Here is a 140489-nt window from a genome sequence, read left to right as displayed (position 1 = left end):
AACATTGGATGAATTTTCAAGAATTGGCAAGAGAATGGGTGTGGTGGCTTGGGGCCTTGCGCACGGAGGCTGCAGAGTTGGTTGAGGGTTTCCCTTCTAGTTCATGCTTTCCCCTTTGACGGACAAACCCTTTATATAGTTTGGGGGGGGGGGGGGGGGGGGGGGGGGGGGGGGGGGGGGGGGTGGGGGGGGGGGGGGGGGAGGAGTGATCCCTAAGCTACCAATAGGTTGAATTTTTTACAGTTAAATACACCAGCGGGCCTTGAACTTGTATGGGTGTGCCGTTTAGGTCCATGAACTCTCAAATTACATTTCCGAGCTACTTATGTTGTTTACTGGTGTACCCTAGGTCCATGCCCTTTTGGGAGGTCGATTTGTCATACATGGTGATGCCAGCGTGGATCCCTGATCACTTGAGCTGCCGGAAGGTGAAGATAGAGTTGAGCAGGCACGCAACCATTAGGGTGATGTGGTCCCATGGCAAGCTTGGGGCAGATCCTTCAGTCCGCACCAACTGGGATCATCCACACCAAATGGGGGAGAAGATTTGGGAGACAGGATGGAGGGATGGAAATGAAAACAGGATAAGCTTGGGGGGCTAAGTGCATATTTCTATGCGCTCCCTCCCTCACGTGTACCTCAAGTGACTGGGAATCCATGTTGGCATCGCCATGTAGGACGAATCGGCCTTCCGAAGTGGTATGGACATAGTGTGCACCAGTAAACAACATAAATGGCTCAGGAATGCAATTTTTTAACTCTTGAATTTAATTCAATGTTCTGTACCGAGATACCTCATAATAACCTCATAATCTAGTCCTATCTAACTTAATGTCCAAACAGTCATTCCCCAGGGGATTTCGGGCCTGTTGCTATAGTGCCAGAATTTACTGTACATGTGTGCCAGTGCTATTGGACAGTACACATGGGCCTCTCTGGGCTGCCTGCAGGGCCTACTAGTCACTGAACCTAAGAAAATATACTTGCACTGCTACACATCGAATAACAACTTTTATAGGACAATTAGCAACTTCCGAATCTTCTCAGATCAAACATCAAAGCCACTGATGCTTTTACATGACATTCCGTGGGCACTGATCATTGGCTCACACCATTTAAAGCTGATTTATTGCCTGAAGGTTTCCATTATCCTATGTTGAGGTTCGTCACTATTATATACACATCAATGCACTTATTCTGTTTATCCTTAAATAATGTTGCTCTAGAATATACCATACTGGAATCTTTTCTTTGAACCTACTCTTGTACCCTTAAAATTGTCCGTTGAACTTTTACATCAGTTTGTCTACGGTACTGTTTTACCTCTTGATATATTTTTAGATCATTGATTAAATTTTGAACTGTAGGTCATCTTCTCTTTGCTATGGTGATATTCATCCTGATGCACTACTTAACAAGGAGAAGCACATAAAAAAGGATGAGAAGGCATATCATGTTAACTTGCTTAACTACCATTCCAAGTATGCCCAAACCAGAGCAAGTTTATTATAAGTTTGCCATCTGATCCCTTGATGAGGATCCCTTGATATTAATTTTAAAGTGACTGTGCAGCATGGTTGAAACCTTGAAGAATTGGAGGAAGAGATGGCTAAGTTGTGGTGATACAGAGAATTTGTTCAGGTTGGGCTTGCTTAAATTATTTCTTTCTTGACTCCTGGGTGATTTAGTGATCTATTACTTGCTCTGCTCTGGTTTTCCTTCATATAGGGTTCAATTAGTTACATAGTTTGCTTCATTTTGTCCAATTCATTCACATTTCAAATCTGCTGGTGCATATGCTGACCCCAAGCTGGCTCTGATTGTAGTCTAAAACTCTTAAACCTTTCTGAACCCTATCCTTGCAATACTAATGCTCGTGCAATTAATGAGAATTATTACTGTTTAATTTTTGTTTGATGTGCCCTTGTTGGTTAGAATACCACAGTATTGCCTATGACCTGTATGCAAGATCAACATTTTATCTTTTGCCCGTTTGTCTCCAAGAGTTCCAGATGGTTGGTCTATCGAGTTGGAATAAGGTCTATTGAGTTGGAATATGCATTTGTTAAGAAATCTGTTTGGAAAAGTTTGTGTTGGTTGGCACATGGCAAGTAGGGTCACCTTGGAGTCGTGGGTGTATAGTGTTCAAGTGTTAAATTGTTTCAGTTTTCTGGCAGTTCATATGGGCAATTTCAACTGATTTCTCTGGAAGCACTAAAACACTTAATTTTTTCATGTAATATCTGACCTTAGGGGTCTATTAATACTTTATGGTTGTATTTTCTTTTCAACTTCAAGGAGAATATCTAGTGCAAACCCAGCGTTGCTAGTGGTGCAAAACTGCAAACCTTTTAACACTATGCTTCTATACTGCATTCTGAAGAGCAAGCTCAATTCAAGACAAGAACAATGAATTTCTACAAAACTTAGTAATTGATAAACCGTTGTTTGTTATGCTTTTTCAGGGATAACCCTGGTAATCAGATGCAAGGAGTTATGCAGCTGAAAGCTACTAAGAGTGGAATGCCCATGAAGGTTGCACAAAGAATTGATGTTTCAAAGTTTATGTCATACATCAAGGTAAGATAGTTATCTCATATGAAGGGCAACAACAATGACTTACTTTTGCTCAGCTTTGGTCACCGAGCTTCTTTAAGAAAAAGTCATCTAGACATGCATTTATTACTGCAATTTAGTGGCTGCCAACTAGCAGGTACAAATTAGGTCCTCTCTGTGTGTATTTGCTCTCCTTCTCCGCACAGTTTTAAATTATTTTTGCTTTTATTTTTGAAATGTGGTATGCTGAGCTGGAAGAAGAGAGAAATTTTGTATTCAGTCCATGTTTCCAGCTTCATACGCTGCTTGTAGTCAGTCCATGTCTCACAATGTGCTCAGCTGATGGAGTGTGCACTCCATTAGTCCATTGTCTCACTTATAGATTCTGTTCTTTTCCATAGATCCTATTCTTTTTTTCCAACTTGTCACTTTCTTACTTAGCTGTTACCTTTCGTAATTGTTTTATGAACAACAATGTGAAGGGCTGTGCTAATGTGCGAATGATGTAGAACTGAGTCAGAATTTCGTAAATCAGTCTGCATCATTTTTTATTATGTCCCTCTAATCTGCGAAACTGATTTATCAGCAGTGACTTGACTGTTCATGGCAGCTTTTTATGCCTGACTATTACTTTGGTGTCATCACCTTTGTCCAAATTACGTGATACTTTTGACTTTTCAGGTTCTTAAATAAAATTAAGCTTTCACCACCAATATCGACAAAGCTTATATTAAAATAAATCGCAAAATACTCCATTAGGATGCCGAATAGCAACACCTATTTCAGAGTCTATACAATGATTGTGATGCATTTTACTGAATATGCTGTGTTACCTTTGCTTTTGTAACCTTTTCAGGTCAGTAGAACACAGCTCAACCATATAAAGAGACTGAAGCAATCTGGGGATGGTATTCAGACCAAGCATGTTTCACGTGTAATTGGTGGCCTTGATAAATCCCATGTAAAACCATATGGAGCTTTATTAGAGGATGAACAGAGGAGACTGCACGAGCATTGGTCAGTAATTCTTACTTGAGTATGTATGTCTTTTGTAGATCATTTTTCTTATGAGGAACTATTTACATGACAGGTTGAAAATGTCTTGCAATGATTTACCTGCTTCCTTTGAGGTTCTTAGGGCAAGGAAGGTGCGGATGGAGAAATCAAGAAAGTTATTAGGCCTTGAGCTTGAACAGAAGAATGTATCTGTCTTGAGAAAGGTTCGCTGTGACTTGTCCTTCAATTCTTTTTCTTAAGTCTTTTATTTTTGTCCTGTGGGAAGTCATTTACTTGAATGTATAAAAAGCACAGTGGATGATACCAGTTTATGCTTACTTCTGTTATGTATCTTGCCTTTTTACAGTGTATCATAGCATTTACCACTATAGATGAGAATACCATGACTATAAAGATACTGAATTTGTAATAGCGGCATCTAGTATGAAAGCTGTAGGCAGTATTTCATTATGAATGGTGAATTACCCTGAAGTGTTATCTTATTTGTATAAGCTAATTATACTGTCACATTCTTATAAAAAATTATACTTTGTTGTAATCTTCATAATAAAAATAAATTCTTATAACAGAACAATCTTAATTTGTTTTTAATACCCAATAGATGATTATGGTTTATTTATGTTTGTTTATGATGAGAAGGCAGACCAGTTAACAGACAAAATGAAAGGGCTAGGACAACCTGGTGCTAGTGAAAATGACGGTACCCCAGTTTTTCAAAATGACCAGGTAGAATGCTCACCTCAAAGTTTATTGCAAGGTGGGCATGATCAGAGCACTCTTCAAGATCAGGATGATGAGCAGTCTGTTTACCATATTCACTGTATGAATGTGGAAGATCATGATCTCATGGTTGTCAGGGGTATAGACATAACTAGTCAGAGTGAGCAAAACTCTGATGCGCCAGATCAAAATCGTAATGGTGTCAGCTGCGTAGATAAAGGCATTTACTGCTGTGCCAACAACCCTGATAAGCAGAGTGAAGTTCTCATGGACATCAAATTGTGTAAAGATGGACTGCTTGTTGACAATCCTGACTGCAAAAATATGCAACTAGAAGATCTTGATGGAGTTTCTTACAAAGGTCCATCAGTTCATGCTTATGAGCAAGATCAGGACCTGGAAAACATTGGCCATGCTGTTGTGAACCACAATTGTCACCATAGTCAAAATATTTCTTCAGAAACGAGTCATCCAAAGATGACCACTGTAATTGGCCAAGATGAGACTGAGAACGTTATGATACCATCGTGCAGTTCTTCACAACTACCTAAATCCTCTGCAGAACAAATGCATGTGCAAGACTTTCTGGATCTAAATGACCAAGCAGCAAAAGTTGAGAAAGTCAGATGGCAGTTGGCAGGCCCTCTTCAGTCCCATTATCGCCCTCTAGAGAATATAACGTATAATGGCTCAGGTGACGTGCAGATTAAACAGCCTTATCTCTCTTCAGGACAACATAATTCTTCAGTTTACTTGAATAATGTTATTTTAAGTCAGCAGCAACCTCAACTTGCCACATCTGCTTTTCCAGTGGACAATCCAGCATCAGTTATTGAACCTTTCTCAAATCTGCAGAGCAATGGTCAGCTCGGGACAGCAAAGGACATTGGAGCAGTCTCCTATCCCTTTCGGCATGCAAATAGCATGAAACAGTCAACTGGTTTGCATTGTTTGGTGAATAAACGTTTGGCTCAATCTGCTCCATTTCCCAGGTTGTTGCAGGAGCAGCATCAGTTAATCGATCAGAGTGACAATGGCCTCTATGCACAACTTCACGAGGATTACTACACGGATGTGAGTTTTCCAACTAAAGTAAACCTTCCAATCTCTGAACAACATTCTTATGCTGCTTTTGATTCGATGGATCATAGGTATAACTGGTTCCCCCAGGGCAGCCAGTCACATAATAATAATGATAATCTGTTGGGGTTGCAGTCGGGTAACTGCTTACCCCAGGCCTTACCTAGTGGAAGCAGCACCGATGGAACTCTGTTCAGCGCCATATCCCAGTACAAGCAGCCATCAGTACACATGGGACATGGTGAGTCAAGCCACAGCCAACTCATTGAGCCAAGGAATCAATGTGGTCCACCTCAGAATTTTCTTTCCAGGAGTCAAGACACAAACCCTACTTTTCCGGATATGTATGGCTTCACCCAGAATATGGCCAGTGGCACAAGCAGTCAGGTAGCACCTGTAGGGTCTCTGGATAGCTCACATTGGACAAACTTCATACAACAAAATCCTGGAATGCCGTCTGACTTTACAAACAGGCCATTCCGAGGGCCCTGGACCAGATAACTCTTTATGACACCCTGGACTGGATGTACTAGATTGGTTGGTTTTAGGCGCTCCCTAATAAGTTGGTTAATAAGGAAATTGGGGCAGGTTGGAACAGAATGTTTTCCGGCATCGATGACTGACAGCATAGTGGTTTTGAGCTGTTTGAATGGCCTGATTTCAGAAATTGCTTTTGCACCATGCCTGTCTGAACGCAGGCGCTGGGAATCTGGAGTCAAAGCTGAGGATTCCCGTTTTTGCTGTTTTGCCCTGCAGTTTTTTTTTTTTTGATTGATAATAAGCTGTGCCCCAATTTCCATGTGTAGTCTGCCTATGTAGCGCCCTCAGCAAAACCTGATGCTGTGTCGTTCTTCCTAATCATTTCGTTTGTTTTTTTTGGGTTGACATGCCAGTTATATATATGAAGACAGAAGATGTGTACCGGTCGTGGGGATGCTCAGGAGCAGGCAATTCGAAATGTTAGGAGTAGCTTTCGTTTTGGTTGGCAGGCACTAGGATTTCTTTATTCAGGCGTTTACGCCGACTGGGGTACTTGTGGCGCATACAGTGCATCGGAGAGCAGAAGCTCACGTGAATCGGACTCAGGTCACTCCGAGGCACATATACCGATTATCATGTTCTCGTCTAGGCCCCGTTCGCTCCCGGATTGACCTCCAGGAATAGTTTAGATCATTGATTAAATTTTGAACTGTAGGTCATCTTCTCTTTGCTATGGTGATATTCATCCTGATGCACTACTTAACAAGGAGAAGCACATAAAAAAGGATGAGAAGGCATATCATGTTAACTTGCTTAACTACCATTCCAAGTATGCCCAAACCAGAGCAAGTTTATTATAAGTTTGCCATCTGATCCCTTGATATTAATTTTAAAGTGACTGTGCAGCATGGTTGAAACCTTGAAGAATTGGAGGAAGAGATGGCTAAGTTGTGGTGATACAGAGAATTTGTTCAGGTTGGGCTTGCTTAAATTATTTCTTTCTTGACTCCTGGGTGATTTAGTGATCTATTACTTGCTCTGCTCTGGTTTTCCTTCATATAGGGTTCAATTAGTTACATAATTTGCTTCATTTTGTCCAATTCATTCACATTTCAAATCTGCTGGTGCATATGCTGACCCCAAGCTGGCTCTGACTGTAGTCTAAAACTCTTAAACCTTTCTGAACCCTATCCTTGCAATACTAATGCTCGTGCAATTAACGAGAATTATTACTGTTTAATTTTTATTTGATGTGCCCTTGTTGGTTAGAATACCACAGTATTTCCTATGACCTGTATGCAAGATCAACATTTTATCTTTTGCCCGTTTGTCTCCAAGAGTTCCAGATGGTTGGTCTATCGAGTTGGAATAAGGTCTATTGAGTTGGAATATGCATTTGTTAAGAAATCTGTTTGGAAAAGTTTGTGTTGGTTGGCACATGGCAAGTAGGGTCACCTTGGAGTCGTGGGTGTATAGTGTTCAAGTGTTAAATTGTTTCAGTTTTCTGGCAGTTCATATGGGCAATTTCAACTGATTTCTCTGGAAGCACTAAAACACTTAATTTTTTCATGTAATATCTGATCTTAGAGGTCTATTAATACTTTATGGTTGTATTTTCTTTTCAACTTCAAGGAGAATATCTAGTGCAAACCCAGCGTTGCTAGTGGTGCAAAACTGCAAACCTTTTAACACTATGCTTCTATACTGCATTCTGAAGAGCAAGCTCAATTCAAGACAAGAACAATGAATTTCTACAAAACTTAGTAATTGATAAACCGTTGTTTGTTATGCTTTTTCAGGGATAACCCTGGTAATCAGATGCAAGGAGTTATGCAGCTGAAAGCTACTAAGAGTGGAATGCCCATGAAGGTTGCACAAAGAATTGATGTTTCAAAGTTTATGTCATACATCAAGGTAAGATAGTTATCTCATATGAAGGGCAACAACAATGACTTACTTTTGCTCCGCTTTGGTCACCGAGCTTCTTTAAGAAAAAGTCATCTAGACATGCATTTATTACTGCAATTTAGTGGCTGCCAACTAGCAGGTACAAATTAGGTCCTCTCTCTGTGTATTTGCTCTCCTTGTCCGCACAGTTTTAAATTATTTTTGCTTTTATTTTTGAAATGTGGTATGCTGAACTGGAAGAAGAGAGAAATTTTGTATTCAGTCCATGTTTCCAGCTTCATACGCTGCTTGTAGTCAGTCCATGTCTCACAATGTGCTCAGCTGATGGAGTGTGCACTCCATTAGTCCATTGTCTCACTTATAGATTCTGTTCTTTTCCATAGATCCTATTCTTTTTTTCCAACTTGTCACTTTCTTACTTAGCTGTTACCTTTCGTAATTGTTTTATGAACAACAATGTGAAGGGCTGTGCGAATGATGTAGAACTGAGTCAGAATTTCGTAAATCAGTCTGCATCATTTTTTATTATGTCACTCTAATCTGCGAAACTGATTTATCAGCAGTGACTTGACTGTTCATGGCAGCTTTTTATGCCTGACTATTACTTTGGTGTCATCACCTTTGTCCAAATTACGTGATACTTTTGACTTTTCAGGTTCTTAAATAAAATTAAGCTTTCACCACCAATATTGACAAAGCTTATATTAAAATAAATCGCAAAATACTCCATTAGGATGCCGAATAGCAACACCTATTTCAGAGTCTATACAATGATTGTGATGCATTTTACTGAATATGCTGTGTTACCTTTGCTTTTGTAACCTTTTCAGGTTAGTAGAACACAGCTCAACCATATAAAGAGACTGAAGCAATCTGGGGATGGTATTCAGACCAAGCATGTTTCACGTGTAATTGGTGGCCTTGATAAATCCCATGTAAAACCATATGGAGCTTTATTAGAGGATGAACAGAGGAGACTGCACGAGCATTGGTCAGTAATTCTTACTTGAGTATGTATGTCTTTTGTAGATCATTTTTCTTATGAGGAACTATTTACATGACAGGTTGAAAATGTCTTGCAATGATTTACCTGCTTCCTTTGAGGTTCTTAGGGAAAGGAAGGTGCTGATGGAGAAATCAAGAAAGTTATTAGGCCTTGAGCTTGAACAGAAGAATGTATCTGTCTTGAGAAAGGTTCGCTGTGACTTGTCCTTCAATTCTTTTTCTTAAGTCTTTTATTTTTGTCCTGTGGGAAGTCATTTACTTGAATGTATAAAAAATACAGTGGATGATACCAGTTTATGCTTACTTCTGTTATGTATCTTGCCTTTTTACAGTGTATCATAGCATTTACCACTATAGATGAGAATACCATGACTATAAAGATACTGAATTTGTAATAGCGGCATCTAGTATGAAAGCTGTAGGCAGTATTTCATTATGAATGGTGAATTACCCTGAAGTGTTATCTTATTTGTATAAGCTAATTATATTGTCACATTCTTATAAAAAATTATACTTTGTTGTAATTTTCATAATAAAAATAAATTCTTATAACAGAACAATCTTAATTTGTTTTTAATACCCAATAGATGATTATGGATTATTTATGTTTGTTTATGATGAGAAGGCAGACCAGTTAACAGACAAAATGAAAGGGCTAGGACAACCTGGTGCTAGTGAAAATGACGGTACCCCAGTTTTTCAAAATGACCAGGTAGAATGCTCACCTCAAAGTTTATTGCAAGGTGGGCATGATCAGAGCACTCTTCAAGATCAGGATGATGAGCAGTCTGTTTACCATATTCACTGTATGAATGTGGAAGATCATGATCTCATGGTTGTCAGGGGTATAGACATAACTAGTCAGAGTGAGCAAAACTCTGATGTGCCAGATCAAAATCGTAATGGTGTCAGCTGCGTAGATAAAGGCATTTACTGCTGTGCCAACAACCCTGATAAGCAGAGTGAAGTTCTCATGGACATCAAATTGTGTAAAGATGGACTGCTTGTTGACAATCCTGACTGCAAAAATATGCAACTAGAAGATCTTGATGGAGTTTCTTACAAAGGTCCATCAGTTCATGCTTATGAGCAAGATCAGGACCTGGAAAGCATCGGCCATGCTGTTGTGAACCACAATTGTCACCATAGTCAAAATATTTCTTCAGAAATGAGTCATCCAAAGATGACCACTGTAATTGACCAAGATGAGACTGAGAACGTTATGATACCATCGTGCAGTTCTTCACAACTACCTAAATCCTCTGCAGAACAAATGCATGTGCAAGACTTTCTGGATCTAAATGACCAAGCAGCAAAAGTTGAGAAAGTCAGATGGCAGTTGGCAGGCCCTCTTCAGTCCCATTATCGCCCTCTAGAGAATATAACGTATAATGGCTCAGGTGACGTGCAGATTAAACAGCCTTATCTCTCTTCAGGACAACATAATTCTTCAGTTTACTTGAATAATGTTATTTTAAGTCAGCAGCAACCTCAACTTGCCACATCTGCTTTTCCAGTGGACAATCCAGCATCAGTTATTGAACCTTTCTCAAATCTGCAGAGCAATGGTCAGCTCGGGACAGCAAAGGACATTGGAGCAGTCTCCTATCCCTTTCGGCATGCAAATAGCATGAAACAGTCAACTGGTTTGCATTGTTTGGTGAATAAACGTTTGGCTCAATCTGCTCCATTTCCCAGGTTGTTGCAGGAGCAGCATCAGTTAATCGATCAGAGTGACAATGGCCTCTATGCACAACTTCACGAGGATTACTACACGGATGTGAGTTTTCCAACTAAAGTAAACCTTCCAATCTCTGAACAACATTCTTATGCTGCTTTTGATTGGACGGATCATAGGTATAACTGGTTCCCCCAGGGCAGCCAGTCACATAATAATAATGATAATCTGTTGGGGTTGCAGTTGGGTAACTGCTTACCCCAGGCCTTACCTAGTGGAAGCAGCACCGATGGAACTCTGTTCAGCGCCATATCCCAGTACAAGCAGCCATCAGTACACATGGGACATGGTGAGTCAAGCCACAGCCAACTCATTGAGCCAAGGAATCAATTTGGTCCACCTAAGAATTTTCTTTCCAGGAGTCAAGACACAAACCCTACTTTTCCGGATATGTATGGCTTCACCCAGAATATGGCCAGTGGCACAAGCAGTCAGGTAGCACCTGTAGGGTCTCTGGATAGCTCACATTGGACAAACTTCATACAACAAAATCCTGGAATGCCGTCTGACTTTACAAACAGGCCATTCCGAGGGCCCTGGACCAGATAACTCTTTATGACACCCTGGACTGGATGTACTAGATTGGTTGGTTTTAGGCGCTACCTAATAAGTTGGTTAATAAGGAAATTGAGGCAGGTTGGAACAGAATGTTTTCCGGCATCGATGACTGACAGCATAGTGGTTTTGAGCTGTTTGAATGGCGTGATTTCAGAAATTGCTTTTGCACCATGCCTGTCTGAACGCAGGCGCTGGGAATCTGGAGTCAAAGCTGAGGATTCCCGTTTTTGCTGTTTTGCCCTGCAGTTTTATTTTTTTATTTTTGATTGATAATAAGCTGTGCCCCAATTTCCATGTGTAGTCTGCCTATGTAGCGCCCTCAGCAAAACCTGATGCTGTGTCGTTCTTCCTAATCATTTCGTTTGTTTTTTTTGGGTTGACATGCCAGTTATATATATATATGAAGACAGAAGATGTGTACCGGTCGTGGGGATGCTCAGGAGCAGGCAGTTCGAAATGTACAAGTAGGAGTAGCTTTCGTTTTGGTTGGCAGGCACTAGGATTTCTTCATTCAGGCGTTTACGCCGACTGGGGTACTTGTGGCGCATACAGTGCATCGGAGAGCAGAAGCTCACGTGAATCGGACTCAGGTCACTCCGAGGCACATATACCGATTATCATGTTCTAGTTTAGGCCCCGTTCGCTTCCGGATTGACCTCCAGGAATAGTCCGTTCGCTTCCTGGGGATTGACCTCCAGGAATAGTTCCGACCGGGTCTATATCATGTTCTGGTTTAGGACCCGTTCGCTTCCTGGGGATTGACCTCCAGGAATAGTTCTGACCGGATCGTTAGTTTATATTTGTATAAGATTCCATGAGCTGGAATGAATCCTGGCATCATACTGTCTTAATAAACGATCCGTTTAGATCAAATCACTTGCATACCGGTAAACATGATAGAAAAAGGGGAAAGCAAAGCATGAAATACGAAAGGGCGCTGCCAGTGAAAGCGAGCACAGGTGTCTTAGGGCACCCGCGACGAATAATGGATGACAAAAAAGGTGAAAAACAAAAATCTAAACATGTTTGTAAGAAATGATGGAAAAAAAACGATAGTGTAAATGTGCTTTATCCTGTACTTTATGTGGACAAAAAGGAAAAAAAATAAAGTTACGTTGTTTATGGGGCCAAAAAGACAAAAACATAAAGTTATGTTTAGATGGATCTGCTAAATAAATTAATACTACATTATTTAAGTCATAATTATTTTGCATCTATAGATGCTTGTTTATTTATATCACGTTATTTTATATCTGTTCATTTAGGCACAATCGTATTACATTATTAATAAAGTCAAAATTCCTCACAATGTTTGTACATTCCCTACAGTAAACACTGAGTAACTAATGGAAAGGATAACTGTTGAAAACATATAAGTAGTAAGCACACTCCAAGATGAGTGTTCTCTTCTCCGACCTTCCTAGAGCCTCCGGTACTACAATTGAGACTACGACAGGTTCTCCACCCATATAAGGATGGGGTTTCTCCACCCATACGAGGATGGATCGACAAAAGTATGGAATTAGGGTAAGATAGGGATAACATGAGCTGTTTGAAAAGGCAAAGTGCATTGATATATGCAGCTAAGGCATCCTAACGAACAAACGATTTGAACCTTTTTTACATGACCCGATCAAATCGATCAAGCACATGGCATCTACCTTTATTATATATCGACAATTCAATTAACATTTGCATTGCATTTGAAATAGTTTTTAGTTTTTAGAAACATGTGCGTGTCGCACATGCATATTTGCTAGTTTATATTAAAGTTATAGTGATTATTTTGGTGTAATTTCTAGATAGAATTGGTGTAAGTATATAAGTATTTGAAAATCCTTTGTTTTGTTCATTTGTTTTTTAAAATTTGTATGTATGTCTAATTTTGAATCAATATGTAGATCTTTTCATCTGCAATTCATAGAAAATATCGAGGGGGAAAATCGAGTGATGGTAGGCTAAAAATTACTCGGGTCCATTTTTATTTCGGATCAGATTTTTTTTGGTGTTGTTTTATTTTGGATCAGATTTTTTGGCATCGTCTTTTTTGGCCGTATATGTTTTTATTTTGGATCTGATTTTTTTGGCGTCTTTTTTGCCATAATAATAAGGTTGGGGCAGGGCGGACGCAGGATCAGATTTAGGACGGTGTTTTTTTATGGGTTTTTCGTATATATTTTTATTTTGGATCAGAATTTTTTTTGGCATTGCTTTTTTTTGTGTCACTTTTTTTTGCCGTAATAATAAGTCGGGGGTGGGGCGGAGGCAGGGATCAGATTTGGGACGGTGTTTTTTTATGGTTTTTTTTCGTCAGTTTTTTTTTTTTTGGCATTGCTTTTTTTATCAGATTTTTTTGGCGTCGTTTTTTTCTGTAGGGCGGAGACGTGGGGCGCACAGACATACTATTAGTTATTTTTTAGGTGGCAATAAATTCCATCAGCCGGAATGAATCCTGGCGTCATACTATCTAAGACGAAGGAGCCCTCAATCGGCGCGGGAAGGATATAAAGATATTTCAGTGATTGTTGTCAAAAGAAAAGAAAAAAAGACATTTCGTTGACGGTTGCCCCCGCGGACGGGGCAGCCTCGTTGGCTCGTCCCCTCCTGCTGCCTTGCGTCGGATAGGCGGCAGATGCGCACGCAAATCTTCTGAATCGCCCATATATGGTGGATTCGTTTAAATCCCACGGCCGAGGGATGGCCATAGCCTCATTTGAGGCACAACACGTTATAAATGAGGTTGTGTTTTGTTTTAGGATAATAAAGGGGATGCCCCCATTTTCTGGGCTGGAATGGTCCTAGTTCGATGTTTGGTCGAGAGACGGAGTCATCCCTGTCTTTTTTTTTTGGTTCTCCCTGTCTTTTTTTTTGGTTGGGGGGATGGAGATAAAGAGGATACATCAATGCTACACATCTGTTTAGTGGGATCCACGTGTCAACCTCTCTCTTATCCCTTCTTCCCCGAGTCAGCAATCTTCGTCACCAAGTCTGCTGTCCCGGCCACGCCCACACCGCCTAGTATGCCACCCGCACCCACGCCGCTCGCGACCAAGGCCTCACGCGCAGGGCCGAGGCTGCCGGATCCACACCGCTTGCCGGGGGTTGCCGCTAATGAACAATATTTTTCTCTCATGATAAATCAACCCACAGTATCTTTAGCCATGGCTTATTAGCCAAGCAACTAGGATATTTGTCAGGGGCCACTCGCTCCGCTCCACGCACTGGGCAGGGGCCGCGCTTGCGCCAGGCCGAGGCCGACCAGGCGCGCCATGGCCAAGCTCGGTGTCATAGAAGATGAAGACAGTAGACTTGAGACAACAACGTCGCCAAGGGATGAGCACGTATCTTAGTTTCGGAGGGATAGTTGAGTCCTTGAATCTTGAAGAATATTCTTTGCTGGGGGCGGTTCTATCCCACCTGTCTGTGAACCAAACACGAAGTCCCTTCCCACCCAGAGACATCGGTTGTGTTTGCTTTCTGACTAACTTCTAGCTTGGTCCTAGCCTAGGTAATCTTAGCCTGCTCCCATCAAACCTTAGCCTGCTAGAAGACCTGTTCAGCCAACCAAACAGGCTTAAGTTGGCTCCAGCAAACCTGACTAGGAGATAGCCAGGGAACCAAACACAACCATCGTAGCGAAGGAAAGAAAAAATGCTGGTGGTTGTGTGTGTAGCTGTGTGCTCTGCCTTCGAACGGTTAGATCAAGTCGGCGCGCTATACAGTTAAGCTCCTAGCAATTTTTCTTAAAGAGTGTGAGAAGCCTATTACTACATACTACACCGGTATAGTATGCAAACCTGGCGAGGAGATAGCCAGGGAACCAAACACAACCATCGTAGCGAAGGAAAGGAAAAATGCTGGTGGTTGTGCGTGTGGCTGTGTGCTCTGCCTTCGAACGGTTAGATCGAGTCGGCGCGCTATACAATTAAGCTCCTAGCAATTTTTCTTAAAGAGTGCGAGAAGCCTATTACTACATACTACACCAGTATAGTATGCCGCTGTTGCATGCACCCGTATATGCCGTTGTTGCATGTTGTACACGTGCACCTATATATGGCAAGAAACAAGCCATTCTTGAATAGTAGATATCTTGTATACATTTACAAGTTTATTGCCTTTTCGGTTTTCTTTTTCTAAACGTTTTAATTAACTAATAATTATTCCCTCCATCCCAAAATAAACGCACATAACGCTTTTCGAGGAGTCAAACTCTTTAGTTATACAGAAAATAGTATCAATATTTATATCTTTAAATAAGTTTTTATGAAAGTATGTTATACGGTATATATAATGATGTTTACTACACATGGTGAGTATTAGTATTTTTGTGTATATATTTGGTTAAACTTAAATGAGTTTGATTCCTCGGTAACCGAGATATGCACTTATTTTGGGATGAAGGGAGTACTTAATCATTGCATGCACTTCTAAAGTCAAGGGCTAAGATTTATCTGAGACCTTACCTCCTATGGGGTAATGGGAGTACCTTAGCAGGACCCCTGTCGATGGGGAACCCTACGGGTCCCCCATAGACCATACCATAGGGAAGTGGGCCTTGGTAACAAGGTCCACAGCCCAATCGTCAAGAAGAGCACGGAGCAAAGCAACGTGCAAGACCAAAACTCCAATTCGGACTATACAAGGAAAGGCGCCCGAAGCATAGCTTAGGACTCTGACCTTGTATCCGAGTAGAACACAAACAACTCCTCTCAGCACCTAGACTATAAAGGGCTGGTGGGGATATCCCTTGTAAAAAAAGACGGAACACACCCAATACTCAAAGCAATACGACGCAAACAGGCTAACGCCGAACTGGACGTAAGGTTATTACTCGACCAAGTCGAGGGCCTGAACCAGTATAAATCGTGAGTCTCTTTGAGTAACCGTCGAGTTTCACTATTCACCGAAGCCCAAACAACTGTCCCGGATACCCCCGTGGTAGGCTATCGGTGGTAAAACATCGACAACTGGCGTGCCAGGTAGGGGCTTTCGACGAATTTTTTTTTCTCGAGAGCTCGGCGGACCTCAACCTCAAGATGACTTTTTCGGCGGGAACAACCTTCGTCTTCGGATCCTAGATCTGCGAGGCTGACGACAACGGCAAGCTACGTACCCGTCTCCGAGAAGAAAAAGAACACGACGACAAAGTTGAATATGAACTCACCGAGAAGATGACGAAACTTTCAACTTCGGATCCAATTCAAAATGGAGAAGAAAGCGGATACGAAACCGACTCTGAGAAAGAGATACAACCCGACTCCAAGACAATCTTCACAGCGAAAGAGCCAAGCCTAATTGGACTCGGAGACGCAACAACAATCGTGAAGGAATACAACTCGTACGACTCCAAAAAGAACTCGGGAACGTACGGACTATACAACACGGCATCAATCTACCAACACTTTACCCAAGACAAGATGAACTCAGCAAGAAAAATACTTCTGGAGGGAGCACAAGAAGGGATGATCATGACAGTTACCCCACAAGACTGTGTGGTGCATTGGCTGGGTTCTTTCACCTCAAGCAAAGCCCAGACTAGCACGTACATTGAAGAACTACCGTATCAAGAGAGAAAAGAACTCGGATCCAGCTCAAAAACTACCGACAGCTCAACCAAACGAAGGATGAAGTACCATACAAGAAGAGCTCAGAAGAAGTACATTGTATACATGGTGGAGCAGTTAGAACAACCTTTGAAACCACCACAGATACCAGATATAAAATCTTCAGACAAATCAGAAGGCAACATCTCGCCGGATGAGAAAAGCGACAGCAACGAAAATGATGAGCAAAGGCTAGCAAGACTAAAGAAGAATAAATTGAAGGCTGGAAGAAGGAACAGGGCTAAACAAAGGAAGCAAATCTAGAATAAGTACAAGGCGGAACTAACGGAATACAACAAAAAGAAGGTGGAAAGAGAAGCCGCAAAAAGTACAAAAAGGGAAAGAATTGAAGAATTAACAAAGGAGTTGCACACCCTCACGAATAACGGAAAAACAAAGGAAGATCAGAAAAAAGAAGTCAGAGGATCAGAAAAACAACCCGGCAAAGAAGTTCCACAGGAGCCACAAGGAGAGCAACCACCCAAAAAATCAAGTTTTCAAAGGCTAGGACCAGTAGAGAGTGCTGATGTTAATGGAAGGCAGGAACATCACTTAAAGCAACAGGAAAGAGGCAAACCAGAATTAAGCCAACACTACCAAGAAATATCAAGAAGATTTGACAAAGAAGATGACTACGGAGAGTCCGAGTTTAAAGAAGACAGGTCTTATTACAGAAGGGCAAGATCGCCAGACTACGAAAGAATGAAACCATATGACAGATTCCCTTGTTTCGTAGGCAAAGTAGAACTAAGACAATGGCTAAGAGTTTATTCCCAATCTATTGAGTTAGCCGGAGGAGATGACGACATCAAGGCTCTATTTTTTCCAATGGCCCTCGAAGCAATGCCACTACAATGGTTTGACAAATTGAGGCCAAGATCAATCAGATATTGGGAAGACTTGCAAGAAGCTTTTTGCAACAACTTTGTAGGCATTATTACCCATCCAATGACCGCAGCCGAGTTGAAAGGAGTAAGGCAAAGGAGAAGAGAAAGTCTAAGGGAATACTATAGAAGATTCGAAGAATTCAGGGCTCAAGTCCATGACATTACCGACAGAGAAGTGATAGAAGCCTTTGCGGAAGGAATCTTAGCAAACTGACAATACAAAGACTATTTCAATGAGAACCCAAGAACAAATGAAGATTTCAAGAGGGTTGTTGAAAAGCTGATTTCATCAGAAGAAAGAACCCGACATCGGTTTGCTAGGGACAACCCAGAAAATAGGAGACCTGATTATAGACAGCAAGACAAAAGGCCAAGGCAGGACAACATGGTGGCAACCACAGACAACAAGAGAAGATACAATGACAACAATAATGGTGGCAATTACAATGGCAACTACAACAATAACAACAACAATAACAACAGCGGGTACAACAGTAATAGCAACTATCGGAGCAACAACTACCGAGGAAGAGTACTAGAAAACATAGAGAACATGCCATGTCACATACACCCAGGAACTAGACACAAGTTAGTTGAATGCAGCACTTTTCAGCGGTAATTCATGAAGAGAGAAAACAGGAATCAAAACAACTCAGAGCAAAAGCAAGAAGAATCCAAGAAGGAGGAAAAGAAAGCTGAAAGAGATTATCAAGAATCCAAACGCCAATTAGTAGTTATATTTTCAGGTGTTCCTAACACACAAAGCAAAATGCAAGAAAAACTAGCTCACAGAGCCATCATGGCAACTGAGCCAGCCACCCCAAGGTATCTAGATTGGTCAGAGTACCCCATCCACTTCACAAGAGAAGACCAATGAACCAGTGCAGCAAACGCAGGATGCTACCCGCTGGTACTGGGTCCAACTATCGCAGGAGTGGCAGTAACTAAAGTACTCATCGACGGAGGAGCTGGGCTCAACATAATTTTTGCAGATACTCTCAGAAGGATGAATCTGGATTGTGAAGGACTAATGACACCAACAAGCACACCATTCTATGGAATAGTACTCGGCAGAGCAGCTATGCCACTCGGACAGATAACCCTACCAGTCACCTTTGGCACATCAGACAAATACCGGACAGAATTCATCAAATTCGAAGTTGTAGACTTTGAATCATGCTACCACGCAATACTTGGGAGACCAGCTTTAACAAAATACATGGCAGTGCCACACTATCCATACCTACTACTCAAGATGCCAACAACAAAGGGCGTATTATCGTTGAAAGGAGATCTAAAGAAAGCACATGATTGCGATGTACAAGCAGTACAAATATTCTAAAGATTACAAGACATAAAGGAAGGAAAGGAGATTGCAATACTAGCCAACGAAATGAACCTGGATGAGATTCAAATACCGGCTAAGAAGCCAAGCAACTTTGCACCACCAAAAGAAGCCACTACCAAGACTATTGACTTGTTGACTGGTGACCCGGTGAAAGCTCTAGTTTGGTTTTGGTGAATTGATGAAACCCTAAGTGCTAACCTAGTTTATCAAGTGCTCATGACATAGGTAGCACACTTCAAGTAGAAGAAGCTAATGAAGATCATAGCATGACAATGGTGATGGCATGGCGATGATCAATGGCTTAAACTTGAAATGAAGAAAGAGAAAAACAAAAGGCTTAAGGCAAAGGTATAAACCATAGGAGCTATTTTATTTTGGTGATCAAGACACTTAGAGAGTGTGATCACATTTAGGTTTGATAGCCATACTATTAAGAGGGGTGAAACTCGTATAGGAATGCGGTTATCAAAGTGTCACTAGATGCCCTAACTCATTGCATATGCATTTAGGATCTAGTGGAGTGCTAACACCCTTGATAACATTTGTGAAAATATGCTAACTCATGTGCACAAGGTGTTTGCAGGGTGAAGAAGTTAGAGTTGAAATGGAGTTGGTGGTTGGATTCGGCGCTTTTGGAAAAATGAAATGTCTATTTTCTATTGCGCCGGATGCAAAATTCTTGGCGGTTGGCACATTTGAGCAAGGGTGAAGAAGTTAGAGTTGAAATAGAGTTGGTCGAAATGATGCTGGCGTCGGTCTACTGATCGGACGCTGGGTCACTCAGCGACCGGATATTGAAAGGCTACGTCCGGTCGAGCTATCAGATGGCATAGTGGGTAGGGTTGAGCACCGGACGCTGGTCTGCGTCCGGTCAAGGTGGACCGGACGCGTCCGGTCAAAAAAACATGCCTCGAGGAGCTTACTGGAAACGACCGGATGCTGGGGCTTCAGCGTCCGGTCAGTTTTGACCGAAGCGTCCGGTCAACTTCGTAGCCGTTGGAATCTGACGAACAGCGTTTGAAGGCGATGACACATGGCGTCCATCGGACGACCAGACGCTGAGGGCCAGCATCCGGTCAGTATGACCGGAGCGTTCGGTCAGAGCGCGTTTTGCCCAGTGAAGGAGTATAACGGCTCTATTTGATTGGGGCTCTATTTATAGCCCCATGGCCGGCTCAAGGGAGGATCTTTGGCCATTTTCATTGACATAGCAACCTTGTGAGCCTAGCCAAAGAACTCCCACTCATCTACATCATTGATTCATCATCATAGTGAGATTGGGAGTGATCCAAGTGCATTGCTTGAGTGATTGCATCTAGAGGCACTTAGTGATCGTGTTTCGCTACAGATTTTGCTTGTTACTCTTGGTGGTTGCCGCCACCTAGACGGCTTGGAGCAGCGAGGATCGTCGAGCGGAGGTGGTGATTGTCTCCGGCTCTGATCACGGTGATTGTGAGGGGTTCTTGACCTTTCCCCGGCGGAGCGCCAAAAGGTACTCTAGTGGATTGCTCGTGGCTTGTGTGATCCTCATCTTGTGTTGGTTGTGTGGCACCCTATTGAGGGTTTGGCGTGTGAAGCCAATTAGCGCGTGAACCTCCAAGTGAGTGAATCGCCACAACGAGGACTAGCTTGCCGGCAAGCAAGTGAACCTCGGTAAAAATCATTGTGTTCATCATTGATTCCGAGGTGATTGGTCATCATTGTTATTCATCTTCGTGATTGATTGGTTCATTCATCTACACGGCGGTATAACCCTTTTGATCACTCTCTTTACTTTACCGCAAACTAGTTGACAAGCTCTTTAGTGTAGCTAGTTGTGAGAGCTTGCATGCTTGGTTGGTGTGGCTCTTTAGTTAGCCTTTGAGAGCACACTAACATAGGATAGTGTCATTGCTCTTGTGTGAATTAACACTATCTAAACTAGAATTGTGGTAGGTGGCTTGCATTTTGAGTAGGCTAGCGCAACACTCGCTTCGCCTCATAATTGTCTAACCATTTGGTTAAGTGTTGTTGTAGAAATTTTTATTAGGCTATTCACCCCCCCTCTAGCCATTAGGACCTTTCACCCGGAGAAGACGGCAATCATCAGTGCAAATCTTGATCCCAAATAGGAACTCACGCTCACCAACTTTCTTCGGGACAACAAAGATATCTTCGCTTGGAAGCCGGCCGATATGCCAGGGGTCCCAAGAAAGTTGGCTGAGCATATAATTGATGTGAACAAAGTGTCCAAACCCATTAAGCAGAAGCTACGAAGATTCGCTCCAGACAGAAAAGCAGCAATCAAAAAAGAGATCACCAAGCTCATGGCAGCGGGATTCATCAGAGAAATAATCAACCCGGATTGTCTTGCCACCCCGGTACTAGTTGAGAAGAAGAATTCAAAAGAATGGTGCATGTGCATTGACTACACAGACCTCAACAAACATTGCTCAAAAGATCCATATGTTCCACCAAGAATTGATCAAATCATCGACTCAACAGTAGGATCAGCTCTATTATTCTTTCTAGATTGCTATTCAGGCTATCATCAAATATCTCTAAGAGAAGAAGACCAAAGCAAGACATCGTTCATTACACCATTTGGGGCATATTGCTACAAATCAATGCCTTTTGGGCTAAAGAATGCAGAAGCAACATATCAAAGAGCAATTCAAACTTGTTTGAGAAATCAAGTCGGAAGGAACGCAGAAGCATACATTGATGATGTAGTAATCAAGACAAAAGAACCCGGATCATTGATAGAAGACCTCAAGGAGACTTTCAAGAATCTAAAAGCATGGCAGTGGAAGCTAAACCCCACAAAGTGTGTTTTTGGGGTCCCATCAGGACAACTACTCGGATTTCTAGTCAGCAATCGAGGAATTGAAGCAAGTACAAAGCAGGTTAAAGCCATCATAGATATGAAACCTCCAAAGAAAGTTAAAGACATATAGAAGCTTATAGGATGCATGGCAGCACTCAATAGATTCATCTCCCGACTAGAAGAAAAAGGGCTTCCTTTTTTCAAATTATTGAAAAAGGCAGGAAATTTTGAATGGACAGAAGAGGCAGAAGAAGCATTCCAAAAGTTAAAAGAATACCTGGCATCATCACCGGTAATAACACCACCAAAAGGCAAAGAGGACATGATGCTATACATTACAGCAACCAAGAACGTTGTCAGCACAACAATTGTGGTTGAGAGAGAAGAACCCGGACACGCTTACAAAGTGCAGAGACTAGTCTATTACATAAGCAAAGTACTAACAGAATCAAAAGTAAGATACCCACACGTGCAAAAACTACTTTATGTAGTGTTGATATCATCAAGAAAGCTGAGACATTATTTCCATGAACACAAGATTACAGTGGTAACCAATTTTCCACTTCAAGACATTCTACGCAACAAAGATGCGACAGGTCGGATATCAAAATGGGCAGTAGAACTCGGTGCTCTCAACCTAGACTTCAAACCAAGAACAGCAATCAAATCTCAAGCATTATCCAACTTCATTGCTGAATGGACAGAAATCAGTCAAAAAGAACCTGAACCAATACTTGATCATTGGAAAATGTATTTTGACGGTTCCCTAAAGTTAGGAGGAGCCAGAGCAGGAGTGCTATTCATATCACCAGAAGGAAGACAGTTAAAGTATGTGCTATAAATACTTTGGCAGGCAACTAACAATGAAGCAGAATATGCAGCATTAATACATGGTCTAAGAGTTGCAAGCTCACTTGGGATCAAAAGGCTACTTATCTACGGTGATTCAGCTGTAGTAATCAATCAAGTCAACAAGGATTGGGATTGTACAAAAGACAATATGGATGCATACTGTGCAGAAGTCAGAAAATTGGAGAAAATTTTCCAAGGGCTCAAAATCCATCATGTACTAAGGGATTCCAACGTTGCAGCAGATGTGCTAGCCAAACTGGGATCAGATAGAGCAAAAGTACCACCTGGTATATTTGTAGAAGAACTCACAGCACCATCTATCAAATAACCCAGGAACACAGAAAAGGAGGAGACAACAGATCCAATGAAAATAGATCAAGCAGAAGAACCAGACCAATCAAGACAGATCATGGTCATACAAAATGATTGGAGACAAACATACATTGATTTTATCAAAGAGAAGAAACTACCCGAAGACAAAGCAGAAGCAACCTAGGTTATACGAAGAGGAAAAAACTACGTTCTGGTGGGAGATAAACTATACAAAAGAGCAACATCATCTGGAGTACTGCTTAAATGTGTTCCAACAGATAAAGGAAAGGAAATCTTGGATGAAATCCACTTAGGATGTTGTGGAAATCATGTAGCCTCTAGGACACTAGTCAGCAAAGCATTTAGAACTGGGTTCTATTAGCCAACAACACTCAAAGATGCAGAAGAACTCGTCAAAACATGCAAGAATTACCAAATGTTTGCCAGACAATCACATGTGCCCGCTCATAATTTGATATGCATACCACCAGCTTGGCCGTTCTCATGCTAGGGGCTGGATCAAGTAGGACCACTCAAAAAAGCAAAAGGAGGCTTCGAATACATATTTGTGGCAATCGACAAATTTACAAAGTGGATTGAATATAAACCTTTGGTCAAATATAGTGCAGAAAAGGTAGTGGAATTCATACAAGACATCATGCATAGGTTCGGCATGCCCAACAGAATAATCACGGATCTTTGTTCATCATTTACAGCAAGAGAATTTCAATACTAGGCAAAAGATTGTGGGATAGAAATCGACTTTGCATCAGTAGCACACCCACAGGCCAATGGGCAAGTCGAAAGAGCAAATAGACTCATATTACAAGACTTAAAACCAAGATTATATGAAGATCTAAAAGATTATGGTGGAAAATGGATCGATGGACTACCAAAAGTAGTATGGGGTTTAAGAACCCAGATCAGCAGAGCCACCAGCTACTCACCTTTCTTTCTGGTCTACGGATCAGAAGCAGTACTACCAGCCGACTTGATATGGCTATCTCCAAGAATAGAACAATACAAAGAAGGCGAAGCCGAAGAAACAAGGCGGTTAGAAATTAATTCAATAGAAGAAATAAGAGACAGTGCAATAATCCAAAATGCAAGATATCAGCAAGGACTACGAAGACATTATGACAAAAGTACTCAGCCCCAATCACTAAAGCCAGGAGACTCAGTATTACGACTAATCCAGAAGAAAGATGGACGACACAAACTACTCAGTCCATGGGAAGGACCCTTCATCGTGAAAAACGCAACAGGACCCGGCACATACGAGTTGATGACTCTAGATGAAATACCAGTGAAGAATACTTGGTATATCAGCCAACTCAAAAGATTCTACAATTAGTACAACATATTGTACTCAAGCTTCAAGAGAAATAAAGCAGAAATTCTTTAAGAAGAACGACTTCAGATATAAGCCCTGTCCAACGGACAGAACCAACCCGTAATCAGGTTGGGGAAAAAGGGGCTTCCCTGTTAACAGCCAACCCGGAAATGGTTACGCTACACGGGCAATTTTGTCACTCAACCATATGGAGATGGTTTGACTGACGGCCAACGGCCAAATAGCTTCTTGGGTAAGGAGACCCAAGCTAGCATTTGTCACTCTACCATAAAAAGAGATGGTACAACTGACAGCCCTGTCCAACGGATAGAACCAACCCATAATCAGGTTGGGGAAAAAGGGGCAGCCCTGTAGACAGCTCAACCCAGAAACAATTGTTGCTAAACGGGCGCAATCGCTTACCCCAAGAGCTGGTACGATTGCTTACTTACCCTACAAACAGTCAACCCAAAAACGGTTGTGCTATACGGGTTCGATCGCTTACCCCAAGAGCTGGTACGATCGTTTACTACGCCCAACAAGCGGCGCTATCTACAAAAACAACTCGATCGCCTACACCAAGAGCGGTACGATCGACTACTTCGCCCAAGGAGCGGCACAAGCAGTGCAACAACCCGGTCACCTACCCCAAGAGCGGTACGATCGACTACTTCACCCAACAAGCGGCGCTATCTACAAAAACAACTCGGTCGCCTATACCAAGAGCGGTACGATTGACTACTTCGCCCAAGGAGCGACACAAGCACTGCAACAACCCGGTCACCTACCCCAAGAGTGGTACGATCGACTACTTCGCCCAATAAGCGGCGCTATCTACAAAAACAACTCGGTCGCCTACACCAAGAGCGGTACGATCGACTACTTCGCCCAAGGAGTGGCACAAGCACTGCAACAACTCGGTCGCCTACACCAAGAGCGGTACGATCGACTACTTTGCCCAAGGAGCGGCACAAGCACTACAACAACCCGATCACCTACCCCAAGAGCGGTATGATCGACTACTTTGCCCAACAAGCGGCGCTATCTACAAAAACAACTCAATCGCCTACACCAAGAGCGGTACGATCGACAACTTCGCCTAAGGAGCGGCACAAGCACTGCAACAACTCGGTCGCCTACCCCAAGAGCGGTACGACTGACTACTTTGCCCAAGGAGTGGCATAAGCACTCCAACAACTCGGTCACCTACCCCAAGAGTGGTACGATCGACTACTTCGCCAAAGGAGCGGCACAAGCACTCCAACAACTTGGTCGCTGACCCCAAGAGCTGTATAATCAAGCACTCCACACAAAGAACAAGCGCAATCAACTCTACAACTCAGTCAGAGCAAATCTTACAAAATACAAGGGCACTCGAGAAGTAAAAACTTACGAACGAAGATTAAGGGGGACTTCATCATCAGTCACCTCCTCATCAACAGCGACAGACTGACCATCTATCAGAAGACAAGAAGAACTCAGATATAGTAATAGACAACTAGGCCTCCAGCAGAAACCATCTCATTCATTATTTCTTTCACTCGGAGAACATTGAGATTACAATGGAGTACAAGATTTGATAAATTCAACAAAGAAAGCAAAGGAGATCATTCTAGAGTGGCAGCAAAGAACCCAGTGGAATTCGAGGTTGCAACCCTCCATAGGCAGATAGAGCAAGCATGGAAGCCACATCAAAAGAACTCTTCTAACTACCAACGCGAAAGTTATCAAGTATACAAAAGCCCGGCGGCTGCTCAACCTCACACAGCAGCATATCTACGAATGAGGAAAGAATTGAAGAAAGAATTTCCTACTCAAGGCGGAACCACAACCAACAAAGAAGGAAAGCTACATCTGTACCATGAGATCAGGAAAAAACACGCTCCTGAGAGCTACTTTACTCAGATAAGTCAAGAAACAACCTGGTTTGATAAAAAAAGAACCCCGATGAGGTACGGCAAGAACCAAGACAAGCTTAGAAAGAACCCAGATTGATCAAAAAAGAACCCCGACAAGGTGCGGCAAGAACCAAGACAAGCTTAGAAAGAACCCGGATTGATCAGAAAAGAACCCCAACAAGGAGAGACAGAGATCAAGTCAAGATCAGAAAGAACCCATATTGAAGAAAAACAACCCAGACAAGTTGGGAACAGAAATCAAGACAAAAAAGAACCTGGAGTGATCAGAAAACAACCCGGATGAGGTACATACAAGTTCAGAAAGAACCTAGACGAAGTGCAAACAACCTGGAAGAGGTACATCAAGAACCAGAGAAGTCTAGAAACGACCTGGATGAATAAAAACAACTCAGAAGAACGTCATGGCTTAGTCAAAGACTAAGCTCGGGGGTTCGGCATTCGCTTCAACTACGCCCGGGGGCTCGGATTTAAAGACGAAGGACCAAGAATACAAGAACTCAAGACTACAACAAACGACAACACATCAAGACCCTTCATCCGATTTCTTTTCGAAAGAAAAGAACCCGGAGAAGGCTCGGGGCTGTAAGTACCCACCACAGAAAAATACATTTTCAATTTTTTGACCCTCCAGCTTTTTGTATCAAAAAACAAGAGGCTCGGGGGCTAAAAATTACACTCGCTGCACTCAAAGGAAAAGAACTCGGAGGACATCAAGACAGAAAGACACTCTAGCTTTTTGTGCCAAACAGCTGAGGCTCGGGGGCTGCACTCACTGAGTGCACTTTTTCGGCAAAAGTGCACATCAGTCAGAAGAAGAATCAAAGAAGACCATCTCAAGATTTCACTTCAAGAAGAACCCGAATTAAGTCTACAACAACTCGGCCCTTGAAGCTCAATCATGAAATGCTCGGGGGTTTGTCGATGGGGAACCCTACGGGCCCCCCATAGACCATACTATAGGGAAGTGGGCCTTAGTAACAAGATCCACAGCCCAATCGCCAAGAAGAGCACGGAGCAAAGCAACGTGCAAGACCAAAACTCCAATTCGGACTATACAAGGAAATGCGCCCGAAGCATAGCTTAGGACTCTGACCTTGTATCCGAGTAGAACACAAACAACTCCTCTCAGCACCTGAACTATAAAGGGCTGGTGGGGATATCCCTTGTAAAAAAAGACGGAACACACCCAATACTCAAAGCAATACGATGTAAACAGGCTAACGCCGAACTGGACGTAAGGTTATTACTCGACCAAGTTGAGGGCCTGAACCAGTATAAATCCTGAGTCTCTTTGCGTAACCGCCGAGTTCCACTATTTGCCGAAGCCCGAACAACTGTCCCGGATACCCCCGTGGCAGGCTATCGGTGGTAAAACATCGACAACCCCTAACAAATACACACATGTCGCAGCAAAGTTGGGTACATGTCAGATGATTTGGGGGAAGGAGTTAAGAAATGTTTGACATTGTCATCGAACTTCAAATGATCCCCTGATTTCCAAAGTGCAACTCTTAGTCTAAACAGAGTAATGACAAGTCCGACACTATATATATCTTTCAGAGCACGTATCAACTACCAAGGTACTAACAAATCAACTCCATGTCTCCAGGTGCAATACTATCAAGCGTATATGAGCAGACAGATGGATTGCTAATCAATTGAACTAGATGACATCTGCTTGCATTGCTAGTTACAGTAGTTAGTATTTACATTGCAGCAAAAGAAGATCTTCAAATGACAAATGGCCCATGCCAATCCGGAAGATATATCTTTCAGAGCACGTATCAACTCCTATCTTGTCTTAGAGCAGTCTGAGACACGGCCATATTAGCAACATCTCTGGGTTTGAACCATGGATCAGTGCCTGGCAAAGATGCGAGTGGCATGTTTCAGAGTTGCAGGAGTTGTTCATGTCTGCAGATAGATTGCTGTTCCAATCAAAAGGACCCACAAAGTAACAATCACCCATGCACTCTTCTTCCATTCATTTGGCAGTCGCAAGAAAGAGAAGTCTCCAAAGATGTTTGGAGAAGGTTGAACTTGGTTGCTAGCAGCAATCATCTTTCTTTTCCTGTCTTCTTGTTCCTTGATTTTGTCACTCCATGTTCCAGCATACCTGATTCACATAATGCCAAGTATCATGATATAGTAAGATATGAATGAGATTGTGGATCACTCTACATTGCTTGAAATGAAATCATGGGGATAGGAAAGCAGCATCATGCAAAACTGAAAAAGCTTCCATGGAAGGGGATGCTTTGCAACTGTTTACAATGGTGGCAATTATCTCCAGTTTAAGCATTTAAATCAGGTACTAAAGAATGATGCATAGTAACTAAAGAATGATGTATGGTAGCTAAAGAATGATGCATAGTAGCTAAATCAGGGGTAAGAAAAGGTTATTGGTTCTAGGATGTATAGTAGCTAAAGAATGATGTCAACAAAGATAACCAGGTAGCTATATCTTCTCTATGGAAAGATGTGTCACGAACACTTGTCATAGCCCCATGCAGGTTTAAAGAAACAATGAAAAAAAAACTAGACATTAGTTACAAGCTGAAGGATTCACCATTCAGCCTTCAGTCAAAAAGAGAATGATATAAGAATATAAACACCATATGAGTGAGATTTCAAGCAGATCACAAGCACCATACAGGCAAAAAGATACAGATAAATATACATAATTTCAATAGAAAGAAGTGTTTGCAGACTTGACGTGACTACAACTTCATATTTATCTGGCTTTTCGCAACCGGCAAAGTTCCTTCACGCAAAGTGATGGGGAACGCGAAGAACCTCTTTATTTGGGTAGAACAATTATAAGGCACAAACAAATTTATGCCCACGTACACAAAAAGTAAATTCCAGAGCCAAATGGCATGGAGATGGGGAAGGGAAATAGCAGTCTCTCAAATAGATAACTAACCAATCCCAGCTGCTCCCAATTTGTGGTATTGTGACCACCTCGTCATTTGATATCTTCAACTTAGGTGCCTCTAAAATGTATCTAAGTTCAGCTGCCTGCCGCCTGATGTTGATCATAGGGTGGCTACTCTCTAACTCTTTGTACAATGCAATGCAATCCGTGTGCCTCCTATTGGCTTCATATGCCATTGCAAGCCAAATTTGGATCTGGAAAAAGATACACACTGAATCACAAAGATGGCTACAGAATTTTAGCCATAGGTTTTCTCATTCAACTCACTCAAAAGAGTTATTTGGCATACAGCCAGAGATGAGAAAACTACAGAAATCTCAACTGCAGAGATATTACCTCGCCACCGAGGAGAGAGGAGGGACGTATGATAGTGAGTGCACCCTCCAAGAATTCAATTGAGCGTCCATACATTCCTTTCCCGTAAGCCCTTTGCCCCAATTCAAACATTTGCTTCGCCGTCTCCCTCCTTTCCGCCTGCTCCTTCGCCACCTGCAAAGCTCACGCAACAAAATGATTTTGCCTCACTCTGTTGTGCAAACAGCTAAAATTACAACCACGTAGGTGCGTCACAAATGGTCGACAACATGTTAAACTTGTTGGGGTAGTAGTAATAGCTTGCACGCGTATTGGTATCTGTGTTTGGTGAGGAAGACAGACAGTTTGCATGTTCCTCTCGATTATACCTTCCCTGCCGTTTGGCTGGCGTGTGCAGTGAACTAGACAACTACTAATGCCTAGTGAGTGTCTGTACTCTGTAGGCGAGCTCTAAGGGCGTGATTGGTTGCCCCGACAGGACGGTCCTAAGGCCCATCCGGCATGAGTTGGTGCAGTGAGGGCGTGATTGGTATCCCAGCTCGCACCATATGCCTGCTCCTCTCCATACCTTTCCCCTCCGCCATCCTGCACGCCTCCATCTTCTCGATTTCTCCTTCCCTCTCGGTCCTAGACGCCGCGATGCTTGGCGGGAACGATTTCGGCTTGCGCGGGAGATCTCGTCCTGGGCTAGGGTTACCGCCCCCATTTCGCGCCTCTCCTTCCTCCTCTGGTTTGGTGTGCTCTCTCCTCTTCCTCCCCATCGAGCTCGCTTGACCTATACGGTCAACCTCCACCGGCGGATTCGTGTTAGTCCTCTAGTGCTCCGAAAGTATATCTCACCTGCCCCCATCTCCTACCCCTCTCTGTGCGGTGATTTCTGTTGAATCGTTTGTGGATTTTGTTTGCCGTCCACTGATATTAGGGTTCATGTTCTTAGATACTTAGATCTGGGCGACATTTTTGCTGATCTACATGTTTACATTTGCTTTCGTCTTGTTCCGCCCTCAGATCTGTGTGATGTGCACCTCTTATTTGTTGTACACATGTGTTGTCGCCTAGATTTTGCACATGATGATGCCTAGTCCGATTTACAAACTGAGCAAAGTGCCTTGGTCGATGATGTTTACTTTGTAACCCTAGGCGCTGGAGGAGCACCCTATGGTGTGGCAGCCGCGTCTTGCTTAAGTCCATAGCTCTGATTCTAGTGAGGGTTCTTTGTGTTGAAGCATCTAGAATTTATGACTGTGATGCTCAATCTCTTGATATGACTGTGATGTTCAAACTCTTGATATCTATTTGGCCAATGATGTAACATGAAAAATAAACTCTGAGGTGGCTGCAATTTGTTTTTTGTTCATTCTGTATAATTCTCATGACTGTCATCAAACCATGGGACATGATCTTAGTTTTCTTCTATCTGTTTTTGTTTGCCTTGGCAGCCACCTATGATTGAGTATCTGGAAATTATACCAACATATCGTTAAGCTGAGGCCTCACTTACTTTGCCAATGATGATATCATATTAAGCATGTCAACTACGTTACCAAGAACTAATGACCTTGAGCTTGTGTTGAGGTACTGGAACTTTGTTTCTTACTCTGTTTGTTTCTTATGCTCCAAGCTCAAGGTCAACCGAGGAGCAACTGATATCTGAGGTCAATGTGTTGAATACTACATCATTTGATCACCATCTTATTATTGGTATTTTGTGTACCTAGGCTACATGCCATGCACAGGTCACTGGTTTTCCAAACTGCTGAGTAGGGTGATAACCTCACTAAAACCATACCTGGGTGCTCACACCTTCTGTCGTGCGCCAAACCAAACACAGCTGGGCACACCAATTCATACCACAAAACCGTCCACATAAGCAACCAAACACGATTCCTATGATCCAGTATGCTACGCTCATTTGCAACCAAACAGGCCAAGGTGCATGGTCTCATCTGGGATAGTTCGACAAAGGAGCAACCAATCACGCCCTAAGTGCTAAAGGTTAAGAGTAGTAGGACCTTCTGGAGCTCGCGGCGGACACGCTCGCGCTTCTCCTCCTCCGACTCCTCGGGGGCCTCGGCGGCGGCCTGGCTCTGCAGCTGCTCGGCGGTGCGCTCCAGCTCCTCCATCTCCTCGGCCTCCTTCAGTCGGCGATTCAGCTCCGCCTCCCACTGCCTCTGCGCCTCGTCCTCAGATAGCTCCCCGGGCTCGTCACCGCCTCCCGAGGCGGAGGCGGCGAACCTGGCCACGTGGCCACGGCGGTCGTCGCGATTGCGTGAAACACGAGCGGCCGCGCCGGGCCAGACCGGCGCGCGCGGCAGGGGCTTGGAGGCCCAGTTGCGAAGGCAGAGGTGCGTCCTCCGGCGGCGTATGGCGTGGTGGGCCCCCAGGCTGGCGGCGTCGCCGAGGAGGAGGCCGGCGGCGCCCATCGCCGGAATGAAGAGGCCAAGAGGTGGGGGATAACTGAAAAGGGGGCAAAAACAAAAATGAACAATCTCCTCTTATTTTCTGCATCAACGAATTAGATATAGCTTCGAAATGGAACCTTCCGCACGGCATTAGAGTGTATGACACGTGGGTCCAGCCGGTGCAGATATTTTTTCGCGGGAGGCAAGAAGAAAGAAATGGCGCGGACGGTAGCAGGAGATTGGTGGCGGTGACATTTCTGCGGGTGTGGCCATCTCCGACCACCCGTCGCTGCTGCAAGTGCAAGGCGGATGTCCTCGCTGGTCGCTGCTGCAACTGCAACTCTGCAAGGCGGACGTCCTCCCTCAGTCGAGCTAAAGCATTGGCAATGGCAAACGCCGTGGCATATCAATCAGCACTAGCCAAGCCAACTGGTCCGATTACGACACGTGGAGAGCTTTAAGTGAACAGTTACTGAATCACCTGAAATTTGTGAAGATCGGGATGAAAATGGAAATAGTTACAGAATGAAAGGATTGAACTAATAGCTTGTATTGATCAATCTATGTATATACACGTCAAAAGACAGTCAAAAGAGGCGGGACACATTTCCTCGAGTGAGTTATCTTTACTTGGTGTGAAAACGTACGTATCCTAGTAGCTGCAAGTGCTTTAGTAACAATTTCAGGTTTTGAATTTAATTTCTTGTGGGGGTGAATTTGGACTAGTAAAAAAAATCTCATCGCCAACAAAACCAAAGTTTAGGAGTTTTATCGGCACGTAAGGTTGAGGTCTTCTACCTTAAGTAGCAATACCGTGAAGGTCATGCCTCCGACAAGTTAGGGTTTTTTTTTCTTTATTACTCAGGGTCATCAAACTCATTTTTTAAGATGTGTCCATTAACAATCTTCTCTTTTGATAGAACAAAATCTTGCTGGAGATCAATGCATTGAAAATTCCTTTACAAAATCCATGCAAAAAAATATAAGGAATGTATTGAGATGCCATAAACTCCTTTCGTGGGGGAAAATAAATAGAAAAATGATATGTCATTTGTAAGCTATGTTTAATTTAAATGCATGTGAGAAATCTTTTGGGAATAGCCTCATAAACATGTTTAAAGAACAATGTCGTGATGTATAAAATCAATATGTCTATGATACTCCCTTTAAAAACTCCCACGGGGAGATATGACATATAATATTAAACTCCTCTGAAGCTCTGTAGGAAAAATATGCAGTTGAAACTTCTGTAAAATCAAATGGACAAAAAACAGGAGAAACCGATAGCATTATTTATTATGTGCGTAAGCTCGTATGAGAAAACAATCCTAATAGAATTTTGAGAACACTAATATAGTAGTATGGCTAGTATATCATAATTGGAATAATAATCCACCAAAAACCAATGGGAAAAAACATAACAAGTATTGATAGGCTCTTTCTCAAAAACCCTTGTGGGGAACTATAAGATATGAAAAATAATATGTCTTGAATGTAAGAAATTTAGGCATAATTTGTCAATTTCAATGTAAAAAATATAAAGGCTAACGTGGGGGAGGGGGAGTAGTCTTAACCCCTAAGTAACCCTAAATCACAACATGTTGCAAATTTGGAGGGGATAATAGAGTGTACAGTCAGATTTAGAATAGATATCAATAAGGGAGCTCTAAAGCTAATATAGTTATATAGTGCCACTAGGTAATGACTTACATTGCGTTAGCATTAGACCTAGATCTTTTTGGAGGGGGTAATGACTTACATTGGCACTAGCTCTAAAGCAAGTGAAAACCTTTTGAAAATGATCAAATTAAAACTAAATCAACTAGATCTTTTTCAGCAATTGTCAAATTAAAACATTAGTTTTTAATATCTCTAATCTTTTATCATAATCAAGGACAAACTCATAAGTATTCACACCCTTACTCAGACGATATCACTGGTTTATATTGTAAGAGTGTTCATAATTTTTTTCTTCCAGTTGTGCCCAAGAACCATAGGAGCAAGATTGCAGTTAAGAATACCACGAAACAGCAATATCATTTAGAGATAACAAAAAATATGTATCCTCGTATATTCCACGGTACTAGCTTCACCCATTTGAGGAATATAAACATGCTAATATACTCTTTTGTGGTTTTATTATGTTCATCACTAAATTTATAAAGGGGAGGATGGACGCGGGAAGGGGAGCCATGCTATCTTCATCGAGGAAGTCATGCTAGGGCAGAGGAATAGGATGGCGGCCTGAGTCACGAGATATTTGGGATATAAAATGACGCACCAAAATGAGTTGGTGCATAATTTTTTTTTCTAGTAGAAGTAGGAAGCTCCTGCACATTCACGAGAGATGAGGCTAAGGCCTTCCCAACGCTGGTTTTTTAGATTTTTTTTAATTTTAACATTTTTTTAAAACTAATTTTAAATATAACATTGCCTGTTTTTTTTTAAACTAACACTTTTGACCGTGCCTATTGCCCTGGCGCGGCCAAATGCCTGTGCCGCGCCATGCATGGTGGCACGGCAGCGGGCTAACGTGGCAACGACCGGAATCGCGACCGGTGACGTGGCAGGGCTTTGCCGCGCCACCGATCTTGGCGCGGCACTGTCGCGCCACGGAGCATGGCGCGGCAGGGCCAAATAAATATCGTGCGCGAGCTCGCCCGCCCGCCCGCACCCCTGCCCGCCCGTCCACGCCGAGCCCGGCCACTCCCGCCGCACAGCGCCCGCGCCGGCCGTGCCACGAACATCGACGCGTCAAGGTCGCCCGCTTCTAAGGTACCTCCCTCTCGATTTCATGTTATTTTGATTATTATTGTTTTAGGATAATTAGTGATTTAGGATAATTAGTGATTTATGATAGTTAGTAATTTAGAATAGTTAGAGTTTTATGATTGTTATTTATTTATAATAGTTTGTCAAATTTAGGATAGTTAGGTTAGTGAATTTGTTTGTGATTTACGTAGGTAGTTTTTAGGTTTGAGGTTGTGTGTAGTATAGTTAGGATTTTGGGTTTAGTGATTGATTAGGTATTTATTATTTAGTTTATAGTTAGTTATTTAGTTAGGGATTTTGGGTATAGATACTAGTTTATAAATGTCGGTACTTACTAGTGCATGATACGTCGATTTTGATGGCTTCATGAAGTTTCGTCAAATGCTTATATTCCTAGTGAAGTTGTTTATGTTACTAGTGCGTGATATGTCTGTTAATGTTACTTTGAATATATCCATATGCTTTCATATTGTGTTCGTATTGTATAATAAGTAGTTTAAATTTTGCAATGCTACATAATGTTAATTTGAATTTTGTTCATTTGAATACTCTAACGCTTAGTATATCAATTTGTAACAGGATGGCCCCTTCCACGCAGCACCCGTTGTACCCTATTCTTGAGATGGAGTACGACGACTAGCACCAAGCACACATCTTGAGTGATAACGACGCAGAGATGGCCTTGCCTACTTTGAGGCCCTGCATGCATACCAGGGCGTACCAGTGGGACGAGCGTTATGCGTTATACATATGGCGTGCCAGCTTCCTCGAGCTTGTCCGTGTTGTCAACCACGGTTTTCCACCCTTTGACCCAGCACTACTTATTGCAGCTATAGACACGTGTGAGTGCATTCTTTGTACGTAAATTTTCTTGTAATAAATTTAAGATAACTAACAGTCGTTCTATTCTTATAATAGGTGAAGGCCTGAGACCCACATGTTCCACCTACCTTGTGGCGAGATGACCTTGACCATGCAGGACGTGAAGGCTATTTTTGGCCTTTAGTTGGGGGGACTTCCAGTGACAGGGATAGTTATCAACGATCACTGGAGGGAGTTGGTGGCTCAGTTTACTGGCTTTCTTCCACCGGACGACGAGGCTTCCAAGAAAAATAAGTGAGAAATTAAAGCCTATTTAATACTTGCATTGCTTTCCTGCAGTCATCGGGTCTTATTTTCTTTGGTAAATTTCAGGAAAACTTCCGGTGTTTCATCGTCCTGGATCATGGAGCACTTTGATTATTTGGATCCATGGGCTGAGGAGGCTCAGATCGATAGGTTCGCTCGAGTGTGGCTCTGGCACTTTCTTGGTGCTTTCCTCTTCCTAGACGCCTTAGGCAACACCATCAGCTGGATCTTCCTTGACATACTACGCCAGCCGTGGAAGAACATAGCGGCATACAGCTGAGGCAGCGCAGTCCTGGCATGGACATATCGATAGCTATGCGTTGCCTGTCGTCGCACCTCAGGGTATGCGAATCTTGCAGGTTACTCGTACCTACTCTAGGTTTGGTGTTGGGGACGATGGTCCATTGGGAGGCCCCTTAGTACTGGTTTAACGGTAAGTACTTTGGTTCATTATATTCTTTGATATGGTTACATATGATGAGTTTATTAATGGCTAATTCATTATCGTGTTCAATGCAGCAATAGAACAGGCAAGATACACTCCATACAGCTCTATTTATCTGGACGGAATCAAAGTTAGTTGAGGGAATGCGAGGCGTAACTACGCAAGTACAGGGAGTACACGGATGGTCTTGACATCCTGACACAACACCAGATTACGCTCTCTTTACTATCATACATGTGTCTTGTTCGATCTACACTATATCATAGCCTAACTTAATTATGAAATGTTCAGGTGCATTGGTGTCCTTGGGATGCTCCAGAGCTCTAGTACTATCTCAGTCCTATCACTAGGGATGAGTCAGAGGAGTATCGCTGCAACATCCCTCTTATTTTCTTCCACGTGGTCAAGATTCACTTGCTCGTCAGAGTCTGCAGCAGTTTGGAAGAATGACATGCTACCCACCACCGCTTTACTCCACCAACCAAGGATTGCACGGGTACGTTATCGATTAATAACAAAGCTACAATTCAAAGGTGTGTGTGTGGTACAACTAACATCATTTTGTTGTAGGTATGACCGCAGGAAGAGGTAGAAGACTAAGGATTAGAGCGTGACACACAACATGCACATCCACTTATGGGAGATCAGGGAATGGCAGCTGGTCCATGCGGGTCCTCCACACGACCAGCACACCTTCGACGAGTACCTACGGTCTCTTCATAGGTCTACGAGGACACACATCAAGCCTCCGTACACTAAGGAGGTGATTGACGAGGACTCGGAGGAAGATGTATACGACGTTACCACTAGGGAGGACACATAGCCACAGAGAGCCCCACTTCAAAGATACGTGGTAAGATACTTGAATGGTATAATTTGTTATCCTTTTGGTATTAAGTATGTGTACTAAAACTGTCCAACCATATTTCTGTACCCAGGCAACACAATTGTTAAGGATGTCCAACGAACCAGCGTTCTAGCTTCACGAGTCTAGAGGGCAGGGGCCAAACGTTCTCATGGCTTTTATGGAGGTAAACATAAACCAGTCCGTTCTGAAAATGTTTCTTTAGTGTATATGCGTTTAGGAAATACACTAACTTTAATGTCTATTTATGTAGAAGGTGAAGAAGAGCTGCAGGAAGCTAGCTCAGACTCTGAGCTGCATGAACACTTCTTATGAGGAATTACCACTCCCGGCGTGGTCGGGTGGCACGTCTTTAGCCTCTTTGAGGACACTAGCTAGCTCTTCTTAGCCAGTGACAGGTGTCACTTCCATGGCGCGTACACCACCACATCATAGCACTAGGAAGGACCCTACAACTGAGGACGACGATGACGACAACAATGACCCCCCGGGCTTCCGTAGACAGCACGACCAGTGGGACGATTAGCCGCAGGACGAGATCGGCATGTCTTAGCTAGGTGGTGCCCTGCTTGGTACCCAAGGAGCCTCATATGTACTAATAAAGGTAGTTTCTTTAAATACGTAGGCTACATGAACTAACGATCATAAAGAATTCTAAGTAATCGTGCATATCATATACTTGCAGGGTACAAGCCGTACGCACCGGCGACGCGACCACACCGACGTTGGCTACAGTCCCAATGTGTTGCCAACAAATCCAAAGAGACAAAGGCGTCCGAGGGATCCTTACACTCCTGGGCCTTAGTTTGTTAGGTCGAACTATTATTGGCGTCTGAAACTTGTAGGCTTAGTTGGTTATATTATGTCGAACTTATGTTAAACCAATGAAAATGCTATGTGGTAGCTTGTCAACTTGCACACGGACTTCATTTATTTGCTTCATATTTGTTTCAATGCGTCGCGGCATCAGTGCATGCAAGATTAAGTAGCAACTAGTTTAGAAACCGATAGTCCCAGGGTATCTCGACGCCGATGGCCGACGTCTTGCATGAGGGGTCAAGGAAGCCGGGTCCATGGTCGCGTTGCCGCCGAATCTACAATATGGGGCCAAAAAGCCAAATAAATAAGTTCCCTTAAAAAATATTCATTTTAATCCGATCCAATTTTTCGTAATCGATTAGTTTGAAAGCATCTAGGCCCTTTGTTGGGTTTTGGTGATTAATGACAATACAAGATTACTATGACTAACGTGTGTTTTGCAGAGGCAATTAAGTTAGGTCATGGTAATAGAGATCAATTGGGCAATCAAGGTGGTCATGCCCCTATGATGGAAATCATTTTGGTTTTCAAAGGATGGACGACAAGGTTAAGGATGACTAGTTCTAAGTATCGATTGGAGTTGGAGTGACACTTAAAGTAGTTTAGGACTTTGTTTTTCCTTTGGCCGTACTATTAAGGGGGGTATGGACGGGTAGCTTGACCTAGATGAGTCTAGTGAGTTAGGTGTGGTGCACACTTGTTAAAACTAGCACTAGGTAGCTCCACAACAGCCCTATGATCCTATGGAGCAAACTTCATTCACATATGTTCGAGAGTTGAAAGTGAATGGAGGGTCAAATGCTGACCGGACGCTGGCCGCAGGGTCTGGTCAGTACATTTGATCAAGGAGATTACATTCGGTGCGACCGGACGCTAGAGTGGTCAAGTGACCGGACGCTGAGAGCCAGCGTCCGGTCGACTCCAGTAAGGTTCCAGAGAAGGAAATATGCGACCGGACGCGTTCGGTCAGTGGTGATCGGACCCTGCCAGCATCCGGTCAACACTTAAACACTGGTGTGCAGGTTGAACTGACCGGAGCGTCCGATCAACATGACCGGAGCATCCGATCACCCTGCAGAGGCATATAACGGTTCGTTTTTCTGGCTGCCTTATAAATAGAAGCTCCACTCGTGTGTGGAGTCACTTTTGCTTATTCCAATAGCTGAGAAACATGTTTGTGAGTGCCAAGAAGAGCAAGGTCCTAGTGAGGTGATTGAGATTTGAGAATCCAAGAGAGTAGCCTCATTAGTGAATCAAGAGTAGCAAAGTGTGCATCCACCATTCTCATTAGGCTTCGAGTGGTCAAATGAGAGTTCGTGCTTGTTACTCTTGGTGATCGCCATCACCTAGATGGCTTGGTGGTGATTGGGAGCTTGGTGATCACCCGGCGGAGCTTGTGGGTGACCCAACTCAAGTTGTGAGCGATTTTGGGTGATTCGCCGTGATGGAGTGTCGAAGAATCAACCCGTAGAGAGCATTTGATCCTTGCATGGATCAAAGGGGAGCTACACCCTTGCGTGGGTGCTCCAATGAGGACTAGTGGGGAGTGGCAACTCTTCAATACCTCGGCAAAATATCACCGCGTTCCTCTCTCTCTATTTACTTTGAGCAATTCAATACTTGTTTTTACATTCATAGAATTACCATGCTAGAGTAAGTTTGGAACATAGGTTGCAAGTCCTTTTGTGCGTTAGATTAATAGAAACACTTTTCTAGGCACAAGGGGTTAATTGGGCTAACCATAGGATTTAATTATTGCAAGAAAATTTAGAATTAACCCAATTCACCCCCCTCTTGGGCATCTTGATCCTTTCAATTGGTATCAAAGCCTCATGCTCATGTTTTTAAGCTTAATCGTTTAGAGCAAGATGTCTCACGGGGATGGACCTCCTCCTATCTTTGAGGGAGATGACTTTCCATATTGGAAAATCCGCATGGAGGCGTACTTAGAAGCTCTAGATGTTGGTATTCTTAGAGCCGCCTCTCAAGGCTTCCTAAAACCTCGGGATGCTACTAACTTACAAGGCGATGAGGTTAATTATAAAAAGTGGAATGCAAAGGCTCGAAACACCATCTTTAGAGGCCTTTGCAAAGATGTGTTCAACCGCATAAGGAACCACAAAGATGCCTATGCACTATGGTCAGACGTTTGTGCGCTCCATAAGGGAACCAAGAGTGAGCGTGAGGAACGCTATCATCTTGTGATTAAAAAGCTAAATTCATTTGAGATGCTTCCCAAAGAATGTGCTAATGAGATGTATTCACGTTTGAATGTTCTTGTAGAGGAAGTCAATGGGCTTGGACTTACTCAAATGTCACCATCCGACGTTGTGAGAAAGATCTTGAGTGTCCTCCCTATTGACAAATATGGGCATATTGTGACCGTACTATACCAAGGTGATCTTTCCACCGCTACACCAACACAAATCTTGGGAAAGATCAATGCTCATGATATGTACATGCACATCACACCACAAGATGGCTCATCCTCTACCAAGAAGAAAGAGAAGGACTTAGCATTTAAAGCTAGTCAAGATAAGGGCAAAGCAAGACTTGAGTATGAGAGCTCAAGTGATGAAGAAGATGAAGATGAAAATCTTGCTCTCATGGTGAAGAAAGCCACCAAGATACTAAAGAAGCTAAACAAGAGTGGCATCAAGTTTGACGGCAAGAAGAAGAAGTTCTTCACAAGCTCTAGAAGGAAGCCAATCTCCGAAATAGATTGCTTCAATTGTGGTGAACTTGGTCATCTAGCACATCAATGCACCAAGCCCAAGAAAGACAAGTTCAAGAACAAGAACAAGGGCAAGAAAGATGAATCAAGTAATGAAGATGAAGATGAGAAGAAGAAGAACAAGCTATACAAGAAGAGAGACTTCCACAAGAAGAAGAAGAGTGGAAAGACCTACATTATCGGTGATTGGCTCATGGACATTGATTCATCTAGTGGATCATCCAATGATGATAGTGACAATAAGAAGGTGGCCTCTATTGCTATTGATCTTCCATCTTCACCGCCACCATCGCCATCATCCTCTACACACCTATGCCTTATGACCAAGGGTGAACGCAAGGTAACTAATAATGCTGATAGTAGTGATGATGAGCAAGCTAGGGATGATGATAGCGATAGCGATGATGATAATTCACCTTCATATGATGATCTTGTCAAAATACTAAGAAAATACACTAAGATCATTAGAAAGAGTAGAGCTAAAAATGAAAAGCTTGATGCTAAAAATGATTCACTCTTAGCAAAATGCGATACATTAGAAAAGGCTAATGTTAAGCTTAGAGAAACAAATGATGCTATATCATCCAAACTCAAGGAGCTCAAATCTTCTAAGAAAGAGCTTAAAGATAAATATGATAAACTTGAGTGGGTGCATAATGAGCTCATCACTAGCCACACAAGCTAAAAAGATGAGTATACAACTCTTAAGATCAATCATGATACTCTTGTTATTGCTCAAGAATTTTTACCAAATGAGCCACATGATGCTACTAACCATGGTGTTAAGATTGATATAGCTACATCATGTGATGATTTAATTGATGAGAGCATTGAGCAAGGATCTAGTGGCAAAGGCAAGCAAGTGGTTGAGTGCAATGACTATGATGAATATGTCAAGCTCAAGAATACAAATAAAAAGCTCATGAAAGATCTTGAAGAGATGAAAAGCCACAACACCATTATGCTAGAAACTCTTGATCATGACAAAGAGTTGATCCTTGAGAATGAGAAGCTCAAAGAAGAAAATAAGAAGCTCAAGGAAGAGAAGAAAGATGATGCTCTAAAGGAAGAAAATAAGAAGCTCAGGTTGGAGAAAGAGCATCTCAAGATTGGATTGAGCAAGTTTGCTAGAGGCAAGCACCTCCAGAGTGAGCTACTCATGAACACTGTCATGAAGATGGATAGAAGTAGCATTGGATATGTGGCAAGTGTAAAGAAGAAGAAGGCTCAAGTTCAACAACAACAATCAAAGACAAAGCCAAAGCCAAAGAGATATTTTGAGTGTGGACAAGAAGGCCACTTTTCTCATGAGTGCCAAACTCCACCACCACAACCCTTGCCCAAGCATGCTAGACCCTTTGCCTTCAATGCTCACTACATTCTTAGAAAGGATTCTAGTGGAAAGATGAAAGTCATGTTCTTAGGACCTCCTAACAAGAATAGGCCTAAGAAGATTTGGGTGGCTAAGTCACTTGTTGAGAAGGTGAAGGGTCCTCAACAAGTTTGGGTTCCTAAAGCTTGAATCTCTTGTGTATAGGTGAACTACAAGACCGGTGGAAGTCATTGGGTTATTGATAGTGGTTGCACTCAATATATGACTAGTGATCCTCGTATGTTCACCTCACTAGATGAAGAGGTAGATGGACAAGAGAAAATAACATTTGGAGATAACTCAAAGGGCAAGGTTAAAGGATTAGGCAAAGTGGCAATATCAAATGATCATTCTATCTTCAATGTGCTTTATGTTGCTTTATTGAGCTTCAACTTGCTATCCATTGGACAATTGTGTGATCTTGGCTTCCAATGCTTGTTCATCGAGAAGGAGGTTGTTGTATCCAAGGTAGATGATAATCAAGTGATATTTAATGGATTTAGATACAACAACTTATATCTAGTGGACTTCACCTCTAAAGATACAAATTTGAAGACTTGCCTATTCACCAAAACAACACTTGGGTGGCTATGGCATAGAAGACTTGCTCATGCTGGGATGAGCTCACTCAAGAAGCTTATGAAGAATGATTTGGTGAGAGGGTTGAAGGATGTAAAGTTTGAAAAGGACAAGCTTTGTAGTGCATGTCAAGCCAGCAAGCAAGTTGTAAATACTCATCCAACCAAAGCTTTCATATCAACCACAAGAGTGTTAGAACTCCTACATATGGATTTATTTGGACCAACAACATACAAGAGTTTGGGAGGGAATCTCTATTGTCTTGTGATTGTTGATGACTATTCAAGGTATACATGGGTATTCTTCCTTCATGACAAATCCGAAGTTGCATCTTGCTTTAAGAAGTTTGCCAAGAGAGCTCAAAATGAATTTGAAGTGAAGCTCAAGAAGATAAGAAGTGACAATGGAAAAGAATTTGACAACACAAACATAGAAGCTTATTGTGATGAAGTTGGGATCAAGCATGAAGTCTCCGCAACTTAAACTCATCAACAAAATAGTGTAGTTGAGAGGAAGAAACAGACTTTGATCACTCTTGCAAGGACAATGCTAGATGAGTACAACACCCCCGAAGCTCTATGGGTGGAAGCAATCAACACCACATGCTATGCATCAAACCGCCTATTCCTTCAAAAGTTCTTTGGCAAGACACCTTATGAGTTGCTCAATGGGAAGAAGCCGGACGTCTCCTTCTTTAGGGTGTTTAGTTGCAAATGCTACATCTACAAGAAGCGGCAACACCTAGGGAAGTTCCAAAGATATTGTGATATTGGTTTTCTTGTTGGTTACTCATCAAAGTCTGAAGCATATAGAGTATTTAATCATGCCACCGACTTGGTTGAAGAAACATATGATGTGGAATTTGATGAATCTAACAGCTCCCAAGGAGCACATGAGAATCTTGATGATATAGGTGATGAACCATTGAGGGAGGCTATGAAGAATATTCTGGTGGGAGACATCAAGCCAAAAGATGATGAAGATGATGTACAAGTCATTGATCAACCTTCTTGATCAACCAAAAGATGATGAAGATGATGTACAAGTCATTGATCAACCTTCTTCATCAAGTGTGCCACAAGATGGTGAAAAAGATAGGAGAGTAGAAAATGAAGATACTCATATCTCCCATGAGCAAATGGTGATACAAGCACAAGATATTGATGCTCCACAACCACCTCCTCAAGTGGTCAATAGAAGAAATACACCTCTCCTATAAGATCATGCACAAGACTCATCATAGGGAGTCCATCAAAGGGTGTAATGACCCAATCTCAAAAACTTGCTTCATTTATTGCTCATCACTCTTTTGTCTCTTGCTATGAGCCTACCAAGGTAGAAGAAGCTCTTAAAGATCTAGATTGGATCAATGCCATGCATGAAGAGTTGAATAACTTCACTCGCAATGAAGTTTGGACTCTTGAAGAGCAACCAAAAGGTGCAAGAGTCATTAGAACAAAGTGGGTGTTCCGTAACAAGCAAGATGATCAAGGTGTTGTTGTGAGGAATAAGGCAAGACTAGTTGCAAAGGGGTTCTTCCAAGTTGAAGGTTTGGATTTTAGAGAGACTTTTGCACCGGTTGCAAGATTAGAAGCCATCCATATCCTACTTACAAATGCATCACATCATGAAATGAAACTATATCAAATGGATGTGAAAAGTGCATTTTTAAATGGCTTTATTAATGAACTAGTCTATGTTGATCAACCTCCTAGGTTTGAAGACCCTAGATATCATAATCATGTTTATAGGTTGTCTAAGGCACTATATGGGCTTAAGCAAGCCCCAAGAACTTGGTATGAGCACCTTTGGAACTTCCTCATTGAGAAGGGCTTCACCATTAGGAAGGTCGATACCACACTATTCACCAAGAAGCTTGATGGGCATATCTTTATTTGTCAAGTATATATTGATGATATCATCTTTGAATCATCAAATGAAGATTCATGCAAAGAATTTGGTGAACTGATGTTGAAAGAGTTCGAGATGTCTATAATTGGTGAGCTTACATTCTTTTTTGGTTTTTAAGTCAAGCAAATGAAAGAAGGCATCTTCATCTCTCAAGAGAAATACACAAAAGATGTTCTCAAGAGATTCAAGATGGATGAATGTAAGCCAATCAAGACACCAATGCCTACCAATGGACATCTCGACCTAGATGAGAGAGGTAACCCGGTTGATCAAACTCTCTACCGTTCCATAACTGGTAGCTTGTTATATTTAACCGCATCTAGGCTCGACATCATGTTTAGTATGTGTAGGTGTGCTAGATTTCAAGCTAATCCTAAGGAAACACATTTAATTACTGTAAAAAGAATCCTTAGGTATCTCAAGCACACACCAAGCATTGGTCTTTGGTATCCCAAAGGAGCTATATTTGAATTAGTTGGCTATTCTAAATTGGATTATGCTGGTTGCAAAGTTGACAGAAAGAGCACATTTAGAGGGTGCCATTTGCTTGGTAGATCACTTGTGTCTTGGTCCTCCAAGAAACAAAACAGTGTGGCTTTATCCATCACCGAAGCAGAATACATTGCTGTGGGTGCTTGTTGTGCATAAATATTATACATAAAACAAACTTTGCTAGACTATGGTGTAGTTCTAGAAAAGGTACCTCTTTTGTGCGATAATGAAAGTGCGGTAAAACTTGCAAATAATCCGGTTCAACACTCTCGCACCAAGCACATAGATATCCGCCATCACTTTCTAAGAAATCATGTTGCTAAAAATGATATATCACTAGAAGGTGTAAGAACCGAAGATCAATTAGCGGATATCTTCACTAAACCGCTAGATGAGGCTACATTTTATAGATTGCGGAATGAGCTCAATGTACTTGATTTTAGTAACTTCACTAAAAATTGAGCTTGTATTGTCCCTTACATTCATTGTAATATACAACATGTTTAATTTTTGGTAATGCATATAGGGCTTGTCTAACATGGTTAAGATAACCGCCGAAAAGCGTGTGAAGAAGCTTAACCTTGGATCAAACTTGACAAGCAACTAGATTTTCTTAAAAGTATTGCATATGCATGGATGTTGTTTTGTCATTTTGTTCCATTTGCCCTCTTATTGCCTATTTTCTTAAAAAGAATTATAGCCTAAGGCAAAATATTTTGAAAAATATGAGGGTTTGAGAGAGGTCACTCACATCAGTCCCAATTGGTGTTTATTTGGATCTTATTCAAGTTAGGACTTGATTGGGAACAGGTAGCATGGAGGAACACTGAAGATTTGCTGGAAAAGAGTGATCGGACGCTGCACCGGACTCTGCTATCTAGCGTCCAGACAGTTCATAGGAGGTGAACAGAAGCTGAAGGAGTGACCGAACTCTACGTTTGAGCGTCCGATCAGGAAGGGTTCCAGCGTCCGATCGATCTACATGGCGTTAAAGGCAACTATCCAAACTCTGGCTATGTCCGGTCATGGACCACCGGATGTGTCCGATCGTGATTCCAGAGGAATTGGACCTCTCTGGAATCGATCGGACGCTAGGTGGTAGCGTCCGGTCGCTACCACCGAAGCGTCCGGTCAATAGATCACGTGTGACATCGGGTCTCTTTCCTATTTTCTGTTTCTGTCTCGTGAGGGCCACCCTATTTAATCAACGTCGGCGATTTCTTTTAACCTATCCACCACCGACATCGCCACACCCCCATCGTGCCCTAGCCGTCGTAAGCCACCGCAGCCGCTGTCTCTAGTCGCTAGCGCACCCACCGCCGCTAGCCAGCGCGCCCGTCGCCGCCAGCCAGCGCACCCGCCGCCGTCAGCCAGCGTGCCCGCCGCTGCCAACCTACGCGCACACCGTAGCCTCCACCCGTGAGCCTTCGTTTTTGCGCCGCCGAGGTCCTTTGCTGGCTCTGCCGTCTAGCACTAGTAAGGTCTTGCTCGTGCCCATGCATTCTTGTTGCAACTCTCCCGTGACCTAGCCATTCATCACTGCGCCAATTTCATAGGGTCGTCGATTTACTGCTCACCGCCAACCCTAACCCTAGATTCGGTGGTTCCTTGCGTGTCACTTCTCTTTTCATCAGATTGCTGGTTCGTCAGGTAGCATGCTAGTCGTTTCTATTTTGCATCTACATTGCTTGCTCTCATAGGGTTTCGCATCTATTAGATATATCATATTTACTTGTATATCCTTCTATTCCATCGTGCAGCGAGTCGGTGCCATTGAGGTGTTTGTGACAGTTGACAGTCAACTTGGAGCCAAGCTCATGAGTACGGATCGAGGCCAAGCCTCGAAAGTGTTAGTGGATAGTTGATCTTGTCAGCGGCAGTTTTTCTCTTGTCAAATCAGATGGCTCGCACCAAGAATGTTGGTGGTGGTTCAGGAGATGATGATCGGAGGCCTCCGCCTCGCTTGCCTGTAGGAACTAAAGGCAAGGTGACAAAGCAGGTTACATCAAAGAAGTGCAAGTATCCTGATGCAGAGATAGCGAGAGCAGCAACAGTCGTTGAGGCCGTAGAGCATGCCGAGAGAGGAGGTGCCCATAGTGGAGTTGTCATTGCAGATCACCTAGCACCAGACGCGCAGGGCAGACTTGAGCACATTGAGCATCTTCATGGTATTCCACCTAGGACTATCATGATGGTAGGACGATGTCTTCCCATTGTAGATCCTTAGCCTCAGGGGGAGTCACAGCAAGAGTCCTAGCAGCAGCCCCCACCAATAGAGCCTCATCCAGCTCAGGAGACACAGGAGGGACAACAGTCACAGTAGCCTTAGGAGGGTGAGGAGGGCTAGCAGGCTGAGGAGACTGAGCAGGCACCCCAGCCACAGCTACGCTGCTCTGGTCGTACCCGAGTTCTAGTGTCACCGAGGCTGCCGACACAGCGGAGGGGATCACATCCACCACCTCATCCACAGGGTCCGCCTCCAGTGATTCACCTTGACTTGAGGGCCGCTACGGCCAAGCAGGTTCAGCAGCTTCGCTTTGTGGAGTTTGATGTGTGGTTTCCTCCAAGGAGGGATGAGAGAGCAGCAGAGGGTTTCTATACACCGCTCTAGGAAGATTTCTACAATGCATATCTGAACAGTGGGGCAGTCTTTCGATCTCAGAGAGTATGCAGTATTGAGGCTATTGTGGTAGTAGTCGGAGAGCATATCTACCCCTACTTATCATATCTGCCAGGGCTGATAGATCTGATTGGCCAGATAGGATTGTATGTACCATCTTGGGTTCGGCAGTTTTATGTTTCGCTCTACATTGACCCACAGCATAACTTCATACACTTTGCATTCAGAGGCAGAGACTACAAGATGATGAGTTTTAGGGCCAGGGAGATACTGAGGCTATAGGAGCAGCCTGTTAGGTTACATGAGGTATGTTATGGACAGCAGCAGCCTCCTAGGCGCCCTCATGGTGGTTTGGTGCCTCATACAGATCTTGTGCATCATTGCTTCAAAGAGCCCTTTGGTGAGGGGTCGAGGAGGAACCCCAGTGATCTTACTCCTATAGCTAGAGTTCTAGAGGTTATCATCAGGAGGACACTACTTCCTAGGTTGGGATATAGAGAGGGTCTGACTCGCCTATAGCTTTGGCTCCTCAATGCCCTGATGCAGTAGACAGTGTTTGATATTTAGGATCTTCTTCTGTCTAAGATGGAGGACACAATAGCTGAGGGCTTCAAGGGTCATAGGTAGCTTCCATATGCACACTAGATCACATTTCTTATGCTCAAGGCTATGCATGTTAGGACTCCTGAGATGGTTGCAGAGTACAAAGGTGCCACCACAGAGTTTCTAGCTCATAACATAGCACAGAGGACCAGGCATAGCACACCATAGGCACCCACTCAGCCTCGCTGTCGTCCAGATGTACCAGAGTCAGCAGCTCAGCAGGACGAGATTATCAGAGGCATAGCCACTACTGAGGAGGAGCAGCTTGAGGCTTAGGAGGAGAGGAGCGAGTCTAGTGATAGTTCGAATGATGACTACTTGCCTATCCCTTAGATGCCTCCATGCAGACATGATGCAGAGGCCGGTAGTTCCAGCTTAGCTCCACCTGCACCACAGACAGACCCCACTTTGATTACTATTCTTGAGCGGATGCAGCAGGATTAGGCACAACAGGCTCAGGAGACCGCTGCCAACTTTGCACAGTTTCAGGCTGGTTAGGATGAGTTCCAGCAACAGCAGTAGGTCCTCTAGCAGCAGTAGCAGCAGATGCATCAGCAGCAGTTACTCATGCAGCAGTAGCTTATGGGATTTATGCAGCATGTAGTAACAGCACTTAGGGCTCCACAGTCACTGCCTTCACCCTAGCTTGCTTAGCCTGCCACCACTACGATGACTCCAATAATACAGCCCAGTGGGCTTCAGAGTCAGGGATAGCCTCCAGCTCTGTTTGCCTCTTCCATAGTACAGGTGTCCCAGTGGTTATCCTCGCTAGTGGTAGACCTACAGTTCACACCTTATCATACAGGCTTCACACTGGACCAGTCACCCTTGCTATTTATGCCTGACACGTCAGTCTCCAGGAGTCTTAGAGCATCTTTCAATGAGTTGACAGGGATGCCTACACCACCGCATATGTATGCCCTAGGTCCTTCTATAGCAGCTCCTGTCACCATAACTACTCAGAGGCTCCTTTCTTCTATCGCATCTTCAGATCCTATGATAGATATACCAGCAGCATCACAGGCAGCACCTGCCCTAGCTTAGACCCAAACCACTTTAGAGACTCTTCCAGCCATAGAGGGTCAGTCAGTACAAAGCTCCAGGTCAGATGATGATGGCGTCTAGTTTCAGCTTGCTCCTCGTACCTCAGCGCTCGGCTTGTCCGCTATAGCCCCACCGACCGACCCTTAGGTTTTGGTGTTTGACACCAAAGGGGGAGAGGGTTCGAGTATGTAGACTCAGGGGGAGCGACTTTTAGGGGGAGTCTTGTTAGCTATTAGTCTATTATATACATTTAGAGTTTTATTTGTGTGATACACTATTACTATTATGCATTCATGTGTTTACTTTCATGCATACTATTATATCTATGTGATAGTGATATCTACGTGATTGTGATATATGACATGTGAGCTCTTTACTTTGAATTCCTTTATATGTCATATCACTTGTGCTATACTTATTTGCTTTTACTTCCGCGTTTATACTCTGATGCAAATGAGCTTTATTACTTGTACTCATCCTTATTTCATATCCTTTGAGTATATTATGTTGGCTTGGGTCATATAAGCTTGCTTAACTCTTTTGGTTCCTATTGACAAAAGCTTATATGAACCAAGTATAACAAAAACCTCACTCCTTCACATACTCGAGGTGGTATTGTCATCAATCACCAAAAAGGGGGAGATTGAAAGCATCTAGGCCCCTTGTTGGGTTTCGATGATTAATGACAATACAAGATTACTATGACTAACGTGTGTTTTATAGAGGCAATTAAGTTAGGTCATGGCAATAGAGATCAATTGGGCAATCAAGGTGGTTATGCCCCTACGATGGAAATCATTTTGGTTTTCAAAGGATGGACGACAAGGTTAAGGATGACTAGTTCTAAGTGTCGATTGGAGTTGGAGTGACACTTAGAGTAGTTTAGGACTTTGTTTTTCCTTTGGCCATACTATTAAGGGGGGTATGGACGGGTAGCTTGACCTAGATGAGTCTAGTGAGTTAGGTGTGGTGCACACTTGTTAAAACTAGCACTAGGTAGCTACAAAACATCCCTATGATCCTATGGAGCAAACTTCATTCACATATGTTCAAGAGTTGGAAGTGAATGGAGGGTCAATTGCTGACCGGACGCTGGCTCCGGTGCGATCGGACGCTGGTCGCAGGGTCTAGTTAGTACATTTGATCAAGGACATTACGTTCAGTGCGACCGGACGCTGGAGTGGTCAAGTGACCGAACGCTGAGAGCCAGCGTCCGGTCGACTCCAGTAAGGTTCTAGAGAAGGAAATATGAGATCGGACATGTCTGGTCAGTGGTGATTGGACCCCGCCAGCGTCTGATCAACACTTAAACACTGGTGTGTGGGTTGAACTGACCAGAGCATCCAATCAACATGACCGGAGCGTCCGGTCACCCCGCAGAGGCACATAACGGTTTATTTTTCAGGCTACCTTATAAATAGAAGCTCCACTCATGTGTGGAGTCACTTTTGCTCATTCCAACAGCTAAGAAACATATTTGTGAGTGCCAAGAAGAGCAAAGTCCTAGTGAGGTGATTGAGATTTGAGAATCCAAGAGAGTAGCCTCATTAGTGAATCAAGAGTAGCAAAGTGTGCATCCACCGTTCTCATTAGGCTTCGAGTGGTCAAGTGAGAGTTCGTGCTTATTACTCTTGGTGATCGCCATCACCTAGACGGCTTGGTGGTGATTGGGAGCTTGGTGATCACCCAGTGGAGCTTGTGGGTGACCCAACTCAAGTTGTGAGTGGTTTTGGGTGATTCACCGCGATGGAGTATCGAAGAATCAACCCATAAAAAGCACTTGATCCTTGCGTGGATCAAGGGGGAGCTACACCCTTGCGCGGGTGCTCCAATGAGGACTAGTGGGGAGTGTGGGCTCTCCGATACCTCGGCAAAACATCGCCGCGTTCCTCTCTCTTTATTTACTTTGAGCATTTACTTTGAGCATTTACTTTGAGCAATTCAATATTTGTTTTTACATTCATAGAATTGCCATGCTAGAGTAAGTTTGGAACATAGGTAGCAAGTCCTTTTGTGCGTTAGATTAATAGAAACACTTTTCTTAGCACACGGGGTTAATTGGGCTAACCGTAGGATTTAATTATTTCAAGAAAATTTAGAATTAGCCCAATTCACCCCCCCTCTTGGGCATCTTGATCCTTTCATAGTTAACATGGTGGTTAACCGTATTATGAAAGATAGAAAAAATTGGATCGGATTGAAGTTGAAGTTGAAGTTTAACCACCAAGATCAAAATGAAGTTGAAGTTTAAGTTCTAGTGACTATTGGAAATCATTTGGTAGAAAGAAAAGGACTTAAATAAGAAGAAAGAAAAGGACTAAAGAAGGAATCAAGGTTACTCACCAAGTTAAGTCCATCACTTGGATCAATCAATCAAGTCATTTCAAGTGAGTATCAAGAATGATTCTTGGAGAGAGGTCACTTCTCCCTAGTGTAGGGGCTTACCGCCTATGTGTAGTTGAACCAAGTGTGGTACTTGGAAGGCTAACATGGAAGTGGTGATCCGAGGAACATTTGAGATGCTTAGTTGAAGCAATCAAAAGGGTTGATCAAGAAAAGCAAGCAACGCCCAAAATAGAGCTAGTCATGATATTTCAAGTGGTATTCTCACATTGATGCTCTCATGCAAGCATTGATCAAAGGATGAAGCAAGCCAACCACAACAAGAAAGTGCACTTGATCATAAGTGGTATTCATTTCATATGGGTGAAGAATGAAATTCAATATGATATCGATTGGTCTTCACCAAGCTTATAATTGGATTTCATATTGCTATTGGAGTAATGAATTGGAATCTATGTGACTATCCTCTACTCCAACATAGCAAAGGTATCATTGTAATGTGTATGATCATTTCATCCCTTACTAGTATGCAGTTAGTGCATATAGTACATGCTTTATAGGATCATGCATAACAAATAAAATGTTTAAATTCATAGCCTACCACTATTGTTTGAATGATTACTTGATCTAGTGGTTAGTATGTGAATTTGTTCATGAGCTAGTGATCCCAAGTACTTGATCTAATTTGGATTGCTAACAAGTGACAAGTACAACATTGGCAAGATAACCCTTGCAAGAGGTGTGAAGAAGCTTGTCATTGGTTCAAACCAGACTTGGAAGCTTAGGCAAATCAATTTAGTTCAAGTCAATCATAGAAGCTCATGATAGTGATAAGAGTACAAGCATAAGACAACAATGCAAATGGATATCTAGTTTGTATGTTTCAAGTGATATCTAGACTCAAGTATTTCATCAAGATTTCATAAGTGATGTCTAGATCAACTCAGAAGTGATATCCTATAAGTCGTACTCATAAAGATAGTAAATGTTCAAGAAATGGTCTTTATTGATAAATCCAAGAAGTGGTTCCAAACTAGAAGATTCTTTCAAGTGGTATCTACTTCATACAAAGTGGTATTACATCTATATATGATATCAACCATGAAAGACGATGGTTCCACAAGTGATCCTCAACTTTAAGTGATCATCAAATGAAGAATGCATTCCTCACCTACAAGAGCTTAAGTGTATCAAATGGATGACCCATGCTATCACATAGGGGGAGTTGTCACACAAATTGATATCAAGATCAAAGATTCTATGTGTGGTATCTCAAGAATCCCTACACAAAATACAAGTGATACAAGTTACAAGTAGTGTCATTCCAACAATCATGAAGATGTCCATCAAAAATGAAAGATTCAAGCCTCAACCATCTATTCCAAATGCATACCTTTGCATCAATGAGAAGCACACCTTTTATGAAAATTGATGACAAAGGGGGAGAGAATGTACTAAGATATGAAAGCCTTTATAGGGGGGAGAGATAAATTGTGTAAGGGGAGAGATACGTTATGAAAGCTTAGGAGGTTGGACATGAATATGGACAAAGAGGGAGCAACATTGGAGAAAAGAGATGGATCAAAATTCTTGGACAAGAGAAGCACACAAGTAGGGGGAGCAAGCTCATGAACTTTGATTGATTGCATTTAATATGTGCATATTCATGTGCTTGCTTGCATTGCATAAGTTTTTAAATTCAATATGCATGCTTGTGTGATGTATGCTAGTCATAGAACTTGAATGATGATTTGATAACTAGCATGCATAGGATGATAGCTAGACACTTGGTACGCCTTTCAAGTAATGCTAGTACCTTGCTTTTAATGTTGATCTCACAAGGTATCTAGTGCTTTTGTTTCCAAGTGATATCTAGCTAACCATGGTGCTAAAGATGAACTTAAAGGTGCAACTCTGATTGGTACATGCTTCAAAGGTTTATTCTATACACCTTAGCATCATTTGGTAGTAATTACTCTCCCACAATTTTGATCTATGCATATGTGCGACCTTCAAATCAAACACCACATATGTAGGGGGAGCTAATACTACCATTTTGGGTTTGTGGAACTTGTCCAAAATCATTTTCACATGGTAAAATTGCTTGGGCAAGCAACATGAATCCAAAAGAGCTTAATTTCCATATCTTTGTAGAGTTGTCATCAATTACCAAAAAGGGGGAGATTGAAAGATCCTTGTGTAGTTTTGGTAATTGAGTGACAACCTAGGTAGACTAATTGTGTTTATGTAAGATACACAGGTGATTAGTCCACAGGTACATGTGTGTGAGCAACATATGCCATGAAGGTGAAAATGGCTTGGAGATGTTGCAAAGCTCACACATATGGTGATGAAGGAGCTCATTGCACATGAGACATGACATTAAGTCATGTGATCAAAGTGGAGAAGATCAAGACAAGGCTTATCTTGATGGACCGGTTGCAAGCGTGAAGGGCAAGTCGGAAGCTTTGGAGCAATGGACCACGTGGCGGTGAAGCATGAGCAAGACTTGGCGCCGATGGACGAAGGCAATGGTGAAAAGTAAGTGAAGTAAAGATCGATGAACCAATATGATCATGTGATGATATGAAGTGGATCATATCATTGTTGATCGTGTTGGTGCATGTGTTGCATTGACATTGGAGGAGATGGAATGGAATGCGCAAGGCAAAGGTATAACCTAGGGCATTTAATTTCACCGGTCATAGGTGTGTAGAGAAGTTTATGACCAGGTTTAGGATAGATGGCCGTACTATCAAGAGGGGCAAACTTGTTTGCATATTGGTCATCTAGTGCCACTCGAGTGATCTAACTTTGCATCATCGCTAGGATCGAGTGGCGTGGCAAGTTGAGTGGCTAACACCCTTGAAAATGTTTGTGAAAATATGCTAACACACATACACATGGTGGTGTACACTTGGTGGTGTTGGCACATTTACAAAGGAGGTGAAGTTGGAGTTGATGTTGATCAACTCGGTGAAGAAACAGAGATGAGAAAGGTCCCACAGCATGGACCGAACTCTGGTCACGCAGTGACTGGACACCGAGGCTCAGCGTCCGATCAGTGGTGACAGTCAGCATGCAGCATCGGTCAGTCGACCAGACGCTGGCTCTGAAAGTGACCAGACACTGGAGGCAGTGTCTGGTCCTATTATCGGATGAAGCAGTGTCACTGGAGAGTGACCGGACGCTGGGGCTATGTCCGATCATGTCCGACCAGACGTGTCCAGTTGGGGTCGATACCTTACTGTAAACGACCGGACACTGAGGGTCCAGCGTCCGGTCAGTTGAAGCTGCTACGTCTGGTCAAAAGATGACCGTTGAAATCGGAAGAATGCCATTGAACATAGATGACACGTGGCTGTCATTGGGTGACCGGACGCTGGGGTCCAGCATCCGGTCAACACGACCGGAGCGTCTGGTCGGCCCGATTTTTGCCCAGTGAAGGGGTAACGGCTAGTTTAGCCCTTGGGGCTATAAATAGAAGTGGCCTTAAGCCATGGCTAGGGCTGAGCACCTTGGGGGACTTTGTGTCCATGCTTGAGAGTGCTTAGGAGCCCTCCATCTCATACATACTTGATAGTGATCATTCAATTGTGTGAGCGAGCGATTCTAGTGCGATTGCATTGTGAGGTTGCATCGAGTGGCACTAAGTGATCGAGTTGCAAGCCGGTGGTGCTTATTACTCTTAGAGGTTGCCACCTCCTAGACGGCTTGGTGGTGGTCTCCGTCGAAGCCCGCAAGAAGCTTGTGCGGCACTCCGGAGAAGAGCTGTGTGAGGGGCATTGTGCTCACCCCATGGGAGCCGCAAAGAGCAACTTTAGTAAAGCGTGTCATTGAGCTACCCTCACTTTTAGGGTAGGTTCTTATGGTGCCCGATGTGCGGGCTTGGCGGGTGATGCCAATTAGCCGCCAAACCACCAAGTGAGCAGTCGACACAACAGGGACTAGCGTGTTGGCAAACACATAAACCTCGGGAGAAAAATCATCATGTCAACCTTGTTCTTCCTATTGGTTTGCATCCCCGTTACACAAGCTTGCGATTACTTTCATATACATTGAGCTTGTGTTGTTGCTTTTGTAATTAGTTAGCTTGTGTAGCTTGCTAGTTACCTTCTTGCTTGTGTAGTATAGAAGTAGCTCCCTTGCGTGGCTAATTTAGTTTATGTAACCTTGTTAGTCACATTACTTAGTTTGTGTAGCTAAGTAATTGCGCTCTCTAATTTCACATTAGTTGCCTTGTTATTGAGCATTGCTAGTGAGCTTAGTTGGCTTTGTGCTTTTGCTTACTAGCATGTGTAGGAGCTCCCTTGTTGCTTAAAGTACTAGTGGCATAGGTTTGTGTGACCTTACTTCTAGAATTGGTTAGGAGAGCTCTAGCTAGCCCGTCACCTTTGTTGCTTGATTAGTATCTTTGCAAGGTGCTAGTGAACATAGATAGAGGGGTGTAGTCTTGGCTAAACCGATAGTTTTAATTCCACACTTGTTTCGGTTAGCCAACGTGATTAAGTTTTAAAAAGGACTATTTACCCCCCCTCTAGTCGCCATCTCGACCCTTTCACCGTGCCACCATGCATGGCGTGGCACAGGCATTTGGCCGCACTAGGGCAATAGACGCGGCCAAAAGTGTTAGTTTTTTTAAAAACAGATAGTGTTAGATTTAAAATTAGTTTTCAAAAAGTGTTAAAATTAATAAAAAATAGTTTTTTACTAGTAGCCTCAAGGACCATGTAGGATCGGATAAAAAAAGTAGACGCTCTACACTTGTTATAGTGCTTGCAGAAGCTACATATGCTTAGGGAGAGAGAAGATGGTCTATGCTAAAAAAGAAGAGGGAGAGGAAATAAATGTGAGACATGATGAAAATAAAAAGTTTATATGCAAACCATAAGTAGTGATAGTTTGCATGGTGTGAATAGTAGTCTCAATATTTTCTAGTCTATGTGAATCACTTTATTTGTATTAGAACAACTAAGAGTGTTAGCCTCTATTGGTGGTGCCCTAAGGATCTGCTTGGATTTCCTCCTCTAAACTTTAGAACTAAACCTCCAAATAAGTAGTCTAAAGTTAGCTCTAAACTTTGGCTTACCTCACATTAGAGCTTTAGAACTAAAAAATAAGCTAAAGTGCTTTAAAGCTTTTAGAGCTCTAAAGTTTAGAGAAGGGAATCACGTAGGCCAGAGGAAAGAGAATTGAGAACCTCTATAAGGCCCCGTTTGTTTCTACCAGATTGGCCCATTCCCGGGCCCGTTCCAGGTGGATTGCTGCGGCCCGTTTCCAATCCAGATGGAAACTAGAATATGCGTTTGTTTCGGGCCGACCTAGAACGAAAACTGGCCTGGAACCAAAACTGGCTTCTCTTTTCCTAGTCTCCATGGCCTAGAACAGAACCACACCTCCTACCATCTGGATCGGTGCTGGCTCCCTGTCTCCACGACGCGAGCACGCGACGATGCAGCAGAGGCGACGGCGGGGCGGCGTGAGGTGACCACGGGGCAGTGTGGGGAGACCACGGGGCAGCATGAGGCGACGACAACCCTATGTCCTCCCCCTTCCTCGTCCTTCTCATCGGTGATTCCCTCACTCTCCCCTTCATCCTCGTCCTCTCTCCCTCCTCTAGTGTTCTCTAGGGTTCTTGGAAAAGGAAAAAAAATCTCCCTTCCATTCGAGAGAGAGAGAGAGGAGAGGGGGGAGGAGGAGCACACCGTGAGCTCTGAAGGGAGAGGCCGGCGGCGGCGCGGTAGATCGAGCAACACCATGTAGCTCGCATCGGTGGGAGGACCCACACGCCCATGCGTTGGTGAGGTGGTGGGGCCTGCTTGGCGCTCGAGTTGGAATGGCAGCGGCGGTGGGGAGGTGGTGGGCGGTGGTCCTTGCTGTGGCGGTGCTGCTCAGGCTGGGACGGGTCGTCGCCAACACCTAGGGTGAGTCCTACCTAATCTCATACATACTAGTAAGCCGTGCGCTACCCCGGTTTGGATTCATCCCAAGTTCAAAATCTATACAGCTGGGATGGAGCATATGGGCTTGATTCTTTTACGGGTTTGATTGATGCTCATAGGTGTTGCCTGCTCTCTACTTCTTGCTTCCGTTTGTGGTGATGTATTTGGTGGATATTTGTTGTTTATGCATAGAGCGTACATTTTGTTATAGCTCTACCTCGATGGATCAGAGGAATGAACAAGCCATGTTCAGTTGGTTTCGAGGAAAACATAGACTTTTTGTTTGGTGTAGTTCTTTCGTTGCGCCATATACTTTTCTCATTTGGGCGTTCAGTCCATCATTAAGTCTACTTCCAATAGCGAGGTAGCGAGAGACCACCAAGCTTAGCCTAGTTCGTTTGTACTATAAAAAGAGGAATTCTGCTAATATCGTCCTCCAGAATTAAGGAATGTCCCTTTGTTTCAGTCTGTAGTGAAGACTGAAGTTGACATACCTAGCCTATTAGCTCACTTTGTTACTTGTATTATTATCTAGATGATGTCTTGATTTGCCAAATGGTTTCTTGTTACTTATAGATCTCTCTAGCACCATTTAGAGTTGGGGAAGGTGAACCTCCGCCTTCTTAGGATCCGGTACCAACTCCAAAAGGTACTCCAAAAGCTTCTATATGACTATAAGTTTATATATGCTTCTATAAGGCGACTATAATGTTTATTACAGCTTCTATATGACATGGTCAATAATATAACTTCTATATGACATGGTTAATAATATTTAGCTTCTATATGACTATAAAATTGTATGCTTCAGTCCTGCAATGCGTCTCTCACTATGAGATCATATTAGAAAGAGGAGGGAGGAAGAAGACGATGACATGATGCTATTTATTTTCCCCACCTTATATCTTATGAGTTCTGCTAGAGGAGGGGAAAAGAAGAAATGTCATACTTTGGAAGAAACAGGCGAGGTTAAAGTTCGAAGACTCCTCAAGGAACATGTCAAGAACTGTCAAGTTGCATTTAGGATGGAACCACGCATCTTTAGAGAATTGGCAAATTATCTTGGAAGCAAAAGGCTTGTTGTTGATACTAGGATAACTGTGGAGGAGAAGTTGGGTTTCTTCCTATACATGTTAAGTCACAATGCCTCGTATGAGGATCTCCAAGTGTTCTTTGGGCATAGCAATGACACCTTCCATCATCACATCAACCACTTCTTCAAGGTGGTCATTCCCGCACTCTCTCGCCGTTACCTTCAAGCTCCTGATCCTAATCAAGTGCATAAAAAATCCAAGACAATCCTAGATTCTATCCATTTTTCAAGAATTGTCTAGGTGCCATTGATGGAACTCATATTCCTATTTCCATAGCCTCTGAGAAAGCTTCTCCTTTTAGAAATAGGAAGGGCACACTAAGCATTAATGTGATGGTGGCATGTGATTTCGATCTCAACTTCACTTTCATTTCTAGTGGATGGGAGGGATCGGCTATAGATTCCAGAGTGCTATGATCAGCTATGAGCAAGGGCTTCCAAGTACCTCTAGGCAAATTCTATCTAGTTGATGGAGGGTATGCAAATACTCCATCTTTTCTTGCTCCATATCGAGGAGTTCAATACCATTTGAAAGAATTTGGGGCTAGACATTGAAGGCCGCATAACCTAAAGGAGCTCTTTAACCACCGCCACACACTACTGAGGAACCATGTGGAAAGGGCTTTGGGGTGCTTAAGAAGCGCTTCCCCATTCTGAAAGTTGCCACATTCCACATGTTGGAAAATCAAGTAAAGATACCTATAGCTGCTTCCATCTTCCATAATCTGATCCGATTACTTCATGGAGATGAGGAATGGTTAGATCATCAGCCGGATAATATCTCTCCAAGAAACTTTGTTGCTGTACCAAGTGGTGATCAAATGAATGACCTAAATGTGGGTTCAGTACAAGGCAACGCTTTAAGAGACACCATCGCCCAAGAAATGTGGGTTCAGTACCAGCAACATTTAAATTAGTCTTTGAATAGGTTGTAATAAGTTAATAAGCTTGTAATAAGCATGGATTATAATTAAGCAGAGACTTCTTTTTAGTCTTTAAATTAGTCTTTGAATAGGTTGTAATAAGCTTTTGTCATGAATAAGCTTGTAATAAACTTGGCTTGTAATAATTGAATAAGCTTGTAATAAGTGAATAGGCTTGTGTCATATACTCATATTTGACAGCGATGGTTGGAAAAGGCTCCCCGAAGCTCAATATGATTGCAAGGGCGTCACCAAAGTTGCACCGGTTCTTGGGTATAACAAGTGGTATTAAAAAGAAGGCTTCTCCTAAATGCAGTAAGGCAAAGAAGACGGGAGGTTCGTCGAGAGGTATGGTGTTTAATTCTCTGCTATTATTGCTATTATTTCTTTGCTATTATTGTTGTTATTTCTTTGCAGCTGTTTGCTACTAAAAAGAACTTTCTTGAAGTAATTCTCTTCTATACAATTTATTCCACCATGTGCTATTATAGTAGTTTTAGTAAACCTTTAACCTGTAAACTGGTATTTCTTTACTGTTATTTGTATTTGCTGATTTTTGGTAACCTAATGTCTGACCATGGTTTATGTAGTAGTAAAGCAAAGAGCGGACTAGAATCCGGCCCTTGAGAAGTCCGTGGTAGACATTCTCCATGAGTATAAAGATAGTGGCTACAGAGGTGATAATGGATGGACCCCTGAAGGGTGGAATAAAATGGTGAAGGAGTTCCATCTGAGGAACAAGTATGTCAACTACACAAAGAGTTAGATTCAAGACAAAGAAGTACAGCTAAAGAAAGACTATAGGATGCTTAAAGAGGCAAGGAGGCAGAGTGGGGCCACCTGGAATGAAGATAGGCATATGGTTGAAGGATCACCATCTATGTGGGATAACCTTGAAATTGTAAGTTGATTTCTTGAAGTAATTCTATGGATATCCTCATAGTGATAACCTCATATTTGATCAATGGTTCTCTTTGAATGTGCAGACATTTCCTAAAATTAGGAAGTTCCGCAACAGTAAGGCAAGATTTCCACTATTTGATGTTTTAGGAGAGCTTTATGATGGTAGGTTCACTTTCTATAGTTGCAAACAGTGCCAATCAATATATTCTTTCTGCTTCTCACTTTAGTATTTGTTTGTTTCTATCTTGCTGATCTATATTATCCTATGATTCACTTGACTTGTCTACTAGTTCTGATGACTAAGCAACAATATGCTAGTTTTATAGAGTTAGGTCATAACTATATTGGTTCTCTTTATACTTGAATTTCATGAGGAAAGACCACTATCTATAGCTATTTCCTTGTTATCGTGTAGGTCATTTGGCTGAAGGTACTTACAATCTGACTTCTCTTGAGCCACCACAAGAGAAAGCACCACTTCGACAAATTCATGATGCAGATGACTTGGACAACATTGAGGTTCATGAGGTACTAGATGAAGATGATTCAATCACTAAGATACAAGAGGAAGCAAGTGAGGTTGTAGTTGTTGAAAGAAATGGACAGCGAGGTTCTCTGTCATGAGATGAAGAAAATGAGGTTGTAGCTGTTGAAAGAAGCAGGCAGCGAAGAACTACTACTACTATATCAAGCAAAAAACATGAAAAGGAAGAAAAGAGACCTAAGAAGGGTGAAAGGATTGAAGAAATGATGGGGAGATACCTAGACATGAGGACTAAGCAAGTACAAGATGAGTCTGCAGATCTAGCCAAAGAAAAGGAGGTTGCTGAAGGTAATGACTTCTCTATCAAAAGGTGTATATCTGTTCTGAGCACAATGAAATTGACAAAGGAAGAGAAGGCAAAAGTATTTGCAGTTTTCATCAAGAGCAAAGAAAATAGAGAGGCCTTCCTAAGTGGGTGTGAACTAGATCGAGAAGCAACTTTGGTTTGGCTCAAAAGTGCGATGGTCTAACATGTCAGTCTACTTAATTGCTGAAAACTTGATGTTTTCATTCTATTTGACTACAAGAGTCCTTTAGTTACTGCAAAACTGAAAGAAGAAATATTTTCTTTGTTGCTCTGTTGTTTGCTTGCTAAGTTCAGTGGATGTTGTCAGTGCTTTTACTTGTGTGCCGACAGTAGCAGTAGTTCAGTGGCCGATTACAGTAGCAGCAAAGTAGTTGTTTCTTTACATGCTTTCAATTAGTTGAAGTTAAAAAAACAGGCTGCAGTGCTCATAGCTTGCTTATTATACTTGCAGTGCATATAATTTAAGTAACTCATGGGCTTATACTTGCTGATTGTAGTGCATATAAAAGAATTTTCAGTACATGTTTAATTTGCACCTGTGGATGATCAAAATAATGTTAACTCCTGGTTTAATAAGCACATCAGCAACTTTTTGCGAGGGACAAGTCTGAAATTGATCAATTATGTTCATCCAACATAACACGGTGTGACCGTGTGAGGGACAAGTCTGGTATGCTTGTTTGTGCACTATGCCATTCCTGCTTAGATGCTAATTTGTTGGTTAAAATCCATGGGTGCAATCCACTGTGCACGTTGGATTGGATGAAAGCAACCTATGGGTGGGCTGAGAAAACAAATTCATTTGATTTGGAGTGGGGTTGGAATGAGGTGGGTTTAGTCAATTAGCAGGGCTACTACACTTGCTGTAGCTCATTCTAGGTTCAAGAACGTGCTTGAATTAGGAGCTGCTTATGGTGTTTTTATTGCACGTCACACAAGCTGCTGTAATTGACACGCTAAAACTAGCCCGTTACAGCACCGTAGCACATGGTAGCTTTTGCTTGTTTTGTCCCCTCAACTGATTTGTTCCACTGGTGTTTTGGTTGCCCTGTTTGCAGGACCACTCTGGTGGAGATATGACTAGTTGTGGTTTATGAGTGGAGCAATTCTGATGATGGAACAGAAACGCTCGTAGGAATCCCTAGTCTTCTTTTTTGAAGAGATCGACTCTACTCATGTATATGTCGAATTTTCTGATGTAGTGTTATTAGAGTTCTAGTACCAGATGCAAACTTACTGCCTGGTGGCCCCCAACTCCCAGTCACTCATATACCATTAATAACATTGTTGCGACCTCGATGTGGTGTTAACTTGAGCGGACGGTTACTTGACATGCAACTCAGATACGTGCAGTCGCTAAAAATTATGATAATGTTCAGATTATCATCTTTTGTAACTTGCGAGTCAATTACAGTCAAGTTGTTTCTAGATGTTCATTGCTTACAAGTACAGCTCTGCTACCCCTATTTTCTTGCCTCAACTGAACACTCCTTTTTTTCATCATGTTTTGATCCTGAGCAAAAATGATTATTCACCATTCACTCCATCTTGTCCAGGATCAAAACTTGGTCCGGCACCAATCAGGTGCTGCCGAACGAGGCCTAAAGGGACTTGAATTGGAGCGCTCTTGAATTAAGTTTCCTTTCTTTTTTTCGGCAAAAAAATAAAATAGAGGGTCTATTTGAATTTCAAGGGGGCAGGCAGCTTTGTCTAACAAAAAGGCCCTCGCAGTTTCAGACTTGTCTTCCTCCCCTATAGACCCATACCACCGACGGGTCACAGGCGGCGGGAGTTTGAGGTTGTACTTTGTACGACCGAGGGGCGGCGAGCGCGGCGCTGGAAGGATTGACGGAGAATCCGCGGAAGTCCAGGCAGCCCACCCGCGCGCGCCGGCTCCCCTGGCGACGGCCGCATCTCGTCGCCTACTCGCCTGTGCCCTTACCCAGCCAATCCGTCAGTCTGTGGGGTTGGAGTGGAGATCGATTCGGACGTGGGCTGCCCCCTTCTTTTGTTGTTGGTATATATAAACAATCTCAGCTTCATTGTTTATATGAATCAATTCCTCATTTCCAATAGTTTGTTTTGCCCTAAGCTGAGTCTAAATCTGTACTTCTCTCCATTCAGTTAGTTGTGATTTGCGAATTTGTTTGCTACGTGGTGGCCTACTAATCCACAATCCATTCGTCAATGTTCAATTTGTTCCTCTTCAGTGCGCTAATTTCAGTTGTTCCTCTTCAGCGTGCTAATTTCAGTTGATTCTCGGTAGACACCACTGAACTTTTTGGTTTCCAATTAAGGTGCGCACGCATTTCATAATTTTTTTTTCTTCTTTCAAATAGGTCAATAATTTCTCAGTTCTGAACAGATCTTGTTTCGATATTCCGTTCGAGCACAGGGATCGTCTCCTCTCACACTGAGTTGCTGGTTTATTCTGAAGGTCCTTCAAGCTAAGTTCTGAGGATGGCTGTGGCTAATGGAGTAGTAGCCCGTGCATCAACAAAGGAACCCTTGTTTTCCTTTGGTGTCATAGCTGATGTTCAGTATGCTGATATCCCAGATGGCCGCTCGTTCCTCGGCGTCCCACGATACTACCGCCACAGCATTAGCGTCCTCCAAAGTGCTGTCGACAGGTGGAACGAACAAGGCAACATCAAGTTCTCGATCAATTTTGGCGACATCATTGATGGCTACTGCCCGAAGGACAAATCGTTGTGGGCGGTGCAGAAGGTCCTTGATGAATTCGACAAGTTTGATGGCCCAACATATCACATGATTGGCAACCATTGCCTGTACAACCTTCCACGCAGCCAGTTGGTGTCTCTGCTTAAGATCGCAACAGATTCTGATCGTGCTTATTATGACTTCTCGCCATGCCCCGGGTTCAGAATTGTTGTTCTGGATGCTTATGACTTCAGTTGCCTCGGCTGGCCCAATGATCATCCTGTGACTGCAGCTGCAATGAAGCTCCTGGATGAGAAGAACCCAAACACTGACAAGAACAGCCCTGATGGTCTGGTCGGCGTTGACAGGCGGTTCGTGAAGTTCAATGGCGCAGTTGGCAAGGAGCAGCTGTCCTGGCTCAATGGTGTCCTCCAGGACGCATCGGCGCACCATCAAAATGTCATCGTATGCAGCCATCTCCCAATGGATCCCGGGGCATCTTCCCCGGCAGCTCTCATGTGGAACTACGATGAGGTGATGGCTATTGTTCACCAGTACAGCTGTGTCAAGGCCTGCTTTGCTGGGCATGACCACAAGGGTGGCCATTCTGTGGACTCACACGGTGTGCACCACCGCACCCTGGAGGCTGCCTTGGAGTGTCCTCCTGGCACCAGCGCATTTGGTCATGTCGAAGTGTATCCTGACAGGCTGCTGCTTGTAGGTTTTGACAGAATGGCTGATACTGAGATCCCTTTTTGAGCCATTAGAGTGTTTGTCTAGCACACAAAAATTCATGTGACTTCATTGTCCGCGGCATAGTTCCATTGAAACTGGATTGCAATAATGAAATGAATTCCATATGGTCCTTGGTTTCTATTAAGGAATGCTCGAGTAATCCCCTTGCTGCGGCTACTTTACACGAATGTGTCTAACAATAATCATGGATTTTACATTTTTACTGCTTGGATTGAAAGGACTAAACGCAGCCATGGTTCACAGCATCTTTTGATACTTCCCTTGTCCAACCGTAGGAGGCTGATCAAACTTGCATGTACTCGTAAAATTGTTTCCTTTTCAGTCCCTTGTATGGATGGTTTGATTTTTTTTAAAAACTAAAATAAATGATTGCGTTCACACCATCTTCGTTTTTGGTATTTTGTGGAATTGCATCAAGTTGATGATACTTGTACAGCCTTCATGTGTATTCTGCAGTTTCTTGTGTTGTACAGACTACAACTGTATTGTACAGACTACATAATCATGATTTGATTGCAGTGGTAAGATTTGATTGCAGTGGTGATCGTGATTGCTATGCTCACGCTGTTCGCTGGTTGGTTTCGACCAGCCCAAATCAGCCAACCAACAGTGTTTTCCTCTCACATGAAACCAGCCCAAACCAGCCCAGAAACCAACCAGCGAACAGGCCGGCTGTATTTTTGCCCTGTTTTTCCGAGGAATACTAAAAAAAACAATAAAGATAAGCACGAATCCTGGCGCAGTGCGTGCTTTCGTTTGGTTTGGTCAAACCACAGGAGACGTACGCGTACGCTACCAGCCTACTGCGTGTCCGCATCCGATTCGCACCAATCCCTGATCCCCCCGCCCCCCGCGACGCGCATACGACGGACGCCCCTCCACTTTCCCCGTTCCCTTCGCGCGTTTTCCCCTCCCTTCGCGACCTATTCCTGACGTTTCCCCAATTCCTCCGCGCTAAGCAGAGCAACAGCGATGGCGACGGAGTGTGCTGCCGCCGCGGCCGATCTGGCCACCGGCCGTCCCCGCAAGCGGGCGAGGCTTGGCTGGGACGTGGCGCCGGCTGCCGAGGTAAACGCCCCTCACCGACTCCTCTGCTCTCCGATGTGTTGAGGCGATTCCGCATACAACTATCACCTATTCCGTTAGCTATGTCATTACCCTGTAGATCTAGTCGTTTATGTGTTGTATTAGAGCCCAGATCTACAGAATTTTTACAGTGGTCTTGCAAAATTAGTATGCCAATGTTCTTGATGCTGCTGCTAATTTTTTAGCCTGCTTAATCTGACCAGGTTTATATTTGACCTAGAGTATGCATGCTTAGTCTTTTTTTCGAGAGCACGCCTAGAGCTGCGTATAGTTTGTTTTAACATACTGGCAAATTTAGGCTCAATACATATTAGATTTTTTGTATGTCAGCAATCACTCCTTTTAAGTTATGTTTTAATTCATGGAAAAACATCTTGGACTGGATTAGTAGCATAAAAAATGCTTTCTACCTGAAATGGGAACGTGGTTTCACATAATTCAGCCATGCCTTCTGTTGCAATTGTTATTATGCTTGATCTACATGATTATGATCTAACTGAATTTTATTTATCAAATAAGAACCACCTGTTAGCATTTATGAATAGTGTGTATTCTGTTGAAGTTTGCATCTTAATACAAGTAGTTTGTAGCTTACCAAGTTCAATTTCTCCCGTGGGCTTAAGTATGGATGGAATAAAGGGCAGAATGTGCAATATGTTCTCTTCAATTATAACTACATGCTTTCAAGTTCTTATCTATAATCTCTCATGTATTATGTCTGTGATAACTGATACTATTCCTTGTTCTATTCACCTCTGTGTTCCTTTTTTCTTATGTGGCTTAATTATCTCTGTGACCATCACACTGGGAAGTATTTGTCTATATTTTCTCTTGCATGAAAAAACGATGGATGGATGTGTGTAGGCTCAGATAGGAACATTTTGTGGGCAAGAAGTTGGTGATGTGGCCAGCCTGCTATCATCAGCAAATCCTTCCGACCATACTTGTTCATCTCTGCTCCCGAAGGGTGTGGCTCGAAATGCTTCCCCTCCCTGGAGAGAAGACGACAAAGATGGCCATTACGTATTTGCTGTTGGAGAGAATTTGACCTCTCGCTGTAATTACACTTGACTATCACTATTGGAGTAATCTCTCTGTGATATGTGATGTTCATCCTTCTGGGAGTTGCATTCCCTTTTTCTTATACTCATTTAAAAATCTGTGGATTTCTTTGTACTGTTAGCATTTTTTTTCTTTTGAACGGATATCGCCATTTTAACCTTTTCATTATTTTTCAATCATGCCTCAGTGGACATCTATTTAGTTTCATACCCTTTTGAAACCTTTTTTGAACACTATTGCATTAAGCAAATGGCATTTTAAAAAATTATTTTCTTGCTTGGGTGCTCTTGTTTTATTTTGCTTTCTAATCTATGTGGTTCAAGGTTTTCAATGTCGTCCATGTTGACTTATTTTATAGCCCCCAATGATGTTAATGTTATATTTCATCTCGACATAAGATCCTTTTTTTTTTCTCTTTGTGATTGGCTGTCTGTTTTTGTATTCCTATAAATGTTCTGAACTTATTGCACTTGTGGGAATGGCACCATTCTAATATATCATTTTTTATGTTTTTTTGCAGACAAGATATACAGAAAAATGGGCGAAGGTTAGTATTTCTTTGCCATCACGTACTCATGCAAAATGCAGACTATTTAATTTTAGTTTATTAATTGTGAGTTCAAGGACCTGTGCCATTTTTTTCTCTCGGACACGCAGGAGAGCTGCGTATTATTATATTAAGAAGAAAGAAAAAGGGGAAGAACCCAAACAAACAAAAACTCACCCACTCATGCCACCGATTAACTAAATAAGCGTGCCCGTGTACAAGAGACATTTGCCATTGTTATAGTTTCTGAAGCATCATGTTATTTTTATGATGCAAGTGACTCAGCAAAACTTCCTGTGATATTTGATATCTTTTTATTTGTTTATAGGTACTTTTGGTCAAGTACTGGAATGCTGGGACCGAGAAAGCAAAGAGATGGTGGCTATTAAAATTGTTCGCTCTGTAAAGAAATACAGTGATGCAGCAATGATAGAGATTGATGTCCTGCAGAAGCTTGCAAGAAATGATGCTGCAGGAAAACAGTAAGTTATACTTTTACTTGTCCCCATTATGAAAACAAAGAGATAAGTTCTGTGCATTAAATTGTGGCCTTTCTTAAAAACTATGTTGCTGCTGTAATGGAGGAAAGTTACATCCTTATGAGTCTTTTTGCAGTTGTGTTCAAATACGGAACTGGTTTGACTATCGTAGCCATATTTGTATTGTAAGTATAATGGTTGATTTATAGAAATTTTCCCCAACCTGTCATGTAGACATTGGGGTCAAATCAATCAATAAATTTCGATGAATGAACAGGTCTGCGAGAAGCTTGGCCCAAGCTTATATGATTTTCTGCAGAAAACTGGCTTCCGCCCGTTTCCAATTGATCTAGTTCGCCAGATCGGAGAGCAACTTTTGGAATCTGTTGCATGTGTGTAGAGACAGTACCCTGCAAACTTTGAATATGTTATTTTTTCTTTTATTTAAGATTGTTATTTATTTTTTTGTTTTTCTTATCTGATGTATTGCTCTTCTTTGACTTCAACTGAGTATTTCGACTTCAAAAATTTTGTAACACATTTGAAATACAATGGATAGTGCTTTTTCATATTTTTCCTTCCTTTATTTAGAAAATTAATTCTATATTTTTCAAATACTTGTGTGCTAATTTGATGTTGTTTTCTTTGCCTTTTTGAATCATCATCTTTTATGCCAGTACTCGGAACTTGGTTTCACATTTTTTTTCTGGTGTATCCTGATATTTGCCTTTACTTCCATGCAGTCATGCATCGTCTGCAGCTAATTCATACTGATCTGAAACCAGAGAACATCCTCCTTGTTTCTTCAGATTATGTCAAGTTACCTGATCCCAAGGTACTTTTACGCTACATGATTAAGTGTAACTTGTTTACTTTATTCAATGTGATGTGCCATCTCTTCTTTTATAGAGCTAACCCTAACAAATGATGCTAACAATCTTGATCTCATCTGACTGACAATCCACTGTCTATCTCTTGCTTAGCTAAGAAGCAAACTAATAAACCAACTAGCTTGATCTGATCAATTGCATGCATTTGCTGCTTGTGTGCTCGGACCTTTATGGCTGTCTCTGCTAAGGCCCAGCCCATAACACTCTCTTCAGTTTAATCTCTTGTCTACTGTAATTTTTCTTGAACTGCTGTCTGCTTCACTAGTCATCTTAACTACAAATTTTCAATCTAGGGTGGATCATTCTCAAGGAAACTGCCAAAATCAAATGCCATTAAGTTGATTGACTTTGGAAGCGCAGCATACCATCACCAGGATCGCAGTTACATTGTATCTACCAGACACTATCGAGCCCCTGAAGTTATTTTGGGTATGAACTTGACTGTAGTTGCTGCCTAATTGCACACGTCCTTTTTTTATTTTTATTACTTGTGGAGCCCAGTTGCTTAATATTTGTGTCACTGTTGTAAGGGCATGGATGGAGCTATCCTTGTGATATCTGGAGTGTTGGTTGTATACTTGTTGAGCTTTGCTCGGTATGTATTTCTCTAATTTTGGTTGTTGATATCGAAAAAGTGCATGTCTGATTAAATCATTTGCCTCATTTTAAAGGGTGAGACACTGTTCCAGACTCATGAGAACTTGGAACACCTTGCAATGATGGAGAGAGTTCTAGGCCCTCTTCCACGGCAGATGCTGGAAAGAGCTGAGTAGGGCTTTTGTTACCTGTTTGCATTTTTGTACCTAATGCTGCCTTTTTGAGACTAATTCTAGTCGTTTGCCTTCTGTAAACTCAGCCAGCATGCAGAGAAGTACGTCAGAAGAGGAAGATTGAACTGGCCAGAAGGAGCAACAACAAAAGAGAGCGTTAGAGCTGTTCTCAAACTGCCTCGCCTTCAGGTAAATGTGACAAGGTTCCTGATGCTTGGCTGATTGATTCTTCCTCCTGGGTTTTCATTTTCTTTCCCACCTTGCTATTACAAACAATGGCACTCAATGTCCCTTCCTTGGCTTGGTATTACTATCTTTTGGATTTGTTTATCTGTCGTTCTAACAGTGCTCACTTGTTTCTGATCCAGAACCTGGTGATGCATCATGTGGATCACTCTGCTGGGGACTTGATTGACCTTCTGAAGCGCCTCCTAGCCTATGAGCCCTCGGCAAGGCTGACTGCTCAAGAAGCGTTGAGTCATGTCTTCTTTACCAGACACGGCAAAAACCACTCGTAACCAGTCGTCATGACATCTCCGATGATGCTGTGGCACATTTATCTGACGCAGAACTAACAAAATCCAGAGACAATTGGGAGCTCTGAGGATTCAGAGGCAAGAGATACAGCCTTGAGAATTCAGATGGTCGCTAAAAAAGAAAAAAAGACAACTTGGCGCGAGTGCTGGTAGACGCTTATATGTTGTGACTGACTGATTTGTGTAACTGAAAAGTGTAATTCCCCATTGTCCCGCCTCCGCCTACCTAGATTGTCCCGCCTCCGTCTGCCGGTCTGGTATACGCGCGCGCGCGCGCGTGTGTGTGAAGATTGCAGTTGGTTACCAATGCAAGTGTAACTTAAATCAACTGGTACAAAATTTTCTTTATAAAGTTGCAATTTGCAAGTTCATACAACACCAGTTTCGTTGAGCAATGAGCATCGATCGGCATCGGCTCATCCTTGTGACATGCGTCGCGGACGAAAAGAAATTTGTTTGTGACGTTGCTGATGCGTATCGGCACTATTGCAGAGTTCCTGAAGTATCGGAGTTATTATATATATACAAGACGAATATTCCGTTCTATACTTCCCCAGAAAGAAAATGCAAGACGAATATTCCGTTGTACTTCCAAAGAAAAAAAAACGTGGGATGAAGATTTCTAGTTTATCTTGCCATTCTTTCTTTCAGCTTCTCCTTTCTTCCCCGTCGCCGGCGACCTCACCGACCCGTCCATAGAAAGTGAAAGGAGCAGCACGCATCGGGTCCGGCCAACTCGCCGCCGTGCCACTAGTCCAAACAGCCCAACGGAGACGGAGCAGTTCGTCTTGTGCGTGGAGAAATAAATAAAATAAGGGTACGTTTGATTCCAAATAAATCACCTACTTATAAGTTGAAAAGTAAAATAAGTGACTTATTTTGCTAAATATCATCAACTTATAAGTCATCCTGTTTATAAGTTTTAAGTTAGCTCAGCCCTACTTAAAACTTATAAGTCACCTTTTTCTGCATAGGGCCCACATCTTTAATAAGCTTATAAGTTATCTACAACTAAATAAGTATGACTTATATGACTTATATGTCACTGGTTTTTAGTCATCTTATAAACCAAACATGCCCTAAATCCGAAGCGAAGCGGGGCAACTAATCAGGTCAGCCGGGCCCGGTCACGTTCCCACACTGCCGTGCCCGTCTCGCGCCCAATACAATACACCGACCCTGCGACGCCGCTCGTCAAGGAGGACACCCTCCCGTCCACGCGACGACAGAGGGACACCCACCCCATCACCACCGCCAAGGCCCAAAGCCGGCCGATTCCGACGCCATGGCCGACGACGACGACGCCGCCGTCCTCTCCGACGTCGACGAGGACCCCCTCCCACCCTACTCCACCTCTTCCGGATCCTCCCACAAAACCCTACCGCAAGCCCAACAACCCCTGCCACAGTCCGATGCCCAGGCGCAGCAGCAGCAGCGGCGGCTGCTGGACCTGGCCGCGGAGCTCGAGGAGGAGCGCCGCCTCCGCCGCGCGGCCGAGGCCTCCCTAGCGGAGGCCGAGTCCCGCGTCGCCCGCTTCAAGGCCTTCGCGCAGGACGTGCTCCGCAAGCGCGACGACCTCACCGCCGAGGCCGCGGCCTCCGCGCGGTCCCTCGCCGCGTTCCAGGCCGAGGCCGCTGCCTCCGCGCGGTCGCTCGCCGCGGTCCAGGCGGAGTCCGCCGCCTCCGCACGCTCCCTCGCCGCGCTCCAGGCCGAGGCCGCCACCGCCTCCTCCATGCTCTCCTCCGGCTTCGAGAGGATCTCCGCCAAGGCCTCCCCTTCCTCGGCCCCCGCCGCACCGCTCCCGACCTCCCAGAAGTACTCCTCCGGCCTCCCGGCCCTCGCATACGGCGTCCTCAAGCGCGCCAACGACATCGTCGACGACCTCCTCGCCCAGATCGACACCGCTAACCGCGACCGCGATCGCGCGCGGGAGCAGATGGAACACCGCAACTACCAGATCGCCATCGAGGTCTCTGAGCTCGAGGCGTCGCTCGCATCCAGGTCTGCCGAGGGCGAATCCCTCTCCAAATCTCTCTCCCAGCGGGAAGGCGAGATCTCCGAGCTCCGTGACAGGATCACCTCCCTCGAGGGGAAGCTCGATGCACAGAGGCCCGTGCTCGCGGAGCAGATCGGATGCACCTCCAAGCTGTACCACGAGATGCGGGAGGTGGTCAAGCTGGTCGATGCCGAAGCTGCCAGTGCCCTGTCGGACTCGGTTTTTGTCTGGAAGGAGACTGACGTCGAGGAGAGCCTCAAGGTGTCTCTGGAAGGGACGAAATTGGCCTATGAGCTTTCGGCAATGGCCCTGGAGAAGGTCGGGGCTTCTATCGATGACAAGGAGAGCAAGATGAGACGTTTGGAGGACAGGGTGGATGAACTGATTAAAGAGAAGGAGCACATTGGTGTGCTGCTCCGGAGCGCACTGCAGGCAACCACCAGTGAGGTGTTAAAGGTTGCAGAGGATGGACTGAGGGAAGCTGGCATTGAGATTGGACTTGACGAGCGAAAGGAGCACAGGCCAGGGAGTGTGGAGAAGGACGAGGTCTATACCCTGGTAAGTACAATTGATGTTACCATTCATGGAATTGCCCGTTCCTGAACATGTATAGTGCCTAAATTGTTTGTTATGCAATCAACATTGCAGGCAGGGGCTCTCGAGAATACAATGAAGGAGTCTCAGGTCAAGATTGTTGAGCTCCAACATCTTGTCGAAGCACTAAGGTAGTTACTGTGACAGATGAGATTTGATTCTATGATCTGTGAAATGTGGAGTCCATATCTTGCATAACAAAGTTTCTTCAGATCAGACCTAGTTCTAGGGGTTAGAGAAATCCCGGTTTCAAGTTCTTGTTTTCACCACCTGTTGAACATAGAATCACTTATGAACTTGGAACTTGGAAGAGCGGTTGTCTAGGTTGTGTAAACTGACCATATGTTTTTTAGGACATGCTTATTGAGCTTCTTTGCAACAAAAGAAAAACATTTGGATATTCCTGTGTTGCTATTTCATGTTGTGGATATTTTGAACCATTGTTAATTTCTTCCTGCTTCTGATCATTTATGTAATTTGCTGGCTTTAAGGGCGGAGTCTGGTTTACTTAGAACAAGGCTAGAAGGGCAAGAAAAGGAGATTGGTCAGCTAAGAAAGCAAATAAAAAATCTTGAAGAGAAGGAAAGGGTGGCAAATGAAAGCGTAAGTTTCTCTCCCATGTCTAGTTTCACGTCTCAAGTACACCACTTAAGTCTCTTTAAGATTATGATCAATGATCAAGTGCTAACTGCATTTTGATGCACTTGTTTCAGGTTGAGGGTCTGATGATGGACGTGACAGCTGCTGAAGAGGAGATTAAGCGGTGGAAGATGGCAGCAGAGCAGGAAGCTGAAGCTGGTAGATCAATTGAGAAAGAGTTCCAAACTCAGGTGTTCTAATACAAACATATTCCATATATATAGTTCTTATTCTCTAGGCGTTCAGTGCCATTTTTGTGTTTTTTTGGGAGATGGGGGTTACTCTTAAAATCTGGTGATTCTATCATGTTGTCACCTTTCCATCATAGTGTTCTGACAGAATGATATCTTTTGGAGGAACTTCTAGCACAGTTAGCTTGTCCCATATGCAATCAAACTACCACAAATAGTTTTGCAACTTATATATGTTTGATTTATTAACAGTGAACTCCTACACAAATATGAGAAAGCACAAAAGATTACAACACCTAGAATAGCATAACTACAATCCATGAGAATGGCATTTAACAGATTTATTCCTGCAAAAGGATGTTCAGCAGATTTTCCTCTGCTACATGTTTGAATTTGCCCTGAGCATACATGTTCTGGATACTAATAAGTGAGAGTGTGAGACAAGCATAAGACTGCTGCAGTGCTTAGCATAGATTATCATCGAAGGGGGGGGGGGGGGGGGGGGGGGTATAAAATCTAGTAGATATGCTAAACCATATGTTATTGCTTTGCATTTCATGTCATCTTTGTTATGTTTTTGTTGCTGTATTCAGTGTCTTCATCAACAGGTTGTTTCTGCTATTCTTGTTACAAACTGGAGTTCTGTACTTAATGGTATTACTGTTTTGTATTCCTAAGTGCATTCCTAGATATGGCACTGTCAGCTTAATGTAGAAAATGACTGCAGTGTGAAACAAGTTAGATGCCTTATGCAGTTATCCCATCAATATAGCTAAATTTTGCCTCTTGATATGTAGTAGTGTAAGGAAGGCCTCGTGCAGTCAGTGGTGGCAGCAGATGCTGCGCTCCATTACTAGTGCAGGGCGATGAGTTAATAACAACTGTGTGAAGCTTACAATAATCTGCAGGGGAGCCTTTATATAGAGCCATTTGTATCTTTGATATAGTGCCATGGCTTTTGGAACTTGTGTTCAAGCAAACATATATATATCAACTTGTGCAAGGGAATGGATGGTTTGTCTAAGATGGTGAAGCATCGCTTTCTGATTAGTCGAGCCAAATCTAATAGAGCTTTGTTTGTTGCACAGATATCATCCCTTCGCAAGGAATTGGACGAAGCAAAACAAGCTATGGTGGAGCTAGAAAACAAGCTGAAGTTCAAGGAAGAGACAGCTGCTGCTGCCATGGCCGCACGTGATGCTGCAGAGAAGTCTCTAAAGCTAGTAGATATGCGATCATCCAGACTACGTGAGAGGCTGGAGGAGCTTAATAGGCAGCTCGAAGAATCAGATAACAGAATCGACTCGGTAAATCGCAATGGCCATAGGTACATGTGCTGGCCGTGGCAGTGGTTGGGACTGAACTACGTGCGATTACCTCCAGTGGAGACAGATCAGACGTCCAATGAGATGGAGCTATCTGAACCCCTAATAATATAGGTGCTCCATATTTATACAGGTTGCAGATATATACAGATCCTGCTCTTTCACTAGATAAGGGGAACAGTAGAATTTTGTTTTTGGTTTGTGTTCTTGTGTAGATGTTTTCCCAATTTGTTGATGCATGTTTTGCGGAAAACTGACAGGTGCTGGAAGGCACCGTGTAATTGTAAAAGTTACCACTTGGGATATAGTAGTGAAGATGCTGAGAAGTCCATTCTTTGACAAGGATTGTTCCATTTTAAGATGAAACAGATCTCACTTGATCTTCAGTGTGATAACCATATGCTACTCTAGGTAGATGACACATTGTAAAGAGGAAGTCTATCTATGTTTCTGTAGGTGGATAGTTGACTTGAGTGCACAGATAAAGATGTGGCTGGATATTTCAGAAGCTATTTGTGGGAATAAAGAGTGGAGCTATTTCTGAGCTGCTGTCCTGCTTGCTGTTGGATGTCACAGAATGATTATTTTGACTTTTTGAGCCACTGAATGAGCAGAGCAGGTAAAGTAAGTCAAGTCTGTCTCGTGGCACGCGGTGCTTCTGTTCGTCCAGGTATTGATGATGTTTCTTCCACACAAAATCTTGTTAGATGTTTCTCTGCAAAACAAAATTTGGTCATGCTTTTGAGTTGCATCTTAAACCATATAATTCAGATTATCCCAATTCAAGGATGCCTGTTTCTGTTCTTGAGGTTTCATTTGAGGACAAGATTTGCTTTTGGCGCTGGCTAGCTAATCCAGGACCCAAAATCACCAGACCCAGCAACAAGCTTCTTGAGTTCTTGTCAGGTACTGTATAAACGGATCGGATGCTAATTGTCTTTCTTGCTAGTACCTTTCATTTCTAATTGTCTTTCTTGCTAGTACCTTTCTTGTCAGGTTTCTTGTGGGGTGGCATGGCATCCGACCCAAATACCCAATCACACCGTCGCAGGCACCGCAGTACGCACCACCCCGCACCAGACCACACGGACCTCCCGATGACCGGAGGCCTCACTCGTTTCAGCGTATCCACCGCGTTCCCCTCTAGTACCACCGAAAGGGTTCTTTGCCTCGAAGGCTCCGTCCGGTTGGCTGAATTTTAGCTGAAACGGGTTGAAAAACACTGTTCTGGTTGAATTGTTACGAGAGAAAAATACCGTTCTGGCTAAAAAAAACAAGCCGAATATGGGGTAAGTCAAACGGGCCGAAATTTTGTCTCGGGCCAATCGATGTGCTTCGTCCCCATATAAAGGGGCTCGGTGACCGTGACCGTGAAAGCCTGCTCCTCACGCCGAGCTCCATCGATTCAACGTTCTAGCTGTAGATCTGGTAGATCGGTCATGTTCTTCTACACATTCTTGCTACTGTTCTGGACCGTGTTTGCCTGGACAACTCGTCTCAAGAGGGTCGTCCCTGCAGCTGCAGGCCATGGACCACCTGCTCAACGGCCATACGCCAAGATAGACAGAAACTACGACAACTTGGATCAGGTACGATGAACTCTACTTCGACCATTACCCTCGGTCATTTCAGATTGAATTCAACCACTGTCGTTTAACATCGCCTGCGTGTCTTGGGGAAAACTGAAAACATACATCCAGGTGAAGGCGGCACTTCAGCTGGCTGGTCTCGAGTCCTCCAACCTCATCATCGGGGTGGATTTCACCGAGAGCAACGAATGTACAGGTACGCAGCGTTTTTTATCATTCATAATTCAGAAATATTAAACCGGCCACTACCGTTTGATCAGTGTTTTGCATGGACCACTATTGCTTATCAAGCTCTTTGTCGAGTGCATGACTGACTCTAGTATTGATGAACCGGAATTAAGGCAAACGTTGTTTCAATGGGAGAAGCCTGCATCACCTGGGAGGGCCTCCTAACCCTTACGAGCAAGCTATCAGCATCATCGGCAAAACCTTATTGGGGTTCGACGAGGACAACCAGATCCCGTGCTTCGGCTTCGGTGACAGTAAGAGCTAGGCGCCGCTCTTCTTTGTTCCACGATACCCATGAGCAACCGGGGCCTTTGGTCTTACTGAATAATGATGGTTCCTCACTAAGTCACTAGCTTCCTCATCTTTTCAGCATCCACGCATGATCAACAAGTCTTCAGCTTCTACCGAGATGGACGGGCATGCAATGGTGTCAATGAAGCGCTGCAGCGGTACAGAGAGATCGCCCCTCACATCCGGCTCTATGGTACCAGCTTCTTGTTGTTTCCCACTTCTCAAGAGCCTGTTCGTTTGGCTGTGGCTTGTCGTAAACGATCGTAAATTTCCAGCCGGAATAGTATTTTTCTCTCACACAAACCAGCCAGCAGTACTTCTTTACGAACCAGCAACGATACGAACCAGCCAACTGAACAGGCTTAGTCGTCTTGCACTTCACGGTTGTAATGACTGTGGAGTCCTTATCTAGGCCCGACATCTTTAGCTCCAATCATAGAAACTGCAACCAAGGTCGTCCAGGACCACGGCTATCAGTATCACATCCTACTGATAATAGCTGACGGGCAGGTATGAACTCCATTTTCTGTTGATTGAATAACTTGTACCACAAAAGTAGATTGGTATGAGGTATATCAATGTATGACTACTCTGTTTTTCCCTCTTGCTATTTTTTCTCTTTGTATTTTCTGTAGATAAGAAACATCAATATTCATGCTGCAGCAACAAACTAAACAATGTACAGAAGCACATGGATTGTCACTTCAAGATTCATTCATAGTGTTACACTTATCTGATTGATCCTCTGCTTTTGCTAAGGCCTTGTTTGCTTGTATTGCTCCAGGTCCCAACGTCTTCTAGTGCTCCTTATGCGAACAACTCGGAAGAAGCAAGATCAGAAAACTACCTAGAAGAAAGGACTGTTCAGGCTCTCATACATGCCAGGTTATACTAGGAACAGGATACGAAGACAAACTAATTTTATTGATAGGCAGATTCTGACAAAGCAACTTGTTCTTAGTTTTCTTGAAAAGAAACCTGATGTGTTTATTGCTTTCTGCAGTGATTTCCCTCTTTCGATTGTGCTTGTTGGAGTAGGCGATGGACCATGGGACGATCTGATTCACTGCAACAATAACCGGCGGCGGTTTGATAACTTTCAGGTGTGTGCCAATCACGATATGTCAGCTTCAAGAAGAGGATGGGTTGACACAAAAATGTGGTGATGTGATCAATACACAACAAGTCGCAAGATCTGAGTAGAACGAGATCATAGATCTGCTTGGCTTCAACACAGAACCAGCCGATTCTGAAAACCCAACAACGTGCCAGTCAATTTAACCTGCAATTAACAAGTAAAGAAAATATTATCGGTAATTTAAGGTGTAACATGTCGGTGTTGCACCAAACAGTTCTATATGTACGGCTAAATAGCCGATTCAACGAGGCTATCGACTAAATAGTCGATATTCAACGTATTCATGAAATGAAGAACTTTTAATCAAGGATTATCGGCTAATATTAAATGATAATGATACGAATTAAAATAACCGATACTCATGGAACATCAAAAAGCATCATCGGCTAAATGGAACATGACCGATATAAAGCGTCGAGCCGATAAATTTGATGAAAAGAGTATAACATGCGAACAAATTGACTGTCTAATATAAATGAATCTACAAACAGTTTAAATCTAATATATTATCATCAACAGTGAGGTTCGATCGGATCGATGCAATTATGATAATGATAACAAACTAAAGCCAAAAAATCTATAAAACTATCTATATGTTGACCGATTCATGAAAAACATGATATATATGCGTGAGAGTGTAGAAAAATCGGCTAAAATAGTCGATGCGGTCATAGCAAACAAACAGAGTATATATCTTGAACATTAACCAGATCACTAATCGATAATTTCTAATCTAATGTCTTACCAGTGAGGTTCGACCGGATAGATGCAGCTATGGTAGTGTCGTTAGATTAGATCTCATTAACTAGTGAAAAGCATGCTGGAGATCGATCGGTCGATGCAGCCCTGTTTGTTGAAGAACTCGTCGATATCTACAGTACTCCTACTCCTAATGCGATGGCGAAAGCCAAAAAGATTGTATTGATTGAGTGTTCGTTCTTTTTTTTACAATAACCAATGTCTAATATTTATATCCGGAACCTAAACATAAATCCTACTCAAATACAACTCGTTACAATTCTTGAAATAAAAGAAAATTTCCTAACTTAATAATAACCTAGACCTCAATTTTCCTTATTTGTAGAGTCTGGCGCCACTCAAGTATAGCCCATTAACACCGTCTGATGACGTCATTCATAAAATAGCCGATTCTAACACCACATCAAAATCAGCTGATACCGATTCACATCTAATCGATTCCTTGATGACACAATCCTGAAAGCTTCGAGCTCCCGCTTTCTTCCCAAATTTTGGTGTAAACACATGCCCCCAATTTTGAAATAAAAATGATTTTATTCTAAAATTTATATTCATCTGTTCACAGTGTTGCAACTGCTCATTCCAAAATAAACGCATGGCTCCTGATCTCTCGGGCTAAATTCTATATAATACCCCAACAATATTATTTCCAGCTTGTTCGGTCTGCTTACTTTCGCCTTCTTTCTCGAGCAAACTTCAATAGTCAAAGCCGCCACCGTCAAACCCTTAACCCTAGCAAATCCTCTGTTCTACCAAACTGCCGTTCAAGTAAACTTCCTCAGATTCAGATTCATTTTGGCTACAATGGCAACTAGCGACCACGTTCACGAGGTATGCCTTCAAACTTCTGCCTTTCAAGTATTAACCACTACTCTGTATTTTCCTTTTTCTTAAATTCATCGCAACTGGTTTCTATGAAATTAGGAACAAAATTCTGATTCCATTAGCTGTTGTTTCTAATGCCTATTATCTTGGATCCATGGGTGACCCTGATTCATCCGATTTTATCAATAAAAAAACCAATCAAATCCCCTTCAAACAATCTGTAGTAGATTTGCCTTCTTAAAACACCAAAACTCCTTTTAGAAACTAGCCCAAAATGCCTAAGAGATTGAGGGATTGGTTCCGTAGGGTATCAAAGAAAAATGCTAGAGATTGAAAAATTTATGACTTGAATCAATGCCTGACACTCTCACTGTTTGGAATGGAGAGGAACGACTCACTTCTGATTTTTGTATCTTACTTTTGGTCCAAACACTTTGAATGCTTTTGTTTTTTGTCACGGTCCAATGACCATCACTTTGGCTGATATTTACATGTTGACCGGCCTTAGAATAACAGGATCAATACACCCCTATGATTTCCTAAGTGCTAGGTCCAAGAAATTAGCCAAAATATTAGACTGCACAGGATGGGCAAGCTATATTCTAAATCATATTGGGGATGGATCAATTGTTGATGAAAGAGAGCATGTAGCTTTCCTAAACATGTGGCTGGAAAAATTCATCTTTTGTGGGTCATCTTGTGGACCAACTTATAATCATAAATATATGGCAGAACGTCTAGCAGCCGGCAATAAAATCCTCCTCGAAAAATATCTGTTGGGGTCTGCTTATCACCTGATGCACCAAGTATCTGTTCAATTACTAAAAAATGAACCAATGCATATCATCAGTGGCCCTTGGTGGTTAATACAATTATGGCTGAATATGTACATGCATAAGATTGTAAGACCCAATCTCAGGAATCAGAGCTTCCCTTCTTCCAACTTTGCTGAAGATTATAAAGGAAAAGAAGAAAGAACTCAACAATATATGAATTATGCTGAAGCTGCATCAGTCATAACAATTGTTGTTGATATATGTCACCTTTTCAAGAAATTTTTCAAAGGGTTCGATGCAAACATCCTGACTTGGCTGCCTTATGATGAGGATGAAGGCAATGAACTAGTTTTGTCAGTCAAATTTTGGTTTAAATCAAGTTGCTCAGATGAAACAGATGCTACAATTTTTAGTTGTATTATCAAACCCTGTGTACTGTCAGCTGAATTTCACCATGGCCGTGGCAAAATGGCTACTGGTTCTTTTCTCCTAGATAATCTCCCAACTTATGAATTCTATAATCCTTCTTTTGTGGCCCGTCAATTCGGCCTTGGTCAACTACCTCCTTGGCTATTCTTTAGGAACACTCTGAAGCCAAAAGAAGGTATCAGTGAGATAATGGAAGCTTCTAGAGTTTTTCAACTGGGATCAGATCTTTCTTCTCTTTGCCTACATGAATGGACAAGAGCTACCTTCTCCTCAAATTTGTCTGATTCCTGGTGGCAAGAATGACACTCTCACCTCTTCTGCAGTCTAATTCATCCCTACTGTTTAGCCCTGGATGAAGAATTTGCTTCTGATAGTGAGGTAATTTACTACTTTTCTTTCAGAAGGATTATCTAATAAGTTCTCCTATCAATTCATCTAACAAACTCTTTTGTAGGATACCGAATTTGATCCGCCATGTGTGGACAGGAAAGGGCATCCCATAGAATATTATCCACCATGTCCAGCCTCAAGAATAGAATCAACTGCACCCACTCTGAAAAAGTTGATGAAAACCCCAACAATACTCACATACCAGTCTTCAAAATGCAAGGCAACCCAAGGTGTAACTCAGAAAATCACCACTGAGAAGAGACTTCGTAGAACAAAATCATCAATTGCTCAGGTAACTTAACTTATCTTCCCTCTTAAGATGATATCAAACTTCTAATTCAATCCCTTCCTTGTAGCCATCGACTATTGCATCTCAATCGGCCTTGGGTGCTGAATTATTGTCCCAGGCATTTGAATCGACGTCTACCAACCTCTCATCGGCTAATCCCCCTAAGGAGCCGATTATAATTTTAATAACTGATGGTTCTGACAGACCCAAAATAGCAGAAGATGAGAACCTCTCTACTTCACCTCCTGATGCTACCATGGTATCTTCTCAAGCTCTTTAATCTTATGTAATCCTCACTCTTCTCTGATCAGTCTCCTTTATCAGATACCTCCTAAGAAAACATCTAGACAAGAGCAAAGGTCTAACAATCCAACAGTTGAAGATGATCCTCTTGATGCTGATACCCAACCCATTGACTCTCCAACTCAGCAAACAATCGATAGTAAGAAATTCATATGCTCATTCTTGTCCTTCTACAACAAATATAAACAAAAAAACTTCTTGATGCCTGTAGACACCAGCATCGAAAGTCTAGATTCGATTCAACCAAATGTTGAAAAAGATGTTGGCACATCATTGGTTGTTCCTTCTCCTTAGCCAGAGTTTCTTCCAGAAAAGGTACTGTGTTCTCCTCACCATTCATCTCATTGTCAACCCATCTACCATTTCTAATAAAACTCCTTTGTTCATATGTAGGCACTTAATTCTCCAGCTCTAAGCTACTCCTTCAACTTTGAAGAATACATAGATGAAAGTGAGATTAGCTCATCAGCCATTTCTTCCCAAGAGACTTTATCAGATGAGACCAAAAATTGGCTAAAAGACATGCTGCCAATGCTTGAGGGAAATATAGCCGATTTGGTCCATGATGCAGACCTAATGAGAAGAATCTTCTTGGCCATCAAGGATAATTTGACCCCAAATCTTGCTGAGGCCTTGATACCTATATTCAACATTGAAGACCAGGCTCCCAAGGTGAAAAAGGCTCAAAGAAATCTGATTGACCGTGAAGCTTTGATGGCTAAAAAGAATTTTAAAAAAGAATTGGAAAGTGTGAAAGCCACCATCGAACGTCATGAGTTCAACTTGACTCAGATCCCCAATGCTATCAAACAGAAGAAGCAAGAAATGTTGACCAAGGTCAAAGAAGGCAAAGCTATTCGTAGCAGTCTTGAGAGCATTCTCGGATCAGCCGAAGAAGATAAACAACAAATTGTAGAAGTTGATGCCATTCGGTTGAAAGCACTACGAGCAATTCATGATGCTCTTAACTTATAATTTACATTCCAATATCTATAGCACATAAACCTGATGATAACTGTACTTTTTGGTTCAGCTAGAAGAGCCGATTTGAATTAGTTGATTTTCGATTTCTGACCTTACTCTGACTTAATTGAATCTAAAAACGGCTTTCATCACAAAACCCTTTGAATTCTTTCTCAGTCATCAACGCCGCGTTCCCCTCGATATTAGTGAAGCGGCGCTTCCCCTTCCATCAATTAGGGTTGCTTTGACACATCCCAAGATATCTACCATCTCGCCTTCAAGGCTATAAATACAAGTCAAGGGCTTCGGCCTCAAACACATCTACACCCGCAACTGTTTTTATTCTCTTATGTCCTTCTACCTTCAAGAACCCTGTAGCAGTTTCCTCTCCTCCTCCTCTCAAGATCTAAATTAGCACCCATGGCCGACGAAGATAAACATGGCAAACGTACAGCAGAGGAGATCCCAGAGGAGGAGATACCAATGAACCAGCGCCTCCGCCACATAAGGCAATACCAAACGCCCTCTGCTATGGCAATGAATCATCCTCTAACTTGTCCACAAATTTGTCTTGAATAACAGGCTCCTTCCTCCTCCTCCTAGGGCTGACGAGCCCTCCAATGTTGCGTTTGCCGCCACCCCCACACTGGACTCGTCGTTGAACTCCTCCGACTTGTATACCGGTGATGACACCTGTCGCTTACTCTAGGAGTGGAGGGCTGCCAAGGACCATTATTCTGAGGCAACTCAGGAAAACGGTCAGCTTGAGATCCATCTCGAGGACTCCTAGGCCACCCTCCTCGCCGCAGAGGAGGAAACCAACGCCACTCAGGCGAGGTTGGCCCAGTCTAACACCATGGTGGTGGGTAAGCTTAGTTCCAAGAAAATCCTCACTTTTATCTTCACTGCCCCTTTCTTGACAATCTTCTTGCCTCTTTGATTGCTAGCCCTGACGGTACAGTTGGAAAACCTCCAACTGGCAGCAAATGCAGCTTCATCAGCCGTCAATGCCCGGGTCCCTCTGCTCATCAACCGTCTACACGACATCCCAGCGCGCGCCCAAGAGATTGCCCTCCATGGCATTCATCATGGCGCAACGAAGGCTTTGGCCACGGTGCAAGTCCAGATCGGGCATGACCTCCGCACCATGGAGCCAGGCTTCCTAATGGCCAATGATTCTGACATGCACGAGGAGCTAATTAAGGACTTCGATGACGCCGCGGCGGCCATTGTAGATATCACACCAGCCCAAGATGTTGTGAACAAAGTATTCGATTAGTCTGTACTAGGAGCAAACAATGAATGAACAAAGTTTTCCCCTTTTCCTTACTAATTCATCTCTGAAACTGCCATAATATGAATCATGATTGTCTTTTTGTGTGTTTTTGCTCTATAGGTGATACATATTATATCGGCTTTTAACCCTTCGGTTTAATTTTCCTTTTTGAACTAAAGGCGATACCCTCCTGGTATCAGCTATTAGAGCCGACGACTAAACAAATCGGCTATCAAGTATTAATCCAAACGCTAGGATAATACTTATTTAGGAAATTTCTATTGATTGCTCTATTAAACTGCTCTTTCCCTTCTAGCTTTTCTAAAATATAAGCATTGCCAGGCGCACGACGTTTAATTCGATAAGAACCTTCCCAATTAGGCGACCATTTGTCAAACCTGCTGTCTTTAGACCCAATCGATAATCTTACTTTCCAAACTAACTCTCCTTCGCAAAATTGTTTGTTCTTGATCTTTTTTATTATAATGCTTTGCAATCCTTAATTTATTGGCCTCAATATTTTCAAGAGCGCGCAGTCGATGACAACTTAAGTCCTCCAAATCATCCATCATAAGTTTTTTATAGACTTTCGCTATCAAATCATTTTGTAATATAACATATCTTGATCCAGTCTTAATCTCCCAAGGAAGAACTGCATTATGCCCATATACTAACTCATAAGGTGATGATTTAATCGATCCATGGCAAGCCATCCTATATGCCCACAATGCTTCATTAAGTGTTAGGTACCACTTCCTTGGTTGCTCTTCAATTTTCTTCTTAATCAACTTAATCAAAATTTGATTGGATACCTCTGCCTGACCAATAGTTTGAGCATAATAAGGAGAAAAATTTAGTAATTTAATTCACATACTGGCAGCAAAATCTCTGAATTCTTCTAATGTGAACATTGTTTCCTGATCAGTAGTAATGGTTTGAGGAATCCCAAAACGATAAACAATATGCTCCTTGATAAAATCAACCATATTCTTTGAAGTTACTATTTTCAAAGGAATTGTCTCAACTCACTTAGTAAAATAATCTGTTACTACCAATACAAACTTATACCCTCTACTTGAAGGTGGAAAAATTTGGCCAATCAAATCAATTCCCCCACCTCAGAATGGTCATGGCTTAATTATTAGGTTCATAGCTGATGCAGGCGATTTCTGAACATTACCAAAACGCTGATAATCCTAACACCCCTTGTAATATTTTAAATAATCTTCTAATATTGTTGGCAAAAAATATCTAGACCTGCGAATAACCCATTTCATTTTATAAGCCGATTGATGAGCACCGCATATTCCTTCATGTACTTCTCCCATCAATACTCTTGCTTCTTCTTGACTTAAACATTTAAGCAAAACCCCATCAACTGATTTGTAATACAACTGATTATCTAACAAAACATACTTAGTCAATTTATATCTCAAATTTCTGGTAACCTTCTGTGATGGATTTTTGAGGTAATCGGCTATTTCAACTCTCCAATCATTAGCCAAGGTCTCATTACTTAAGATTTCTTGGAACACTCGATAGCCTGACGCATTCTGAGCTAATCGATTGGGCTATTGATTCTATGCTCTTGGAATATGCTGAAGAGAAGTAAGAGGAAACCCCTCAAGCAACTTTCGACATTCACCATTGAAAGCTCTAGTTTAGTTTTGAAGAATTAATGAAACCCTAAGTGCTAACCTAGTTTATCAAGTAATTATGAGATAGGTAGCACATTCCAAGTGGTGAAGCAAATGAAGATCATGACATGATGATGGTGATGATCAAGTGCTTGGACTTAAAAAGAATAAAGAGAAAAATGAAAGGCTCAAGGCAAAGGTATAAGTGTTAGGAGCCATTTTTATTTCGGTGATCAATACACTTAGCGAGTGTGATCACATTTAGGTTTGATAGCCGTACTATTAAGAGGGGTGAAACTCGTATCGAAATGCAGTTATCAAAGTGCCACTAGATGCTCTAACTCATTTGCATATGCATTTAGGATCTAGTGGAGTGCTAACACCCTTGAAAATATTTGTGAAAATATGCTAACATATTTGCACAAAAGGTGATACACATTGTGTTTAGCACTTGAGAGCAAGGGTAAGAAACTTCACCGATGGAGTGTCCGCCCATAGAGTGCGGGACAGTCCGACGGTGCCATCGGCACCCTGTACAGAAAAGATAGGGTCTCATAGAGTGCACCGGACGCTAGCCTCAACTGGTCTGATGCGTTCGGTCAGTGGAAGCAGTGAACACGCTGGCATCGGTCTTTGACCGGACGCTGGGTGAGTCCGGTCAGGTGTGACCGGACATTTCCGATCATGAATTTCCACCTTTGGAAGCTTACTAGAAGTGACTAGATGTTGGGGGTCCTGCGTTCGATCGTGAGTGGAACCTTACTAGAAATGACCGGACACTGGTGTTGGTGCGTTCGGTCACTTCGAGCAGCGCGTCCGGTCACTTCGAGCAGTGTGTTCGGTCACAACTTAAGTGCATTTATGACCATTGAGATCAGACGATCAGTATTTGAAGCAGAGGCCACGTGGCGTGCATCGCATGATCGGACGCTGGGGTCCTATGTCCGGTCGATCTGACCAGAGCGTTTGGTCGCCCCGAGTAGTGCACAGTGAAGGTGTACAATGACTCTATTTCATGGGGGCTATATTTAAGCCCCATTGCCGGCTCTAGCTCACTCTCTTTTGCCATTTACATTGACATAGCAACCTTGTGAGCTTAGCCAAAGCCCTCCCACTCATCTTCATCATAGATTCAACATCTTTGTGAGATTGGGAGTGAATCCAAGTGCATTACTTGAGTGTTTGCATCTAGAGGCACTTGGTGTTCATGTTTTGCTGCGGGATTCGCTTGTTACTCTTAGTGGTTGCCACCACATAGATGGCTTGGAGCAGCAAGGATCGTCGAGCGGGGGTTGGTGATTGTCTCCGGCTCCGATCATGGTGATTGTGAGGTGTTCTTGACCTTTCCCCGGTGAAGAGCCAAAAGGTACTCTAGTGAATTGCTCGTGGCTTGTGTGATCCTCATCTTGTGTTGGTTGTATGACACCCTATTGAGGGTTTGGCGTGTGATACCAATTAGCGCGTGAACCTCCAAGTGAGTGAATTGCCACAACGAGGACTAGCTTACCGACAAGCAAGTGAACCTCGATAAAAAGTCATTGTGTCATCATTTGATTCTGAGATAATTGGTCTTCAATGGTATCCATTTTTGTGATTGATTGGCTCATTCCTCGGCATGGCGGTATAACCATCTTGCTCACACTCTCTACATTACTGCAAACTAATTGTCAAGCTCTTTAGTGTAGCTAGTTGTGAGAGCTTGTTAGTTTGGTTAGTTTGGCTCTTTAGCTTGCCTTTGAGAGCACACTAACTTAGTGTAGTGACATAGTTATTGTGTAGATAGAAACTATATAAACTAGAATTGTGGTAGGTGGCTTGCATTTTTAGTAGGCTAGCGCAACACTTGCTTCGCCTTATAATTGTCTAACCAGTTTGTTAAATGTTGTTGTAGAAATTTTTAATAGGCTATTCATCCCCTCTAGCCATTAGGACCTTTCAACCATGGTATCCCTTTAGAATATCATCTTTATATTCATATAGGCCGATCAACTGATTAATAACTAACTATGAATCTTCAAATATTTCAATTGACTAGGCCTTTACTTCTTGAAGAAGTTGAAGTCCCTTAAGAATAGCTTCATACTCTGCTTGATTATTGATGGTCATTGGTTTGGTTTGAAAGGCAAACTAAAAACTTGTCCCCCGAGGTGAAATAATAACAATACCAATACCACCCCTTGCTTACATGATGATCCATCAAAGAAGAATGTCCAAGGCATAGGTTTCACATAGCCGATGCTTGGTTTATGATGTTGAGTAATAAAATCGACCATCACTTGCCCTTTGACTGCTTTAGCCGATTCATACCTCAAATCAAATTCTGATAATGCAAGAATCCACTTTCCCATTCTCCCATTTAATATCACCATTGACAACATGTGTTTGATCACGTCAGCTTTAGACACAATTGTACACTCAGCCGATAATAAATAATGTCATAACTTAGTACAGGAGAAATATAAGCATAAGCATAACTTTTCAAATCAGAGAATATCTTGTTTTTGGATCCAAAAGTCTTCTACTTAAATAGAAAACAACCCACTTCTTTCCTTCAAACTCTTGCATCAAGGCCGATCCAATCGTTTGGCTGTCGGCTGACACGCACAACTTAAAAGGCTTACCTTGCTAAGGAGGAACCAGCATAGGTGGAGATTTCATATACTCTTTTATCTTCTCAAACACTTTTTGTTGTACGTCACCCCATTTAAATTCTTGATCATTTTCAACTTCAATAAAGGAGAAAACAACAGAATCCTTTTTGACATATTTAAAATAAACCTTCTGATAAAATTATTCTTACCAAGCAGAGATTGTAATTCTGTTTTATTGGTTGGAGGTACTGCCTCATCAATTGCTTTCATTATTTTCTGACCAATCTCAATTCCTCTCTCGTGGACCATAAAACCTAAAAATTATCCAGTTGACACTTCAAAAGCACACTTATTAGGATTTATCTTTAAACAATGTTTTCTTGTGCACTCCAAAATCTCCCGTAGATCAGCCAGATGTTCTTTGTACCCTTTGGATTTCACCACCACATCATCAATATAGATTTCAATAATCTTATCGATCAACTTATGAAAAATATAATTCATCGCCCTTTGATAAGTTGCACCAGCATTCTTCAATCAAAAAGTCATCACAACCCATTCAAATAAACCGATTGCACTGGAGCACCTAAATATTGTTTTTGCTATGTCTTCTTCAGCCATAAATATTTGATTATAACCTGCATTATCATCCATAAAACTAATTACCTTATGCCCGGCTGCTGCATCTACCAACACATCGACTATTGGCATCGAATAACCATCCATCAATGTAGCCTTGTTCAAATATCTGAAATCAATACAGACTCTCAACTTCCCATTTTTCATATACACAGGAACTACACTCGATATCCACTCTGCATATCGGTAAGGTCGGATAAATTTTTTTCTAGTAGTCTTTCAGTCTCCTTAATATCACCAAGAACATTTGGATTAAATCTCCTTGGAGTTTGTTTAAATGGTCGATATCTAGGTTTGATTGGCAACCGATGTTCAATAATTGACCGATCTAAACTAGACATTTCATAATATTCCCAAGCAAAACAATCTTTAAATTCCTTTAACAAATCTATCAATTCTTGTTTATACTCAATATCCAACTTAGCACTTACATATGTCAGCCTAGGCCTATCTTCAAGATCAATATCTATTCTTCTAACTCATCGGCCGATGTAAAGCCGTGTCCTAGTTTACAATCTGTACCATCTATTGGATTATCCATTAAAACAAACTTTCAGAGCCGACTGCTCGGATCGGCTATTGGCCTTCATCATTGATTCTAATGAAGCCTCCTTCCCATCGCTTGCCAGAAAAACACTCAAAATCTTCTTGTTCCCAATACATTGGATCAGCCGTTGCTATACTCACAGAATCATCAGCATGAACTAGCTCAACATTGTCTCCATGCCACTGAATCAAGCATTAATGCATAGTTGATGGTACACAACAATGGGTATGAATCCAGTCACGACCAAGGAGTAAACTATATGAACCTTTTCCATCAATAACAAAGAATATAGTGAGTAAAATCTTGCTTCTAATTATTAATTCAACATTTATTGCCCCCTAGTCTTGGATGCATTACCCCAAAATCCTTAAGCATCATGTTAGTCTCACTCAGATCTTCTAGTCCTTTACCAAGCTTGTGAAAAGTAGTATAAGGCATCAAATTAACAGAAGCACCTCCATCAACCAACATTGTACTCATCGGCTTCCCATCGACAAAACCTTTCACATATAAAGCCTTCAAATATCGATGCTTAATTATTTTATCAAATATAGCTTGCTGTATCAATGTCAACTGGGCTACCATCTCTTCATACTCTGACTCATCAAAATCCAAATAAACTTCTTGATCTGCTAGAGCTTTAAATTCAGATGGTAAAAAAAAGTCATTTGAATATTAGCCGATGGTTGACCCTTATCGACTGTTTGTTTAGCACTCTATACTTACAGTTTACTAGATTTTTGAGCCTATTCTATTTCTCTGCTCCTTAGGCGTTGTACTCTTCTCTTCTGACTTCTTGTTAAACCTCTTGGACACCATTGTTCTTCCTGCCAAACATACTCTTCATCATCATCTTCTTCATAATCGGCCCAGTTCTGATCAACAACTCTCTTTCTAAGCTAATCATGAATGCTTCTATTTTTTAAGCGATGATCCACATCATTATGTTGATATTCAATTCGATCATGGATAGACCGGTAGTTGACTTGAGATTGCCTAAACTCTCAATATTGTTCGTTACATTTAGAGCAATTATTTCTAGTAGGCAATCTCAAACCTTCGTTCTAACAATGTCTGAAGAAACGACAATTCTAATGTGACTCAGCTTGTTTTCTTTTATATCTCTCTTGTTCTTGTTGATGTTGATATTCCTTCTCTTCTAACCAGCGCTGATAATCTTTCTCCTTCTGCCGTTGCCATTTATTCAATAGAATTCGAGATGTAACATGTGGTCTCATCGCACCATCTCTCGACGTTTCTCCCTGCTCATATCGGCTCTTTTGTTGGTCATGATGCATTTTGATTTCTCTATATTCATCAGCCGATATTTGCATCTCCGGATCAACTGTTCTAGTTTCTCTTGCTCTGGCTGATGTTAAAACTTTAGCTTTCTCTTTGAACAACTTAGCATCAATCATATTTTGATCCTTTGGAAAAAGATTATCATCAACTCTCATTTTCTGAGCGGTATCAAATTTAAGCTTCCCTTGTTGAATAGCCCTCTGAATATGCTGCTAAAAAATCCTGCAATCATTAGTAGTATGAGAAGTAGAGTTATAGTACTTGCAGAACTTCTTATTCTTCAACTGATCGGGAGGTAATATAACATGATTGGCAGGCAAATTAATTTGTCCCTTCTCAAGCAAGAAATCAAAAAGTTTGTCTGTTTTTGTAACATCAAAATCATAACTCTCTTCAACTTCTTTTCTCCAAGGATTTGGAACCATTACTATCTTTTTACCTCAATTACATTCAGCTGTGGTAATTTCCTCTTCTTTATCAGCATCATCGACTAAATATGGATTATAAGTTTCAACGATTGCAACATTCTTCTAGAATCAGGTATCTCTGCGTATATTCTGGAATTGACTATTAAGTGCTGCCACCCGTTGAGCCAATTGATCTAAATTGTTAAATTCTTGCCCAAGTAACTTTTCTCTTCATATCAGTAACATTCCTTGAACGACCAACGCAACTAGCTGATCATCAGTCAAATTCAATGAAAAGCATAAGTTTCTTGTTTCTCAAAACCTGTAAAGGAACTCAGCACCCGATTCATTAACTCTTTGCTTTATAGTTGTCAAATCAATGATCTTTCTTTCCCCTATTCTATTGTAGAAATATGTATGAAATTTCTTTTCAAGATCACTCCAATTGGCAATAGAATTAATTGCTAGTGATGAAAACCAAGTGAAAGCTGGTCCTGAGAGGGACAAAGAAAAGAAACGAACTCGATGCGCTTCGTTAATAGAGGCTTCACCCAACTAAGTAAGATATCGACTGACATGTTCTATTGTACTTGTGCTATCTTGACCAGTGAACTTAGCAAATTCTGGAAGCCTGTAATTCGTAGAAAGGGTCACTAAATTATACCACTCTGGATATGGATATTTGTACAAAAAGGTCTGCTCTTTTGGTTTTAAACCAAACTAATTTTTCATCATTTCGGTTACTCTGAGCAACTTCATCAGCATTTGAGTTTGAATTTCTTAGAAATTGCTGACCCATCTGCAGATTGAAATTCTGAGTACCTTGATATCATAGATTTGGAATCATATTGAGGGTATTATAATCTGAACCATAATGATATCCTTAGGAAATATCTATCTATCGAGCTCCTTGTTGATTTACTGTTTGAAATATTTGATTGAAAATATTAGGACACATATCTCTACGAATCATTTGAACTGATGATGCTATTTTTTGAGCCGACGGTGGTATTTGGCCTGGTGTATCAAAATTAACCATCTAATTCTGAACTTGCCCTATCGGCTGTTGCACATGCTGCACTGATGATCCAGAATTATATTGCATTTGATTAGTAGTAGCACCCTGAATTTGCTCAAACAAATTCTGAATTGCTTGGACATCATCACTCTTAGCTAGTGCTGCTTCTTGATGGCTAGTATCGGCTTGATTAGTCCCCTGAGTCAATGGATATGGAATATTATAATAACCCGGTCTAACCTAATCAAGTGGAAATCCATGAAACATCTCCTTCATGGTATTGTAGAATGTATTCAAGAAAGCTGTATTATGATTCAACATTGCATCATAAACAGATTTATTGACAGCCTCTACAAAGAAACACCTATCATCAGCTTCGTCTGTATCTGACTATCCATGCATCAAAACTCTCGGCAGTAGATATTTCTGTACAACTTTATTGTCATATATTTTGGTGTATGACAACAAGCACTTGTTCTGAAACTCCTCTATAGCCTTACCAATGACATCTTTATCCTCATCAGATAAGTCTTCATAAGGCACCATAAAAATGTCCTTGTTGTTGTGAACCTCCATGACGATTGTGGTCCCACCAGGCATGCCAAAAAGTGCGTTGACATAAAAATATGGTGATATGATTAACACACAGCAAGCTAGAAGATTTAAGTGGAACGAGACCAGAGATCTGCTTGGCTTCAACATAGAACCAACCGATTCTAAAAACCCAACGACGTGCTAGTCAATTTGGCCTGTAATTGATAAGGAGAGAAAATCTTATCAGTAATTTAAGGTGAAACATGTCGGTGTTACACCAAACAATTCCAAATGTACGGCTAGATAGTCGATTCAATGAGGCTATCGACTAAATAGTCGATATTCAGCGTATCCATGAAATGAAGAACTTTAAATCAAGGATTATCGGCTAATATTAAACAATAATGATACGAATCAAAATAACCGATGCTCATGAAACATCAGAAAGCATCATCGGCTAAATGGAACATGACCGATATAAAGCGTCGAGCCGATAAGTTTGATGAAAAGAGTATAATATGCAAATAAATCGACTGTCTAATATAAATGAATATACAAACAGTTTGAATCTAATCTATTATCATCAGCAGTGATGTTCAATCGGATCGATGCAGCTATGTTAATGATAACAAACTAAAGCCAAAGAATCTATAAAACAATCTATATGTTGACAGATTCATGAAAAACATGATATATATGCGTGAGAGTATAGGCAAATCGGCTAACATAGCCGATGCAGTCATAACAAACAAACATAGTACATATCTTGATCATGAACAAAACCACTAATTGATAATTTCTAATATAAAGTCTTACCAGTGAGGTTCGATCGGATCGATGTAGTTATGGTAGTATCATTATATTAGATCTTATTAACTAGTGAGTTTATTCAAGATTGAAACATATCTTTGAATGCATACTATGTTTAACTGGAATAGAAATAAAATAACCGATCTAGCGAAATTAAGCCATCAATTATAAGATTTAAAGCGTGACTAGATCAAAGGACGACCAATTAAGATGATATGATGCCGATATACCTCTATCTCAATCGGGTGATTTTGTTATAATTAATAAAACATTAATTATAGCAAGATCGATAACTGGTGAATCAACCAAAATCAGCAACGAAAATCTTACTAATCTTAGCAGATTCGATAACTGATGATATTGTATGAAACAACATGTTATTTAACACAAGATCGATAACTTTGATCTATATTATGATTCGTAAGAGATCAATCAGCTGATACAGCCTTACAAACTATGATACAGATCAATAACTAACTTATATTATGGCTCATAAAAGATCGATCAGCTGATGCAGCTTTACAAGCACAATAGAAGTCGTGACGGTACTCACAAGCATGCTGGAGGTCGATCAGTCGATGCAGCCCTGTTTGCTTAAGAACTCGTCAAGATTTACAGTACTCCTACTCCTAATGCGATGGCGAAAGCCGAAAAGATTATATTGGTTGAGTGTTCGTCCTCTTTTTTATAATAACCAGGGTTTAATATTTATACCCGGAACCTAAACATAAATCCTACTCATTACAATTATTGGAATAAAAGAAAACTTCCTGACTTAATAATAACCTAGACCCCAATTTTTCTTATTTGTAGAGTCTGACACATCTTTCTGGCGTCACTCAAGTATAGTCCATTAACACCGTCCGCTGACGTTATCCATAAAATAGCTGATTCTGACACCACATCTAAATCAGCTGATACCGATTCACATTTAATCGATTTTTTGATGACACAATCCTGAAAGCTTCGAGCTCCCGTCTTTTTCTTTTCAAATTTTGACGTAAACAGGATGCTTCAGTCATGTGCTTAGTTTGATATATCCTCTTTTGTGCCTGTGCGTGTTCCTTGCAGTTTGTGGATTTCACCGAAATTATGTCCAGGGAAATGTCAGAAGGCGACAAGGAGGATGAATTCACGTTGGAAGCGCTGATGAAGATACCAGCCCAGCATGATGCGATAATCAGCCAGAACATTAGGTATAGATGCGTTTAGATGTTGTTCTGCTATTAGAGTTGCTTGTTGTTATGGAACTTGATTATTTCAGTGGCGTTTTCTTCAGTGAGCTGATGACAAGGGCGCCTACAACAACAGCTTTGCCTCCACCTTGCTGAGCCTGCGAGCCATATGCTGACAGCAAATTCCCAGGTAGGTTACCAAATTGATCACGCTTGACGGCTTGAGGCTGGAAATAAAACTTGGAGTGACTTGTGCACATTACAGGAAGCAGAATTGATCTACCATTTTAGGTTATATGCTGCCATGAGAAAAGCAGAAATGCCCCTCTTAAAAACAGAGAGAGTATAATGTCCTGAAAAAGGAGTAGAATTGCCTGTTTCGGTAGGCAATATGTGTTTCTTCTAGTCTTGCTACCATTTTCAGTGCTATTTGTTTCACTGCACGAAAAGATCAGGAGGAGTTTAATCTTAGGAATAAACTTCCAGTCCAGTGTCATTTTGATGCTGATATGCTTACCCTCAACCGTGCTTTAGACTCTTACTACTGAATTATAAGAGGAGGGATCTGAATTGGAGTAGTCTCGCTGCTGAACTCTATGTATCAGGTATGAGTAGTTAACTGATGGAACTTAGTTTCTGATGCTTGCAGCGCAGGTGCATCGCCAAACAGAAGGGGAGGAGAAGGTCTACGTTATGCAGTCCTCCATGCTACTACCTGCTTGGATTTCAGCCAGCTCACAGCTCAGAATTGTGCTGGGATCGACGTCACATTGATCAATTATTATTGAGATCATAATTAATCCATTGGGGATAGGCTGCTATGAAACCGTTTAAATTTTTCCGCAGTTGTATATATTATTCTGTTGACCATGATAGCCCTGTTCAATATTCGGCTTGTTCGGTTTCTTTTTCAGCCGGAACGGTGTTTTCCTCTCACAACAATTCAACCAGAATAGTGTTTTCAACCAGTTTCAGCCAAGTTTCAGGCCAGCGAACGGGGCCAATGTAACTATGTTGGCATCTGCACTGTTCTACTCCCTTTTATAATACAGTAATATATAATATATAAGTCGCTTTAGTTTTATCCTAAGGAGTTATTTGGATCTTTAGTTTTATCAAAACAACAAGATTTTGTTAACGCGTTTGAGACCACGACAACCTAAAATCTTGTTTGGTTGAGAAAGGATAAAACCAAAGTGATCTAAACAAAGTTTCAAAAAAAAAAGTGATCTAAACAAAGTGATCTGTATGGTGATCTACATGCACGTTTTAACTGAATAACAACTTAAAACTTGTTTATCTAGACCTCCATACAAAACCTGTTTATTGAAAATAATTCTTATTCCTATATCCAAACAACAACTATACTAAGTCTGATTCATCTAACTTTGATTTTTTTTTGAACTTATATCTAACTTTGATTTCGATCAATACAAATGTAGATAAGAATAATTTATAGACGTTTAGAATTTTCTCTACACCGATACCGGCCCAGCCCATATCGCAGGAGAGAACAGCCCATTTTTTTTGAGTGAAACGTGGGAAGGCCCCCAAAATATCCTGTCGGCCCCTCGAGCAACTCCTCGTCCTCGTCCACCCGACCACCTCCACTGTCCGTCCACCCAAAATCCTCTCGCGGTCGCGGCTCGTTCCTCCCTCCCCCTCTTATCCCCTTGTCCTCTCCTCCCATTCCTTCCTTCCAGGCCACCACGCCCGGCGCCACCATGGCTTCCTCCGTCGCGGTGTCCCTCCGCGCCCTCGCTGCCGCCTCCCTCCCCAAACCCAGCCCCGCCCCTTCCTCTCCCTTCCTCGTCCTCCTCGCGCCGGCGCTGCCCCGACGCCTGCTCCGCCTCCGCTCCGCACGCCGCCTGCCGCTCGCCCCGCTCGCCGCCTCCGCCTCCGACTCCGTCGGGGTTGACTACGCGGAGCCGGCCGAGTCGGAGCAGGAGGAGGAGGAGGCGTTCGCGCCGGAGGAAGAGGAGGGGCCGGATGAGCTGGTGGAGGACGATGCCGTAGAGGCCTCAGCCGCCGTCGAGGAGGAGGAGGTCGGGGAGTATGTCGAGCCGCCCGAGGAGGCCAAGGTCTACGTCGGCAACCTGCCCTATGACGTCGACAGCGAGCGCCTCGCGCAGCTCTTCGAGCAGGCCGGCGTCGTCGAGGTCGCAGAGGTGACGTCTGTCTCCTCAACGCTAGTAGCTACTGCCTCCTCCTTATCCTACTCTTCCTTGCCACGGAACAAATTCGCCTCAACTTACTGCACCACGGCACTGTAGTAGCATCGCACCGACTGTAGTCATTTCTGCGCTTCTTCTTCATTTTTTTTTGGGTTTTTTGGGTGCGGTGAGTGGTAAATGCGCAGTTGAAGTTGTAAGGGTGCAGGCATGCATCTGCTATAGTCTACTTGCCTGATTTGTGAACTTATTCCTGCACACTTTGCAATGTGGTATTGCTTCATGAGATATGCCTATTGTGTGATGAGGTGGTGTGATTACAGGTTCTTATCAGAATTACATCTTTAGCTTAGTGATTGATTAACTCCTTGTTACACTGTGTTAAACATAAGGGTGGGTTCTCAATGTTGCATTGCTTTCAAAACAAATTTTCATCCTAGGACACTGCACACATATATACATATATATTTGTTGTTTATAAAGAATGACCCCCTTTATTTACCTCTCCATGCTATTGAGGTGGCTTCGTAGCTAGTGTTTGCCAGTTTTGGATGTCCGTGTGGTCAGATATTTTAGTGATATAGTTAGATGATAGTTCAAGGATACCATAGTTTGCTCTTTTGGGGATATATGTGATCCTGTTGCCCCTGGATTGCAAAAAGGAGCTTGCTCATTTGTTCTTAAATGAACTTTGTCGCTGTGCAGGTCATTTACAACAGAGAAACAGACCGAAGTCGTGGATTTGGGTTTGTCACTATGAGCACTGTCGAGGAGGCTGAGAAGGCTGTGGAGATGCTCCATAGCTATGTGAGTGTATTTGATGACTTGATGGAGCTTTTTTTTGGTTTTTGACATATTTTGGGTTTAGTTATGATTAAGTTAGCCTGTTTGCTTATGCCATCTGCATAACTATGGTGATCTACTAATTTGCACACTTGCGTTATGCATGGAATGCTGTTCCTAGTTTCCATACGAATATGCTTCAGCTCATGTATCCTGTTCTCATTCTTAGGGCATGAGCGGTTTGGGAGGCTAGAACTGACACACTAACAAATTTATCCTTGGTCAAAATCCGTGCAATGTGCTAGCTCCTCTTGTAGGACCTACAAGTCATAAGTAGAAGAGTCAGCACTTTCTCCAACTGTTTCCAGTCTTCCAACAGCTGCTCCTACGACCAGTGACCAGTGTTGGAAAATATAGTTTTCAATGTTTATAGCATAGAAGCTTCAACTCGAGCCAAACCTAAGAATCTTTTATTAGGTTCCCAATGGCTTGGAATGAGGAGCTAGAGAAGTGCTCTTGGCGCCCCCTATGGGGTGACCATTGCACATGCCAATAAGCAGTTTGATTTTGGACATAAATTTTAGTGTTTGTACTGTTCAAGTGAACACTTTGTTGCATGTGAACTTCAGTACTTTATACAAATTTACTTCATCTATACGCTATGTGTGCAAAAGTGAAGGAATCCATTTCTACATTAGTAAGAACAGCTACATATATAGTGAGATTTCCTTGATTCTACCTTATATGGATTCCTTCACTTGCAGCAAAGCTGATTACATGTTTATGTGGACAGGATGTCAATGGAAGGTTTCTGACTGTAAATAAAGCAGCTCCTAGAGGCTCTCGTGTGGAGAGACCACCCAGACAATCTGGGCCTTCTCTCAGGATTTATGTTGGCAACCTGCCTTGGCAAGTGGATGATTCTAGATTGGTGCAGTTGTTCAGCGAGCATGGTAAAGTAGTTGAAGCCAGAGTTGTCTATGACCGAGAATCTGGGCGTTCGCGGGGATTTGGTTTTGTGACTATGGCAACACAGGACGAATTGGATGATGCTATTGCTGCCCTTGATGGACAGGTCAGTCTCGATTCCTTCCATTTGCATAACCACAGTAACTTTGGTCGAACTGAAATAATCAATATCACAGTGAAGCTGCGGAGTGATTCTGTCTTTTTCCTTTTCCTATACCATGATCAATAAATTAAGCTTTTCGTACATCCAAAATATAACTTCTTATTCTGGGTTGTACAGAGTTTGGATGGGCGCGCCTTGCGCGTGAATGTTGCAGAGGAGCGACCGCGCCGAAGTTTCTAAGGAGGCTGTATTGGGTGGACTGCAGGCTTGTTCCATAGGAGCATCATAGCATGGTCTGATACTGGTTTAGACCCTCCATTCTCTTTTCTTGTGTTGCTGAGCTCTATCGTCCCGCCTTATTGTGAAGAGGGAACTCTTCACTACTATTTTGTTTGTATTTGTTGTGTTCAAAAGTTCATGTATTGTAGGCTACTGTTATGGTGCACCTAGCTCAACTTGTCGATGCAATTCGAAATTTTGTCTAGCATCTGTTCATAGAAAATACTGTGTGTGTGCATTTGGCTCTTCTGCTTTCTGGGCGAGACCATGTTCACGACACATACACTTGTAGCTGCCAGCCGGCGGTGGCCCCAAAACATACAAACACCGTATCAATGACACATATGGACCCACATGCTAGAGCAAGCTAGCCAATGGCCCGATGATATGCGACATTTTTAGAGAATCCCATTTACTGACATGTGGCTATCACAGCTAGATCGATTTTATTGTTAAAAAAGGATAAATCTGCATGCTTGAATTTCAAGGTAAACCTCTGTTCTTTCTAAGCTTGTTATGCCCGATTTCCACTTGTTGCGTGCCCGCAGCCCGTCGGTAGGGATAAAACTCGACCGGATATGAACGGATATTATGGTACTGAATACGGATAGTCGTTTGTTTCTGGATTCATAGTCCAACACGGATAGTGTTAGATATGTCCAATATTGTCCGTCCGACGAACCTCGCACTTGCCCATGTTGTCCCCCTCCGCATTGCCCTGCTCGTGAGCCTATCGCATCTCCTGCCGTGGCTGTGCTCCATCCGCCTGCCTCTGCCGAGATCCGTGTCGCCGTCGAGCTCCACACCGACGATCTCCACGCCACTCCGTGGCTTCGAGCTCTGTGCCGGTGTCAAGCTCCATATCGACGAGCCTCCATTCGTCCGAGCAACAAACAAATGCTACGATGAAAGCGCATGTTGCAATAGTATGTATCAAGTGTTTTCGGATATTTTCGAGGTATGTTGCAAGCGTTTATATCAATATTGCAAAAATAGATCTGGATGTTACACATGTTGTAATGGCTATACACGTATGTTTCAAGTGTATGTTCTAAATGTTTTGTCTGTTCCATACGAATGTTGTAAGTGTTTTGTATGGATGTTGTAAAAGTAGATCTAGATGTTGCATATACATGCATGTTGCAATCATATGTTTGAAGTGTTTTCAAGTGTTTCATATGTATGTTTGCAAATGTTTTATGTGGATATTGCATATGTTTGCAATTGTTTTCAAATGTTTTTAGGCGTTTTTGCAAGTGTTTCGAACGCTTGTTTCAAATGTTTTATATGTCTTCTTTTGTATGTTGCAACTGTTGCATCTGGATGTTTAAAAGTAGATCGGGTGTTGCACATGGGATGCGTATGGGAAGCGGCTGGCGGCATGGACGACATCCATAGCGGCGTGGGCGACATCCGGTGCGGTGCATGACCACTACTGATTCACTCCCTTGCGAGCCCGACGCACTAGGTGCTCATTCGCTCCCTGTGCGGGGAGCATTCGGACGCTAGCACCCGGATCAGACATCGGGGCGCTACCGCGCTAGCATGTCCGATATTGATATCTATGTCGTATATGTATCAGAAATCTAACTTTTAGTATTTAGATTCGGATATGATATGAGTATTAAATGTCGTAATTCATATACGGATTAGTGAAGTAGGATTTAAACTCTTTCTGTCTTTCGGGATGGACGAAAATTAGAAGTATTTGTTTTGTTTTCATCCCTACCCGCATTTGTAAGAGAACAAAGAAAATAAAATATCGAACTGAAATATACATACACCTGAAATTTCTCACTTTTTGTTTGAGTGGAACCTGAAATTTCTCACTTGGATTCAATCAATGTCAAAATCGTTCAAATGCATACACCTGAAATTTTCACAGTTGTAAAAAAACGAGAAATTAAAATATCGAACCGTAGCAAGCCGGGCCAGAGCCCAGGACGCACCACAAGCTCCGGGTCCAACCGGACCTGAGGAACCAAGCGGACCAACAACACAATGGAACCAAGCATCAGCCCAGCCCAGCCAGCCAGCCTCCATTCCCAAGGAAACCCTCCGCTCCTCGCACGTCCCCCATGGCCGCCGCCGCCGCGCCGCTCCGTCGGCTGCTCCTCCGCCTCCGCGACCCGCCGCCGCTGCCCTTTAACACGCTCCTCTCCCGCCTCACGCCGCACCTGCAGCAGGGCCCCACCCCGGCCCCTGCTACTCCACTCCCGGCGTCGACGCCGGCCCAAACGCCTCCCGGGATTCTCCGCGACGCCCTCTTCTCCTTCCATCCGGGCCTCCAGATACACCCGTGCCTAGATCCGGTTGGGGGTGCCCCCGCATTGGAGGAGGTCGGCGGAGGGGCCGCGGAGGTGTGGGCGGACAGCGTGAAGAAGAAGCGCAAGCGTAAGATGAACAAGCACAAGCTCCGCAAGCTCCGGAAGCGACTTCGCCGCCAGACATGAGAGCTCTCTCCTCTCCGGTTAGACACCTTGTCATTGAGTTGCGTCCAGTGATTTGATCTCTCCTTGGGTTGATCCGTAGAGCAAGACAGAGAGGGGTTACGGGTGTATGAGAGAGGGCTGTTTGATGAATAACTGATTTTGTAGCCCGTTCACTGTGTTAGAAGATTTTGGTTGGCTTCGATAAGGATCATGTTCCACACTGAAACAAACTTTTATTAAGCCTCTTGTTAGTTACTGTGTGCAAATGGAAATGTTGCATTGATCGAGATATTAGTGTCCAATCCTTTCATCATGCCCTGCTTTCTTGATATACTGTCTCTGTCCCTAAAAGAATGCAACTATGGGTTTGAGTGGTCACGTTTGAGTTTCTAGTAAATAATATTCATATTTGTGGCTCCAAATTAATTTATTATAAAAATACATTTCGTTATGAATCTAATAGTATTTATTTTATATTATAATATTTATACTTTTTTATCTATAATTAGTCAAAGGTGATATACTAAAATATGAAGAATTGCATTCTTTTTGGGACGGAGGGAGTATATGGAACTGTTGTGCGTAAGTGATTTTTGTTTCTGTAGGATGCACCTACTCCTAGTTGCCAAGCTCACCCTGTTTTCAATATGGTGTGGTTCTGCTATGTTTTGGTGCATTAGTGAGTCGAAATAGACTTCGATTCTAGCTTGAAAAATCTGTGCTTCTCTTCACTCTGTTTAAGCTGTGTCCTGTGCTCCATTAGGGCTTGTTTGGCTGCACACAAATACACCCCAATCCACGTGGTTTGGGAGGGATTGGAGTGGAATTTAAACCAACTTCCATTTAAATCCCTCCCAAACCACGTGGATTGGGGTGGATTTGCGTGCAGGCAAACAAAGCCTTAGGGATATCTATGCTGTGGTGCTACTGTTAATCACATGATGCCTGTGCCACTTAAGGAATATGTATGCTGTGCCGCTAGGTATTTTTTGCACCTAATAAGCATAGTATCCACTGTTTCATCTAAGTTGTGTTCTGTTCTCCTGTTGTGTGCTTGACATTGGCTGAAACATTAATTTGAAATGTAGTCGGAAGAATATCTTTATTTTGGATAGCCCTTTGAGAAATTTTGTATAATCTAGTTATACCGACATGTGCAAGTGTAAACAACAAAACGTTTAAAACTGTATTGCTGGTTCATGGAAGCACAGTATTCTAGCAGAACAAAAGCTTGAGCTTACTTGTACTGTTCTGCCCTCTAACTCTTTGTTTTGTCTATGTTGATTAGGCTACAAGGTTGTTGGACTTGAAACCTGGGCTCCAACACTGTTACACACTGGTTAATTGTTTATGGGCTGATCTGCTGCAAGTTTTTGTTTGGCAAAGGAGCTACATGTTCGATTGCAGCTCTAAATTGGTGGGACTAACAGTTTAGAATCTATGACAGAAATTAAACTGAACCAGGATTGAACTAGGTTAAGTTTTGATTTCTGTCAAATAAAGCTTTAGATTTGGTTGTTTTGTCAATCTTTCTCCATTCATTGCTGTGACTAACACCCATATACTCGTCCAGAAGTACTTCACATATTTTATTTGAGGGTACCTGAATTTTTGCACCCTTGAGTGTTGTATACCCTGTTGATATCTGACAAATTACCATATTTTCTCGTTGAGGCCCGCCTACTCTGGAAGTACGGAGACCCTGGATCTTGATACTTGCCCAGTTTGTTCACAGTTATCAGTGGCATGGATCTTGATACTTACCCTGTTTGTTCACATGAATTTTGGATTTGTATGGGTTCAGTGGCAAATTAGCTTGGTTGTTGGCTTGTGTCTTTGATCCCGTGCAATGTTCCTCACGACCTGCTCACGCATTTCATTCGAGCGGTGACATTCCAAGCCCAAGCAGCATAACACGTTTCAGCCTGACTTTTGCTAAACGGCAGTAATTAAGTTTTACAAAAAATCAGCAGGTAACTAATGAGAGTTGCCAGTGTCATCAACTTGTGTGAGCAAATAGAGTGCACACTGTTACATCTTCAGTTCAGACAAACGTATAAATACAATCATCAGAGAATACCGAGGGATCGAGGCTGCTATAACATAGGGATTTTTTTTATTTTTAACACTTTTTTAAAACTATTTTTAAATCTAACACTTTATATTTTTTTTTACAAATCTAACACTTTTGGCGCGTCTATTCGCATGGCGCGATGAATTCAACCTGCCGCACCATGCATGGGGTGCGACAGGGGTGCCAACGTGGCAACGACCCGACCCGCTGGTCGCTGATGTGGCGGGGCCGACGCGCCGTGCTTCATGGCACGGCGATGCCGCGCCACCCATCATGGCGCGGCAAGGCTGACGCGCTAGCCGCCATGGCGCAGCAAGACTGACGCGTCCCCAGCCATGGCGCGGCGGTCAAAGCGGCAGCAAATGGAACAATGCACTTCTGTTATGTTCTCACAAGTTATTTCGTCGTGTCGGTTTAACGAATAGGTCAGCATGAAGGTTAAGTGCACGAGACAATCAATACACAAGTTCAGCAATACTCGGCGTGTTCGGCTGGTAGAATGCGCAGTAGATTTCAGATGATTCAGTAGTGTTCTGTGAGAGAGAATAAGCTGAAACAAGAAAAGAAGTGAGCAGTCGAACATCCCCACTAACTTGTACACGTCCCAAGTTTATCGCAAGTTCGATAAATACCTCTGTTCGACATAAGTTCAGCAAGTCATAACTACAGCACAAGTTCATCAATACATAAGTTTGACATTACTCGACATACTACATGTTCCATCAGTATATGGGTGTCCGAGTACAAGTGCATCATGTCATCCTAAAGAACTTCTACGACCATAGAGTATATGGGTACTGCGGACGTCGCTGCCTCTTCGGACGTGATGGCAGCATGTTAGGGGTGAACCCAACGTCGGTACGGTCTCGCTGGCGGTACACCCGGCAGTACTGCTGAGTATAACTAGGACCCTACAATTACAATATAGGCATCGTTGCTTACAATGTTTAAGTAATTGTGACGTATATGGCGAATGGTTGTTTTAAGTACCTATTCGTCGAACTGCGTAGGAAATGGTGCATCACCGAGCTGAGACATCCCAATCTCATCGTAGTCCTCCTCGTCGTCCTCGTCCTCCTCATCCTCATCCTCCTCAACGCCGTGCTCCGAAGGACCCTTGCCTGCATTGCCGGGAGTACGAACATAAGAGGTCCCACCAGCCATCGTGTCGGAGGAACCTGCTCGTGTTGGCATAGTGCTCGAGCGTAAGGAACTAGACAGGTCTGGGTCATAGGGCATCTCCCACGGAGTATCCACGCAGTTGAGCTTCTGTGCCAGCTTCTTGCAGCTCCTCCTCACTTTCTGTAAAAAAAAGAAAACACGGATGGATGAGTCATGGGAACCATTTAACCACTGTCATGGCTTTGAGAATAGAACGTATATCGATGAAGACGTGTAGAATGCCGTGTGGCTCCCCTCTGGTCTCATGAAGTCGCATGGTTACTTGTCAACTGTGATGCCTGCATACACAAGCGAGCTAAGTTCATATCACTACAATTCATAGGAACGCCGATGTACAGTTGTATTGAAATTCAAATTTCTTACCATGTATCTCTATAGTGGAGCTCTCTGAAGTTGTGTCTCCATCCTTGTCGCCTTGTCATACGCATCAACGATGTCATCCTCGTCTTCGTCCTCATCAATTGGCTTGTTAGTGTAGGGGGCCTGCATATGTGTGTGGGTACTACTATGCAACCATTAGAGGTAGCGGTTGAAGTTGCGTTGGTCGTGTGGCGGTATCTCGACGATCAGAACCCTTTGCCAACTGTCCCAGTTGTGGATGAACGTGGCGTGCGTCATGGCCCAATTCTTTTCCTTGTACCTATTTATTCGATCATACCTATAAGTTTAACGTAAGTTAGTGGTTGTATGTATGCACATGACTACTAAATTATTATGTTTTAGTTGTTGCACCCGTGCAACTTTCTGCTGGTTGTGTACAACGGCGGTGGGCATGGCTGCAATCTTTCAAACTGCCTATACACCCTTATAGGGTAGTGCATCTCGACCACGTGGAAGAAAATTAGTGGCCCGTTAAAAAGCCACTCTTCCGACTCTTCCTTAGTGCGAGGACTCAGGTACCCCTCTAGCTCAAATCTGGACCAAGGACACCAATTCACCTGGATGTAATAGGCTTAGAGCTGTAGAAGGAGGACATAGTTGTGTTATTGTAAACTTGAGCCTCTTCAGGCAAGCTTGTAATAACGTAACTGTATATCATTGTAAGCTTGTTTGCTTTGTATAAAACGTATTTAAGCTTGAAACTTTTTCTTGGTGTAACTAAGTGAGAACATGTTAATGTTTTGTTTAGTTGTACCATTTTGCTCGACACATCATCCCGAAAAGTTTGTGCGGCCCTAGTTTGCCGTGTGGTCGGAGTGTGAGGTACGGTGACCTATGCACACGTAGACGCGGACAAGTCAAACCAAGGGGGGCCTGCTGATCACCCGTAACGTAGAGAGCGGATCCCATGCAAGCGTTGGGAAGAATCGGAGACAGGTCCTGCTCCGAAAACCATAGAAGGAGTGGTGGTCGGCTTTTACTGGCTAAGTTAGAATAACCATAAAATTCGAAGTGACACATTAGAGTGGTCGGAGAAATCATAATTGCTTTATTGAAGTAAATCGCAAGTACAAGAGGAGTATATATCTCAGTAGTTAAGCATAGAAACGTCTAAGCTTGTCGATGTGCCACGAGTTTGGTACATCCGTACCGTCCAGGTGAGCTAACCTGTAAGACGTTGGTCGCGTGACTTCCTTGATCATGAAGGGTCCCTCCCATGGGGTTGCGAGTTTGTGGACACCAGCCTAGTTTGTCTTCCACTTCAGGACCAAATCCCCGACCACGAAGAACCATTCTTTAACGTTCTTGTTGTAGTACCTACGCAAAACAGCAAGGTATTTGGCCATACGTACACAAGAATCGAGCCTTTTCTCTTCTGCGCTGTTCACCTCTAGCTCCCATACTTCATTGACCTTGTCTTCATCGAAGTTCTCTACCCGTGCTGATCTAAAAGCTATATCTGGTGGGAGGACTGCCTCAGCACCATAAACCATAAAGTATGGTGAGACGCCGGTGTTACGACTGGGCTGAGTTCTGAGGCCCCAGACCACGGCTGGTAACTCTTTGAGCCATCGTCCGGGAGCTTTGTCGTTTTCTCTGTACATCCTCTTCTTCAATGCATCCAAGATCATGCTATTTGCCCGCTCGACTTGTCCATTAGCTCTAGGGTGCGCCACCGAGATGTATTTTACTACTATGCTCCTTTCATCGTAGAAGTCTCAAAAAGCGTTCCCGGTGAACTGAGTACCCAGATCAGTGATGATGCTATTGGGTACGCCGAAACGGTGGATGACCTGGTCGAGGAACGTGATAGCCTTCTCTGAGGATGCCTGTACCAAAGGCATGTATTCTATCCACTTAGAAAATTTGTCAATCAGCACGAAGACGCATGTAAATTTCCCGAGGGCGGGTTTGAAAGGCCCGATCATATCCAGTCCCCAGCATGCGAAGGGCCAAGAGGCTGGAATCGTCTGGATCTCATGGGCTGGTACGTGGATTCTCTTGGCGAAGAACTGACAACCCTCACAGTGGCAGACTAGCTTCTCTATGTCGGCTACTGCTGACGGCCAATAGAACCCTGCCCGGAAAGCCTTACCGACCAGTGTTCTTAAGGCCACGTGGTTGCCGCAGGAGCCAGAGTGGATTTGGTCCAGGAGATGTTCGCCTTCCTCCCGGGTTATACACTTCATCAAGATTTCCTCCTTTGCGTTTTTGCGCCATAACTTGCCATCGACGAGCAGATACTGCTTACTGCGACGCATCAGGCGCTTGTTTTCTATCCGATCAGTATAACCGCTGCCATCTGTTAAGTACTTGATGAAAGGTGTTCTCCAGTCTGGCTCATGAGTGGTCGGAGGTGGCTCGGTTGTGCTCGGCGCCAGAACCGTAGCCACCAATTGCTGGTCTGGAGCTTTGTCGACTGTGGAATCTTCCTCTTTGATGGAAGGCGTGAGCAGGTCTTGGACGAATACGCCATGTGGGATTTTGGCTTGGGATGATCCTAACTTTGACAACGCATCTACTGCTTGGTTCTTGTCCCTGACCACATGTATGTACTCGATGCCATAGAACCTGCCTTCCAGCTTTCTTATCGATTTGCAGTATGCGTCCATCTTTTCGCTGGTCGTATCCCAGTCCTTGTTGAGTTGGTTGATGACCAGAGCCGAGTCTCCGTAGACATAGAGATGTTTAACACCAAGCTCAACCGCAATGCGTAAACCATGCAGGCATGCTTCATATTCGGTGGCGTTATTAGATGCTGGGAAATAAATCATGAGGACATACCGGAGCTGCTCCTTGGATGGTGACATGAAAAGAACTCCTGCTCTCGCACCGTCAATGTTGAGAGAGCCATCGAAGTACATCGTCCAATATTCATCGGATCCCGGAGAGGCAGGAGTGCTTAAATCTGTCCACTCGATGATGAAATCGACGAGTGCCTGAGACTTGATTGTAGTACGGCTTACAAATTCCAAGGAGAAGGGGCATAGCTCCATTGCCCATTTGACAATGCGCCCGTTCGCATCCTTATTGCAAATGATGTCCCCCAAAGGGAACTCGGTCATGACCACCACACGATATCCGTCGAAGTAATGTCTCAACTTTCGAGATGTTATCAGTATGGCGTAGAGTAGTTTCTGAATCTGTGGGTACCTGGTCTTGGATTCATTGAGTACCTCACTGATGAAATAAATTGGCCGCTGTACCTTATAGGCGTGGCCTGACTCGTCGCGCTCGACCACCATGGTAGTGGAGACCACTCGATTGGTTGCCGCAATGTAAAGTAGGAGAGTTTCGTCTTCTCTGGGAGCAGTGAGGACCGGAGGTGATGTAAGGTATTGTTTTAGCTGCGTGAAGGCAGCGTCTGCTTCCTCCGACCACTCAAACTTCTCGGATGCTTTGAGCAGTTTGAAAAATGGTAGCCCTTTTTCTCCTAATCTTGATATGAAATGGCTGAGAGCAGCCATGCATCCGGTAAGCTTCTGGACATCCTTCACCTTTTTAGGGGGTTTCATGTCTAAGACAGCTTTGACTTTCTCTGGATTAGGGCGTATGCCATCGTAACTGACGACGTTGCCTAGCAATATACTAGAAGGAACACCAAAGATGCACTTCTTTGGGTTTAACTTCCATTAGAATGTGTTGAGGGCTGCAAAGGTGCGTTTTAGGTTGTCAACAAGGGTATGTGCTTCCTTGGTTTTGACAACTACATCATCCACATAGGCCTCTACAAGGTCGTCTTTTATCTCGTTTGCGAGGCAGGACTGAATGGCGCGTTGGTATGTAGCCCCGGCGTTCTTGAGCCCGAACGACATAGTCGTGTAGCAGTAGGCCCCGAAAGGCGTGATGAAAGACGTCTTGATCTGGTCGTCCTTTTTGAGAGCGATCTGGTGATAACCAGAGTAGCAATCGAGAAAGGAAAGGAGCTCGCAACCGGTGGTTGAATCTACGACCTCGTCTATGCGAGGTAAGCCAAAGGGATCCTTAGGGCAGTGTTTGTTGAGATAAGTGTAATCAACACACATTCTCCATTCATTATTCTTTTTGCGTACAAGAACCGGGTTGGCTAACCACTCCGGATGATACACTTCTTTGATAAATCCGGCTACCAAAAGCCGTGTAACTTCTACCCTAATCACCTCCTTTTTGTCACGAGCAAAACGTCATAGCTTTTGCTTGATAGGTTTGGCCTTGCTGTTGACATTCAAGGAGTGCTCGATCAAGTTCCGAGGTACACCGGGCATGTCGGCAGGTTTCCATGCGAACACATCCACGTTGCTCCTCAAGAACCCGACGAGCGCGTCTTCCTATTTGGGATCTAGGTTGGCCCTGATAAGGGTCGTTTTGCTGGGGTCGCCGTCGACCAGCTGGATCACCTTGTGCTCCTTTGACTTGATGTTCTTGCGTGGAGCCTCGAGCTCTGGGATCTCTAGGTGGTCGGCTGAGGTCTTCTTAGCATCGAGCATGGTCTCGGCCATGTGAATAGAGAGGTCGTGGGCCTCTGCTATTTTGAAACTATCGTCTTCGCAGGTGTAAGCGGCGTACACATTACCTCGGAGGGTTAGGACTCCTTTCTTGGTAGGCATCTTGAGCACCAGATACCTATAATGAGGTATGGCCATGAACTTGGTGAGCGACGGTCGACCAAGAATAGCATGGTAGGTGCCGTCGAAGTCAGCGACCACAAAGTTGACGTAGTCGGTGCGGAAGTGGTCCGGGGTCCCAAACTGCACAGGTAGCGTGATCTGCCCGAGAGGTGTAGAGCTCTGTCCGGGGAGAACACCCCAGAATTGTGCCTCGTATGGCTTAAGATCTACCTGAGCTATCTTCAGGGCGGGCAAGCTGTTCTTGAACAGTATATCGATGGAGCTGCCATCATCGATCAGTACTATGTCGAACTGGACCTTGTTGATATAAGGATCGAGGACTAGGGAAAACATCCTGGCTCCGGTATTGCGGCCCATTGGTCCTTCCTACTGAAAGAGATTTCGCGGTGAGACCACGGAGGGAGCCGCGGATCGGCGAGGAGGTTATCGGCGTTGGCCACGTTCAAGCAAGCACGGGCGTGCAGCTTGCGTTCCCGCTTGGTCTCGATGGACACTTTGCCTCCAATGGTAGTGTGCACGCGATCGGTTGGCTTGACGTACTTGTGACGAGGGTCTACATCGTCGTCGTCGTTATCCTCGTTGCGCTGTTCCCCTGTATCGTTAGGCTTGTCGGATGTATCCGGAGCCTGTTGACACGTATAGATAGACTTGAGAACACGGCAATTCTCCATGGTATGGTTTGACTTAGGATGGAGCTGGTAGGGCCCCTTCAATGCTTTGGCATAGTCGTCTTCGTAATTACGATGTCCGCCACCCTTTTTAACGGTATTGACCTCGCCGTCGTCTTCCCGAGCACGCTTGCTCCTATAATCGTCATGGCGGTTACGCTGCTGATTACGTTGGTCGCGGTGGTCGTGGGAGTCGTTGCGCTGGTTGCGGCGGTCAAAACTGTCATTCCAACCACGGTTGCCGCGGTAGTAATCGTGGTGTGGGGGGTGGTCGGAGCGTGGAACCCTTGCTGCTTCTTCAATAATTATCTTCTTGGCGTCGTCGGCGTCCGCATATTTCTTGGCGGTGGATAGGAGCGCTATGACCGATTCAGGTCTCTTCCGGAGGAGCTTGTCTCTTAGGGCGTCGTGGAAGCGGAGGCCAGTGATGAAAGCCTCGATTGCCTCGTTGTTGGAGATTGATGGGACCTTGATGCGCATCTCTGAGAAATGCCGGACGTACTCGCGCAGTGGCTCATCTTTCCGATCTTGGATCTATTGTAGATCGTACTTGTTGCCCGGTTGTTCACAAGTAGCGATGAAATTGTCGATGAAGGCTTGCTTAAGCTCCTGCCAAGAATCAAAGTAGTTTGCCAGCAAGCTGACCAGCCATTGGTGACCTGCATGGCCAACAGCGACTGGGAAGTAGTTAGACATGACGTGCTTGTCAGCCATGGCTGATCTGCACACGGTTTCGTAGAGCATGACCCATAATTCGGGGTTTTCTTTGCCGTCGTACTTCTGAAGTTTCTTGAGCTTGAAATTCTTAGGCCATATGACTTGGCGAAGGTGTGGAATAAACTGCTTCAAACCCGGTGGACCGTGGGCAGTGTCATATTCCATACGGCGATAGCTTTCGTAGGATGCTCGATCGTTGGCTCTCTGGTTGATGCGAGCACGCATATCGCGTCCACCGAGGTAATGGCGGAGATCATTATTGCCATCACGGCGATCTCGATTGCCATCTAGATTAGCCCTGCGACCGTGGCTATCGCGGCGATTATCGCGGTTGTCTCGGTGATTATCGTCCCAGACGTCGCGACGGTTGTCCTCCCGACGGCGGTTGTCATCCTAACCACCATCGTGGCCACCGTTTCCGCCTTGACGGTTGTCTGATGGGTCGTTGTTGCACGAGCCACGTGGGTTGAGTGGCTGTGAGTGACTTGGGAGCTGGCGGCTGTGGCTTGACTTGACTGAGATAGATGGAGCCCAGACTTGATTTACAATTTCTGCAGTCTGGGCCATGGCAACCGTCAGATAGGCTTGTATTTCATCGCGAACCGCTTGGGTTTCCGGGGTGTTGGGTAGCCGTTGCATTGTCGCCATGGCGACGGCTACGTTGGCACTTGGAGTCCTGAAGACCTGTTTGTCCCTCACCCTGTCGAAAGCATCGTTGAGATCGCGTGGCTGGACCCTTATGCGTCGCGCCTCCTGGTCTGCTTTGGCTTCGATTTGTCAACGATTAAACCGGTCAATATTGCATGCTTCGTGCGTGGTCCTTTCTTGTTCTGTTTTGCCAACCGCTGGCGGTTCGTCATTGCTGACAACATGGATCAAATCCCCTCGTCTTAGCGGGAAAGATGGGAATTGTGAAAACCCTGAGGCGTGGTCTGGTAGATCCAGATCGTACTTGGCGCCGTCGTCTTCGTGATGCTGAAGCTCGGTGTGTACATATGCTTTAGATGCGATGCCAGACGAGGAGCTGGAGTCGCCCTCTTGGACTATGTGGATGGATCCTTCTTGATAATCTTCAGTCCGGATCATGTTGACGAAGTTGCGCAGCTTCAGCCGAGGTCGGTGCATAAAACACAGATCCAAGCGGCGTTGTAGGTTATACGCGTAGCTGGAGGTAGCGTTTCGCAGGCCGTAGGGCTAGACCTGGTGGTTCTCCGTCGAGGCTTCATACTCGGAGAGCTAGAGACCCATCGTGGAGGCTGGCCGGCGACGAGTGGAGCGCCCTTCAGGAGTAGATATGACCACGATATCTGTACCAAGTCGTGCAGGGTGACTGGTCTGAGCTGGTCGGGTAGATCTATTGTGGGGAGTGGTTACCTGCTCATTAGGTTGACTTTGAATCGTACTTACTAGAGCTAGGGTTTTAGCGAGTTTGGTGCCGACCCGATCGATGGAGTCGAGTAGGTCGGTGTTGTCGATCTGCTTCCCTTTGTAGCAGGGAAGCAGACGATGAGTTGTCGGCGTGGCTGAAGATGATGTAGGCGTGGTCGGAGCCAGATGTACCATGGTCAGAGCCAGATCCATCATGGTCGGAGCCGTACCTGTCGTGGTCGGAGCCGTAGCCGATGCAGGTGAAGCAGTGGTCAGCGCAGACTAAATCCACGCCTCCTTCGTGGTCATGGCGATGAAGTCATCGGAGCCGGTGGTCTAGGTGATCTGGCCGACAGTGAACTTGAGGCCGTTCGGCGTAGCCATGGAGGCGGAGACGATGACCATCTTGTTTGCTTGGAGAGCAGTACGCACACCCCCTACCTGGCGCGCCACTATCGATGAAATATGGTCGGCAGTCTACCTAGGGGTATGCCCAAGGTAGTAGATTGTCGGCAGACAGATGCGCAAGCCACAAACAAGACGGTGACACAAGACAAACATGAGGTTTTATCTAGGTTCGGCTGCCAAGAAGGCATAACACCTACGTTCTACGTCTGATTTGTATTGCTGTATGTCAATGATAGATGTTTTTTAGAGGGATCCCCTACCTGCCTTATATAGTTCAGGGGGCAGGGTTACAGATCTGGAAACCAATCCTAGTCAGTTACAATTGCCATATGTGGCTGGATAAGGATTCCTATTCTAACCGACCAGGATCCTACCTGATCGCCAAATCCGCCTTGACTCCTTGTGCGTTTCTCCGATCAGATTGGCTGTGCCGCATGTCGTCTTTCGGGTGGACCGGACCCATCGATCCAGGCTGGCCCAAGCTTAGCCGTAAGGGTATAGGGGTTAATACCCCCACAGTTAGGTAACTACAGTTAGGTTTTTAGAATAATAAAAAAGCAACAACACCGACTAGCAGTATCAAAGTGGTCATTACCTGGTGCTATGTCAGGACGTATAGTGTGTCCGAGTACTGCCTGTACCACCGCTTCAGGTTCCCTCTAACTACCTTCGCTTCTTGCCAGACGTACAGAGCAGTCGGTCCTATGTCCATGTGATTCCATGCCCACATTGAATAGGAGTCAGTCACAAGTGCGGCATCAAGTTTGAGGAAAATAAAAAATCGATGCACTTACAGGTAAACCGTGAACAACGGGCCTCTCGACTGGCCATCGCTCCCAACACCAAACCTGTAGTAGGTGGGAGCAACCTCATAGGTTGGCACCTCCTGTACTACATCGGTAGGCAACTCAGAGCTGACGATAGATCCATGTTAGGACCACGCTGCCCCAGCTATACGCTCCTATATTCTTCCATGGCTGACTCAGTATGTTGAGGAAGGCCCAGTTGATGGTGTTACCTGACGCGTCGGGGAACAGGAAGGCACCTAAGAAGTGCCACAGCCACACCCTAACATACCTCTCGATCTCCTGCTCTGGTGCAGCGGCGTCCCAAAGTTTTTTGTTATCTAGACTGAACTAACACCGGATGTTTTCTTGAAATTTTTGAAGGATAATTAAATGAGAGCCGAGGGAACAAAAATAAACATTAAATTAGACAAAGACAATACGCATCATAAAAGTTATGTACTACACTCTCCATTTAAATCACAAAATAATTTGCAGAATATGTAGATCAACGACAGACTTTGACCATAACATATATTTGTGATATAAGAGACCAACCAATGACTTGCATGTGCTGGTGTCAAAATGGTAAATGTTTGGAACATAGAAATTCTTACTTTGCTCTCTTAGCATCCTCGTCTTTGGGTGGTTTTCTACCACAAAACTACTCCACCAAGTCCATCCGGTGATCGTTATCAAGGACCCCAGTCACTGGAAGACCCAACCGCAGACACCGAATCATCTTCACGTCCTATATCTTGATAGTCATCTCATGTAATACCCTCGGTGTTACACTGTAAATTTTTGCTAAAACACTACATGGGCATCATATTTATATGATAGTGTATGTAAAATAGTGTGTAAATCAATTCCTATAACTCGAAACGATCGACAAAAACGCAAAACGAAAGTTACATTTCAATGTCGCGTTACATCACTTAGGGTTTTAAACAAATTTTTATTGAGCAAGAATACTATAGAACGCACATGCGGGACTTTAATAAAGTTTGTAGTACAAACCGTGTAGGTGACGATGAAATACTTGAGGTCGCGAAAGGAATTCACTAGCTAGCGTATCGAATGGCTTAGAAATCGAATTCGACGCAAATCTGATCGAGACTTAGTCAAATTTCCTAAGAATACACTTTGACTCAGCTAAGTTTGGTAATTTTTGTAGGAGAATCGGGTTAAGTAGTGGTATGGTCTTAGGGCTTGTTTTAGTAGACTAACATGCCATCTCGAGTGTAAAATAGGTGGTTTAGCAATTGAAGCATCGGTTGGATTTTTGGGGCACTTTAAAAATCGTGCATGGCACGTTACCGCCGGTTTCAGCGTCTGGGCGCGGTCGCCATGCCTCGGCCCAGTGTCGCCGCTCATCCACGCACGCACACACGTGTACCGTCGTGCGGGCTTCGCATCACCACTACAGCGCCCATGCACGCGCACTCATGCGCACGCCGCGCTCGACGGGACGCTAGGGGCCAGTGAGCCTGGCCGCTTTGCCACCGCTGCTGCCATTGTCGCCAGCATGTGCACGTGCCTCTGCATCGCGTTGTCACCTCGCATGCGCTCACATCACTTGGGTTGTGTCGTCGCTGCCGCTGCTATGCATGCCCGCTGCGCCGTCACATGGCCTGGCCGCCGTCGTCTTGCAAGCCAAGGCGCTGTAGTCGCACGTCGTCGTGCTGGCCTTGTACGTGCACGTGGAGCCGTCATCTGTCGCACCGTTGTCCTCTTCCATTTAGTGGCTGTGCCACGTCGTGCTTCCCATCATAGTCGCCTTGAATGGCGTCACATCGGCCGACCGAGCCGCGCCAAGGCCAACACGCAGAGCCTGGCCCCATCCTTGTAATTGCACACGCCTAGAGCTTGAAGTGGAGCCTAGCTAAGCGCCAAGCCTGCCACTGCTATAGTTGTATGGCGTTGGGCTTCAAATTGAGGTTTCCCCTACAATTGACCACCTTATGACCGAATGGCGTCGCCCACCTAATTGGCCTTGCACTGTCCACCTCTGTCCAATTAACTATGCACCCAACTAGCTCTGGTGGTTAGCTCATGTTTGGAGTCGACTCGATGAGCTTTCATCCTCTAGTGAGGTACTGCAGAGCATTTCCCTCATGGTGGTCCACCATGGCCGTCGGGGTGGGTGCTCGGCCAGGGCGTCGTTCCTTACCCCTTTGTCTCAATTGAGTGGTGCTTTTGTGTCTCCTTGACTTGGTTGCCCCTCCTATGAAACAGTTTCACTAAGGGTGCAGCGAGTCACCGAGAATGCCGTCGTCGTGCTTGCCGTGAACCATAGCAACCCCACGCATGTGGCCAACCACCTTGCCGAGCCTCATGAATTTGTCCAGGCCATTCTACATGTCTCTGGTGAGGCCCTTTTGCTCCTAGGGTAGATGGCTGAATTGGTCAGGGCCGAGGCTCGCTGAAGCACGTGGCCGCCTCCGGCGAACGTGGTGTAGATGCTGTGTCCATGGCCGGCTCGTTTGGGAGTAGAACAGGTATATCTAGGACCTCTAGAATGTTATCAGTACTCTAGGCATGGAGTCTAGGTAGTGATGGTAGCGCTGGGCTAGACGTTTTTGCCAATGTCAGTGTCACCATGGCCAAACCCTGCCGTGGTGCATGGCCATGCTTCTATGCGGCACCAATCGTGGTGTTTTATACCTCTATCTACTACGCTTGTGATGAAGAGTGTCATGGTGGTGATATTTGCTGCTGACGAGGTCCGTGCTGGTCGACGTTTGGCCGGAGATGCCGTGGCCTCTAATAAGTTTTGGCCAGGGACTTTGGAATGGGAATTCGAAGTAAGTCAGGGGGTTTGTGAGAGCGTTAGAGAGTGAGGGAAATAGTAGAAAGGACTGCGGGTCCATTTGGTTGAAAGCTGAGGGCTCTTTTGCATAAACGTTGGCGTGCGCGGGCCTTCTCGTCGTGGACCATCGTCGCTCGGCTAGGCCGCGCCCCCGCGTGGGCCACACCGGTGGAGCGCGTGCGCGTCGAGCAGACGTGGGCTGCACCGCATGTAGTGGGCCACGCGGTGGATTCTAGTTTCCTTTTTCCAGTGAATTGGTAAAGGTTTATTCAATTTAGTTTTGAGCTGAACTTTAAAAAATTATAGTAATTTCTGTAGATGTCCAAAAACAGTGAAACAAAATTTGTTAGGTTCACAAAAATGCTATCTAGCTGTTGGTGTAGTTAGTTTACAGTTATCTGTGATAATGATAGATTCGTTAATTCATTTAGGAGAGCTTAGTATTATTTAGCTTAATATTTGTAGGAATTTTTGTGGCAAATTGGTGATAGCTTTAGCCATGAAATTTTTAGAGTAGGTTCATTAGATTATTATGTGCTCACTGTAATTTTTGTAGCCCTTGAGTAGGTTGATAAATAGAGTAGCTAGTACTCCTTGTTTTAGTGTATATATAGTAAATCAGTATTTAGAGTAAGAATGCCTTTAGTTGTTAAGATAATACATGTCATGTTTCATGCCTGTTAGTGGTAACAATAGGTAACTTAGCACCTTAGCCGGTAGAACTAGCTTAGTAGCTTGATAGGTGTATTCGTATTTTAAGAGTTGTTGTTGCCGTATTACTAAGTGTTGCATCATCATTTCATGCATATAGATAACGAGTTGGTAGAGTTCGTGCCTGCGGGCGAATAGAATTACGAGGAGATTATTGAGGAGTACGAGGAGGAGATTCTCATATAGGAGGGAGCCCCGGAGCCATTCGTTGCTGACTTTGTTGACACACCGCCTGTCTAAGGCAAGCCCTAGTGCATAACCCTTATTTTTGAGTGATCAATGAATATATATATGATATGCATTTATGTTATAGGCATCTCATGTAAACTACATGCATAAATATATTTACCTATGGGTCCTACTAGTATAGGTCAAGTAGCTACTATGCTCAAGATTTTGGTAGCGTGAGTAACCTGTCATTACTCACAATAGGTGATTATTATCACTCATGATAAACTGGTGGAACGGAAAAATGGAGACCGGACAGGGATATGGTTTGGGTGTTGGTGGGTGTAAGAGGTTGTGTCCTGTGGTAACGGGGCATAGCTTGGTTACACTTTTTCCCTGTCTATGTCGTTTAAGGATCGGTCATTGCAATGGACGCTAGGCAAGTTACAGATTTATTATCCCGAGCACATACTTAGGTATGGGCGCTGGAAAGGCTTGTTGCTCTCTTATCATGGGTTCCGGCTCTTTCTAGACCGACTGATTGGAGGTGGGGATGGTGGAGGTCTAAGCACCACATTGAGTCTGGAACTCAGGAGCGAGGGCTTGAAGTTCAAGTTTGGACGGGGACCTGGACCCCTTGACAGGAGAGTGGTGGGTTGGTCCTGCTTGTGCCTGAGGTACAATCAGGGCATGTGTTTTGAGGTACCTAGCTGGGCACATTGATTCACAAATCGTCGCCGTGTTGATATGACTTGTATAAACTCTAGCATCGTAGTAAGAACTGAAAGAGGAAAGGTGATGAAATGGAACTATTTGCTCAACCCTTGCTTGAAAGTAGAAAAGTGGCTTACATAGAATGGCTAGATAATGAATTAATCGTGACTACTAATAATAACATAAATAAAGATTCACTAATGGTATTGCTTTCTGCAAAAAGGAAACCGGCAAACTATAAAGCTTATCATATCCCTTGGAGTCAGAAAATTATTCCCACTAGTCGGATAAGTCTTGCGAGTATATTGTGTACTCAAGGTATATTTACCCCTATTGTAGGTACTGCTTGAGACGTAGCCGTTGTGTGAAGGATTCTTTTGGTGGACATAGACGGATCCTTGCTTATTATTGATAGATGTTTACTTGATGTTTATTTTCATTCCGTTGTTTAATATTCTGCACTCTAAATTTGGTACTATAATAATATATTTCTGAGAACTCTGGATGTATGAAATGAACTAAGTTTTGCAACTCGTTCTCATTATTGGATCCTTGGGAAAAAATGTGGATCTTTCGGGCTCTCCCTTGGGGTGTGCCCGACGGAACCCGCTCGATGTAGCTTGCTCTCGGGGTGCTTAGTGTCAGTGGAAGACAAGCGCCTCCGTAAGTGCGTTATTTCGGGCGGTTCTGCCATAGTTGGTACCAGAGCCAATAATGAGTTTACGAGTTTTATCGCTCTTTTCCAAAAACCTTAAATGTGACCAACAAAAGTTTTGCAAAAAGTAGGATGCGATAAATTTTGTAAATAAGTATAAGCCCTAGCAATATGGTCTATCTAGGATAGCGGCATTGGTTTTATCTAATCAGTTTTCTGTAGGTACACTAACTTACGTTGCGTAAGAAATCGTTTAGCATACGGAAAGTGAGTGTGCGATGTGCTAAAAATTCTTACGAATGCTGCTATATTCTGGCTTGAGTGAACGTATAGGCCGATGCATGCATCATGATAAGAGAATCTTGCTAAAACTAAATTCCCCCTACACGTATAATTTGGATTAGTAAATTGGTAGGATAACTAAAAGAATGCTTTAATAAATGTCTTATCATTTCCCTAATCCCCTGTTTCTGATCTGGAGGGTTGTCCTAAGCTGTTGGTTCCTATCTATTACAGATGAACCTGAGGTCTGGTTGCAGGAGCACCAGTGCCGAGGCGGGCCACGGTCTTAGCAAAGGCCAAGGTGAAAGTGGTCGAGGCAATGAGCATGGCAACGGGGAGAGCCATGAGGCCCCACTTCTAGCTCCTCCTCCGCCACTGCCACCTCCGATGACTCTTGCAGAGATGAGGGCGGAGATGTTGGCTACTCGTCATGAGTCAGCCTATGCCATGGAGCTGCTAGCACAGGCTATCGGTGGCTTCGCCCATGGTGGCCACGGAGGCAATGGTAGGAACGAGGGTGGTGCCTGCGGTCCTGAGGGACCCAACTCTTATCAGGATTTCTTAAAGATGCACCAACCCATGTTCACGCCCATGGCTAAGCCTCTAGATGCGGAGCAGTGGCTTCGCATTCTGGAGCAAAAGTTTCTGCTGCTCACCATAACTTATGAGCAGAAGGTGCGCTTTGTGGCGCAATAGCTATTGGGATCCAAGAATGCATGGAGGGATACATTCAATGCCATGCAACTGACGGATCACCGGGTGACCTGGCAAGAGTTCACGGCGGCCTTTAGAGAGTATTATGTTGCTACTGGTGTTCTAAACAGGAAGTTGACAGAGTTTCTGGACCTTTGGCAAGGAAGCATGTCCGTGATGGACTATGTCAACAAGTTCAACCACTTGTCGTAGCATGCTAGGACTCATGTGGATACAGATGAGAAGAAGAGAGACCATTTTTATCATGGCCTCTCTTGCATGTTGCAGAAGGAGTTATATATGGGCAACTATCAGACCTTTGGGGCGATGATGAATGCTGATATCGCCATGGAGGGCTTGCAGCGTGACTCTCAGGTAGAATGGAAGCGCAAGTGGGTGGCTACTGGATCTTCTAGTCACCCCCATGCTCAGAAAGTACAGGTTGTTAGGCGGGTGCCCTATTAGTCTATGGGTGGGCATTCATCTCGACAGCTTCAGCAGACTTTTTAGGTTCCTTCCACTCAGTATCGTGTACCTACTCAGCAGGTGCAACATCAGCAGCCCCAGGGATAGCAGGTCCCACCTTGTTTGGGACAGGGGAACAAGCTTGATGCTTGTTTCAAATGTGGCAAGGAAGGCCACTATGCCTGGGAGTGTCCGCAAAACCAGCCGGCCCAGTCTGGTCAGCCTTCAGCTAACTCCAGGCTAATCAAGCGGATAATTATCAAGAAGAAGGTGACAGTGAGCCGATCTGGATAGGTTAATTTCATGGAGGCTGAGGAAATATTATAAAATGAACCGGTGATGGCTAGTATGTTCACCATTGATTCCCATCTAGCTTATGTGTTGTTTGATTCTGGTGCATCACATTCATTCATGAGCAAGGGATTTGCACACCGGCACAATATACCTCTTATGGCTATACCTTTTGCCTATAGAATCAGTACTCTGGGTGTGTAGTTGTGCGTTAATACTTGGATGGACACAGTGGGCTTAGTATTAGCCACTCACACTTATCGTCTCTAGTTCATGGTACTGCCTGGGCAAGGCATTGATGCTATTCTGGGAATGAACTGGTTACGTGTATATGGGGTAGTCTCGGATTTGAAGCAGAGAGTTGTGGAGTTATGACTTCCTTCTTCTAAGGATAGGATGTCTCTTCTTATGCCCTTAGATCTAGCCTTACCTGTTGCTGCTCATGCTGAAGCTTCTCCTGATCTTGCCTCTATTCTTGTGGTATGTGAGTTCTAGGATGTTTTTCCTAAAGATCTACCTAGGTTGCCACCAGATCAAGATGTGGAGGTCTCCATTGAGTTAGAGCCTGATACTACTCCTATCTCTTGATGCTCGTACCGCATGGCCTCAAAGGAATTGGCTGAAATGAAGAAACAATTAGAAGAGTTGTTGGAAAAAGGATTCATCCATCCTAGCTCTTCACCATGGGGTTGTCCAGCCATTTTTGTGAAGAAGAAGGATGGCACTCTTCGGATGTGTGTGGATTATCGCCCTCTTAATGCAGTAACCATTAAGAACAAGTATCCTCTACCTCGTATTGATACCTTGTTTGATCAACTAGCTAGTGCCAAGGCGTTCTCCAAGATTGATCTCCATTCAGGCTATCATCAAATCAAGATTAGACAACAAGATATACCAAAGACAACTTTTGCTACTAGGTATGGGCTGTATGAGTACTTAGTCATGTCTTTTGGTCTCACCAATGCTCCTACATTTTTCATGTATCTCATGAACTCAGTCTTTATGCCAGAGTTGGACAAGTTTGTAGTGGTATTCATTGATGATATCTTGATATATTCCAAGAACAAGGAAGAGCATGCCCAACACCTTTGGATAGTACTGACTCGATTGAGGGAACACAAGCTATATGCCAAATTCAGCAAGTATGAATTTTGGTAAGATCGAGTGCAGTTTTTGGGGCATGTTCTGACACCAAAGGGTATTTCTGTAGATCCAAGCAAGGTGCAAGATGTGCTAAATTGGAGTTCTCCTAAGTCAGTGCATCAGATTTGTCAGTTCCTTGGTCTTGCTGGATATTATCGGTGCTTCATCCTAGATTTCTCCAAGATAGCTCAGTCGATGACCAAGCTGCTCTAGAAAGATGCCAAGTTTGTTTGGAGCCCAGCTTGTGAAGAAGCCTTCCAAGCTTTTAAGAACCTTCTTACCACTACTCCTGTCTTGGCCCAACCAGATATCGATAGACCTTTTGATGTATATTGTGATGCCTCGAAGATGGGGTTGGGATGTGTGCTTATGCAGGATGGGCGTGTGATAGCTTATGCTTCGCGCCAACTGAAAAAGCACAAAGTGAATTACCTCACCCATGATTTAGAGCTAGCTGTTGTGGTCCATGCTCTAAAAATTTGGAGACATTATTTGTTGGGCAACAAAGTATATATTTTATAGATCATAAGAGCCTCAAATATATCTTCACTCAGTCTGAGTTAAATATGAGGCAAATGAGATGGTTGGAATTGATCAAGGATTATAACTTGGAGGTACATTATCACCCCAGAATGGCCAATGTGGTAGCTGATGCCTTGAGACGAAAGTCATATTAGGTTGAAGAAACACCTTTGTCTCTCAACCATGCAGAGGTGCTGGCTCACATTGCCTTAGTTTCAGAACTAATTGAGCAGATTATTCTAGAGCAAAGGCAAGACACTTTAGAAATTCCTCACATCAAGAAATTGATTGCCGAAGGGCGTGGTCCTCTGTTTAGTATTGATGAGCAAGGCATAGTAAGGTACAAGAATAGATTGGTGGTTCCATCGAATGAGGAGATTAGAAGGAAGATTTTGAATGAAGCTCTCTATTCCAAGTTGTCTATCCATCCTGGCAGCAACAAGATGTACCATGATTTGCGCCACTTGTATTGGTGGTCCAACATGAAGTAGGACATCACCAAGTACATCACAGAGTGCGACACTTGTGGGAGAGTTAAGGCCGACCACATGCGTACTCTAGGATATTTGCAGCCCTTGCCCATTCCTGTGTGGAAATGGGAAGATATTTCCATGGATTTCATTGTGGGTTTACCCCGCACATCCAAGGGCTATAACTCTATTTGGGTCATTGTGGATCACCTTACCAAGTTAGCTCATTTTCTCCTAGTGAATTCTAAATATCCTACCAGAAAGTATGCCAAGTTGTATTTGGACCAGATTATGACCCTACATGGAGTCCCCCTTACTATAGTTTCTGATAGAGGGTCAATTTTTATCTCATGCTTCTAGGAGCAACTCCAGGAGTGTCTTAGTACTAGTCTCCTCCACAATTCAGCCTATCACCCCCAGACTGATGGCCAAACAGAAAGGGTAAACTAGGCACTAGAAGATATGTTGAGAGCTTATGCCATTTCTTTTCCGGAGAAGTGGGACAGATGCTTGAACTAAGCTGAGTTTTCCTACAACAATAGCTATCAAGAAAGCATTCGTATGGCACCCTTTGAAGCTCTATATGGGAAGAAATGTAGGACACCACTGAACATGGTTAAAGTGGGAGATCGTGGATACTTTGGGCCTGATTTCATTAAAGAAGCTCGAGAGCAAGTCAGCATTATTTAGAGTCATTTGAAGGCAGCTAAGAGCCGACAGAAAGCTTATGTAGACAAGCGAAGAAGGCCTTTGAGTTTGTAGTTGGGGATTATGTGTACCTCAAGGTGTCTCCTATGAGAGGGGTGCATCGGTTTGGTGTCCATGACAAGCTAACTCCTCGATACGTGGGTCCTTACAAAATTTTGAAGCAGTGTAGCCCAGTTGCTTATCGTCTCCAACTTCCAGATATTTTATCGGTGGTACACGATGTATTCCATGTATCTCAGTTGAAGAAATGTTTGTGGGTACCTGATGAAGCTATGGAAATTGAAGGGCTTCCCCTCCAGCCTGACTTGACATATATTGAGCATCCTTCAAGGTCTTGGATGAAAAGGAGAGAGTGACAAGGAACAATGTGGTAAAATTCTACAAAGTTCAGTGGCAAAACCACTCGAAGGATGAAGCCATGTGGGAACAAGAGAGCTATATCTTGAAGCATTACCCCCATCTTCTTTCTGGTTCACCGAGGTAGTTGTCTACATTGAAATGTAATTCTTATCTTTTCTCTCACACTAGACACATGAAATCTCAGGACAAGATTTTGTTTTAGGGGGGTAGATTGGTAACACCCTCGGTGTTACATTGTAAAGTTATGCTAAAACACTACATGGGCATCATGTTTATGTGATAGTGTATGTAAAATAGTGTGTAAATCAATTCCTGTAACTCGAAACGATCGACGAAAACATGAAACAAAAGTTACATTTCAATGTCGCGTTACATCACTTAGGGTTTTAAACTAATTTTTATTGAACAAGAATACTATAGAATGCATATACAGGACTTTAATAAAGTTTGTAGTACAAAACATGTAGGTGATGATGAAAAACTTGAGGTCACGAAAGGAATTCACTAGCTAGCGTATCGAATGGCTTGGAAATCGAATTCGACGCGAATTCGATCGAGACTTAGTCGGATTTCCTAAGTCGGAATATGCTTTGACACAGCTAAGTTTGACAATTTTTGTCGGAGAATTGGGTTAAGTAATGGTATGGTCTTAGGGCTTGTTTTAGTAGCCTAACATGCCATCTCGAGTGTAAAATAGGTGGTTTAGCAATTGAAGCATCGAGTTGGATTTTTGGGGCGCTTTAAAAATCGTGCATGGCATGTTACCGCTGGTTTCAACATCTGGGCATGGTCACCATGCCTCAGCCCGACATCGCTGCTTGTCCACACACACACACATGCGCACCACCATGCGGGCTCCGCATCACCAATGCAACGCCCACGCACGCGACTCACGCACGCGCACTCACGCGCACGCCGTGCTCGGTGGGACGCTAGGGGCCGGCAAGACTAGCCCCTCTGCCACTATTGCTACCATCATTGCCAGCATGCTGCATCACGTTGTCACCTCATGTGCGCTCTCATCACTTGCGTCGCGTTGTCGCTGCCGCTGCTGCGCGCGCCCGCTATGCCGTCACATGGCCTGGCCGCCGTCGTCTTGCGAGTCAAGGCGCTGCGGTCGCACATCGTCATGCTAGCCTCATACACGCACGTGGAGCCATCATCTGTCGCACCATTGTCCTCTTCCATTTAGTGGCTGCGCCACTCCGTGCTTCCCATCACAGTCGCCTTGAATGGCGTCGCGCCGGCCGGCCAACCCACAGAGCCTGGCCCCATCCCGGTAATTGCGTATGCCTAGAGCTTGAAGTGGAGCCTAGCTATGTGCCAAGCCTGCCACTGTTGTAGCCATATGATGTCGGGCTTCAAATTGAGGTTTCCCCCGCCATCGACCACCTTATGACCGAATGATGTCGCCCACCTAATTGGCCTCGCACCGTCCACCTCTGTCCAATTAACTGTGCTCCCAACTAGCTCTGGTGGTAAGCTCGTGTTTGGAGTCGACTCGACGAGCTTTCATCCTCCAGTGAGGTACTATGGAGCATTTCCCTCGCGGTGGTCTACCATGGCCGTCGGTGTGGGTGCTCGGCTAGGGCGTTGTTCCTTGCCCCTTTGTCTCAATTGAGCGGTGCTTTTGTGTCTCCTTGACTTGGTTGCCCCTCCTATGAAATAGTTTCACCTAGGGTGCAGCGAGTCACCGAGAACACCATCGCCACGCTTGCCGTGAACCAGAGCAACCCCACGCACGTGGCCAACCACCTTGCCGAGTCTCTAGTGAGGCCTCCTACTCCTAGGGTAGATGGTTGAATCGGTTAGGGCCGAGGCTCGCTGGAGCGCGTGGCCGCCTTCGACAAATGTGGTGTAGATGCTGTGTCCGTGGCTGGCTCATTTGGGAGTAGAATGGGTATATCTAGGACCTCTAGAATATTATCAGTACTCTAGGCATGGAGTCTAGGTAGTGATGGTAGTGTTGGGCTAGACGTTTTCGCTGGCGTCAGTGTCACCATGGCCAAACCCCACCGTGGTGCATGACCACGGCTCTGTGCGGCACCAATCATGGTGTTTTATACCTCTATCGACTGCGCTTGTGATGAAGAGTGTCATGGTGGTGATATTTGTTGCCGAGGAGGTCTGTGCTCATCGGTGTTTTGCCGGAGATGCCACGACCTCTAATAAGTTCTGGTCAGGGACTTTGGAACGGGAATTCGAAGTAAGTCGAGGGGGGGGTGTGAGAGCGTAAGAGAGATGGAAATAGTAGAAAGGACTGTGGGTCCATTTGGTTGAAAGCCGAGGGCTCTTTTGCATAAGCGTCGGCGTGCGTGGGGGCCTTCCCATCGCGGGCCGTCGTCGCTCGGCTAGGCCGTGCCCCAACGTGGGCCGCGTCGGTGGAGCGTGAGCACATGCACGCTGAGTGGACGTGGGCTGCACCACGTGTAGTGGGCCGTGCGGTGGATTCCAATTTCCTTTTTCCAGTGAATTGGTAATGGTTTATTCAATTTAGTTTTGAGCTGAACTTTAAAAAATTATAGTAATTTCTGTAGATGTCCAAAAATAGTGAAACAAAATTTGTTAGGTTCACAAAAATGCTATCTAGCTGTTGGTGTAGTTAGTTTACAGTTATCTGTGATAATGATAGATTCGTTAATTCATTTAGGAGAGCTTAGTATTATTTAGCTTAATATTTGTAGGAATTTTTGTGGCAAATTGGTGATAGCTTTAGCCATGAAATTTTTAGAGTAGGTTCATTAGATTATTATGTGCTCACTGTAATTTTTGTAGCCCTTGAGTAGGTTGATAAATAGAGTAGCTAGTACTCCTTGTTTTAGTGTATATATAGTAAATCAGTATTTAGAGTAAGAATGCCTTTAGTTGTTAAGATAATACATGTCATGTTTCATGCCTGTTAGTGGTAACAATAGGTAACTTAGCACCTTAGCCGGTAGAACTAGCTTAGTAGCTTGATAGGTGTATTCGTATTTTAAGAGTTGTTGTTGCCGTATTACTAAGTGTTGCATCATCATTTCATGCATATAGATAACGAGTTGGTAGAGTTCGTGCCTGCGGGCGAATAGAATTACGAGGAAATTATTGAGGAGTACGAGGAGGAGATTCTCATATAGGAGGGAGCCCCGGAGCCATTCGTTGCTGACTTTGTTGACACACCGCTTGTCTAAGGCAAGCCCAAGTGCATAACCCTTATTTTTGAGTGATCAATGAATATATATATGATATGCATTTATGTTATAGGCATCTCATGTAAACTACATGCATAAATATATTTACCTATGGGTCCTACTAGTATAGGTCAAGTAGCTGCTATGCTCAAGATTTTGGTAGCGTAGTAACCTGTCATTACTCACAATAGGTGATTATTATCACTCATGATAAACTGGTGGAACGGAAAAATGGAGACCGGACAGGGATATGGTTTGGGTGTTGGTGGGTGTAAGAGGTTGTGTCCTGTGGTAACGGGGCATAGCTTGGTTACACTTTTTCCCTGTCTATGTCGTTTAAGGATCGGTCATTGCAATGGACGCTAGGCAAGTCACAGATTTATTATCCCGAGCACATACTTAGGTATGGGCGCTGGAAAGGCTTGTTGCTCTCTTGTCATGGGTTCCGGCTCTTTCTAGACCGACTGATTGGAGGTGGGGATGGTGGAGGTCTAAGCACCACATTGAGTCTGGAACTCAGGAGCGAGGGCTTGAAGTTCAAGTTTGGACGGGGACCTGGACCCCTTGACAGGAGAGTGGTGGGTTGGTCCTGCTTGTGCCTGAGGTACAATCAGGGTGTGTGTTTTGAGGTACCCAGCTGGGCACATTGATTCACAAATCGTCGCCGTGTCGGTATGACTTGTATAAACTCTAGCATCGTAGTAAGAACTGAAAGAGGAAAGGTGATGAAATGGAACTATTTGCTCAACCCTTGCTTGAAAGTAGAAAAGTGGCTTACATAGAATGGCTAGATAATGAATTAATCGTGACTACTAATAATAACATAAATAAAGATTCACTAATGGTATTGCTTTCTGCAAAAAGGAAACCGGCAAACTATAAACCGGCAAACTAATAATATATATATATATATATGATGTGCATTTATGATATAGGCATTTCATGGAAACTACATGCATAAATATATCTACCTATGGGTCCTACTAGTATAGGTCGAGTAGCTGCTATGCTTAGGATTTCGGTAGCGTGAGTAACCTGTCGTTACTCACAATAGGTGATTATTATCACTCATGATAAACTGGTGGAAAGAAAAAATGGAGACCAGACAGGGATATGGTTTGGGTATTGGTGGGTATAAGAGGTTGTGTCCTACGGGCAACGGGGCATAGCTTGGTTACACTTTTTGTCTGTCTGTGTCGATTAAGGACCGGTCATTGCAATGGACGCTAGGCAAGTCACAGATTTATTATCCCGAGCACATACTTGGGTATGGCCATAGGGAAGGCTTGTTGCTCTCTTGTCGTGGGTTTCGGCTCTTTCCAGACTGACTAATTGGAGGTGGGGATTGTGGAGGTCTAAGCACTGCACTGAGTCTAGGACTCAGGAGCAGGGGCTTGGAGTCCAAGTTTGGACAAGGACCTAGACCCCTTGATAGGAGAGTGGTGGGTTGGTCCTGCTTGTGCCTGAGGTACAAGCGGGGCGTGTGTTTTGGGGTACCCAGCTGGGCACATTGATTCACGAATCACCACCGTGTCGGTACGACTTGTCTAAACTCTAGCCCGTAGTAAGAACTAAAAGATGAAAGGTGATGAAATAGAACTATTTGCTCAACCCTTGCTTGAAAGTAGAAAAGGGGCTTACATAGAATGGCTAGATAATGAATTAATTGTGACTGCTAATAATAAGATAAATAAAGATTCACTAATAGTATTGCTTTCTGCAAAAAGGAAACCAGCAAACTATAAAGCTTATCATATCCTTTGGAGTCGAAAAATTATTCCCACTAGTCGGATAAGTCTTGCGAGTACATTGTGTACTCAGGGTTTATTTACCCCTGTTGCAGGTACTGCTTGAGACGTAGCCGTTGTGTGAAGGATTCTTCTGGTGGACAGAGACGGATCCTTGCTTATTATCGATAGATGTTTACTTGTGTTTATTTTTATTCCGCTGTTTAATATTCCGCACTCTGAATTTGGTACTGTAATAATATATTTATGAGAACTCTGGATGTATGAAATGAACTAAGTTTTATAACTCGTTCTCATTATTGAATCCTTGGGGGAAAATGTAGATCTTTCGGGCTCTCCCTTGGGGTGTGCCTGACGGAACCCGCCGACGTAGCTCGCTCTCAGGGTGCTTAGTGTCAGTGGAAGGCAAGCGCCTCCGTAAGTGCATTATCTCGGGTGGTTCTGCCACATCTCGCCGCAAGGAAGGTGGAAGGTGTGGGTCTCTGGCCTCTACCTGTGGGTTTTTAATTCAATACAAGAAGTTTTTTTAATTTAACAATGAGACAAATCAATGCTTTGTACTTCACCAAACGTGTATCAAATCATACCTATCGACAGCAGCAGTGAGAAGTGCAGTGTCGAGGATCGGTAGCCCAGTGTTGAAGACCCGGACGATCTCAAGAAAACTGGCACGCTGTATGTACGGCCGGTATCGCTCGTCCCAGCGGTGCAGCTGGTGCGTGTGTAGTCTAAGAGGTTGCAAGTCCTCCTGAAGCTCCGACAGGTGCTTGGCTCGGTGGTCCTTGTCGTAGTGCACCTTAAGAATGTGGTACTACGGATGATGATCTCCCATCCTAGTTCAAATTTCAAATGGATGTGTTAGAACAAACATTAAGAGTACTATAATATGATAGAACATTAGTGCATAAAAACAAAGTAAATATAAAAGAAATAAACTATACAAACTAATCTAATGTTAACACCTATACTAACTATTCTAAATAACTATAATAACTAACTAAACTAGACTAACTATAATAACTACGTACACTAACTATATTAATATTAGTACCTATACTAACCAATCTATTATTAATACCTATTCTAGCTGTAATAATAAAAAACAACTAACTAAATATACAACTACAAACTATAGTACAACCACAACAATCTCATCACATTCCTATCCCTAACTAATCAGTCAAAAAAAAATTAAATCCTAACCCTAACTAACAAACATTCGAATCAAGCTACACAATGGAGAATGAATTACCTTGACAATGGCTGTGGGGAAGATTGGGCTCACCCCAAGGTCGGCACAGTGCCAACAGCTGGCCAACAGCGAGGAGAGGGAGGGAGATGGGGGCGGGTCAGGAGAGAGGAGAGGGAGGGAGATAGGGCTGGCTTAGGAGAGGGTGGGAGAGCGGGGAAGGATGAGAGGGAGGCAGGGATGGAGAGATGGGGCCGCTGACGAACGCAGCAGGGGTGAGGGGAGACGACGGCTGGCTCTAGGGAGTGAGGGGAGGGCAGTGCGGAGGGGGAGAGGGGGGCAGAGAGAGGGGAGGGCAGTGCGGAGGGAGAGAGGGGAGGGCAGAACAACGAGAGAGCGGGGCTGGCGGCCGCGGCGATGCGTAACTCCTCGACCGGATCTGAGTGGAGGAGAGAGTGAAGGAAAGAGAAGGATGCGACATTCGGCCTTGCCTAGCCAAGATCCACGGCGCGACAGAGCTGGCCACGTCATCGATCAACGTCCCGATCGTTGCCACGTCAGCACGCGCCGCCAAGCATGGCGCGACAGAGTTGTTTGGCCGCGCCACGACAAAAGGCACAGCCAAAAGTGTTTGATTTGAAAATAAAAAATAAACAGTGTCAAATTTGAAAATAGTTTTAAAAAAGTGTTAAAAAAAATCAACATAGGCAACCGTTACAGTTACATTTACATCAGGCTCGCATGAAGGACCAAAAAGAAGGGCGTTTACTAAGGTTTTTTTTTTCCGCATGATCGTGCAGTTTTCCCAAAGAATGCAGTTTCTTTTGGCTTGATTGCACAGTTTCCCCCAAAGAATGATGTATAGAAACTAAACGCTTATTTGACAAGCTGGTACCCCAACTATGCGCATAGAGGGTGACGTGACCAAATGATGCTGCTGCAGATGCCTGTTAAACTCAATGGAGCAGTGCCAAACCTAATGCGTTTACATCTCCCAACCACCACAGCGAGCCCATTTCGGATTCTTGATGCTCCAGATATTGTTGGATTATTGATGCTCCAGATTTTGTTGGGATGATCTGTAAGAGGGTGTAATAAAACACCTATGCTTTATTCACTACTAGGTTGGGTCTTCAAAAATATTGTATGGGCCCATCCAAGCTACCAGATGCAAACTGCAATCCACAAGATAATGCCAGGTGATAAAACTGGTTAGATAAAGACTAATCTCCTAGCATGCTTAAAAAACAGCAGAAACTGTGGTGCATAACCTGTTGAACAATTGGATTAGTTGATGTTGTAAACTCATGTGTCATTCCTTCCCAGACTACCTTCCCCTCGTGAAGAAATAGCAACCTGAAAAACAAATATCAGATACCAGACTAGCAATAGACAACTGAGGCCATGGAGTGACACTTGTAGTATTTGTTCTTACCTATCCACAGCTCTTCTTATTGTGCTATGCTGATGGGTCACAACAACATAGGAAGCTATTTTTCCTGGCTTACCAAGAGCATCCCGTCCAGTCATATGGACAGAACGTATAAGGTCTTCCACGACAGTTGATGCAATCGGGTCGAGCCCAGCTGTAGGTTCGTCATATAAAAGGACCTACCAAAGGAAGAAATTTGAGGAGTGTCGGCTTAAGAACAGAAACAGACTTTCCAAATTAGAGTGTATCAGGTAATAAAGAGGAAAACGCCTTATTAGCTCATGATCAATACCTCTGGCTCGACTACATCCTTTGTATCATCAAATATTATCGAACGTGCTAGAGCAACGCGCTTTTTCATGCCACCAGACAACTCGGATGGCATACGATCTTCAACACCCTGCACAAGAAACAATAAAGTTTTATTCAACAGTACTACAAGAAATGCTCAAACATTTGCTCATGCCCAATTGAACAGGATTGATTATAAATTATCATCCTCCAAAATAAAACAGTTCTAAATTCAAAAGATATAATAGTAACTCATGGATTGCAGCAGACCAGCTCCTCTACTGCTGATTTGTTTTAGAAGCTGTGCAATTCTCGTTTCGACAAACATAAAGGCATCTTATATCAAGTCCTTTTTTTTGTTTTGCTCTTGACCAGTAAAGAGGCCATCTTGTCATTGTTTACATGTAGGATTACTCTGCCTGCTATTAGTCTACTGTTAGATAGCATCTGTAGATAACAGTTGGCAATTTATCAGAAAAGTTTCCCATCATGCAAAGTGCAAAGTACTCATTGTGACAGAAACAAAATTTTAAACACAGATACTTTATGAATTGAATGCTAAACTTATTGTGGGAACAAGTGCTCTACCTAAATGAATATGGAAGCTTGACTTACCTTTAGTCCTACTGCAGCCAAAGTTTCTGTTACTAATTTACCAATGTGGTCCTCGGGTAAGCTTGAATTTTCATATCTAAAGCAAAGAATAGATAAATCAGAGATGAAAGCTTAACAGAAGCAATTACTGAAAAAATGACTTTCTGGCAGGCATGTTCCCTTACAAAAGGAATCCAACATTTTCGCGAACTGTGAGAGAATCAAAAAGTGCAGCACTTTGAAAGACCTGTATCACAATGCCATATCAGAATGTTCAAGCACAAGAAGCTATAAGGAAATCATGCCATTTCTTAGTACAGATGCAACAAAATACAAGCAATATGTACCAAACCAATGCGGACACCCTCTATATCCTCGTCGCTAACTAAACCATGTCTTTTCTTTCCACAAATGATTACATCACCCTGCTTGTTATTGCAGACAGAAAAAGAAAAAGAGCACATTTAGCTTCCAGTTGACCAAGCTGTAACGAAAATGTAATGATGCACTGTTGTAACAGAGGCAAACTAAGAAGATGAACAACCTTGTCTGGGGCTAGCAGCCCTGCCATAACCTTCAAAATAGTTGACTTGCCTGTTCCTGAAGGTCCAATTATCCCGACTGCTTCACCATGTCTAATCTACACAAGAATATAACATTATTTTAAATCATAACTACAACAAACCAAATCTACTGAGTCATGAAAACATCAGACTAGCAAAATATAACAGTGGACAGAATGCATAGTGCCTGCAATGTGGTGACAGGTGAGTAAAAAAAAAAGAATCAAATAAGATTCAAATTACAAATCTTTTGCAACTGGGGATTGAGAATTACATGACTCGTGCCACCTTCTTGATACTTAAGGAAATCACTGGTTCTGATTCAAGTCATGAAAAACATATATCAATGAAAGTGGAAAGAGAAGGGCTGACCTTGAAACTGACACCTCTTAATACATGTTTGTCACCAAATGACTTATGAACATCCCTACATTCTATGAGTACATCGCGGTCATCATCAATCTGGCTGTTCAAATCCCAGCTCCTAGACAAGTTTGAACTCTACAGCACATGCCCACGAAAAACAATTCGTCAAGATAAACTTCATTATATGGCAATTCAAGTATTCAACTAAATACTCAAAAAAACTCAATGAAATTGCAAGTGCGCACCTGATGGAGATTGTCAACGTTGCCCAAACCAGGACTCCTTGCAGCCAGAACTGGACCAACATCTGTCTGACACCTTCTCATTGGCATGTCTCCTATCCTGCTTAAACAAGAAGAGAAGCGAAGTATTATCACTGCAACATCACTTTACAGAAATACATAGAGATTAGAGGTTAAATAATCCACAAACACACATGGTGCTCAGCAAGCTAATCACTGACACAAAGAGGTTAAAAGGTGAAGCATTCGATTCTTTCAGTGCAAGCAATCGACCAGGCTACAATCATTGATGAGGTAATGGGATTTAATGATTCATCCACTGAATTGTTTAATTTCGAACAGACACAATCCATCTACCTAATTCCAAGACATGGATCCTTCTGATACTGCTAAGCACGAGGAGCAAATAGTTGGCCAGCCATTTTATTTTTCCAAGTGGAAACTACATGTTGCATTTGATGCAGCAACAACAAACGTTTCTAGTATAAGGGCAGCTGAACAAAAGCAACCAAAATTAACCACGACCGGATCGACCAACACACCAAAAAGTTTCACGGCGCGGTGCCAGAAACTAGATGGAGAAAGAAAGTTTTGCCTGAACGAGAGCGCGGAGCGCGAGGTTGGATCCCCGGACGAGTGGAAAAGAAGGCCTCCACCGGCGGGGAGGTGCGGGTGGCGGAGAGCGGCGGGGATGGACGGCGACGCCATGGTCCCGCTCGGGCGGCGCCGCGTGGCGGGTGCGTGGGAAAAGGGGTAGACGGAAGATGTGGATGGAATCCGCTTCCTCCCGTCTCTCCATGGGGAAGGTGACGCAAAATCAACGGTCTTTCGGGGGGTTTTCCGGAAAGTGGGAGATGACATGTGGGGCCAGGACCTGCTGCCGCTCCCTCAGATCGGACCATCGAAGCCGTTCGTTTCGAATCGAAGGGCCGAAGTGCGCCTTCGTGACCACAAAGTTCGAGCAGAAATTACTCAACTGCCCTGCGCATCTCACGGCCCGGCATCCCAGCTCCGGCGACGACCCCCACCCGATGGCCTCCGCCGCCGGCGTGACTCTCCGGCGCGTGGTGCTTGTGTCCGCCGCGCTGCGGCTGGCACTGGTGGTGTTCGGGGAGTGGCAGGATGCCCACCTCGAGGTGCGCTATACCGACGTCGACTACCTCGTCTTCTCCGACGCCGCCGCCTCTGTGGCCGCCGGCGGTTCCCCGTTCGCCCGCGCGACCTACCGCTACTCTCCAATCCTGGCCTTCCTGCTTCTCCCGAACTCACTCCTCCATGCTGCCTGGGGCAAGCTCCTCTTCTCCGCCGCAGGTAGCCTGCTCTGCTCACGCACTGCTGCTGTTTTTAGAACCGTTTGCTTCCGTAGATCTTTGTAAGTATATTTGGATTCTGGAACGCAGTGTGCTTGATCTACGGTTCATTTATGTTGGGCGCTCGAGATGCCTGGGTTTGTTTCTGTAACGTACTCCTAATTGAGAATTGATGTATGAGACTTCAGTGCGTTAGTTCTTATCCATTTCATTCACTTATATATTCGGCTTGTGATCTTTATTCGCAATGATAGGGTGTAGCATTTAGATTCACAGTAAACTTTCATTTTCTTGGTCACACCCTTCCCCCCAGACCCCGCACAGAGCGGGAGCTTTCTGCACTGGGTACGCCCTTTTTTTCATTTTCTTGGTCACATTTACAATTGCACTTGGTTTAGGAAGGGGGTTTTTGATCCTGAATCAGTAACTACTAGGATTTATCGTGGCTTTGGGACTACTGAGTTGTAATAAGACATTCTTCTTTGTGTAACTACCTTGATAAAGTTTGTGATGGTCTTGTATGAATGCTCTTGTTCTGCAGATTTGCTTGTAGGGTTGTTCATAGACACCATTCTCGAACTAAGAGGAATTCCTGAGAAAATGCGGATGTGGTCTGTGATAGCTTGGCTGTTCAATCCCTTCACATTCACCATTGGTACAAGAGGAAACTGCGAACCAATAGTCTGCGCAGTCATGCTCTGGATTCTCATATGTTTGATGAAGGGTGTAAGCTCTGAATCTCTTATGCTGTTTGTTCAGTTATTGCTACCTTTGTAAAGTTGCTATGGTGGAATGTGATAGGACCATTAAAACTGTCCCAGCTTGTGCTCTCATGGACTAATGTATGCTTTTATAACTGTGTTTGTTTTTAATTTTTTTCATATCAACATAGGATATGCATATGATTGTTCTATACACAGTATTTAACTTATTCGTATCCGTGGCTTACTTATGCATTGTCTCAGACATCTTCTGTTTGTTTTTGATAGCCAATATTTTATACTACATTGTTAGATCAACCTCATTATATATGTAGCTGAACTGCAAATTCTCAGTTTGTCCTGTGCTAACAGCTCTCTTCCCACTCATGCATTTGCAAAGTTCAGTTTTGCTCATGCAATGAAATACAGTACACACTTATGCACTCATAGTCAGTGAAATCTGAACTTAGTGATTTCTTTTGGTCTTGAAGTGTATAAAGTACTAGTTATGCCACTTTTTTGGACATATAATCGGGGTTCGACCACTGAATTTTGGAATATTCATCTTCTTATATGCACTGTGTGTAGTTGTTTCTCCTTGAAGACATTACTAATTACTAATTCATGTTCGGCTTTATTGCTCTGTTCATTAAGGTCTTTTTTGAATGGATAAGATCCCTGGCCCATCCACGTGGATGGTCCCAGTTTAGGCCCAGCCAAACTCATCCAAAGGTGTTTGTCACTATTTAGTTCATGAAGTCAAATGTTAACATTCTTTCAACCATATGGTTTGCTGGTTGTACCACTTGCTTGTTCTGGAACCTCCACACACACACACACCCAAAAAAAAAAAGTCATTTACTTTGCAGTTACATCGAATAATATCATGAAGAATTGTTATTCATCTCAGATCTAGGAAGAAAGATTGCCTTTAAAAAATTGCTGGATAGATTAACATTGGTATGTTACAGTTTAAGTGTCTTTTGCAGGTAGAGTGTTGCAGGCAGCTTTCTGGTATGGGCTTATTGTGCACTTCAGAATATACCCAATCATATATGCGATTCCTTTTGTAATAGTTCTTGGCAAGGGCTATGTTGGTCCTGTTGGTAGGCCTACTCTTACAATGTGGAGGTCCAAACAACCGTTGCAAAATGACAAAGTCAGTCAAACAGAAGAACCAACATCATTCCTAGCCACTGTATGGGGTTTCCTTTTAAACTTGATATGCAGAAATGCCATCCTGTTTGGATTACTCTCTGGATCTATGTTCTTTGCCTGGACTGGTATTTTCTTCTATCTTTATGGGTGGGACTTCCTAAATGAAGCATTACTTTACCATCTTACTCGTACCGACCCAAGGCACAATTTCTCGATATATTTCTACCACATATATCTACATCATCAGCAAGGGTTCTCAAGTATTCAGAGGCTTGCTTCGTTTCTTCCTCAACTGATCGTGCAACTGGCACTCATTCTACGCTTCTCTAGGGATCTTCCATTCTGCATGTTTCTTCAGACGGTTGCATTCGTTGCTTTTAACAAGGTACATGGTTACTCAAACATACATTTGATATTTCTTTTACACTTAGTGCCTTAAGGTAGTTACTGTCAGTTTGTTAAACAAGCAGGTGATGACGGCACAGTACTTCGTGTGGTTCTTCTGCCTGTTGCCCCTCATCCTCCCTTGGAGCAGCATGAAACTTAAGTGGAAGGGTCTGGCCTGTGTGCTACTGTGGATGGGGTCCCAACTGCATTGGCTCATGTGGGCTTACCTGCTGGAATTCAAGGGCCGAAACGTTTTTGTGCAGCTCTGGGTTGCAGGCCTCGTGTTTCTGGCTGCGAACACCTTTGTTATGCTCATGGTGATGAAACACCACAAATACAATCCACTGTTCTCATCGCCGGCGAAGTCTGGCAACAAGGTTGCTACCAAGAAGGAAGAATAGCAGCGCTTGGGCTCTTTCCATTTTGCCAACTGATGTATGATTAGAACATGGATCATGTTTGTTTCTCTTTTTTTGTGTTTCTGTATCAGATCATATGTGACTTGAATGCATCATTCTAGTTTTGCCCTTAGATAATGTGGTGAGATTGCATGAGAAGTATTTTTTGGTTATCAGAATTTGCGATTGGTTCATATTTTATTCATTTTAGATATGAGGGGGGACAGCTGGTTAGCTTTGGTTGTAGCTGAACCTGATAGCCTCGGCTCATGCGCTTTTTGCTAACTCATGAGCCACCGAGCCCGTATGACTGGCAAATGTCGTGCCTTTGTTGTGAAAAATGAGAAGGGGAAGCTCTCCTATTTGCGCCACGCTCTTAGTAGGACATGATCACATTTCACATGTGCTTATAGTTGCCGGGGATTGGTTCCTCCTATTGCTCGAATTTTGCAGTTTGTAAAACAAAGAAAATATATCTGGTTTCTGTGTAACTATGTTCCGGACGCTTTCATAAGATCTCTTACACAGCATGTGCACAATACGACCGCGTGGCCTAATGGATAAGGCGCTCGCCTCCGGAGCGGGAGATTGTGGGTTCGAGTCCCATCGTGGTCGTCATTTGTTTTAAGTTTTATAATATATGGTGACGCGCGACGCGAGGACTTCGAGGCTACAGGTCAGGCATGGCGACGTCGGCGAGAAGCCTGGGTGCGACGCCTATTACGATCATCACTTATCAGCACTAGAATTTTTTCTCCTCCCACAACTAATAGCCTCAAGCACTGTAAACTTGCTCTGATCTTATGTTCATGTCAGTCAAGTTTCATGCGTAGGTCTTTAAAAAAAAAGGAATGGCTGACGTTCGGACGTCGACAGCCCCGTCTGGATGCTGCTCCAAAGCCTGCACCTATATCGCATTATACGCCCGCACGCTCACGTCAGATCCCACGTCAGCCCCGTCTGGATGCTGCTCCAAAGCCTGCACCTATATCGCATTATACGCCCGCACGCTCACGTCAGATCCCACGTCAGCGAATAGCGTCCGACCGCCCGCGACAGCAACAGGGTCCAGCCACCTGTGACTCGATCCCATCTTGGCTGCGCCAGCGACCAGGTCCAGCCTGCAGCGCTCCCCCCCTCCCCCGCCGCGCCGCGCTCCTCCCCTCGCCACAACGCCATCCCTGTTGCTCCCCCGTCATCCTCCGCGCTCTGTCTTGGCCACGACCATTTCTCCGTCCTAACGTCTCATATCCTCTACAACATTCATCCGACTGTTGTAACATATATAGTATACTCTTGAAACATACCTATATAGTCCTTGCAACATCCAGATGAACTGAAACATTTGGAACATCGAGAAGAGGGGGAGGGGCGGTGGATGCCTAGCCGGCGCCAGGAGGAGGAGGAGACACCGAGGCAAGGCAACAAAAGGCGAGGAGGGGGATGAAACACCCGATGTACTTTTGAAACATCCAGATAAAACATTTGCAACATATATTTAGATATAGATGAAACACTTGAAATATGCATCTGAAACACTTGCTGAAGAACCTAAAACACTAGAAAAGCCATTGCAAAGCATAAGCAACATCTAAATAAAAATACTTGCAACATATGTGTGAAACATATGCAACATCCAAATAAACACATTTGCAACATACGTCTGAAAAAACAGATAAAAAATTTAGAACAGCCACTTACAACATACGTGTATAATCATTGCAACATATACAACGTCCCGATTTACTTTTGCAACATCCAAATGAAACATTTGCAACATGCATATGTGTCGGTGTTTCGAATAAACACCAACTAGTAAATTTGTATTTGTTGCGCGTTAGGCCCGGATGGTGTACTAAAAGATACAAGGTTTATATTGGTTCGGGCAGAATGTCCCTACATCCAGTTTGCTGCTGCTCGTGTTATTAGCACTGAAGAAGGTTCATAGTAGGGGGTACAAACGGTCGAGAGAGGGATATGTCCCAAGTCTCTGATGCAAAGGTCGAAAGGATGCCAAGAGCTCGGTTGCTGCTTGGCTGTGTGTTGTGTAATGTGTTGTGTGTGAAATCGATCCGTCCCCTTAGTGGGGTGCCCCGCCCTCCCTTTTATAGATCAAGGGGGAGCAGGGATTACGGATGGAAGAAAAAAGAAAAACTAGAGGTATAGAGGGTCCTTCGAAGGTGCGGGTCTTCCTTTTCCCTTGAGCCTGCCCTGCTGATATGGCAGACGGTGCCAGGGATAGCATGTTTATTGATCTTGATAGGGTCGTGCTCTAGCTTCGATCAGCTAGTGGTCACGTCCCATCCTACTTTAGTGGACGATGCGGCGTGCCAGGGTATCGAGCCGTGACCCTATGGGGAGCTGACGGGGAAGTGACCATATGTCCGTTACTATTGATGATGTGACTTGCTTCCTGGATTGTAGTGGTTGTCATATGCTTATGGTAGGATCCACGCCCGAGGGCTGATAGCGGTGTCCACAACACTGTAAGACAAAAGTCGGCGCCTACAACACTGTTCGGGCTCTGTCATGCCTAGAAGGGCTTAAAGTGCCTGTCCCGTCGTATCCTAACGGTACTTTCCTGCAGGCGTGTAGGGCATGGTCCTCGGTACTGTGGTTGACTCAAATGTCCTATCTTACCCTATGCTCGTCATTATGAAGGAGCAGGGTGCAGTCGTCGAGCGAGGCGGAGCTTATCCCGGGACGTCGAGCGAGGCGGAGCCCAGCTCTCGGGGGTCAGGCGAGGCGAGGCCAATCCCCAGTCATTGGGCGAGGCAGAGTCAGCCCTCGGACATCGGGTGAGGTAGAGCCTGTCTCCATACGTCGAGTGAGGCGGAGCCAGCCCTCGACCGTCGGGCGAGGCGGTGTCTGTCTTGGGACATCGGGCGAGGCAGAGCCAGCCCTCAGTCGTTCGGCGAGGCAGAGCCCAGCCCTAGGAGGTCGGGCGAGGCGAGTCCCGTCCCTAGTCGTCGAGCGAGGCAGAGCCAGTCCCTGGTCGTCGGGCGAGGCGGAGTCTGCCCCTAGACATCGGGCGAGGCAGAGCCAACCCTCGGACGTTGGGTGAGGTGAAGCCCGCCCCCAGACATCGGGTGAGGCGGAGTCAGCCCTCGGCCATCGGGCGAGGCAGTGTCCACCCTAGACGTCGGGTGAGGCAGAGTCTAGCCCTCGGGGGTCGGGCGAGGCAGAGCCAACCCTCAGGGGCTAGGCGAGGCGTGGCCAACCTTCGGTCATGTGGGCAAGAAGTGTAGTTGTGTTTTTTGTCTGTTTGGAAGCATCAACGTTTGATGGTTATTAGCTCCACCTCATTGGGTACCCCAGTATTAGGTCCCCGACAGTAGCCCCCGAGCCCCCGGGT

The 140489-nt window shown here is 43.7% G+C and overlaps 11 protein-coding genes, 2 long non-coding RNA genes, 1 other non-coding gene and 3 pseudogenes across 28 annotated transcripts in view; 13 read left to right on the top strand and 4 right to left on the bottom strand.

Annotated features, from left to right (window-relative positions):
• LOC136541733 (uncharacterized) overlaps positions 1-6260 on the top strand; it is an 8079-nt gene extending 1819 nt beyond the window's left edge. The window contains exons 4-11 of one of the 8 annotated variants that reach the window (XR_010780449.1): positions 1368-1481; positions 1573-1641; positions 2466-2580; positions 3413-3573; positions 3647-3776; positions 4213-5367; positions 5445-5520; positions 5551-5603. Coding sequence is in view for 7 of the 8 variants with exons in the window: in XM_066533792.1 (XP_066389889.1) it covers positions 1154-1161; positions 1368-1481; positions 1573-1641; positions 2466-2580; positions 3413-3573; positions 3647-3776; positions 4213-5874 (2259 nt within the window). In the remaining variant the exon portion in view is untranslated. The other 7 variants (XM_066533789.1, XM_066533793.1, XM_066533794.1 and 4 more) reach the window with 7 other exon arrangements.
• Positions 6261-6546: 286 nt separating this feature from the next.
• On the top strand, positions 6547-11444 carry LOC136541732 (uncharacterized). 2 transcript variants are annotated; one of them, XM_066533786.1, is made up of 7 exons: positions 6547-6682; positions 6760-6828; positions 7653-7767; positions 8592-8752; positions 8826-8955; positions 9392-10546; positions 10624-10760. In XM_066533786.1, exons 2-7 carry the CDS (start codon positions 6761-6763, stop codon positions 10627-10629), a joined length of 1635 nt encoding a protein of 544 aa, XP_066389883.1. In that variant the 5' UTR covers positions 6547-6682; position 6760; the 3' UTR covers positions 10630-10760. The 2 variants fall into 2 exon arrangements, with proteins under 2 accessions (XP_066389883.1, XP_066389882.1); XM_066533785.1 differs by having other exon boundaries at positions 9392-11444.
• A 16262-nt stretch (positions 11445-27706) lies between these two features.
• Positions 27707-31863, bottom strand: LOC136541731 (uncharacterized). Its single transcript, XM_066533784.1, has 4 exons — positions 31388-31863; positions 29397-29549; positions 29049-29254; positions 27707-28238 (listed from the first exon to the last, which is right to left on the bottom strand). Exons 1-4 carry the CDS (start codon positions 31796-31798, stop codon positions 28031-28033), a joined length of 978 nt encoding a protein of 325 aa, XP_066389881.1. The 5' UTR covers positions 31799-31863; the 3' UTR covers positions 27707-28030.
• A 26401-nt stretch (positions 31864-58264) lies between these two features.
• On the top strand, positions 58265-59456 carry LOC136545857 (uncharacterized; annotated as a pseudogene).
• Positions 59457-59665: 209 nt separating this feature from the next.
• Positions 59666-60989, top strand: LOC136543809 (uncharacterized; annotated as a pseudogene).
• Positions 60990-62942: 1953 nt separating this feature from the next.
• On the top strand, positions 62943-64757 carry LOC136545856 (manganese-dependent ADP-ribose/CDP-alcohol diphosphatase). 7 transcript variants are annotated; one of them, XM_066537835.1, is made up of 3 exons: positions 62943-63233; positions 63455-63513; positions 63654-64757. In XM_066537835.1, exon 3 carries the CDS (start codon positions 63677-63679, stop codon positions 64634-64636), a length of 960 nt encoding a protein of 319 aa, XP_066393932.1. In that variant the 5' UTR covers positions 62943-63233; positions 63455-63513; positions 63654-63676; the 3' UTR covers positions 64637-64757. The 7 variants fall into 7 exon arrangements, with proteins under 7 accessions (XP_066393932.1, XP_066393933.1, XP_066393927.1 ...); XM_066537830.1 differs by having other exon boundaries at positions 62944-63233; positions 63612-64757; XM_066537831.1 differs by having other exon boundaries at positions 62944-63233; positions 63601-64757.
• Positions 64758-65489: 732 nt separating this feature from the next.
• On the top strand, positions 65490-70379 carry LOC136541730 (serine/threonine-protein kinase AFC2-like). The gene is made up of 12 exons (XM_066533783.1): positions 65490-65701; positions 66584-66776; positions 67302-67328; positions 67657-67810; positions 67944-67992; positions 68085-68199; positions 68551-68642; positions 68991-69126; positions 69228-69292; positions 69369-69466; positions 69554-69656; positions 69836-70379. Exons 1-12 carry the CDS (start codon positions 65606-65608, stop codon positions 69983-69985), a joined length of 1278 nt encoding a protein of 425 aa, XP_066389880.1. The 5' UTR covers positions 65490-65605; the 3' UTR covers positions 69986-70379.
• A 735-nt stretch (positions 70380-71114) lies between these two features.
• On the top strand, positions 71115-75297 carry LOC136545855 (uncharacterized protein At3g49055). The gene is made up of 5 exons (XM_066537829.1): positions 71115-72557; positions 72648-72724; positions 73085-73196; positions 73307-73423; positions 74512-75297. Exons 1-5 carry the CDS (start codon positions 71289-71291, stop codon positions 74860-74862), a joined length of 1926 nt encoding a protein of 641 aa, XP_066393926.1. The 5' UTR covers positions 71115-71288; the 3' UTR covers positions 74863-75297.
• Positions 75298-76172: 875 nt separating this feature from the next.
• On the top strand, positions 76173-94867 carry LOC136545853 (E3 ubiquitin-protein ligase RGLG1-like). Its single transcript, XM_066537827.1, has 9 exons — positions 76173-76337; positions 76449-76533; positions 76679-76819; positions 76936-77049; positions 77269-77366; positions 77641-77741; positions 77860-77959; positions 94561-94685; positions 94769-94867. The coding sequence occupies exons 1-9, from the start codon at positions 76188-76190 to the stop codon at positions 94818-94820; spliced, it is 966 nt and encodes a 321-aa protein (XP_066393924.1). The 5' UTR covers positions 76173-76187; the 3' UTR covers positions 94821-94867.
• Positions 81664-82062, top strand: LOC136545854 (uncharacterized). Its single transcript, XR_010781172.1, has 3 exons — positions 81664-81721; positions 81787-81904; positions 81977-82062. It is a non-coding gene; the product is annotated as an uncharacterized lncRNA (long non-coding RNA).
• A 1424-nt stretch (positions 94868-96291) lies between the features above and the next one.
• LOC136541728 (28 kDa ribonucleoprotein, chloroplastic-like) lies at positions 96292-99174 on the top strand. The gene is made up of 4 exons (XM_066533781.1): positions 96292-96832; positions 97541-97642; positions 98412-98693; positions 98868-99174. Exons 1-4 carry the CDS (start codon positions 96389-96391, stop codon positions 98928-98930), a joined length of 891 nt encoding a protein of 296 aa, XP_066389878.1. The 5' UTR covers positions 96292-96388; the 3' UTR covers positions 98931-99174.
• Positions 99175-100972: 1798 nt separating this feature from the next.
• LOC136541729 (uncharacterized) lies at positions 100973-103116 on the top strand. The gene is made up of 2 exons (XM_066533782.1): positions 100973-101439; positions 102690-103116. The coding sequence occupies exon 1, from the start codon at positions 101048-101050 to the stop codon at positions 101420-101422; it is 375 nt and encodes a 124-aa protein (XP_066389879.1). The 5' UTR covers positions 100973-101047; the 3' UTR covers positions 101423-101439; positions 102690-103116.
• A 1349-nt stretch (positions 103117-104465) lies between these two features.
• Positions 104466-114360, bottom strand: LOC136543808 (serine/threonine-protein phosphatase 7 long form homolog; annotated as a pseudogene).
• Positions 114361-128839: 14479 nt separating this feature from the next.
• LOC136545852 (uncharacterized) lies at positions 128840-129876 on the bottom strand. The gene is made up of 3 exons (XR_010781171.1): positions 129756-129876; positions 129091-129336; positions 128840-128996 (listed from the first exon to the last, which is right to left on the bottom strand). It is a non-coding gene; the product is annotated as an uncharacterized lncRNA (long non-coding RNA).
• Positions 129877-130395: 519 nt separating this feature from the next.
• LOC136541727 (protein TRIGALACTOSYLDIACYLGLYCEROL 3, chloroplastic) lies at positions 130396-133907 on the bottom strand. Its single transcript, XM_066533779.1, has 11 exons — positions 133776-133907; positions 133184-133280; positions 132945-133073; positions 132554-132649; positions 132357-132434; positions 132195-132256; positions 132031-132106; positions 131417-131524; positions 131128-131303; positions 130964-131048; positions 130396-130867 (listed from the first exon to the last, which is right to left on the bottom strand). The coding sequence occupies exons 1-11, from the start codon at positions 133886-133888 to the stop codon at positions 130826-130828; spliced, it is 1062 nt and encodes a 353-aa protein (XP_066389876.1). The 5' UTR covers positions 133889-133907; the 3' UTR covers positions 130396-130825.
• On the top strand, positions 133872-137295 carry LOC136541726 (GPI mannosyltransferase 1). The gene is given in 7 exon segments (XM_066533778.1): positions 133872-133922; positions 133924-134134; positions 134137-134203; positions 134205-134491; positions 135032-135214; positions 136181-136734; positions 136820-137295. Coding segments are annotated over 7 exon segments (1671 nt in total). The 3' UTR covers positions 137138-137295.
• Positions 137296-137676: 381 nt separating this feature from the next.
• Positions 137677-137749, top strand: TRNAR-CCG (transfer RNA arginine (anticodon CCG)). The gene has a single exon. It is a non-coding gene; the product is annotated as a tRNA-Arg (tRNA).
• The last annotated feature ends 2740 nt before the right edge of the window (positions 137750-140489 follow it).

Source organism: Miscanthus floridulus, chromosome 3, assembly GCF_019320115.1.
Source record: "Miscanthus floridulus cultivar M001 chromosome 3, ASM1932011v1, whole genome shotgun sequence".
Taxonomy (NCBI): domain Eukaryota; kingdom Viridiplantae; phylum Streptophyta; class Magnoliopsida; order Poales; family Poaceae; genus Miscanthus; species Miscanthus floridulus.
The sequence above is the reverse complement of the archived record's forward strand: the minus strand, read 5'-3'. Positions and strand labels throughout refer to the sequence as shown.

What these genes read in the sequence shown, in the direction of transcription:
- LOC136541732 (XM_066533785.1), top strand. Translation starts at nt 6,761, where the DNA reads ATGGTTGAAACCTTGAAGAATTGGAGGAAGAGATGGCTAAGTTGTGGT. An exon ending in AGTTTATGTCATACATCAAG is followed by an intron (nt 7,768 to 8,591) that starts GTAAGATAGTTA and finishes TAACCTTTTCAG; the next exon opens with GTTAGTAGAACACAGCTCAA. An exon ending in AGGAGACTGCACGAGCATTG is followed by an intron (nt 8,753 to 8,825) that starts GTCAGTAATTCT and finishes TTTACATGACAG; the next exon opens with GTTGAAAATGTCTTGCAATG.
- LOC136541731 (XM_066533784.1), bottom strand. Translation starts at nt 31,798, where the DNA reads ATGGGCGCCGCCGGCCTCCTCCTCGGCGACGCCGCCAGCCTGGGGGCC. An exon ending in TCCGCCGCGAGCTCCAGAAG is followed by an intron (nt 29,550 to 31,387) that starts GTCCTACTACTC and finishes TGAGCTTTGCAG; the next exon opens with GTGGCGAAGGAGCAGGCGGA. An exon ending in CCTCTCTCCTCGGTGGCGAG is followed by an intron (nt 29,255 to 29,396) that starts GTAATATCTCTG and finishes ATCTTTTTCCAG; the next exon opens with ATCCAAATTTGGCTTGCAAT.
- LOC136545856 (XM_066537836.1), top strand. Translation starts at nt 63,677, where the DNA reads ATGGCTGTGGCTAATGGAGTAGTAGCCCGTGCATCAACAAAGGAACCC.
- LOC136541730 (XM_066533783.1), top strand. Translation starts at nt 65,606, where the DNA reads ATGGCGACGGAGTGTGCTGCCGCCGCGGCCGATCTGGCCACCGGCCGT. An exon ending in ACGTGGCGCCGGCTGCCGAG is followed by an intron (nt 65,702 to 66,583) that starts GTAAACGCCCCT and finishes GGATGTGTGTAG; the next exon opens with GCTCAGATAGGAACATTTTG. An exon ending in AGAGAATTTGACCTCTCGCT is followed by an intron (nt 66,777 to 67,301) that starts GTAATTACACTT and finishes GTTTTTTTGCAG; the next exon opens with ACAAGATATACAGAAAAATG.
- LOC136545855 (XM_066537829.1), top strand. Translation starts at nt 71,289, where the DNA reads ATGGCCGACGACGACGACGCCGCCGTCCTCTCCGACGTCGACGAGGAC. An exon ending in AGGACGAGGTCTATACCCTG is followed by an intron (nt 72,558 to 72,647) that starts GTAAGTACAATT and finishes TCAACATTGCAG; the next exon opens with GCAGGGGCTCTCGAGAATAC. An exon ending in CATCTTGTCGAAGCACTAAG is followed by an intron (nt 72,725 to 73,084) that starts GTAGTTACTGTG and finishes GCTGGCTTTAAG; the next exon opens with GGCGGAGTCTGGTTTACTTA.
- LOC136545853 (XM_066537827.1), top strand. Translation starts at nt 76,188, where the DNA reads ATGTTCTTCTACACATTCTTGCTACTGTTCTGGACCGTGTTTGCCTGG. An exon ending in ACTACGACAACTTGGATCAG is followed by an intron (nt 76,338 to 76,448) that starts GTACGATGAACT and finishes ACATACATCCAG; the next exon opens with GTGAAGGCGGCACTTCAGCT. An exon ending in CCCTCACATCCGGCTCTATG is followed by an intron (nt 77,050 to 77,268) that starts GTACCAGCTTCT and finishes GTCCTTATCTAG; the next exon opens with GCCCGACATCTTTAGCTCCA.
- LOC136541728 (XM_066533781.1), top strand. Translation starts at nt 96,389, where the DNA reads ATGGCTTCCTCCGTCGCGGTGTCCCTCCGCGCCCTCGCTGCCGCCTCC. An exon ending in TGGAGATGCTCCATAGCTAT is followed by an intron (nt 97,643 to 98,411) that starts GTGAGTGTATTT and finishes TTATGTGGACAG; the next exon opens with GATGTCAATGGAAGGTTTCT. An exon ending in TTGCTGCCCTTGATGGACAG is followed by an intron (nt 98,694 to 98,867) that starts GTCAGTCTCGAT and finishes TGGGTTGTACAG; the next exon opens with AGTTTGGATGGGCGCGCCTT.
- LOC136541729 (XM_066533782.1), top strand. Translation starts at nt 101,048, where the DNA reads ATGGCCGCCGCCGCCGCGCCGCTCCGTCGGCTGCTCCTCCGCCTCCGC.
- LOC136541727 (XM_066533779.1), bottom strand. Translation starts at nt 133,888, where the DNA reads ATGGCGTCGCCGTCCATCCCCGCCGCTCTCCGCCACCCGCACCTCCCC. An exon ending in GAAAATGTTGGATTCCTTTT is followed by an intron (nt 132,107 to 132,194) that starts GTAAGGGAACAT and finishes TCTTTGCTTTAG; the next exon opens with ATATGAAAATTCAAGCTTAC. An exon ending in CTAATCCAATTGTTCAACAG is followed by an intron (nt 130,868 to 130,963) that starts GTTATGCACCAC and finishes TGTGGATTGCAG; the next exon opens with TTTGCATCTGGTAGCTTGGA.